General features: G+C 42.3%; 2 protein-coding genes and 1 long non-coding RNA gene across 4 annotated transcripts; 2 read left to right on the top strand and 1 right to left on the bottom strand.

Moving 5' to 3' along the window:
• Positions 1–5,351: 5,351 nt before the first annotated feature.
• On the top strand, positions 5,352–17,612 carry PDILT (protein disulfide isomerase like, testis expressed). Its single transcript, XM_061366790.1, is given in 7 exon segments — positions 5,352–5,495; positions 8,929–9,062; positions 13,263–13,388; positions 14,118–14,354; positions 15,618–15,753; positions 17,117–17,298; positions 17,484–17,612. Coding segments are annotated over 7 exon segments (1,047 nt in total). The 5' UTR covers positions 5,352–5,392.
• Positions 17,613–58,755: 41,143 nt separating this feature from the next.
• LOC133219441 (uncharacterized) lies at positions 58,756–114,909 on the bottom strand. Its single transcript, XR_009727438.1, has 4 exons — positions 114,807–114,909; positions 114,295–114,367; positions 61,833–61,895; positions 58,756–59,106 (listed from the first exon to the last, which is right to left on the bottom strand). It is a non-coding gene; the product is annotated as an uncharacterized LOC133219441 (long non-coding RNA).
• A 203-nt stretch (positions 114,910–115,112) lies between these two features.
• On the top strand, positions 115,113–133,100 carry GPR139 (G protein-coupled receptor 139). 2 transcript variants are annotated; one of them, XR_009727473.1, is made up of 4 exons: positions 115,130–115,268; positions 118,094–118,267; positions 118,719–118,783; positions 120,660–122,072. XR_009727473.1 is itself a non-coding variant. In XM_061367019.1 (2 exons), the coding sequence occupies exons 1-2, from the start codon at positions 115,148–115,150 to the stop codon at positions 129,669–129,671; spliced, it is 1,056 nt and encodes a 351-aa protein (XP_061223003.1). In that variant the 5' UTR covers positions 115,113–115,147; the 3' UTR covers positions 129,672–133,100. The 2 variants fall into 2 exon arrangements, 1 of the variants encoding a protein (XP_061223003.1); XM_061367019.1 differs by lacking the exons at positions 118,094–118,267; positions 118,719–118,783; positions 120,660–122,072 and adding an exon at positions 128,737–133,100 and having other exon boundaries at positions 115,113–115,268.
• The last annotated feature ends 2,226 nt before the right edge of the window (positions 133,101–135,326 follow it).

Here is a 135,326-nt window from a genome sequence, read left to right as displayed (position 1 = left end):
CTCCATGGAAGAACAGTCCTCAGATCTCCCAAACAGTACGGTGAATACCATTCATGCTTAAGGTTTTCCCAGGCCAGAGAGGCAGAAACAGCCCACAATATGCTCCAGCCCAGAGATAAAATACAGTGCATCAGCCCACATCAGCAACAGACCATACTGTGACTGAAAGGAGACATGTTAAATGTAACAAAATTCACTGTTTCTGCATAAAAACAGCTATTATGCTGTTATTCATTTTCACTGGCAATGTAATGGATTTAAACACTACAGATATCGTAGGCAGAGATAAAGATGACCATTTATTGGGAAGGCAAATGATGCCTAGGGTGGCTCTGGTATGTCCACTCATGGCAATATTTAAAGCCAGATTAGTCAAATAGCTGTCAAGATTGGTTTAGGTATCATTTCTTGCTTTAGGCCAGACAAAGAACCTCTCCAAGCCCCTTACAGCTCTAGTTCTATAAGCCTTTAACCTGGTTAATAGCATAGTTTGGGAAACAAAATGGGTGCAGAGCACATGCTAAAGCCACTTTCTCCCACCTGAACAGAATAATTCAGGAAGAGGCCTAGACCTCAGCAAATGTTTGACTCTCCAGATCTCTGAGAATGCCTGCTCCTGTCCTTTCCAGTGAAGTTTTCAGTTCCTAGATAAACATAGAGATAACCTAGGGACAAACACAAGCAGTGCAGTGCACTCTCATTTATGAAAAAGTAATGTTTACCTTTTCTAGCAAAACATTTATACACCCAGTGAGGCACCGGGTCAGCCATAGGATTCCTGCAGCCCGTGACTAACAATTTGTGCTGAGATAGTGACATTTAATCAGTAAGATACGGTTACTCTTAAAGACAAACATCTCCTGTTCGGGGCACAAAAGCTGAAGGTGATGTTATTGAAAAAATATCCCAAACCACCAATAAATTGCTCCTTACATATAGATATGGGGGATTTCTAGAAAACAGGGTGGGGGACATGACTGGTCTTAAATCAGTTGTATAGACCAGATGATCAGCTCACTTACAAAGCCAACATCCAAAGCATACTCACTCCTGTGCTAAGAGCTGATTTCAGTATACAATGGTCTCCTTAACACAGGAGATGAATGCAAACGGTTCAAAACCACCCAGAACAGCTATTTCTTATAACTAAGCTTACTATAAGAACCTATTGCAGCATGAAAAACAGTGGAACGTGGGTGACTCACACCTGCAGGTTTTCTCAGGAATCTGTGTCAGTCTTGTAGAAATAAACCTTCTTAAAAGAATCACTTAAATTGTTTGCAAAGTATGTGTGCAAAAAGAGCAGGACAGTGGAAATGTATGTCCAGACAGGTACAAGAGTCACTAGATGATGTTCTACTTACCTACAGCACAGACTTATGATTAACATGGGTCCCTTCTGTAGGTATGTCTTACACATGCTTATTTTATTGAATGCTTTGAATAAAGATCCAAACTGTAGAATAATGCTTGATGTTTGCATAGCAGATGATCTCAAGTGAGCTACAAATGTAAGTTTAAAAGTACAGAGGTCAGCACAGGAGAGAATGGGAGAATTCAAGGTCACACAAGAAAGTTCACAACTGCAACAAGATTAACATCCCTCCAACTCTGGTATGTTAAACATAAATCCATTCTTCATCTCAAGAGTCTGCTACAGAGAAAATTATAGATCTGTAGTAAAACTGTAAAAGCAGCCTACACACAAGATGAAAAGTGGGGCTGCTAAAATTACTTTCAGATCATAACAGAAACTAATATCTAGGAAATAAGTATTAAGCATGACAACAGGCATATTCACAATGACTGCAGCAATCACTAGACCATCAAAATAGACTGCAGGAAAAAATTTGAGGCCACCAACAATCAGCTAAAGGAGGAACTTACCATGCTTTCATGTATGCTCACTTCAAAAATGCTTTAAACACATAAACACATTTATGTCATCAGGAAAAATTTTCTCCATCCACATTTCAATGTATTTTAGTTCAGTAAAGTTCACTGAAAAAGAAGAATCAACTTACTTGGGTTATTCATGTGCTCAAGAGAAAGAGTCTCTTCAAGTACAGGATTCTTGGTTCTCTTCCCACTTTTGCCATATCCATTTGGTGTGGCTTCAGGCAAAATATACTCTGCCTCTAAAATAGAGATGGTAACATGTAATGATACCGACCTTGTTCTTGACCCTTATGCAGTCACACTGTAAATTCTTCAGAGAAGTAGGACTGGTTTCTCACAAAACGTTTTACAGTGCCTAGAACAAGACTGCTAGCAGCTTCAGCTGTAAAAATCAGCAGTTTTGACAATCTGATTCCAAATCTGTATTCCCTTTCAGTTTGTCAGACTTCACTTTCAATGTACATAGGATTTCATGTTAACCTGGTTCACTGGTTGTCCATGGAAATCAAAACCAAAAAAATATTCTTTACTATAGCTCATGAAATGGAAAATGTGTCAATCTTCCCAAACCCAACACGCTTCCTTTGTGGAATGAGGGTGCGAGTAAGATTTGTTCAGCATGACCTTTAGAGATTAGCATTCTTAGAACACTTTCTAAAACAAGGGAAACTTTAGTTGTCAGGGAAGGTGCTGAAAATGTGACATTCTTCAGTGCAGGGCCTTCTCACAAAGACAACATGCTGATACTGTCAGAGCAAAGCAGCTGCAGAAATGGTACTACAGTCTCCCTCCTGCAAGTGATTTAAAAGGTGACTGGTTGCAGCTTAATTGTTATCAATAAGACAAGAAAGAGTAGAAATTCAAGAAGACACCTCACAGGTGCTTTTAACTCTCCTAGTTCTGTGGTTCCTTTTAATTCTTCCCATATTTGAGCCAAAGAACCTGAGCTGTTCTCAGATAATTTATTTTCAGGACCTTCTGTATCCATGACCAAATGGTGGAAATCAGTTAAAATGCTCCATTAGAGGTTTGCAAGTGTTCTGAAAAGGATACCTCATAAAACAGCAGTGACACAGGGTGGGAGGGAATTCAGTGATACTTTCAAAAGGCAGGTCAAAAACACTATCTAGGAAAAAAGATTTAAGATCTCAGCAAACCTCTATCCCAGCACCCATGCATGTCTCCCTCACGATCTTGCCACCACCTTTGTTACCTCTCATGTGTCAGCCCTTGTATTCTGCTGGTGCTCAGCTCTCCTTAAGTTGAGCTCTGTGATGCTGCATTAGCCGCAGCAGCTGCTTCTTCACCCCAATGCCTGAAGCGATCAGTGCCAATAAAAATCTAAACCAGAGGAAGTGAAACAAAACTCAAGAAAAGGCTTCAAATAAAAGGAGTGATGATTTCCTGCAACATTCAAGTGACTTAAAAAATAAAGCACCTGGGAGGCAAACAGAGAATGAATGGAATGAAAAGGAATTGATGGAAAGCTGAAGAGGAGCCTAATCATTCAGGAAAGGTGTGTGATGGATGTTTCCACATGCTTTTTAGGTAGTCAAGGAAAGAGTTTTTATCTGTCTGATGAATAAGGCTGTTCACTCACTGAACTTCAGTCTCAAAGTTGCCAGGTTAATGATACTCTGATTTCTGCTGGTCTCTGATTGCAATGAGTACTTTTTATGGGATGGAGTCATGCATTTTCCCCAGCTCCAGTCAGGAGCTACTAACTTTACCAACTCTCATTACCTAAGCATGCTGGTTACATTATTAGTTAGTTACCTGCAACTCTGCTTATTCAGGTCATTCAGTGGTAACAGATCATTCTCAAAAGTATTTGTTTGTAACTGGAATACTTCAGAGAAAACTGGATCCTAAAAGCACAATTTGCTTAGGACTGATGCCTTAAGGATCATTTACTTTTTTAGAGAAGCACCTTCGATTCATCACTATGGTATCTGAGTGCCTCCTGAACACACACTAAGTTTCATTCTACCACCAGGAACCCCCTTTGGCATGTAAGCAGCTGTTCCAGTGCTGGGGTTTCTGTGAGCCTAAGTCAAGATCGGTTTATATGTGACAGAATTTATAGGGCCTATTACGTTAATGTTTTGAGAAAATAACATTATTTAATGCTACTCTTCCCACTCCTTGCTGTAGCAGTTAGGTGGAAAAAGATGATTGATGCCTGGGATTCAGAGCAAGGATAATGATAAATAATGCAAGAAATGTAACTCACCATTGAGTTAGATTAGTGGTTTTATCTTTCATTTATCAGGACTCCTACAGAAATGTTCCTTCACTTTTTGGTTATAATTATGCTGGGCAATATCTTCACCAGGTAGGCTGTACAGAAGTGCAATTGCAATTTTGTGAAAGAACGAGAGTTACTCTGTTAGATTTATGCTTTGACACACAGGTGTAGAGCAAAGTGTGTGTGCTTGTCTAAGTATGTATCTAAATGTGTGTATACGTACATACAGGAACATACGTAAATGCATGAAACATTAATTGGATGTTTTTCATCTGTTCCTATTTGAAAAGTATATTGATGATACATACTTTTCTGTGAGGAATCTAAAGAAAAAGATTTTGCTCTTTATAACAAAACAAATTCAACAAGATAGGCTATCTCAATTTTAATCAAAATAAAGTCGAATTTATTTTCTTGCCAACTCAAGTTGCAAAACTGTAAAGCTCCAGACCTCTACCTCTTACTTGACTTTGAATACAGAGCAGCTGATGTGTGACCAGTTTCTTTCTCTTATCCTTTTTTCACATTAATATACCTTACAGCTCCAGGGCTAAGACTAGGATGACCCTTCTCTTTTCTCTAAATACACAACTGCATTCTATCATCTGAGCTACAGAAGGGCTGGCACATAACACAACATGCAGAAATACTTCTCCAGTCTCTAAAAGACCGTACTCTGTTGCTCTCCTTCCCCCACTGCCATCTCTTAGCTGGAAAAGTAGTTTCTGCATCACAAAGGTTTGCCTTAGTGAAGTGCTTACAAAAACGGTATCTAATCAAAGAGTCCTAATGTGAGTAATAACTAACTCTGCTCTTGACCTGCCTTTGATTCGTACCCAGTATAGTCCGTCAAACTACTTTTTAATTCCACTTCATTTCTTCCCAACAGAAGGGTACTGAAATCTTACTTGCTGGTCACTGTGACTGGTCCAAGGATATGCAGAGTGGCCAACAATCATCACCAATACAAAGAAGTAAAAACTAAATATAACTTTTCCTTCATTTGAGTCATAAAGAACCTTACTCAACCTCTTATTCAATAAGCTGTTGTAGCTTATTCAAGCTACAATGTGACAGAAAAATCTCCACTAGGAAGCTTCATGCTTGTGCAACCCATTTCCTTTGGTTGACCCTTTCCAGATGTTTCTTTATCCCAATTATCTCAGATTTTTTTCTGAAGAATTTGAGGAAGCTGCACAACAGGTTAAAACAGCAGCTCCAAGAATCCAATTTGGTAAAACTGATATGACATACCAACCTGATTTGAGAAAAGAATTTAATATTCAAGAGTTTCCTACTGTGAATTTTTTTGTGGATGGCAGCAGGGAAGATCCCATAGACTGCAAAGGTAAACTGTCTCATGCACTGATAAGATAATGATATGTAACAGCAGGATGTACCTATCTATTATGCTGCTGAGAAGAAAAATACAGATACTCAGAGAATATGCAAGGTAGAGAACTGGTTTTGCCCATGATTTAAAATATACAATTACATCTGTACCAATGCAATAACTTTGATTTTAATTAATCTTCCAGGTGTATAGCTGAACATGCTTTGCAATGTTTAGTTCACTTAGCCAAATTAATTGCTGGTGTAATTCCACCAAGTACAGAGAATCTCTGCAAGAAGATGACTTACTCCCATTTACACAATAAACATAAATAAATGAGTTATGCCAAACAAGAATATGGTCCCAACCCTGCTCCATTTGCTCTTCTAGTTCACAGTTAGTGTATCTACGGCAGTAGGCTGGAGCAATACTCTTGTGCATCTGACAACGAATCATGAATTCACAAGGTTCTTTAATATACTTCCTAAGTTCCTAGGTAGACTTCCTACATTCATATACTTCCTACATATACTTCCTAAGCCACGGAAAATAATTTTTCAATTTAGCCATCAGAGGGAGCTCATATGTGGCTCAGAAAACCCATGGAATTATTTGAAGCCTTTTATAAAAAGTTACTAAGCAAAGACAATAGGACTGAGCAATCCTGGAAAATCCAGGCCTTATGGAGACTTTTTCTTTCACTAAAAGTATATACAAGAAAGATGTTTTGTTTTGTTTTTTTTTCCCTAAATTAATGATTTTTTTTCAGAGTTGACAAAAATGGCAGGACTTGGCCAAGCATCTGTCAGTGTGCTCTGAGCAGAGACAGTTGCATCACAAGTTTAATATAGCCAACAAAAAAAGGAACTTGGAGTTTGCCTCCTGAGCCTGTACACAACCAAGTGCTCTGATTTCTTTAACTGCCGAGCCCCCTGTGGCTGCTGCTGCTGAAAGCTAATCTTCAGTATTTTTAGGAACTTGCTCCTCATTGCTACTGAATTTCTTACCAAGTTCCCACCACTTGTGCAAACAGCAGCTTCTGCACACATGCCACAAAAGTGTGATTTGTCACACTAAACTTTTATTAGAGGTGCTGCTACATGACAGCAAAAGCACCTACCTTCAATCTTCGATTGTATCTATAGCATTGACAAGAAAACCTCTTTTAAACCAGTAAACAAATTTGACAGTTTCACTAGTGAGAGCCAGCAAACACAAGAGTATTGGTCACCCTTCAGCACAGAGCTGCTATTTAAGACACGCTATCAAGATACTAGGAAACTGGCTTCTGCTCTGTGATTTGTACAAGATAGCATCAACCATTCAGATGTACCACCAGTAACGACTTAACTACACTTTGTTGACTGGTAAATGCTTATGTACAACAACTAATAAAATCTGACCTATGGCATCTGGAATATTGTGTCTAGTTCTGGGCCCCTCAGTTCAAGAAGGACAGGGACCTGCTGGAGAGAGTCCAGCGCAGGGCAACTAAGATGATTAAGGGAGTGGAGCATCTCCCTTATGAGGAAAGACTGAGGGAGCTGGGTCTCTATAGTTTGGAGAAGAGGGGATTGAGGGGTGACCTTATTAGTGTATATAAATATATAAAGGGGGAGTGTCACGAGGATGGAGCCAGGCTCTTCTCAGTGGCAAACAATGATAGGACAAGGGGCAATGGGTACAAACTGGAACACAAGAGGTTTCACTTAAATTTGAGAAGAAACTTCTTCTCAGTGAGGGTGACAGAACACTGGGACATGCTGCTCAGGGAGATTGTGGAGTCTCCTTCTCTGGAGACATTCAAAACCCACCTGGACACATTCCTGTGTAACCTTATCTAGGTGTTCCTGCTCCGGCAGGGGGATTGGACTAGATGATCTTTTGAGGTCCCTTCCAATCTCTATCATACTGTGATACTGTGATCTGACTTTAAAACCACTGCTAATTGGCAACAGAAAATACGCAGTGACTGCCCAGTGACTTCTTATATGGCTTGGTATATACTTCAGACCACAAAAAAACCCCGGCAGACTGCACTTAAATCAAGAAATTAACTGAAATATTTTATGGCAGAGGGAGTTTTTAAATGGTTGTCCTGCAATGGACAGAGCGTGAAAGCCAAACCCTATGCTTTGTAAAATCACCATTTACAACTCCAAAGCCAGAATCTGGCCAGTAGAAACAAGCTACACAGGCTGTTTAAAGCAACTCAATAGAAAGATTAACCACATGAAAAATATGCTGAGGGGTTGTACCACTGACATAAGCAGCAAGACCTCAAATCTTCATGTGAGATAGCAGAAGTCTAGCACTATGTGGCCACTAGATACTGCTGTGTGCTTTGCTCTGGAGCCTATTCACCCCAGAGCAGATGCCTGCCAGCTTCATCTTAAAAAAACAGTGGTTTAAGCTAGTTGCAGTGCAGCCTGCTGCAAAATGACTTGATGGCAGTAAAATGGTCTGACTCAATTTTGATCTTCTCATAATGCTAAAATGCACAGTACCAGGACTCGCATCTTTGATAATCCACTTGTACTGTACATCTTGACTCTAGCACTTTTCACAGCATACAGACTTTTTCTTTTTCTTACACGTAACTTCCATTAACTCTTTGCTGGACTCAGCTCTGATCCAACAAGGATGTCATACTCACAGAAATGAAAGGGCTACTTTAGAGCTGAGATTTTAATCTCCCAAGACTAAAATGACGGCTCCAATTCCTCTGAAAACATGATAGCTACAGACTTTGAAAGAGACCCAAGATCCCTAACACTCCTGAAAGCTTGAAGAGAACTTACCAGATAAATAGACTGTCATCTCTGGTAGCAGTAATTTGGAACAATCCAGAATTACAGGACAACTTTGACACCTCAGCTTTGTTTCTTGTGTCTAAACTGAACAGTGAAGCTGCAGCACCCCAGAGGAATTTTTACATCTCTAAGCCTATCAGATCCCTTCTGCAGCACTGAAGGAGCAATTCTGACACCTAATTTAATTGAAGAGACAGTTTAATAAAATCTGCAATTGGTTTGAAGCCATTCTGGATTAAACCTGAGGTCAATAGCTCTTTATAGCTGACTGTGATTTTGGGACACAGGAAATCTTGCTGAACTGGTTCTCTACTTGTCTAAATTTCCTCATCTCTATTCTCCATATGTGATTAAGCAGCTAATTGGACATACAGCCATTTACAGAGGTCCCAGAAAACACAGCACTGATCTACCATTAATATTCTACAGTTAGCAATAGTTTAAATAATGACTAGAACTTGAGCTTGAATTGTGATGCCATAGGCCTACCTTGAATTGGTTTTGACCCCAGTCCTAAGAAGCCCAAGTCCATTTGTATTCACCATCCTTCTACACCCCACTACCTCCATCCTGATTGCACAGAAATTTTTGTCATTCGTTTTGATGGTCATTTTAACAATCTTGACTTTCCACAGGAGTCAGGCAAGCCTCAGCCCTTATTACACGGGTGAAAAGAAGAACAGGACCTAGCACTGTTTTAATCAACTCTACTGATGAGGCTGAAGCCATCATAAATGCTGATGATTTAGCAGTGGCTGGCTTTTTTAAGGTAATTCACTGGAAAACTCAAAAGGCTGGTTTGTTTCAACTTTGGGATATACTGCTTGCTATCGTCACCAAAAGCCACACACCCAAAAGACCTAGAACTTGCCTGAAACCTCCAGGCCCTCAGTTTTCTCTTCATTTTCTACTTGGTTTTATCTTCTTCACACTTCTAAATAAGCAGCACAGGCAGAGATAAGAACATCTTGCACCACAGCACTTTTCCCAGGCACAGAGACCTACCACTCTGAGACCAGCTCCTGAGAATGTGATGTGACAGCAGTGTTTGCACATCCCTGGTCACAGCAGACTTTCCTGTATCCTCAGAGAAAGAGCTTCTGCCAAACCATCCCAAATTTGGTGGCTGGTGGGAAGAGGGCGGAACTACTGATCTACATATCCTTACTTAATCCTTTTGTTTGGAAAGGCTCAACCCATTGTTGATGTGGATTATGCTGCTACTGGAGCCTCCAAATGCATAAAGTTGTAATCCTTGCCCAGAGTTGTAACTGAACTAAAAATCTAGGGCTACCTGATCACTGCATTTCTATTCAAACCCAGTGTAAAATCATAGGCATGAACAGTTGCAGGCTGTTTTAGTGAAGGACCGTTCCTTTCCTGCTTAAGTCCATAAAAAAAAAGCAGTAAATATTGTCTAACATACTGGAGTACCTTTTCTTCCTCTTCCCATTTGATGATTTAAACAACTTCAGTAAAACTCAGGGGGCAGAGACAGCTCCATAAATATCAGGCTAACTGTGCATTATAGTTCCTGCCAGCTAAGAAATCTGCATCAATAGGAAGTCATAAAATATTTTACTGTGTATGATCCAACTCATATAGTCCTTTCTCAAGCAAATTCCTACTAATTTCCATAGCAGAATAAAGTTAAGATTTGGGGCTGAATGATACAGAACAGCAGTTAAGTAGGGCAAAATAAATTTTAACTGTAAAGGCATGAAGTCAGAAGGGAGCAAAATAGGAATATTTTTTCCCTGCTTCTCAATTTGTCCTTGAAATCTTTCATATCTGAAACATTCAATCAAGGATTTTCTATAACTAAAGAGACTTCTATTGTGGTATCTCTCTGCCTAGTTAAAAGCACAGTGTCTGGACTTACACCTCAGCTGATAAGGTCCCAAGTGTGCTGGCTACAGTGGATAGTCCAAGTCTTAAGGATGTGGAAAACAGGATTCATTACCAAATGCCTCATAGTAACAGAGCCAGTGAACATGCACAGCATAATAGGACAAACTGTGAAAATGCTCAGAGTGCCCAGAATTTTGCTTTGCAGCAATCTGCCTGAAGTCGTTTATGAAGGAAGTCAGTTTCCCACTGCTGGGGCAGGTTGAGAAGCCCTTGCTATTGCAGTGATATCGGTGAGCTCCCAGAACCATGCTGATAGCAGATACTGCCTGCAGATGTGTTTGACTTGACTCCATGATTTCACTCTGAGGATGAAATGACAATAGATGAGCATGAGTTAGGTCATGTCAGAAATTTAATGGGTGGAAGCCAACAAAATAGCATCCAAGTAAATAAAGAGCTGTATTTGGCCTTCTATTAGTCACAGATTGTTCACAAATGTGAGTGCCAGAATGATCTGGGAGGACTCAGCATATAAATTACTATTCATCTAGCATGAAATAATTGTCTGATTAAATCAAATCTGGAAGTGCTGTTGCCTTTCATCATGCTTATTTACTATTAGTCTGAGGGTGGACAGCACAGTGGCTATTTGACAGATGTAGGAGTCAAGGTCCCTGCCTTGAAGAGCACTCAGTCAAAACACCAAACACACCAGTCAGGTCCTCTCTCAAGCAGAGAGCCCTCCTCTCTAATCCATCACATCGTGCCAGCTGTACAGACGAGCTGCAGCAGGGGAGCTGCTGTTGGCATGATCTTCCCCCATCTGCAGACGCTTTTGCAGAGTGTGGAAATGCCAGGGGACTGCTGGGCAGATGAGGTTAGTGTAAGAAGGACACAGGGAACCATACACCATCTATACTGACCAAGGCCAGCCAGCACTCACTGGAAAGGTGAAGGCAGAAGCAGTGTCACAGCATTCCTAGGATCTCCCCTGTTGTAAAGATCTCTGCTTGAAGGTAATTACGGCAAGTTATACCCACTTCACAATTACGTTCTCCTCTCTACCTAACAAGCCTTTAGCAGCCTGCCTCACTAACAGCTCTCATTTCTACACATCCTAAGAGGATGCAGGACACAGTCTTAATACATATTCTTTCTGGGACTAGGAACTTCACAGTGACAGTGTGGAAGTTTTCTGTGAGACAGCTATAGATGTGCCAGAGACACCTTTTGGGATGACAGCCAGTGAGGATGTCTGTGCTAATTACAGCATCCAAAAGAACACCCTTGTTATATTTAAGAAGATAGGAGTACAAAAGCCTAGGAGGCAAGGTACAGTAGCTACCATAGCAGCTTTAGATTATGGAAAGGCAGTTTGGGAATTTTTCAAGTTAAATAATTTCCTACTTGAAACTCAAAAAGCTTATCACAAAAAATATCACATGTACAGACAAGAGTGACATGTAAAAGCAAACAGCAACCTTTGGACAACTGATGTCTTCAACATGTTTGCCTATATTCAGGCTCCTAATTTATACTTAGGCATCTTAATAAAAAACCTTTATTTTTCAGCCCACATTCTGATCAACACATGCTGCCAGGTTCAGTGAGTTTTGCAGACATTCACCTCTTTTCCTTTGTTGATTTTGACCAGGAATCTTCTTTCAGTCCACAAAAGAGGTGTCCAACAAGAAGAATAAAACTACACAGAAGTAGCACCAACGTTTAGGCTATGAACTAGTCAGACCAAGGACATCCTCAGTGAGTGTATGTTACAGCATATATATAGAACAGATCTTTCAGTATGTTAAGATTACCAGGCAAATTAAAGTTGTCAGATGTACCTTGAATTTTAGCTATAATCTTGTTCTGTAATCTAGCTGTGACATTCATTTTACAAGTTATGGAATTCCAGTTACTGAGGATCATAAACCAGTAAAGCTGAGAACAACATTTTAGAGTAAAGACTGTCTCTTTGCAGATGTAGTCAATGAGGGCAACAACCTCACAAACTTCACTATTTGTCCAAGGGAAAACCTGTGCATAATGAAGTGCTGGAAGATGGCAGACAGAACAACTGGATCTAATGAGGCTAATAAAAACCTTTACCCTGGATTTGGTCACTGAATATAATTTTGAGGTATGCGTATTTCATTGTATTAACAAAGCCACAGGAGAAAGACAAGGAAGACAAGAACCCAAGCTGAAAAAGACTTAGGGAGCTATTCTCCTCCTTAGTATTTGAGAATTTTGTTTGCTTGTTTACTAGGCTAGCCCTAAACACACCTAGAAACACCAGCAGAACCCAAGAGGCAGCTCTTGGTCTAATCCATGCCAAAGTATGCTTCCCTTTGGCAAGATGTTTCTCAGAAGAGGAATGGCTGGCCAAACAGCAAACTTGCCTGAGTACACAAACACCCTCCTGTGGAGCCGACATGAAGGCCTGAGCTGCTTCTGCAGTAACTGCATCAGGTTGGAGGTTGGAAGGTTTTCAATTCTTCTACTCCCATGCAGCAAACAGGTCCTCTTGGCCAAGGCGAGGAAGAAAGAAGCCAGCAATAATTTTTGTTAGTGCAGATATAAAGGGAAAGACATGGAAATCATGGAAATACCTGCTTACCAGGGGTACATCCCACTGCCTTTGATCATGGTGGGGTGGCATGAGAGGAAGGGCAACTCTATGCAGGGAAGGAGATGTAAGCTGCTGATGCCACTCAGAAATTCAGGAAGTACCCCAACCAGCTCCAGCTCCCACAGCTGCTGCAGCTGGGCCTTCCTGGGTAACAATGCTTTTTACTTCAAGCACATCTTTAGCGTTAATTCTTCAGTGTGTGTTAAACAGGAGGTCAGCCTGGCAGATCACAACAGTCCCTTCTGACTGTAAAAATCTATGAATAACAATGAGGAACAGAGAAAACACTCAGCAGCTGCTGATTTTTCTCACTTTATCTTCTTTAAAACAATGAAAAAAACCCAACAGTTATGGAAATGATTAGGAACTGAGTCTTAAAAAGTAAAATTTGCAATAGCATGACTAAATGACACTGATACGCTGAGCCCCTTATTCACTGTTCTGCTTACAAAGAGTGGAACAGATGTTGAGTCTTTTGTTTCCCAGATATCTGAGAAGACTTTTGATGTCCCTGTTGAAAATCACATCCTGCTGTTTGCCCCAATGAACTTGGAGACGTTCAGTGCAATTTACGAGAACTACAAGTCTGCTGCTGTGGAATTTACAGGGAAAGTTTGTAATGCTGAATTCCTGCTTTGCAAATATGAATGCCAAATGATCAATGGAAAACCATTCACCAATGTTACTGGTAAAAGTACACTGCTGTCAGTTCATCTTCTATGCCTACCAGATCATTTTAAAACAGTATCAGCAACTATTCTTTAGATGTTAGGGGGACAAGCTGAAAAAGAACCTTCACTTGAAAATGATTCTTTAAAATGCAACAACCACATAAACCAACACTTAATTCCAGCTGCTCCCAATAAAATCATTTCTGATATTGCAAATACAACTTTGTAGGAGCAACTTCCAACCACAGATAGTTTTAGCAATGTTGTGGCAATTTCTGCCACCATCACATTAGTAAAGACATTGGATGACAGGCGTTTCAGCTCTTTTGTCCTGTTAAGATTTATTAGGCAGAGCAATAAAAGTTTTGAGGGATAATTTGGAAGCGTTACTAAAATACGTGATAGCAAACCACTGCAAATGACAGAGGTAAAAGCTTTGTTCCTTTTGGCTGCTTTAGCACTTGTTATTAACTAGGATCAAGGTACGATGAAGTCCACAGAACTGATGGCTGTTGGTCTGAGACCAAACAACATACAATTCCTTGTTCTACGCAATTCCTTGCATTTAATGTCAGATCCTAACCCACTGTCAAGCTCCACGGGCCACTTCTCTAAAATGGCTAAACCAAAGCTGGAAGACTCAACCAGATGCACAACTCTTTCTTATCAGATAATGTTTGTCTTGGTGGATTCTAATGAACCAAGGAAAGGAAGAGTTTTTGAGTACTTTCGCATCAGGGAGGTTGACATTCCTGCCTTGAGAAGCCTAAATCTGACACGTGAGGCAATGTATAAAACGCTGGCAAATGAGGTGACTGTGGAGAATCTGAAGGAAGTCTGCCAGAGCTACCTAAATGGAAAAGCAAAGGTATGCCCACTACTAATGAGACATCCCTTTACTACCTCAGCTAAAACACTGACAAATTTGCAAAACATCCTTTTTTAAATGATAACAATGTGCTGTTCTGATCACCAGTTTAGTAATTTACTCTCCTTTCAAAGTACTCATCTACAGCTGCTGAGAGAGCTTTCTTCTGTATTTAACAACTGATGTGAACTACAGATTTCTCGTCCTCCTGTGTAAAAACTGGATAAATCATTTGTCGAACAATGTTCTAGTTGGTTTCAGCTGATGTACTTTAGTGGCTTAAAAACCTCAAACTCCCTATGTCTTGATCCTGCCAATACAATAATGGAGCTATTTAATTCCCTTAGTTGGGAGAGATGCAAACAATGACTGCAACAGATTCTGAGGACTTGGAGAAGTCCAATAAATAGAAAATTGAGTTTCAGAATGGAGTAAGATTTGGTATTTGTTGTAAGTGAACTCAGAATGAATTTGCACAAGGAGAATCATTCCCAATGGTAAACTCAGTATTTGTTATCATAATGAAGCATCACTCTCCACACTCACAAGAAAAATACATTAAAATGTTCTGTTTATTCAGTGCTCTTCAGAGTGATGTACTTTTGCTTCCATCATGAGGAGAAAAGATGAAATAGTCCATCTGACAGCAGACAGAATTTAAGAGATGAGAGTAGTAGATCCTGATTTCAATGTTGGAGGGGGGGCAGAAGGACAGAAGAGGTGGGGATGTTCTCTCTTCTCCACTAAGATTTACCTGAGTGACAAACTCCCAGCAGGGAACAGCTTCCATGGGGAATGTATGTCTTTCTACTACTGTGCTGGCGTGTAAAAGAAAAGAAATTGCTAGGTAATATACTGTAAATTGTAGCAGTTCTGTGAGGACTGTCACTGGTGGAAAAGGCAGAGATTTAAACAGCAATGCACAATGTCATGTGTGTTTTACATCACTTTTGAAAGCCAACAATAGGTAAGCTTTTCAGTAGTCTAGCTTCTGAACACTGGGCAAAAATAATTCAGTACAATGAATGCAAACATGTTTCAAAGGGTCATTTTCAGACTGTGTACTATGGAGTCTGTATTCAAGAGAGGGATGAGTAATTCTGAGTCCCAATTACACATGGGTGCAAGACCTCAGCTGCCTGCTGAAGGTAGAGAAGGTACTAGCACACGAAGGCTGGCTCCACACAGTAATAGTGCACACTAGGTCGAGAAATGTCCCACTGGTCTCACAGTAACTTGAGCTAGAGTACACTTCCTCTATGCTCCTTGCTCTTTCACAGAAGTGTTTCTGTTCCTGCTTAGCTAGACCTCTCCAGTGAGTAAATTCCAGAGGACTGGAACAAGATGCCTGTCAAAGTGCCTGTTGGGAAGAATTTTAACAGGATTGTCTTTGATAAGACCAGGAATGTGTTTGTTATGGTTTTTAAGTGTTATTGTTGTATTCAGGTTTTAAGTTGCTTTAACATGATCAGTCTGAAGTGAAAAACAAAAGCCCATGCTTACGTACTAAACTCATCTTCACACTTTACAGGAGCTGAGCTTCATGAATTTTCATTGTCTGCTGAAAGCATTGAAGCAAAAATATGTCATATCTATGGAAACACTGTGATACCTTTGCTGACTTAGGGCTGTACTGAATAACACTGGCTCCCTTAAATAAATATTTGTCAAGGCCATATCAAATGTCAGTGCTGAAAGACAAAATGACACCAGAGCATCATGTTATACAACAGAACATTACAGGGTGCTGTACAGCATGAGTCAGTCTGTCTTCCAAGGTCAGAGGGGGAGCTAAATGAGGTTGTCAGGTTATCATGTTCTAGGATTAAATCCCAGAGAGGAATTGTGGTTTAGCAAATTGTAACTCCTTTTTGCTCCTCTTCCTTCAAGGGAAGTGGCTTTCCTGCTTGACTCTTCCCAGTGAGAAACCAATGCCCTATCTCTGTACCAGACACCAGGGATTAGTTTGTGCCTTAATTACTTCAGTAGAGCAAACATACAGCATTGACAACGACAAGTAGCTGTACTACCTGGAATTCTAAAGTTCTTAAAGATAGTATGTTCCTGCAATCCTCCGTGTTGGCTGCAGCCATTTAATTCATGCAAGTCATCTTTACATTGCAGTATCATGAATAGACTGATCTAGGCAAGGATTGAACCAAGTCTGCTGGAAATGAAAGGCTGATAAACGGGATAAATGGGATGTAGCGTATTCAGGAAAGTTTAATTCCATCCAAACTGAGTATGAGCACTGTTCTCATGGTTGAAGAACTGTGACCATGTTATATGCTATTTAAGGGGACACTGTGTTCTCAGCAGTCTGCCTTTTTGTTAACCAGCATGCATGCAGCGCTCAGAGTCAAAACAGTGCCATAGCTCAAACTTCTCCTTTTAATGTAAATATAGCATAGTTTATTAACATGGTTAATTTTAGTACACAGATAGCATTTTGTGCTTCTGGCAAGCATTTCACCACAGGAATGATGCAAAACTTACTTAGGTTGCATTGGTCATCTGGCACATCCCTCCAGCAAAGCCATATGGCAAGGGTTGTGTGTTTGTTATAGTCATAAAAAACCTAAAAAGAGCTAAAGCAGCGCTGCTGTCAGAAATGCATTAGTGAACAGGTAGTAATCACTCCATGAAAACTCATGAAACTCATGAAGGGGAATGATTTCAAGTAGAGATTGACCACAGCTGAAATCCAAACCCCTGTTAATTTAAAGAGCTAAATGTGTCCCAGCGATTGCACCAGCGCATGCTCTCTGCCAGACTCTATCCTTCTACTTTTAATTTTGCAGATGCCCCTTGGTCCTATGACTGCAGAAAATTCCTGCCAATCTGGGATGAATTAGGAGAGCGCTGTGAAAGTTGCACAGACATAATCATTGCAAAGAAAGATGTCACAGCAAACAACATCCTGTTCATTGGATTAGTTCGCTATCCATTCTTCAGACTATTTCCTGCTGGACCAGACTACCAGGTGAGAAGCTGTCAGGGAAGAACACAGAGACACTGAGGAGGGATGTGTGTGTCTGTCTGCATGTGCCTGTCATGGTGAGGAGCTCTTTAAGCAAGCAATCTCTGGTCCTTACCTACTCAACATTGGATTCATTGCTGTCAAGTATGTGAATTAGAGAAGTCTTTCTGTCGTTTTTTCCTTTGTAGGAGGCTGTGGCAAAAGCCCATGCATTATTTACCAACCTGGACTTGCAAGTCATTACAACCTTACGTTCTGCTGTTGAACAATCTCCAATCTGCCTGTTGGGTTCCAGCAACAGTCTCAACTCAGAGTGAATTCACAGATACCTCCTCATCACTCCAGTGTCTTTCTACTTCAAACCATGAGTAGAGATGTACTGTTACAGAACTACTCTGCCATGGTTGTTTCCAGAGCAGGTATGACTATACCCTCTAAAATGCTGGTGCTGCTCTTGATACCCTCTGTATTTTCACAAAATCCAAATCCCAGACTTTCTTCTATATACTTATGCCAGTAATTTTACTTCATTCCAGCATCACAGTCTCAATTTGGAATAAATATTTGTTATTAAGACCAATGATCTGTACAATATGCTACCTATCAGCTACAGCTATCAGCTTTGTTATACAATAATCAGAAAATGCTGCAGAAAGGCAAAGAAAAATATTAGTTACATTTGTCAATCTACATAACCTAATTAAAAAGAAAATATCTCTGAAGCAAAAAAAAAAATCAATGCTAAGACACTGTTATAATTAAGACATTACTAAGCTTTTCATTTTTCTTCTTAGTCCTAAACTTAAATTAAATTCTAAGACATTTGCCCATGTCCTCATTTAATCTTTGAGGGAGAGATTTTCCTCTATGATGTGCATGTACAGCTCCTAATAAGTTTAACTGCAGTCCTGCACACTCACACCATGTTTAGTCTTTATGCAGGAAAGCAGGAACCCAGTAAATGCTCATAATAAATGTCAGTTTGTCAAGAAATGTCAGTAACAATTTTCGTTATCTATTAAGGAATTGTTGCATATGTACAATACCACAAAATCAACGAGTATTTGAAATCTCACACTCTTCCTTGTGGACCATAGTTTTTATACTAGTTCCCTCCACTTCAGGATTTTAAATTGGGCATGACTACCAGTGCAGAGATGTCTGACTCTGGCCTTCTTTTGGCACTATACGAACAGCTGGCCACATCCATCTTTACTCACTACAGGAAATCATAAATGACCTGAGACACACTCAAGCTGTTAACACACAGTCAATGCAGCAGTTATATCTCACTCAACCAGCAGTTATACTGGGAATTCTTCCACATATACTTGTCCTTTTCTGGAAGGTAACCAAAGTCAGAGCACAGGATACAAATGTAGTATAACACCATTGTCGTGGGTTAAGGAGACTCTAGAAGGCACATAAAATGCACATAAAGAAGTCTGAACCTGCTCCTGGTAAACAAAGGGAAATGCAGCTAACATGACCCAAAGATGTTTTACAGAACTGGATTAAGTTCTCTGGCCACCAGAGACACCCTTACACCTCCTTAGAGGCAAAGCCATGTGCAGAACACATTATTATGCAGTGTCTTCAAAGCCCTCTCACCTGATGAGATCGTAGACAATATCATCCTTTCGACAGGAGTATCTGCTAGGTCTCCAGGCTATGAACTGTCTGTGGACTGTCACTCTTAAATTTGTTTAAGAATAGGCTCAACTTTTCCTGAAGTTAATGACAAATCACCCTCTCAATTTCAGTGGATGCAAAACTAGATGCACAACATTTTAAAATCAGAGCCAGTCCAGGTTAACTGGAGTTCAGTGGAGTTGCATGAGCTAAGACATCTAGATCTATAGTTGGGTGTTTAAGCACGTGTCCAGTTTTCCAAAGCACTGAGTTTCTAAGCTGAGGAACAGTTACAGCCAGAGCTGAAGGAACAAGAGAGGGAATCTGAATTACATGGAGGAGGGAGTGACCAGGCATCATCTGAGCTCCATCTGTGAAGCTGACGAACAACTCATCCACTGCATCATCCACTCCAAATGTAAGAGAAAAACATGCAGACAGATTTAAGATTATTCTATTTGTTTCTATGGATTAAGTGAGAAAAATAACATTTACATACTCTTACGTGCAACCACTCTATTAAGAAGTGTTGACACACACCCTCAGTAACCAGTGCAGGGGTGAGCTGCTTCTCTAGCTTTACAGGACATTGGGCTCTGAGAAACTGCTGTTTCAGCTGACATACTTCTTATTACAAGAGAACACCTAACTGAATGGAAACATCAAACCTGTGCATACTTATAGTGAATTCAACAGAGAATGGAGGTGTTTTGTTAACAGTCCTTTGAACTCTCATCAAGTGTAAGACTAACTAAAGTAGCACAGCACTATTCGTCTCAGTGGGAATAAGTGAGCTTAACCCAAGCAAGAATAGGTATCTGCCTATTCTAGATATACTTAGGTAACAGCAGACACTTCCCAGTGTCATGCACATGAGCTTCTACAATTTTTTGTTAGAAGGCTTGTGCAAGATCTTTTCATACTTCCAGAGAGCAAAGGTATTTGGGGGGTGGAGTGGTGGATCTTTAAAATACAGTATGGTGCTTAGACCTACCCAGACCATTTAAACCTCTAAACTGAAAGTGCTTCTTCCATTAAAATTCCTCAAAAGAAAATCCTCAGTAAAACCCCAACTTAACATGAAGTGTAAGAAAATTAATATCACTGCTCATCATCATCTTGCTCTTTCAAGCTGGGCAACAGCTGATACTTCTGGACTGTGTATTTCCAAGCTTTTTCAGAAACTCTATTTCCATTAAAATCTTTAGCCAGCACTGAATATCATGGCTGGACAATTGAAAGACTGTTCTTCAAACTATCTTTCAAGTGCTTACTGTTAAACACAAAAAGACACTGGTGTCTGGTATTGGTATTATACAATAATGGTTATGGTTTTGATATAAATTCTTTCCTTCTGAGGGACATACATCTATTTCTTCTTCACACTTGAGTTTCAGACAACATTGGAACACGCTGTGCCTCTGCCCTTGCCTTCTAAACTAAGCACAAAAGTCTAGAGTTCAGTCAGTCCAAAGAACTGAAATTCGGCATCTGATTATGGCATTATTTCCAGCATTTTGTGTACAGAGTTAATACTTAACCTTAAAACTCTTTCAGGAGGTGGCCTATGCTGGGGAGCACACCTTGGAGGCATTTTCTGAATGAAGAACAAAGCAAGACAAAAGCAGAAGCAGGAGAGAAGGTAAGGCATTTGATCCAGACACTGACTGATCTGCTGTGTAATCCAAGGCATGTCCACACCTTGTACAGGTATGGCTGAACTGCCTATAGCACAGCCACATGTATGGGCTTCAGCCACTGTGTCTGTCAATGATTGGGTGGTTCTTACCAGCTTTTAGCTGGTTCCAAGCTGACTAGCTTGGCATGACCATGTTAGCTGCAGTCATGTATCACTGCCTGACAGGCACACACCCACTCACATCCTTGTTTTCATCACACAAAAACTGCTTCTCCCACTCTCATGTCATCACTGAATCACTGCATTACCACTCTGATACTAAGTAGTGCATGGCATAAAGGAATCTGCACTTTAACAAGTGTAAGCAAAACTTCATCAGGATTTTGGAGTCGTTGGAGTGGTTCAAACATCCATTGCCTTCCTCATCCTGCTACATTCAGTGCGGCTTCTCTTCTTCATGAAGCAAGGGCACAACAGAGAGCAGATACTGTCCCCTCTCTTGGCAGTCTGGTTATGATTATTGTCCAATTCCTCAACCCCTACTCATCCCCTGTAAATCAGAACAGATAAGCATTAGCTGTCCCAGATCAGCCTAGGATGTTCCCCAATCCCAGACACTTCACTGCAAAAAGACGTATGTATGTGAACAGTATGATCAACCTCCACACAGATAGCTCCAAGCAACAGAAAAAACTTGACACATAAGATGGAGACACTGTCTGTCCAGTATAAGGATCATGGGCCCATTCTGCCTGGAAGTGAAGTAGATCCACAGGATAACAAATGCTCTTTTCAACCAGCAGGGAAACAGTTTTGAGTTTGCAGACTTATTTCCACCAGAGGCTTTGCTTTGCTCCGGAATTCACTGCTCAAATAGGGGGTTACAAATGGAGAGAGATAACACTAATAGTGGGATAGTTAAGTCTGCAGTGAAGGATGAGATATTGAGCTCTGCCCAGTCATTGCACAATTCCATTTTCCAATACTCAGCCTACATTTGGTGTCTGCTCCTGTTGCATGTTCTTTAGTGATGTGTTTCAAGCCCTACACAGCCTTTTAGATACAATGTCCAAGCTGTATATATTCTGTCATCTCTTCTTCATGCTTTATTTCATATGACAGAATAAGTTAAAAGGCCAGTTTAATGCATTAACACATTTTAGCAACAGCTGCACTACTTCTGACCTCATTAACAAGTCTTCAAGTTTCTTGGTTGGATAGATGAAAATCTGCATTTCATATAATCCATTTTTTTAGGGGGGGAGCTAAGTAAACAATTATTAGAGCAATTCTTTTTGCAATAAGCAGCTTAGCTCTTGCATTTCCTTTTATAAAAGGATCCTTTGGGAGGAATCAAAGAGGACTCAGCCAAAAAGAAACTGTAATAATGGAGAAAGAAGTTTAGTAGCACAAAGAGCAAAATTCTGAGGATTGTGGGGAATCCTTCCTAGAAGGAACCCACTGGAAGAATGAGTCACCTCAAGTGAACACAGAGCTGAATAAAAAAATAAAACATTCAGAATCAACGGCTCATTATGTGTGACTGCTCTTCTGAATCCAGTTTAACTCCTAGTTTTACTGGGATCAGTAGCATCGGTTCTTAATCTATTCTCAATTTTGCTCAAACGATGCCTTTATTATTGATAAAACTGCTCTCAGTTTGGAAGGTGCATGTGCCATGGCAAACCGATCAAGATATAAAACTTATTTCTGAGCAAAATTTGCTACAGGTTTGCAACCAGTTGCTTTGCAATGTACCCTATGACAGCCCTGTTGTTTTCAAAGGAGATTAAAAGCTCACAGAAAGATGGGAATCACATTACAAAGAGCATTTCTAAAGTAATTTTTCAAAGTAATAATTGAAGATGAGGGCTACGCCCAAAGGGGCACCAAAGGGCGGTTTGTGATTTTTTTATTATCAAGCAGTAAAAAATTCAAAAATAAAGATTTCATTTAATTCCAGTAAGAAAAAGATCATATCTAATAAACAAAGTCACAGGTATGATTCACAGTTCAGTTATGTTAGGTCCCTTAACCATCCTACATATAAAGTTATGCAATTGCAGCTGGTGGAACTGCTGGACAACACTAATTTCTTTCTTCCTGCAAGGGCCAGATAAAGCAGAAATCTGAAAATCTGAAACCTTTTCCTACACGATTAGAAAAGGAAATTCATTCATTAGCATTTCATTTCAAAAGCAGGTTTCCAAGTCTTTGTTCCCAACTTGTTAATGCTAATAAGTTACTTTCCGATGTAAGCAGAGGAAAAAGAGGTGAAACTTTACAAAATTAAGGAACACCCATTTGAATGGAAGGAGGATTAATCACAGCAGTGAAGAATACAGTACTGAAAAAACAGTGGCAATCTCCCAACTCTCACCTGTCACACAAGTCAACAAGAAATGGACAATTTTAAAGTACTGGATCTCTTACAATTATTTGCTAAAAGTACAGTACATGTGAGATATCTTGTATGCTATGAAGGCTGCAATGTGCACCTGCTCTTAGAGATTTAAGATGAAATATTAACTTCTCTACTTCAGTTTGTCCAAATAAATAGCACTCAACATGAAACACTCATACCTCATGAGCTGGCCTTCACTGATGAGGAGTTAACAAGACAACACAAAGTACAACAGTTTATAGTGATACTTTGCACTTACAGTTTAATCTCTGTTGGGGTTAACATTCACTGGGACTTCAACTAAATCCTGTTAATGGAAGAGGATTCCTGTGGAAGTGTTCAGTGGTAGATCACTAACAATACGGTCCACCTGGGTTTTGAAGGTCTTGGACCTAGCTTATGAGCAGTTTACTTAAACTGTCTGAAATTGGTGAAGACAACTGATCAAACGGGCTCCACGCATGCAGGTTTGTGCCAGCTGCAGCTCCCAGCAGCATCATCTACAAGGGCAAGAGGACCTTAAACCTACATAGGGAAACTAGCTCAAAAGTCAGAATGGTAGATCCAAGAGCTGCAGCCTGCAGCACTTCTAATTGTGCACCCAGCTGAGTTACTATTACTTAAAAGAAAAAATATTCTTTGAAGATGCCGAGTAAAGTTGAATTCTCATGGGTTTTGGGCAGAGCAAGTTTTTGACAGAACTGCAGTACCCTGCAAATCAGCTGGACAGCGTGGGATCCAGGAAATAGGAAGTGTTTCTCAGCATCCTTGTTAAGAGGACTTTATTTACAAGTATCTGATAGAAACGATGTCTAAAGTGTGCCAGAGCTGATACTCTTGCACACAACTGAGAAAGTCAGTTCTCCTTTGGACACAAACATGAGTTCTCTGGGACATTGCCAGAAGGGCCTTACAGACTGCTGGGTATCAGGTTTCATTTCACTTTCATTTAACATTGGGCATTCATTAATAAACAGAAGCTCTCATTTGATATCCTGGGAGATCAGATTAGAAAGCGAATGAGATGAAGTAAATCCCATAGAGAGGGATGTGTTAGCATGCTCTCCCTTTGCTGCCTGCAACATGATGGAATTTGAATGGCAAGCATTGCCACCAATATATTTTGAACAACTATTAAACACAGAAGCTATAATCTTTTAATTAGTTTCCTCACAGAAAATCAGAGCAAGCACTGTTCAGCACCACTCTGTATCTGGCAGATGGGTTTACCATTCAAGATAATGAAAAAAAAATTAATTTTCACTGTGCCTACCCACTGTACACAAGGCTCAATCCTGAAGCTGCTATCTATCCTATTATAAGGTGTAAGATTACATTTTAATGAAAACATGTGCCATCTCAGCAAATGATGTTCTCATTTCTATTCCAGCCACTCTCAGATGCTGTGTCAAGACAAGAGGCCAAGTGCAGCCACACATGCTATGCCCTGGTGCATGACAAGAGTTATAAATCTACTTTTAAAAGCATCTGGTAAAAGCCTGCCTGAAAGGCAACTCCTCCTGTGGTCGAAAGCCTGCCTCCTTCCTGGCTGGGTGAGGTTCCTCCAACACTTGACCAAGGCAGGATATGCCCCCTGTGCCAGGCAAGTGACCTTGCATGTTGTCTCATTTTCCCTCTGACCTGAAGTTCCAGAGTATTTTCCTGGAACAAATATGTAAAGGGGTTTTAAGCAGATTCAGATAATCCAGGACCAACTCACTTCCTCTATCATGCCAGCTTCTGTCAACAAACAAAACTCAACACTATAGTGGCTCCTCAACTATCACAAGCAGAACTGAACCCTAAATACCTGAAATGGAACCACTTCTTCAAGCTTTGCTAAGTCAAACACTGCTTTTATTTCAGTCTAAACATGAAGCAAATCTGTTTAATTTTAAAGAGTACACCATTATAACTGTGCTCAAACATTCTAAAAATTATTTAAATCCGTTAAAAAAAATAAAGTCAATGTTTATTAGTCAAATTTGTTCCTGTAAATGAATACCAATATTTTGAATACCCCAATCATATGAAAAATCTCCTCATGCACATAAATAAGCCCTATCAGTTAAGATCAACAGGACTAGAGTAAAGAGAGATCAGTGTGTACCGAGTGTGGAGCTGGTTTCATGTGCAATGTCAAGATGGTCTGGTTATCAACACAGAGCACAGGAAGCACCACTCACAGCTAAGAATTTTATTTATAAAAGAGCTCACAAACAAAATGTGAAGCACAGCAAGGTTTAATACAAAAAAAGGGGGTAAACCTGAACCATCCCCAAGAAACGCTGACTCCTTTTTCACTAAATGTCAGCCTATTCTGCCTTAAAATACGCCTCTGAGCATTTTGCAGCTGGCAATTCATCTTATTCTTTTCTTAAATCTCAGGGAAGAAAAATGTTGTTCAGCATTGGCAATCAATCATAAATGCTCAAATGCAAAGGAAAAATCAGTCCTAAAGAGAAATGCAATGGTTTTTTTCCTCTTTACAACAGTTCCATCCTAGCTTAACTCCCCAGGAATTACTCTCAGCTGGCATCAGCGCAACAGAAACAGAACCACAGTACATTAAAAGAGTTTAATACAAATGCACAACAAAGATGGTGACTTCAAAAAACCCTGATGTGTGGAAGTGGCATAATTGGTATAAATCTGAAGGTCTGGCTTGCAAGTCAGAAGTTTGGCTCTGGTAGAGACATATATATGCCTTACACATATATATGCTTGAAGACTGTGTGTTGTATGTTTGAAGAATGATGGGATGGCCAGAGTAAGGTGTCTAAATTTCAGGCATTTAATTCAAAGACTTGGACTGACAAACTTCACATTAGGAAGCCTTTAACTGTCTTGCCTTTCTCTCATGCTCACTCCTGAGAGCAAAGAGAGGGGAGTTTGCTGCAAGGCCACAATGATTTTATGCAGAAATGTTAACAAAAAGTAACAACTCACACTTTAATAAAAATATGCTATTGTGTAAAGTGGAGTTTGGCTGATGGAAATTACTCAGCTCAGATGTTTGAAAACTGTGCTTGGTATAATCAGCTGTGATGGGGGAAGGAAGCTGTGCTCGTCTGAAACTTTAATTTAGGAAATGCTTCAAAGCCACCTGGCCTTGTGACAACGCTACTGTCTCTGTGCATCAAGAGTCTCACAGAAGCTGTCAATTATTCAACTCAAGTTTGTGTCCAGTTCAGAGGGCTTCCAGGTAAATTCCACTGTTTGTTTTTCACATTTGATTCACTACATGTGGGAACTACCGTGACTGAAAAGAGCTCTTTCATTAGTGTTGGAGGAGGCAGCAGTTTGTTATGGTGCAGTACTGGACCAAGAGGAACACACAGCGCACAATGTGTCCTCATTTTCCAGTTTCTGAGAATCACCTGGAAGTAGTTGCTTCATGTGAAACATTGACAGAGCTAACGCCATGCCAGCCCAGCTGCCCAGGCCTCTCACTACTGAACATGCAATGGCTGCCTTTCCACCAGAGCCTGCCAGTTACACTACACCAGGTCGTGGGTTGGATTCACTGAACAGGCACCCTCACCATCCACATGCTGTGTCTATATCAGCACTTATACTCCAGGCAGCGAACACAAACAACCACAGAATTGGTTTTCTCCCCCTCCCCAGCAGTTAACACCTTCCTGCTTTTCATTTAAACTCTCCTGGGCAAATACATGTTACCAACAACTGCAACCAGTGAATAATAAATATTAATCAAACATTTGATCAGACTCTTATTGAACAGCACTTTCTACATCACAGCTGGCAAGAGCCTCCTTGAAAAAATGCTGCCTGCTTGCCAAGAACAACATAGGTAGAATCATAATTAGTCAGCAGAAGCTAAGGACCATACATGTGTAAACATCACTGCTGAAGCCTGAGCTTTTCAAAGCATGCATTTAATAGACTGAAATAATTTGGGAATTCTGCCTAAATTTCTTTTCTCTGGCCTTGCTATTTTTGAGCAGTTGCTGGTTATTTCTTAGCATGCACACTACATGCTAGCAGACTCAGACACTGCTCCTGAGCTAAAGCAATACGCTGGGAAAACATTCCCTCCAGCCTCTACATCCCAGGTTATGTCATCTATGATTGTCAGAAAAACAGTTCCTTAAGACAGGTAATGGATGGAAGGGTTCATAAGTATTGGTTAACTATTATTTCCTTTCACTTAGTTTGACACTGCTGCATCTCTGATACCTCACTTTTCCTCCACAGCACTGCTATAGGAAAATACCCACCCTCTTCCACCATGTCCTGACCCTTTTCATAAACAGCTATTTGCCAAAGTCTAGTAACTTCAGTGGACAAAGGCATTTGCTGAGAAATCACATGTGCTTGGAAGACTCAGATCATATTGCAAAAATCTGTATCACTGTTTTACACTGGCTGCACAGCATCGTGTGACTTCAGGAATACTTGGTTTATGGGTGGCAATTACTGCCTTTGTAAGAGCCATGAGTGGGATATAACAACCTTCGCACTGGCGTTAAATACATGCCTCTAGTTTGAACTGGTTTTGTTCTAGACATTGATGATTTCCTACATAATCCTTTATTAAGACTCATTGAAAGAAGAAAGTGGACACTTTTTAGTGTGCACTTGACAACCATTGCTGTAAATTCGTCTGTGTATTTTCCCCCTTAAAAACCTGGCACTAAGATGCTGGTTGGCACAAGAATTATTTGGGCAATTTCCTCCACTCACGGATGTGGAAATGTGGAGGATGTCCTCTGTCAGCAACAGGAACAACAGGACAAGAAAGATGGCTTTCTATTGAACAGTCATTGGTGAAGGTGAATTTGTGATATAGGTAAAGAAGATCCGTTTGGATAAATGAATGCATTCATTTTGAAATTAATATAATTTTGCAATCTGAAATCTTCTCTTCCAACTGAGAGCCACTGCAGTCTTTAAGTGAACAAATTCTCATTTATATTGGGAGCACGTAAAATTATTTTCCAAATATGTTCATTCCTCCACAAGCTTGTTCCTAATAATTTATCTAAGCCTTGTACAACAACATATTTCAATGGTACAGTCAGAGGTGAGAAATTAGGCCATATGACTTAGGAAAAATCACTGAGTGTTAAACAACAGGAACTTAAGGCCATCATTCTGCACAAGATTTGAAAGTGTCAGGAAAGCTGCCCAAGCGCAGTCTAAGGGAATGAGCTGGCGAGTAACAAGGTACCAGGAATAAGCCAAGCTTCCTAGGAAGCCAGTCCCACTGATCTCTTCATTAGCAATGCCCAGAGCACATCTCTATCTGCTCCGTTAATGCCACCTGCTGGTAAATCGGAAGATCATACTCTCCGTGTTGGCTCCTTGGAGAACTTCGTGACCCGGGGGACACAATACAGAGTACCAACAGGTCCAAAGAACATCGTATCTGACAGATTTCACAGGCAACAGCTATAGGGACCCTAAGGATCATTGACGCGTCCACATCAAAGAGAACAGCTGAATGAAGATCTACTTGATCCTTCATACCTGTATATAACACTCTCACCAAGCTCCAGGACTAGCTGGAGAGTCCAGCTGAGTGCCAATGCATTTAATAAATCCAGTTAACCAGGGACTTCCAGCTAAGGAATGCTGACATCAAGCTACCCAGAACAGGAGTAATTTTGGCCTTTGGAATCGGCCTGACAGATCAGACATTTTTTTGCAAAACAAAACATCAGTGAAAAAACAGAGGTACAAAGTTTCTGAAACCAAGAAAAAAGCTCAACCTAGAAAGTTAAAACAAAAATATCTTGACCTCTGCCCAAAGTCCTCCTGTGCCAAAGTTACCATTGTATGTCAATGCATAAAATCATAGCAAAGTCTTTAAGTCTCTTTCAAGAGTATCAAAATATTTTTCCCAATTCTACAAATTTGAAACAACTGACAGAAACAGAACACATCAAAACATGTTATATGTGACATGCCAGTTGAACTCCTCACATTGGAACAGATCACTACAACAGAGCTACCATGTTAATGTGCTCTGAGAAGCTGCAAACACAACAGTGCTGTGTCTATCATGAGACCAGACTGCAATTTAAATAACGTGTCCTGGAAATATAACAAGTGGGCTGCTGATGTTTACAGAAAAGATAGAGTTCTACCATCTATACTGAGCCACAGAATTAACAAAACACAGTAAGGGTAATATCTCAAAATAACTTCCTCCTGATCCTACTAGATCAGCTATTGCGCATGATCTTGGGTTTTGCTCTTTTTAATATCCCACTGGCTTACTCTTCCAAGGTACTCCTATATTTGATGACTGCTAGGATCTGCCCAGTTCTTCTTTATCAGATCTTCATTATCGTCATTTCCTCCAATACTTCTTCATCATCCTGGCTTTAGTTTCTTTGGTTCTCTTCATACAGAAGACCCAAGACTTTATCCTCTCCTTCTGGGCAAAAACTGTTGTCTCTGAAGGACTACACACTAGTGCTTACAGAAGGGGGAATCAGTGATGACATCAGACAGTGATGTATTGAGGCCAGTGTAGAGCACATTACAGGTGACTAAAGATCTCTGCTGTAGAAAATGAATTCTTTGTACGTGCATAAAAATCATGTCCAGGCAGCAAAGTAGCAGTTATTTTGATCTCTCTGCACTTTTCAAAGCTAAGGCAAAAATGTAAGAATTTGTTCCCAATCGATTACCTGATTGACTGACAATACTGAAACACCATCTGCATTCAATATTAGGTTGGGGACTTCCCATTGCCACCACTGTCGTTTTAACGTCACACTCAAATGCATTTACACTTTGTCATGGAGGCTAACAGCCATTCCACCATCAGCATAACTCAACAAATATTTGAATAAACACTCACTTCAACTGATTAAAAATAAAACCTTTACAAGATCATGTAAACACTCTGAAGCCTGCTCTATGTTCACCTTTTATGTTTTCCTTAGCTTGCACTACAACAGCTTCTCTTATGCATCACTTTTTGGCCACCGCAGTTGCTGCACCACAGCTGTACAATAATGGTGAATGCCCCTCCTAAACCAATCCTAAGAGATTTTAAAGCATGGAAACAATGATTTTGTGAGATCTGCATTTTGTGCCTCAGAGGAATGGAGACAGGTTTTTAAGCAGTAATTTCACAATCCCCTAAAAATACAAGTAAAATGAAAAGTGACATAACATAGTAAAATACAAACTATGATGAATAGTGACTGGAAGTATAGGGAAAATGCCATGCATTCAAAATGCTATCTATTCCTTCTGATATCTATATTTTCAATGAAGTACCATTTCAGTGACCCTCTCAGCAGAGGCAATACCTTTCTATCAAGCTCAAATGAGTAATGATTTGCACTGGCAGGGTATGCATCAGCACTCTGCAGGCTGGCAATATGAGCTTTGTTATATATGAGCAACTTTTTGCATGCAGCACACATTAGTAGGGAAATTCAAAGCATTAAAGAGAGTTTGGTTTAGAGACAGGTATTTTCTTAGTGGATCTCAATCCACTTTTCATGAAGAATTCCTCCACAGTTCCTCATTGGCTCAAAGTCAGGAGTGAAAACTGAGGTTGGAGGACAGTGAAGCATGGCATAGCCCATAACATAGTGATGATCACTTTGAACTGCCTGGCTTCTCATGGCTGCATTACAGTTCTATCTCTGACCACAACACAAACCCTCAGCACATACCTACAATGCCTACACCTGATGAAAGTCAACAGGGCTATTTCCTACAAGTCAATAGACCTGACATGGATTCCCCTCACACTGCAAAACATTTTTGTATGTACTTGGTAGCTTTATGTACCTTTATCCAGTGACTTGTGAGCTGTCTATATATTTATTTTCTCATTTCAGAGCTACCTCTGTTATACAAATACGGATGCACTACTGCATAATGATCTCAAGCTAATGCTTACTTGAAAAATACTATGCATACTACAGAAAAGCAGGATACTTACAGCCCCAGATCAGTATATGCCACTCCATGCCAACCTCTTCTTGTTTTACTAGAGTACAAATACTCTGCTAGCACCACTGAGCATCAGGAGGTGCTGGGGCAAGGTTAGCTTACCAGGTAAACCTGGATAAATAGGCAGATGCAAACAACTGAGGTTGGTTGTGCAAGAGTTGTGATTTTTCTCTGTGTGTAAGAAACTTCTCTGGATTTTTTGAAGCTTTCAGGAGCAGCAGGGTTCCTGCTGATGGTTCATTTCCATCTTATTGATTTGTTGATTTTAATGTTCTTGTGTAGAAGAGCTCTGATGACAACAGCAACAGTATCAGACACATGCTCTTCAACTAATGGAGCTATGCTGACTGATGCACATTGAGAATCTAATTAAAGTTAACTGGACTGACATCATCCCAATTCTGATTTTCATTTGCTCATGATCATGACGAGCTACTAAACATCCTTAATTAAAGTTGCTCAAGTTGTTGTGTTGGATGAACTCAGTTTCTCTGAGTGCATTTTTGACCAAAGAACCTGGTTTTCTTCTTTCCTTTCTCTCTGAGGACATGTTACAGTTTTAAACTCACTCTGTCATGGAAATGAGGGAAGCAGAGTTTGTGTTTTCCCTGCACAGGTCATCTTCTTCTGTACACAAACACCACCAATTACCTTCTCTTTATGTCTGAATATCAGAAAAGTTACCTATATTTGGCAGGCTCCATATAACATTAGGAGTAGGATAAGGCTTTGGAGCAAGACACAATGAACATATTTTTGACGAGAATCCAGCATTTCTCAAAGCTTAATGCTATCAATCCATTTGCTTATAGAGAGAAGAAATGAATTTGATTAAATTTTCTGCTATCCTTTCAATCTTATGGGTTCTCAGCAGAAATCTTTTAGAGGACAACATGAAAGACTTGTGTTCTGTGCATGTTATTCCTCCAGCAGATACTAGTTTTCTACATATACTACACCATACTCAAGCAGAAAATGACACAATCTCTCATCTACATCATGTTGTACCAATCTTTCCCTCTCCTGTTCTTCTAGTGTCACAAAAAATACAAAGGGAAGGGCAGAATGGAAGGTGAAGATGATCTCTGAAATGAAGACATACCATGGGACTAGTGGGAGAGCAAGGCACTGCCTAAATGAGAGACTCCCAAGAGAAGAAAACCTAAAAATACTAAGTAGGACAAGCCAAGACTTCATGAAAAGAGAAGCATATAAGCATAAAGAACAGAAGAAGAAAGAACTGATTTTATAAGGGGAGAAGCTTTACTGCTGACTACTCCTGTATCCAGCCCTAAATACACAGCCACATCATCCTTAAGACACCTCACACACAGAAGATCAACTGTCAGTGCAAGTCTCCCCAGCCCATTTCCAATAAAAGCCTTTAGATTCCACTATGAAATCATCTGGGTTTGATTTACAAAGCCTCTACTTTGGAGAAGCAGTTTTATTGAATCTCAGAGAAGTGCCAGGCAGTGGAGAACATTCCAGTTAAACCTAAAGTGAAAACCATGAATATGATATAAAACCAGTTTCCTGGAAGTCTTCTGATTATGAAGTTTCCAGTAAGAGTGTGCAGTACGCACTGTGGATGTGTTACACCAGGCTGTGCTGGGTTATTGTTCCAAGTACCTCAGTTACCATGTTGCCAGGAAAAAGACCAAGTACAGATGAGAGATTAGGACATCCCATGATGTCACTCACCTTGTCTCATGCCGTGACAGGCAAAATATACACTTCAGGAGCTGGAGAACAGCCCTCATTCACATTCTAGGAGACACCAACAAGTGAGTTTTAGTTAGAAGTACTGTAATTATCCACTTTTGAACAGATAATTATCAATGTTTCTAATTAAAGATAGGTAACTGTACAGAACTGTGTAATTACATGTGATTACCTCTGCATCAATATAAGACATTGCCCGCACTTCCTTGTTTGTGTTGCACAGCCATGTAGGTTCAGAGAACACAAAAAACTTTTCATCTTTAGCCAGCTAGACCAAAAGCAGAGGTACAGACCTACTGACAAACCTGCAAAACTCACTGCACTCAGGGAACTAGCACACATGCGTTCATTTGGGTGATAGAAATATTACCTACAAGGAGAGTTTGCCAGGCTGGTTGCTATCAAGCATTTTCTAGTAGAAAGAACTACAGCCTCTACAAAGATCACCAGCTACGTAACTGAAGCTTGGGCCAAGCCTATTTCAGTGAATTTACTGGACATCACTTTGAGGAATAGAGCCTCTGGGAATTGTCAGTGCAGGCATTTCATCTTAATCCCCTTCACAATATTTTCTACAGTCTCAAGCCAGTCTTTCTGAGACAAACCCTTCACCTGACACCCTTTAGCTTGGCCAGGTGGCCCACCATGACCTGAGAGAAATCCCAAGCAATAACCTTCCTAAACAATCCCAAATTTCAGAGGCATAATGAAAGTGGCTATGCCAGGGAATGATCTGTGCAACCATCAATATAAAAGTTAGGCAGGGAATTACTGATGAGAACCAGAGCTGCCCTTTCCAGTCCACAATTTGTTCTTCATTCTCTTGACTATCCTGTCCTCAGGGCTAATCACTTTGGTGGTTTTATACCCAGAATGAACCTACCCTTGTGTGCTTATGGCTGTTCCTTCAGTTTCTACATAATTTTTCACCTTGCTTCAGCATAGAGATAGAAAAAGACAATGATTGCTTCAAGACAGTCACACAGCAAGGTAATAGTGAGCAGTGATGAAGGAATGTGGATGGGAGGTGTTACTATGGCAACAGGGGGACAGAAAGCTTTCCAGGTTTGGGAGACCAAGAGAATTTTATCATCACATTTTGGTTCTCCTGCTCTGAGCAGCCCTTGTGACTTTGGGATGGGTTATAAGAGCTAAAACAGCACTTGGCCCCACGGAGCTGTTACATTATGGCAAAGGGTAAATGAGAAAGAATAGCTGAGCAAATAACAAAGAAATTCAAACTGGTGTTCAGGTCAGTGTCTTCAGCCTGAATTCCTGCTACTGAATTTTGCAGTGGATCCATAAATCTGTTATGTTTCAGAATAACTTAAAAAAATCTCATTCCTGTCTTTTTCTGAATCAAAATGTTTAATAGCACATTCCCAAGCACAACCTATGTTTGCCAAATGTAGGTCATGTAGGCACTGTGCAGTCAGTATTTCCTTGCCAGAACTGACTCAAAGAAGTAATACATGAGTTATTACAAGAGTAATTACAAGAGTAATACATGACAACAGCCATGGAAGAATCACCTTAAAAGCAAAGAATAGAACAGATCTGTGACTAATTAAGCACATCTATTGATGGTCCTATAACAGTATTAACTTTGCCCCTTTGGTTGGCATAGGTTTTTCAGATGAACAGTATAGCATGGGGAATGTGCAGACACACACAATTATGGCGCAGCATAGTTGGAGTACAATATACCCACTACCTTTAACAGACCTAACAGTGATTACATATATTACTCACATCAGCTATCCTTTACATTATGTGTTGTTCCTAAGTGCCCAGCATAAGCACAGAGAAAGCCAAACCCAAACCCCCTTTTCTCCTCAAAAGTTACCAGAAGATCGAACATAGTAACTGACCAGCTGATGTGGCTACACTATGAAAAGGGAGCACCAATTTTCATTTAATGTATAATGAAATAGCAAAAAGGCTGCAATGTTTTTCTGAGTTAGGATGAAAAACTAACTGTGAGGGCAAGTGTATGTGTGTGCTTAAATATAAAGAAGCAGTTAGCCTAAAGGGTGAACTCCATGAACTCTGCAAGTTGGCAGAAGATTTAGAGAGAGGCAAAACTCCCAATTTACAGAGCTCACCTCCTGTGGCATAGTCTACGGCAGTTATAATTTCTGAAAGAGACTGTGGGAGTGCTATTAGACCAAAGTGTCATTTGGAGAAAAGAAACAAAAAGCAAGAAAATATATTTGTAGATCTGCTGATGGTAGATGTCTCTGCTGATCAATACAAATACATTTTGGAGGAAATCAAGTTAATTTTAATGTCAAAGTAAAGGCTGATAGTAACAGCAAGAAATGAAACTTCTTCACCTTCTGAGTGGCATGATACTATTGACAGTGTTATATGGGATAATCTCTCCCCCTGCATCTTTGGGAGCTTGACACAATCTCACACTGGTTTTGGAGTAGATAAATTCACCTGGTGAGCCATGAAGACTTTCATTGAGGTCACAGCTGGTTATGTATAAGGTCGTGGTGCAGCTGCAGTCATTTGCACTTTCCAGTTTGTTTCTGACTCCCTCTGCAACCAGACCTCAGTAGCACACAGAATACAGTCCACATCACTTTGAAAATATAAGACAACCTAGAAGCAGGAGGCTCATGGTATCAACCCACCATCAGTAGTGCTCAGTGAGGCATGCAAGCTGCTGGTTGCATCAGACAGACATCCACAGATATAGCTATGCTGTTCCATCCCTAACATGGCCTGCCACAACTCGCCTAATGCAGGAAAAAAACAGTCCCTCCAAACTTCTAGCCAAAGAATGCTCCTTCCAAGCCATTCATACTCCATACCCTGTGATGTCACACTCAGTATAATAGAGCTCAGGGAAGAAGGAAGAGGGAACATATGTTTGGAGTGACGGTGTTTTGTCTTTCCAAGTCACTTCTACACATGATGGAGCTCTGCCTCCCTGGAAATGCTGCACAACTGCCCTACTATGAGAAGCAGTGAATGGATTTCTCGTTTAGTTTTGCTTGTGTGCATGGTTTGTGCTTTACAGTCTGTATCTCACCCCACAAGTTTTCTCACTTTTCTGATTTCTCATCCGACTCATTGGGGGATAGTAAGCATGTGGCTGAGTGGGGCTTAGTTGCTGCCTGGGTTTAAACCACAACAGCTGCTCTCAACAGTGCAAAGCCTGTGGTGGAGTCTCTGCAGGTCTTTGGAGCAAACTCTATAGATACAAGTGTCCTATTAACATGACGTACTCAGACAAGTTCTGTTATCAGAGGCACACATTACGTTCTCAGGCACCTTATACATCTCATTTCCCATATCTGGCCTTCAATATATTCTACTTGCTGGTAAATATGTAATAACAGCCAGAGGAATGGCCGCTGTCAAATATCCAGGAAAAGAGTATGATGTTTCCTGAGAGGATAGAACATCCACTGAGATGGGGGGAAATCTGGAACAACAGGTTTGTCTCAGATGATACAGAGAAACTTCTATGTGAGCACAGATGTGCCTCTGGGAAAATGAGAGGGTACAAGTGGAGTAGCTCTAGGCTGTACGGATGTGATCACCAGGTTTGTATCTCCCACTTAAACCCAGAGAACTGTTTTCTGGCTGTGTATTAACTCCCAGGGAGACTGAAATGTGGTTGGAACTGTTACAAGTAAACTTATCAGAAATAACTCTCATCATACCCAAAATGATTACTTTCTTAGACAAGCTAAGGACTCTTCTTACCTCCCTGTATCACCTCAAATGGTAATCCTGCAATTTAACAGATTACAGTGCTTGCTGAAGAGTCTGTTTTCACTTTGAAAGTGGTCCCTGACAGTTTCTGCACTCTCATTAAGAGCATGTTTATATTCACAGTGGGGTGGGTACCTCCTAAACTGGCAGGTTAATACACCATCAGACTTTTCTACATCAAGATTTCACTTTTCCTTATTTAAACCTCGATCCCAAAAGGGATTTTTGATTACCAGCCTTGTAACAGTGGTCTGGACCAAAATAACTTGGTGACTGCAGCCAGATGGTCTGGTGGGAGGATTGCAATCACATACCCAGTGGTTCCTGTGGAGTGAGGCCTTCATTTACACATGGCGATCACAGAAGGGAAAGTTACTTTGCTGTCTAAATGTATGCATTTGAGGTAGGATACAGATGAGGTAACACTGGCTGAGATCAATGACAAAACAAAACACTATGGATTACTGTTGGTCAGCAGCAGTATTAGCATTGGTTTATCTATACCTCTATTACATACATAGGGCGCAGCTACACCCCAAACCAAGCGCAGTGCAGAGAGCTCTTAACAAGTAGCTGTTACCAGAAGGCCAAAACCAGGAGCCAAGTAACAGCATTAGCAAGGTGCTGGGCCTGAAATCATTAAGCCCTGCTGACTACAGCTGATTTTAACCAAACCAGTGCAAGGGGACATGGCACCAAATTCCACCCTGACTCCTCCATGTTTCAAGCCACTGTAAGTTAGTCTGGTTTGCAAGGTGTATGGCACTGATGGATTACCTCCTAACTTCTCCAAGCCAGACTACCTGGCAGCACTGCAGTGGTTACCATGCTTCCCTGGATGTGAGAACTGCTCCTGCCAAAGGCTTCCCTGCACCAAGACCATACTGAGAATTAACGTTTGCTAGACTTTATTCTTACAGCTCATGTTTCCAGGACACAGCACTGGATTATTACTGTTGGTATGGTCTTCCTCCCATTTAGGATCACTGGCCCAAGGATGCCCTTGTAATATCTGTGACACAGAAACTGCCCTGCAACAGTCCTCAGCACAGCAAGATGGGGAAGCAGTCCCTTTGCAGTTTGGAAAATGTCCAAGAGGCAAACTTGTAGGGAGCCCTGGGGAATACCAGGTGTTGCAGTGGCAAAATGCAAGCAGAATGAAGTTTTAGCTGAGAGATTTTGCTAAAGGCAAGGGAACAGCAAAGAGGTTCAGAAAGCACTTTCTGGAGACAAAGAGGATGGACAGATGGACCAAAGTGGTGAAAAGTTCACTGGCTCTAGTTTTGAATATGAACTCTGTTCCTAAATTCATGGATACATGTGGCAATCATGCAAACTGACTACAAGGCATCAGGAGACTATAATCCAAGTAGCAATCTGATCAAGCCATTGCCTAAAGGGGAGGTAGTCCTTGGATGCTTCAATACCTCTTCATCTGGGATGAAAAAGAAAGAACTGTTTCTTACACAGCCAGGCTATCACTGAGCCACATTTCCAAGCAAATGTAGTTATGTTGAATACATCCCTTGAACGCCTCACTAGCTGTTCCATATGCTACCACGACAGCAAATCAAAGTGAAAATATAAACTATGGTTGCCTTTCCTGCAACTATCACCCTCTGTCTTGCTACAGAAAAAAAAACAAAACAAGCACTAGGATTTCTATCTGGGGGAAAAATACAACAAAGTGAAAAGAACCAAACGGAACAGCTACAGGCAAACTCTGCCGTACACTCTTTAAGTCGTTTGGGTCTTAACAAATGCCTTGCTCAAAGCAGAACAACAAATTGTGAATTTCTGCATTGTTTTTCAATTTGTCCTAAAATACTATCAATCACACCTTGGCAGACACACACACTGCTACAGCTCCACCTAACCACAGTGAACAATTCCATGTTGAGGCAACAGAGGTGAGCAAATGTTTTGCTTTTGCAGTGCTTTGGAAAATCCTGTAGGTCTACCAGGAAAAGAAAATTCTGAGCTGTCCCTCTAAACCATAAGCAAGCAGTAGAAAGGGCTCACTCTAAGCTGTTCACAGCAAATGCTGCAGCAACATTTTCAGGGCTGCAGAACAGAAGTTTGGGCTGAGCAACTGAAACACACTATGGTAGAGTCCAGCTTGTTCAGTTAACACACAGGTCAGGCCAGCTGAGAGATGTGCTTTCTGTCTCATGCCCTTTAACTCACTGATATTCTGGGAACACTAAGCCTCAGGAAAAAAAGCAGCAATTGTTCAATTTAAGAGTGTGATGGCAGTCTTTGCTGGCCTATTGGCAGTCGTACTGAGCCAGTAACCGATAAACTGCTGCTGCTTATAACATGCTTTCTCTACTTTTTAACCTAGGCAGTATCATCAGCAGCAACCTCCAATGGTCACAAGGCTGTGGCTGACAACAGGGGGCTGGGACAACAGTTGAGTGGGAGTGGAAAGGAGAACGGGCTACATTTGGTACAAGCCTATTGACATGTCTTCTCCTCGTGGGCTGATCACACAAAAAAATACACACATAAATTGGTTTGATTCATATCCAGGACCCAAGGGCAGAAAGGTTAAAGTCAATATTTGCTCTGGACCACAGCTGCACCCTGTTACTGATACAGAATACATTTACAGGGTAAATTTAAGTAGTTCTTTTTTACACCACTAAGTTCAGGAGAAGGATCATCTGTAAAGGGGTCAGTCAGGGACAGAGTATTTTTCATGAAGCAGTTATGAAAAACAACTGCAGCTTGGGAGGAAAAAAGCTGCCAGAAGCGTGAAACTATATTCCAGTTCCTACTGCCTTTCCTGCTTCACTCCCAAGGCACACGACGCAGGCTGGCAGTCCTTCCCCTTTCCACCATTAAATAAGCCTCCAGGTAAGCAGACACAACAGTGCAACAGAGCAGCACACTGTCAGAATTGATTTCTCCCAGCCTTCAAGCTGACTTCTTGACTTTGCTTTATTTGGCTAATGCCTATGACTATTACAGCACAGTTACTACTTGTATTCTCTTTTGATCTAAACTTCTCTACATAATGGTGAATTTAGGCTATGTAATGGGAGAAGAAAAAAAGAACAACAGTAAATATTTTTTTCTTACAGAAGACTATTTGCACAAGAAAATAGCTGGTAAATTGCAACCATTTTGCTGTTTTGTTTGAATAATTTTCTGCAGGAGAATTTTAAATGCCTTGTGCATCAGGAAGGGGCAGCTGCTCCTTCTTCCAGATGGGTATTATGGTACGAGGCACTGATGTAATTTGGAAGATGGACTATTGACTGTTGTGAAATGATGCTGAAAATGATGCAATCAATTTAATTCTCTAATGGCTTGAGGAAAGGAGGGGAAACTTTCTGGGCATTGTTTGACCTGCCTTATGAGAGGCTGAAAATCCTGTTCTGAGTAATCAGAAGATGGATCTCATTTGACACAACTTTTCTCATTCAGTAGCTGAATGAGGAAGAACTGAATCTCAATTTATAATTCTAGCTCCTTCCACTATTAATCAAAACGAATAAAGATGACAATTTCCATTCTAAAACCCAAAAAGCTTCAAGCCTTTAGATGACCTTCAAGAGAACTGCAGGATAGTCTAACTACAGTCATCAAAACTTTGCTGGTTCATCTGGATCTTGCAGAATTGTGCTGGTTTAGTACATAATTTATGGCAATTAATTAGTTTGAACTTTTTAAAAAAATAAGAAAATTAAACCAGAGATGACTATATCATAAAATGAAGGGAGGCTTTGGTTCAGTTCCCTGTTCTGGCCAAGTCAGGAATATCTGAGATGAGAAATTACCTAAGCACATGAACTCCTATGTGCCAGTCAGAGCACATGGATCTTGGTGTCCCACACAAAACTGGACTTTCATCCTGGAAATTAAGTGACAGCAATTCCACATTCATATAAAAATAGAGTTCACATTGCTTCACAGCAGAATTAATGTGTTTCAGATCCTGAAAAGCTGCTGCAATTGGAGTTGCTGCCCTTTCAGCAATAAAATACTGACATCAAAAGAGAGGGAAATTGTCACATCCCCTTGATCAATACACAATACAGGGTGCTTCAGAGAGTGTGCGTACTAGAGAAACAATCACTTCTGTTGCATCATTCTGTTCAGCAGAAGCTGAAGATCATGTTCCTCTTTTTTTTTTTAAAAAAGAAAAAAGGAATTTTTTTAAACAGGGAAGCTATGAAAAGAGTTTTCTCACACCTGCTGAATTGAGGTTCCAGGGACACATTCAATATAGGTATCAAAATAGCTATCATTTAAACAAACCAGCACTAAGTTCAGAGTGTTGTCTGATGCTCTACACCTGAAGAGCTCCTGTGCAGCTGCTCCTGAACCAAACCCTGGGCACTACAACTGGATGGCCATTTACTGTATCATGAATTATCCCTTTGTTACAGTCTTTGGACCCTAGGCACAGTAATATGAGCTGCTCTCAATCACAGCCATGTTCAGGGAGCAATTCTAATCCAAATCTGTTTGCTTGCATTAGCTTGGTGCTGTCTACAAAGGACAGGTTGGCTATAAGGTTTTGGGACTAGGATTCATGAGTTCTGTTTTCAACTCTCAGCTCCACTTCACGTTTCCTGAGCAGGTCATTTAATTTCATTATCACTTGCACCTACTTCAAACATACACTAACTGCTTAAACTGTAAATTACCCAAGAGCAGGGCCACCTAAACACTGCGTAACCTGTAACAGCTGGCAGAGAGTAGTGAACAACTCACAGCTGGACTCCAGTGCAATGCTGCATTACAAACATCAAGATACCAAGCAAGCTGCTCCCAGTCTGTACACCCTGACTGGGCGTTTCTTCCACTGTTGCACTGGCAGTCACAGGCTGAACATGCAATGAGATGCTCTGAACTAAAAGCCAGGCTTAAAGCTTCAGAAACCTGATTTTTGCAGGAGGACATGCAAGGGAAGCGTCCTGGACCTGATGAAACCTTGCTGGTTTAGCCTGCCTCCCCTGTATCCATCACATTCTCCCTCTATAATGAGCCTTCAGGATAAACAGTGCCTCAACATTTTTGATTAAATGCTTTTCAAGCTCTTAAAGTCCCTAGCAAGCAAGTTAGTTTGGTCTGTGATACTGCATTATACAACAAGCATGATTGATTGAAACAAACCTTTTCCCTTCCATTCCACAGCTATTTCCACTAGTATTTTGATTCTGGCAAGAAGTATGACATTATTGATTTACTCTGCAAAGCCCGGTCTGGAGCCTCATCTGCAAAAGCATTATTCTTTATTGCTTCAATAATTTCACTGAGTGCAGAGAACTCCATTGTATTTATTTTACTTAGCATTTAGTGATTCTTTAAATTTTTTATGTGATCTGAAGCTGAGCATCAGCCATTAGCAGAAATGCACTGGAAGGTAACCAGAAATTCAGATTTCTCCATAGACATGGGACTACTACTCTTGCTGATTCAAAGTACTCCACAGATGTTTTGCTTGGTCTGGGACACTGACAGCAGACTACATTTATGCAAGATTTGAAGTGATTATGAGGAACAGGCAAGGAAGGGAAACTTATTCTGAACTCAGGACAACATCAATTTCCATGCTCACATATCTCCTGGTCAGCAGAAGTAAAAGCAGCATTTGATCCCTGTGGCAGGCCCACAGCAGATCCTAGCAACAGGTCTCAAAGCACCTCTATTTTACCTCTTTTCCTTCCAAAGTCCTCTGTTTATGGTGCTGGATGCACAGCAAATTCCAGACCACTGAAAGATCCAGGGATGCCTTGAGTGTATGTTTCTGGCAGATTTCCTACTGTGGATCTGCCCATGAAGCCTGTGAACATGTGGGAAGTCTGAGTACAGACTCTGCATTTTGATACAATATGGAATTTGGTTGTCTGCTGTCCCCTTTGATCTCCACATCAAGGCAGAAGTCAAGACTGCAGCTAACACACTGATAATGAAGGGTGCCAAAAGGGTGCTACTTGCTTCCTTAGACAGAGCTTAGGGTAACCCTTTATAAACCCTACATGACTGGAGCATCTTCTGCTTTTTGAGAGGTGAACTGTAAACCCAATGGGATTGGAAAATGGGTGCTGGGAAAAGGAGCATCCACAAAGCCAGGCTAAGAGGTATTCCTCCTAAGAGCCACTTCCACATGGAGAAGATAACAGACTGACACTGGGCTCAGACACATGCTGGAAGTTTGAAGTAAAGGCAGTGCTGTATCCTACTCAAAGGGAAGCCCAAGAAAATGAAAGTACAGCATGGTGTGACTTGAAGGAGCTTTGGTTTTGTAACAGGCCAAGATTTACCAGGAGAACCACTGATCACTGCTTATTTTCATTATTGCTATTTCTTTGTGTTTCAGCTACATGATTTAACCCAGCTTGCAGGCTGAGGACCAAAACTATTACACTAACACAGACACCTCCCACTCTGATTAGAGATGTGAATGAGCTGTGATCTTCACATTAAGTAACATTTTAAAGTCTCCAGGATACTGCAACATACGGAGTTATTTAGCAGCCTGAAAAGGTCACATCTATTCTGCCTCATACCACTGTTTACAGAGCACAGTTGGCATCAAAAACAGTAGGTCACATATTTTCATGCTATAAATTTTGGGGGCACAGACATTAGAAAAAGGAATGTGTTTGCAAAATAACAAAACTGTGAATGGAGCAAGCGGACAGCAAATGCTCCCTCTGTCATGTAACAGTGCCCATTCACTGGCCTTAAGAGGAATGAATACTGAACATTTTCCACAGCTGAGGAATCAGACTCAAGACTTGAATACTGAGCGGAGAGTGAATCCCCAAACTAAGATTTCATTATACACAACATGTGCCCAGAAGCCATTCTGCATCTCAACCTTTGCTTTATAGCCAAAGAAATTAGCAGCTTTGTGTGAGGTGTCAGCCAGCAAGTTCATAAAACTGAAACCCCAAAGCTTCTCTTTGTCAAGCTGCCAACTTGTCTGGTTTGGGTAGCAAAGGGTGTTTAAAAACACACACACACAAAAAAAGAGGACAAGAAGACAATGTTATACCCCCACTGTGACGTTTTAAAGATGTATGGTCTTACAGCAGATTGTGTGGTAATTTTCCCATGCAGAAGATAAATATCTTTAGAGGTTTAGAGGAAGGAGAACACTATAAAATGTGCAATGCTGCATGCATATACTGAAACTCAATATATAAAACCTTTTCACATGCTTTCTCCCCCCTGAGCATCTGGATGATCTGATGCAAAACAGCTCATTCCCATCACCACCACCCTGCACTGTATTTCCACACAGGGTAGAGGTAGAACATCATCCCAGCAACAAACCTGACTCACTTCAAGAGGTGCTTCACGATCCACCTCTTTCCCTACTTCAAAAGCAGATCTGTTTTTAGAGCAATGGAAATTCCATCCCAAATCGTCAAATAAGCAACTCTTCCATGAAGGCACACAGACCTTATCCTGCATGAACGTGCAGAGCCTGGATTGCCAGTGTAACTATGGTCCTCCACCACAGCTCATACACAGGCTGTTGAAAGGTTCAGAGCAAAGCCAGATTAAAACACTAAATTCTGGTTTTGTGTAAGTGAAAACTGGGTTAGCTCCATTGAAATCAGCAGAAGACTAGTGAAGAATTAGGCTCAAAATTAATTTTGTCATGTTTTTAAAGACTGTCCCAGTGGTTTTAAACCTATTTCTTTGGCTGTGCATGTACTGACCTTATTTAAGAGACTTTTCAGTAGTTCTAATCTGCACATCCGTTCAACGCAACAGAGCAATTACAAAAGCAATTTCCAAAGATACTTGTAGTATTTAGGACTGACAGATTCTCACAGGTGACAGCTGTTCTGCCACACTGCCAAGTCCACAGCAAGCTTTGTATCCCACCCAGAACAGCTCCAGGAAAACAATACACAAGCTACAAGTCACTGTAGTGAAGTGGAGACTTTGTCAATGGGTAAAACATTCCACAGTCCTGCCAGGGCACAGAGGAGGCCCACCTCACCTCCAGCACTGCAAGCTCTGTGGCACTGTCCTGCTCATATCCAGCAGCCCCATGCTTTCTGGACATAGAAAGCATGCCCTTTCTTCCAGACACATTTACCACATACAGAATCTTTCCAGACACCACTGGGAGAAATTGAAAGCAGAGGGGTAAAGCGAGAGGGCATTATTTTTGTCTTGTTTCTAATGTTATGGATTTAGCCTAAGCCTTTATTTAAAGGGGCACACTCCTGCTGATCTGAGGAAAATTGGAGCCAGTTTAAATACTGTTTTTATTTTTTTCTTTAAATTAACACCCACATTTCTTTTCCATTATTTAATGCAAGCCTTGCTGATAACAGCTGGATGCTAACTGCCATCCTGCAGGTCATCAGCCAGCACTGGCATAAGTGAAAGAGGAAAACATTGCTTGCACGACTGCAGTAGCTAGTACTGATAAGCCCACACCAACAAATTGGGATGTGCTCTGGATCACAGCTGCTCTTCAATGTTCCATTAATGTCTGTACTGCTTTAAACCCTCTCCTGATTTTAATCCTTAGGACAGTCAATGATCATTATGATAAGTGATTTCCCTGTCTCCAACCCTGCTTGTACCGTACTGAATTATGAACTTTAAGAACCATCTTTCCAACTGACTCATCAAACCTTTCTTTGTTGAGGGAGCTCAGGCTTTTAATTTTGTATCAGAAACAGGTGAAGTCCTGAGCCTGTTGTGAACAAACTAAGTTTACTGAAATTTTGTAAGTGGCTCTTCTCTAAGAAGTCACTAAAGGAAATAAATTTCTCTGTTAAGTGAAGAGGTATACTTCCTATGAAATACTAATAATTTCCTGCTTTCATTATTCCAGTATCAAAAATATGCTGTAAGTAAGCTTTCTGATCTAACAGAGCAGTCTAAAGGCCGACATGAAGCTCAGATGTTGTAATGCTCCCATATCCAATATAATATTTACCACTACTTGCAAGTGTTATTCACAGGTTATTTGACTTTGGATTTGTGAGTCAAAGGGACGTATCTGCTTGTTGCTTACAATGTCCAACCCCTGTGAAAAGACTGGAATACACAGAGTGAAGTTAGGTGGTTACTCTGCTCCCTCTTTGCTGTTATTTTCTAATGGCATTTCCCCCCATCCTAAACAGTACCAGCTGTAGGCAGCTACCTGTCAAACTCATTTCTAGAGGCCTCAGAACTTCCAGTTACAGACAGTCGACTTCATTTGTTGACTGCTGAGTCCTGTAAAAAAAGAACAGCTCCACAGCTACAGCAGCATCTCTTCAAAATATGACTGCCAATACAGTGGCTTTAAAAGCTCTTGCCTCACTATTTTAAAAGGTCCAGAATATACACTCTAAATGCCCCAGAATATATATTTTTCCTGCTATATCAAACAGCTTTTAAAAAGGAAAAGAAAGGGAAATTAATTATTAGTGAGGAATTAGATAGGGGACCTATTCTACAAGGACACAGGAAATCACTGCACAACACTGGAGAACAGCCACTCTCCTCTCTCACACCAGCAAGTCAGTTGACTGAAACCACCACTTATTATTGCATTTGCATCATCTGAACTGAAGCACTGTATTAATGTTCTTTTTCAAATAAGAAATGGTGGAAATCTGTTTAGCACTTTAATAAAAAGATGAGGCATGTGTTGACTTCTGAATTCAGTACTCAGGTAGCACTGAGTGTTTCCCCCTGCTCTGCAGCAGGAGGGCAGGTTGGGGCCTCTCCTCTCTGTCCCCTGCCAAACATCTTCTCTGGAAGTCGCTCATTTCTCATAGAAGCTCATTACCTTTAATAAGACAGGAACAATGTTGTTAGACTACAGTGAGCAGATTCATCACCCTCTTTGCCAGCCTGTGTTCCCCACAGCCTGTCCTCATTTGGCTGTTTTTCCCCCAGCAAAGGGCAGCAAATCAGGTCCATCAGAAAAACAGCAGCCCTTGGATATTTGGGTGGTTTTTTGATGCTTAAATGACTGGGGGGCAGCTTTCACGAGCTCAGTTCATTCCCACTACACTTGTGCTTTTATTCACAAGCATAGAACAAGCTCCTTTTGCATTTTACCTGATTTCATGTGTCATTCAGTTAGGAAGAGGTGCCAAGTGTTACATTTTCCATGGCTAAATATTTTATAAACTCTCTGTTCCACCTAGCCAGGACGCACTGACCAATCCAAAACAGAACCTCATTCTTCTGACAGTCTCTGTTAAGAAAACAGGAAGAAAACAGCAGACCTCAAAACTACACTAATGTAGCACCAATCACTGTGAGTGCAAAGTGCTTTGGAGGCTCTGACAGCCCTTTCGTTCTGACTTCAAAATTAAGTAAGGGCATCTGAGCCCTCAGTCAAAACTCTTCACAGTCACCTACTATAAAGTGATCTTGGAGGAGTAGCAGCTAGGACACAGCTATGCTGGATGAAGAATCTGGCCCAGGAATACAGTGAGATACCCCAGGATGTTTCCTGTATTAATCTCCTTCAGTAAGTTGGCCTCATAGTTTGAGGCAATTGAGACATTTTTTTAATCTGATGTCAAAACAGAAGAGATTAACATGTTTTCTGTCAACAGTTTATGTGTTTACTGCATATACAATTCCTTGCTACATGTGGGTAGCGTTATACCCAAACTACCAACGTCTGACTTTGTCTGGATTTAGAAGGAACGTAAATCTGGTGACCAATAGCAGATCCATTCTGCTTGAAAAATCTGATTTTATTTTCAGAGATCAGTGCTGATTCACAAAATAACTGAATTTTTAAAGAGCACATTTTCAGATGTTTCAATCTTATGAGTGTTTTTAAATTCAAGAGCTTCATCCACACTGCAAAAAACATTCAGAGAATAAATACAAAAAAGGGAATATGAATTCATCAGGGCTTGGTTCCTGACAGAAGCTGAGCATCTGCTGAGCACACAGATCAAGTTTCCACTGGGAAATAAATAAAAATCAAACCCTAAATTAAATAATTTTGTGTTACAAGCACTCAGAACCACTCAGGACTCAGCATTTGTGACCTAACATAAAGATAATACTAAAGAATGCTCAGAGCTAACTGCTGTAAGCAGCTTTGTCACAGGAGTCTTAACATCAGTAAAGCATAAGCATTAAGGAGCCTGGGACTACACCACAGAAAGCAGGAGCTGCCTATTAGCAGTAACCTGCATCATGCCCAGTTTTGACAAAGGACTGGGGATAATTTACAGTATCCCATTCCATAAATAGATCAGAGTATGATAATTACTATTAAATGCAGCTGGCTTTGTTACAGAATTTTTCCTAGTCACCACACAAATTAAGTTTTTGAGATCAAGTTATCCCAAATAACAATTCTCAGTGATTTAGCTCTGTGATTCATTAGACGCCTTCTATGTTGACTATGAAATTTTTGCTGCTACTTAAGACTTTCCTGTCATCTCTCCTCTTCACAGTTTATAACAACAAATCCCTTGCAAAATCATCTCTGTGCTTTATGCTGTGTGTTAAGAACACCCTCCCACCTGGGCCACTCAAGTCATTAAGGGGAATCTGACAGTGCACATGTTCTCTTCCCCTCTCTTGCCTCTATAGAAGTATCTTAACATGCCTTATAGAAGATGGTAGTACAAACCCATGTATGAATGGGGCTGAGAAGATGATTTAAGAAAGCAGTCTCACTACAGATGATTCATTGCTAATTAGACCTTTAGGGCAATATATTATTTTATACCTACATACTGCTTTAGGATGCCACTGTTGCCCATTGATCCTTTCACCCTCCCTGTTTTCTTTCAAGAGAAAATCTCTCAACTAAGCAGCAGCCTGCTGATAACGCTTTATCATATTCCAAGATATGATCAGAAAAGAAAACCAACAGGGAAATATGCACCATTACTAATTCATAATTGAAAAGAATGACCAGCCTAAAACTAAATCTCTCACATGACTCAAACAGTACAGGAGCATAATTAGTAGCAAAATGCAACATTATTACAGCATTAATGCTGTGCATTGTATGGGAATACAAAAATCCCTGGAATGATTTAAAAACCAGCTGACTTGACTGTAAATCACCACTCAGTTACTGGGTCTGCATATATGAACTGTGCTGAAAACTGGAGAGTGGTAAAACTCCAACATTCCTTTCATCGTTGTCTTTCCCCTTCCATCTCTCCCTCTTCCAAATATGAATTTTCATTAAGTTTCTGGCAAAATTCATGCCCTTTTCCATCTAAATGAACTATTCTCTTCTAGTTTGCACTGACTCTGGTATGAGAATGCCTTCTTGCTTTTTCACTGCCTTTAATACTATACAAGACTGACCAATTCTTTTGCAACAGATTAATTTACAACTAGCATACAACAAAGATGGTGCACACTATCTTGCCAAAAAGAGAGGCTAACAGCAAAGGTGATCAGTTAACACAGGCAGGGACAGGCCCACAATTTAGAGTAATTTTTATTACCCTTCCTTCCTTAATCAGCCATTCCTATTAAGATGTAAAATGGATCCAAGAGCTCCAATTTGGTCAGAAGTTGAATCAAGTCATTGTTTTGTGAAGGTTAGAAAAATCTCACCTGAGCCACAAACGAAGATAAAGTACCAAACTGTCAGCCAGGCTGGGATAGCCTGTTCTTTGCAGAATTAAGTAACTGTAGGCTTCAATGAATTTTTAAGTGACTAAATTGGGCCCACTTTGATACAGTTCTGCCTTTCTAGTCTGCACTGCTGTACTTAGCTGTTCCTCCTCCTACTTTGGAGTTTTATGGCCTTCTAGAAATAGCTATCTGCAAAGTTGGTGCTTGCAAAAAAGTACCTAAAATTCTGGAAGGTGGTCTCTGAAAAAGTATGTAAAAAAAAAAGTCTTACACAACAAACCTCTTCCTACTCTATACCAAATTATTTCCACACCTTCTTTATCCTGCCTAAAGGAAAACTTCATTTCAGAGGGTCATTAGCTCTCAAGAGCAGGAAGGATGCTCTTGAATTTAGGCATGTTAGACCTGGTGTCCATGATCATCTGCTAAAAGGAATCTGAGGCTGGCAGCAATGGCACAGTAATGACTGGAGCACTGCAGCCAGGTTTTGATTTCCATTGCTACCTGACATCTCCCCACTTGTCAAGATCAACTCCTTCAGGCAGAAGAAAAAACTACTTTGTCCCACTAATTGACAAGCTCTGTGCTAGTCTTCTGCTCTCTGTACAGGATATTCCTTGCCTATCACAGCTAAAAGTGTTTTATCATTTGTCTGTTTCAGGAGCATAATTAACATGGGGCAGGGATCAAATTTTCTCACTTTTATTGTGCAGATGAAGTATTTTCTCAACATGAGATAACTGACTATATTAGTTACCAAGATACAACACCCCGAGAGGTTACTAACTACAAGCCAAAGAAAAACATCACTTCTCAGAAGCTAGTTTTGTCAGAAGTGACATCTATTGCAACGGTTTGCACAGGCACTTGCAATCAGTGAATGATGTTCTGCACACATACAAGCTTATATGAAATCAGGACCTAAATAACTTCAGAAACAGACTGAAGCATCCCCTGGACTACTGAGATATCACAAAACGCTGAGCACATTTTAAGATGCTATTATTTTCTACCAGCATTCTATGAAAATACAGACACTCTTCATAAAATGAGAGCACAGCAGAACCTTGGGTTTACTCAGAAGTTTAGTGGCATTGCAGTATATTCCCAAATCCATGATCCCACCACATCAAACGTACCACACTTTAGATTGGCATTTAATATTTGTAGCCTCCAGGAATAACAAATGAAACTAATGAAGTTTAATAATTCAAGAAGCCCTGGCATGCCTGACTGCTACAGAAAGGCTCATTATCTTTCTCCTCTTCCAAAGCTCTTCCTCCCCCCCCCCAATTTTTTTCCTGAAAACTTCATAAAATGTAAATACGTCAAAGAACCATTTGGTTCATGTGTGTTGGCACACAGTAACTTTCAATGAAGATCTACTTCATTCTTCAGTGGACTGTTTAAAAGCATGAGTATTTTTAGAAAATTACTGTTCTCTTCTTTCTCCACATTTCCCAGTCAGGGCTATTATCAAAACACAAGTATAAATTAATTATTTAAACCTGTAATAGTATCTTAAACTGACAGAAAAACAATTCAGCAGTTAAGAGAACATAAACTTGAGCAAGTTTTATCAGAAGCACTAGACTCAAGAGGGTAAGTACACGTGGAGTTTGCCCTGGATGCAAGTTATTTAGTGTGAAGTGCTCCAGACTGGCAGGTACCAGACAGGAAACAACATGCAGTTGTTTCTACCTATGAAAGAATGTACATCCAAATTAAAAAATGTAGTATTTCCAGCTTCACCTATTCATTTTCTTCCAAAATCTATTTTGAATCAACACTCTTGCCAAAGCGAAGAGTTAAAGAAAATACTCTTTAAGAGATGATTAATTTCCTTTACACTACAGTGAAAAAAATTGTTAGAGCCAGAGGTTGACTTAAATTACTTTGCTAACCAATAAAGAGAGCAGGTTTTTAATAAGGTCTCCCAAAGCTCATTCTTCATTATTTATAATTCTTCTTTTGCACAGTGTAATTACTACCACTAACGTAAGTATATCATAAAAAAAAAAAAAACACCTACACACACACACACACACACACACATACATAGGTATACAGAGAGAACATCATGTCATGTTTCCTCTTCCTGCACAGGCATTTTTACCTAACAGTAACTGTGCAAAGAGACTTTGCACGTGGAAACATCAGCTTTGCTCTTCTTCGGATCTCTCTTTTCCTGGGACATCTACAAGATACATTTAACAGACAGGCTGCTAGGGCACCCGGTGTAACCATTACCACAGCATTTCTTTCCATTGCCCACTGCCATTTCGCATTTATGCTTTGACTGGAAGCTCTTCCAGTCAAGGCTGTTTTCTCTTGTACAGTGCCTTGCACACTGGGCCCTGACCAGCAGTGATAGATTCTCAGCAGCATCATTAAAACCACAATTTTTTGTTTGTAAAATATGTACTTTTGCTTGATAGAATAACACTGAACAAGGCTGGCTCCCATATTCATGTTTGAAATTACTAGAGATGGTAGGTTTCACATATATATAGTGTGGGATGTGCAAAGAGCTAGATAAAGGCTGTGAATTATTTACACATTTACTATTATTCATTTCAAATGAGTCACCTTTACTCACCAAGTCCCATGTCTGCTCATTTACTACGAGCATCAGGGAGACTGTATGAAGCCAACAAACAATCAACCCAAGGAACATGTCAGACTTGCATCTCACAGAGGACTGGATGTATGGCAGCACTGAGGAGCAAGCTGGGGGAAACAGTGCTGTGACATGCAAGAGAGGTACCTAAGCCAAGCAGCTCTTCTTGAATTTCAAGCTATCATCCTTTGCAGGCAGAGATGGCTACTGAATACAGGAAAGTAGAATATAAGCCTACACACCAATAAACCAAATCTACTTCCCATGCTAAAAGGCCTGTTTGCCAAGTATTAAAGTGTTGAACCACTGCTTATCATAAACCTGCAAAGGCTCTGCACTTCCCACAGTATTTGCTTTTATTAAGAGTCTTTTGGACAGACTTTGTTGTTTTATGCATTTCACCTCCCTGTAGTTCTATTGTGCAGGTTTATTCCTTCTTCCTGTCCCCAGAGAGAGAGAGCATTTAAGGGCAATAATTACATATGCACAGCACATCCTCCTTCTATTGTATACTGTGCTTTTTCAAAGTTTAATAAGCCTCTTTAAAAAAAATGAGCATTCCTGTTCAGTTGCATCTGAGTGTAATGAAGTTGGGTTTATTTTTCTCCTTTTTTCTCCAAGAGTTGAATTAATTCACAGTAGTACCCTGACTATGCAGATATACTGCTGCCTCTATCTATGCACAGGGAATAAAAAACAACAGTTCGTGGCATCATTCATTCATGCTGTAGCAGTCCTAAAAGCCTGACACTGAGCAAGCACTGCCTTTGTATCCAAACAGATCAAGCACAGCATGTCCCGCTAGTGAGCTCACATTCTCACAAGGAAGTTTTTAGTTTGGGTTTTTAATCTTTGGTTTGGGGAAGAAGTTTACTAGGTTCAGGAATGACTTCCCTCCATGTACTTTGCATGCACAAATAAAAAAACCCTGATACCAGGCCATAGAAAAAAATAAAACCCTGGGGAAGAAGAAACAAAACCACATTTGCTTTTCACCTTAAAGTACGTATAAAGAGGGAGTAGAAGGCAGGCAGGCTATCTGAGCAGCTTATAAACATATGGTACAACAGCTTCCCAGTGGGAATGCATAGGTTCAGTTTTCTGCTCAGATACACTGGCATGCAAGGTGCCTCCTGCAGGAAGGACAGTGACAAGGGCCATTTCTTTGCAGTGTGGATGCAGAGAAGCAATTCAGGATTATCAGCCCCACAAAACAGGCAGCTTCATAGCTACAGTGAAAAATATACTTAGAGGCTTTTCTGACACAAACCCACCACAGATCCAGGGACACACACAACATTCTTACAACTCTGGCTATCTACACCTGAAGTAAAGGCCTCTGGGGCCACAGGTACAGGCATCAGTAAGTACAGATCAGGGCCTACATTGATGCAGAGCCCTCCCTTTTGTTCAGATCAGCATATTTAGGTTAATCGGGGGTAAAACTGGACAACAGAGAGGTCAGACTGTGAGATGGCCAGCAGCAGGACAGACATACTGTTTCCAGGAAATGCAGGGAATTGCTAGGAGATCCTGACTCACCCAAGAGAGCTTTCTCCCCATTGGGTTTGTAAGATCCATATTACCTAATTCCTAAATGATTCTTGTTAACAATCTGGTTACTTGCCTTCTGTCAAAGTCTCATATAAGGTTCCACTGCCTGAAGTGGGTCAGATCTTCATGCAGAAGGTTTTATGTTTCTACAGGGAATTACTCAGCAGAAGTTTGGATTCTCAACAGAATTACAGTTTTCCGCTCACTAATTCTGTAACAGGAGCCCTGATCCTTATTTTGGCAGCCTGCTTCATCTGACTAGTAGCTCCTCACACATTTGAATTTTGTATTCCTAGAAATCTCATGTTTAAGTCTTCGAAATATGCCATCTCTCCAAAACATGGTATGTATTTATGAGGCAGCAACAAGAACCTTCTCTACTTAAACCTGATATGCTAGAGCATAAATTGCTGCAGATACTTAACAATCAGACCTTGCAGGCACACTTCAAAAGAACAGTCAAAAAAAACAGTTAACACAATTGTATGATGCACTGAAATACTTCCTAGCTTACTTTGCTCATGAAGAGCCCTGATGCAGATCTTGTGATGACCAGCATGTCTTTTCTTCCTCACTGAGCACATGTAACTAACGCAGAAACCTCCACATGTACACACACAGCTTAAAGGAGGAAAGACCTACTTGCATTATTGAGATCCATAGACATCCAATGCACAGTATGTTCCTGCCTACGAGCATTCAGTCATGTGCTTGCAGCTCCTGGCAATGCTTGTAATTGCCCTTAGTTGATTTGCATGTCACATTTTAAGCACTAGAGATGAGTGCAGAAGTTGCCTGCAGGATGGAATCCTTTTGAAAACACTGTATATCATGGCAGTGGGGATAGATGAAGCAGCTCTCTGACAATACAACAGCAAGAAGAAAGTCCCCTCCAGTAGTTCTACAGCTTCTATTCCATAGATCAAGTACCAATTTGAACAATGATAACTTCACTTAAGCCAATACAGTTGCACTGGGAGGAAGATTTATGCTACTGTGTCTATACAAAAGCCTGTTGGTACCTGCTTGTTACAAAACCAGGTGCCTTTTAAAAATATATATTGCTGAATTCAGGTTTGGCAAGAGTAAAATTGATATTCGTATCCAGCAACCATCAATGGGACAGATTCCAGTAGTGTTACTGATATGTTTTTGATAGTCTGTTACTTCAGCAGGGCTATTGTTTGAAGCGTGTCCTGTTCAGCACAAGTAAGGTTATCCAGAACCTAAACCCTATATTAGTTATTCACCTACTAAATTTTGTAAATGGCCATGCTTTAAAACTGCCAAAAATATATTCAAAAGTAAATATCCATGAAGAGTTGTAAGTATAATGCTGCCAAGTACTGGCATACAGGCTTCACTCCCTATTCAGGATTTAACATTTGTAATATCTGCTTAACTTTAAACACATGCTTAAGTCTCAACAAAATTAGTAAGCATCAAATGCCATACCTTGATAGATGCTTTTGTCCAGCAAGTCCCTGCGATCAGAGCTCTAACATTTACCAAAACAACTTAGTTCTTATCGACTCACCAGAAAAAAAAAATAATCCCTTCAATACTTTTTCATGCAAATTTTAATTACTTTTTCAATGTCAAACCTTTAATTAGGCCATTGCTATGAAGCAGGGTGCACAGGCCATTAGCAATGCAGGCACAGAACAAAACCCTATTAAGAAAATGACGCTTTCACTTCAGTAGACTCAGACATATTCCAATGTAGTTAATCTGACTCTTAATATTCTAAGTAAAAACAAGGAGATACAGTAACAGCACTGAGTTCCGGATGCCCTCAATGACTGTTCATCAGAGCTGTAATTTGTACCTGTATGCTACAGTAAAATTGTACAGAAATGCCAAAGAGAGAGCCTAAGATTACTGCAAAGATACAATGTTATTTCATTTTTGCTATTGTTACAAAATTTCTGTCAGACGAAGCACTTTCTTCACTTGCCTCCACTGCAAGGCAACAAACTTTCTCCATTTTGACACTTGCGGAACCATGAACCTGTAGTACCGAAACACTGAACAAGCAGATGAACCACTTTAACAATTGCTTACTTGAATTGCCAAGTTGATAGGCAATGAACTGGAGTTTTTCAATGCACACAGTAGTTTGTAGTAGCCAGCAGTAACTCTAATCAGTATTGTAAGTAGTGCTGTACTCTTGGGTATTGGGAAATGCTATCCTGTTACCTGTTTCTTCAGACACACTTGTGCTGTCTGCAGGGTTCAAGTTGACTGAAGAGAATTCAAGCAATAAACACCATCATAAGGGTATGGCAAAGCAAAAAAGATGGAAAGCAAGGAGAACAATGACGAAAAGAGGAAAAATATCATTACATTCAAGTTATAAAAGGGTGAACAGAAAACAGATTTTACAATAAGTGGAAAAGCAAGAAAGTTATAGCTAGAGATTTAAAAAGTACAGTGCCTAGACCTTGATGATTCAGAGAGTTTACTTGAAAAGCCTGAATTGCAAGAGAAGCTCCTCCATTTGTATCATTAATGGAACAATAACCAAGCCTCTGGGCAAAATACGAGAGCAAGGCACATCAGAGCTGAAGTGCAAGACATGAAAATTTTGTGCTGAAATGTTTTTATCTGAGGAGGTTATTGTAAACAGTTTTATTTTAGGAACTGTCCTTTGAGAAGCTACTGCACAGAAATGCACACAAAAGAAAGCAAGATGCTCCTCTCTATTTGAACTTCGCTTTAACAGAAAAAATGCTGTGTGCTATTTATAAAGAGACAGAGAGCCAACAGCTCTTACAGCGTACTTTAAAAAAATCCAAAATAAACAACTGATGCTCCTACAAAACTTACGAAGAGCTGCAGAGTCTCTCATTGTAAAGTTTTTGGTACAAGCAATGAGAGTTAATTTTTGCTTTATACTTTCAAAAATACAGATGAGTTCAATTCCAATTTTAATACCCGTGGTCAAACAAGTCTGTGAATCTCATGCACAAGAATTAACAGTCTCCATGCATTTTCTATCTCTTCAATCAGCAATAAAATGCACCTTAATTGTTTTGGAGATTAATAATACTATTCAAAATGGTAGTGTCAAAATTGTCAAGTGTCAGAAGTGCAGACACTAGACAACAGGGTGTAGTGAACTTTATGGGCAACGAGTATTGCCAATTTTAGGAATATTAAATTCCACAAGCATCAGTGCTCTTCTGTGACTTTGAGGCTAGCAGGAACAATGAACCAGCTAATGCTAAAGATGACAATACAGAAGGTTAATCCAAGTTCATCTTAGCTGTTTATGTGACTCCAGTGCAGAAGTTGCTCATGCTCAGCTCTGATATCTGGGAATCATCCTGAACCTACAGCACTAGCAGAAGATAAGCTCTACTTATTCAACAACCATTTTAACTTCACAAAGCAGGTTTCTAAAGTCCCACTCCCCTCTGATTTCCATCTGAGAGCAACTCACCTAATCAGGTACTGGAATGCACAGTGTGAGCTATGGCCCAGGCCCAGGGACATGCTTTCTCTAACGTATCAGCTGTATATTTCTCCTCTTGCCTTCAACAGGTTATTTGACCATGCTGAAATGCATGACAGCAAAAACAGTGTTTGCAGATTTATCTTTCCCACCACAGTATTTAATAATTCTTTTTTCCTACCATAACGGCCTGTAAAAACTTTCCACCAGTCACTTCCCCCTTCCCCTCAGATGCTCTAACTCTAGCTTCTTGGTTTAGTCCAGGGAAGTCCACAAAATAAATACGGAGTTGAACAACATCAACCCCAAACATTAACATGCTGAAAAATCACGTTAGAATATGAAAAGCTTCAGATTCCTTCCTTCTGTATGGGCAATGGAAGCAGACACAGGCCAGCGGGCACAATCCAGCTCACCTCACCAGCACCGCGGCTGCCACCGCAGCCGCCATGCAAAGCTATGTGGTAGGGGATAGCCACGATGGCAGGGCTGCCCCCCCCCCAAACACCCCGTGGGCATCATGGTGGCAGGAACCCTCTGGGGAGCACGTGCGGGAGGAGATTGTTAATGGCACTGCACAAACAGCACTCAGCTTTTCCTCTCATGTGAGATAAACAGCCACAGGAAAACAACCTGCACAGAATGCAACCTGAGGGCAGCTCATGCTCACAGCACATGCCTTTTGTAAAGTACACGGCAGCACTGCTGATGCTCACAGGTATGAGCACGGCTGCCTTACCTCCACCCCGCCAAGCCCTCAGCAGGCTGTCCCCTCCACACGAGGCCTCAGCAGAAGCCCACCATGGCCACCACAAATTGCACTCCTCAGCCCATGCCTTTCTGGCCAGGCTCTCCCCAGCATGCACCGCACCTGGAGGGGCCCCATCAGCCCGCCCTCCACCCTCTTTGCCAGCGGGGTCGGGTGCAGCAGCTGAGGTGATGTTGGCTAGGGCCATGGCCTTTGGCTGCTCGGGGCCCAGCTGAGGCAGGCGGCAGGGAAGGGTCACTTTCAGTGATTACCACCAATTGCAGGTCCTCTCTCCGCTCTGCGTTTTGTTCACATCCCCCTTCCAGTCCTTAATAGGCCCTGTTGGCCTCTGAAGACATTTCCCTTGGCCTGTTGGCACCTTTCCGGTTCTAAGAAACCCAGGAAAAGTAACAAGCTGAAGGGCATTAAAAGCAAGCAAAGAGCCCAGTTGGGCTGTCCTAAAGACTAAATAAAGAAAAACAGCCTGACACGTAGCAAAATATACTGACGCATAGCAATTTCCTCCTAACTCCGGAGTACTGGCTACCTTCCTGTGTTCCTGACTTTGAACGGGTCCTCAAGCACCACTAGTGAAGCCTCTGATCCTTACCTGTTAGTGAACAAACAGCCCTCATCCCCAAACCAGACCAAAAAGTGAGCATAAACAGGTATATGTTGATCTAAACTGCAGGCCCCAATGCACCCGTCATTTTCTCAACACGGATGAGAAGATTCCAGCAGCTACAGCTCCCCTCGGAGAGGTCTCCTCTGCCTACTTACCTGCTGCTTACGGAATGGCACTCTGCAGAGGGTTTGCTGACCCCGAATATTAACCGAGATTTAATGAAACCATCCAGCTAACCTTGCTAATGTCCCGGGGGGATGCTGGTGTTCTGCCCTTGACAGTTCTCCTCACAGAAACGTCTCAGTTGCTCTATAGGAGACAGCAATAAATTCAGTGACATACTCAGAATGTACAGATCCTGGACCAAGTGTAATTTCACTGACATGCATGAAGTGACATCAGAACTGATTCACCCCAGTAAGTTAAGACTTCAGCTATCTGCATCCTTGTTGCCCTTGAAAAGCATGTGCACTGTCAGCCTACAAGGACAGAGTCGTTGCTTGCTCAAACTCAAGCCCCAGAATGGGCTTCCATGGTCCCAAGCTCACCTGGTCCCTCGGGAGGTTGTAAATGCTGTGTTGAGGGGCTCACTGCACCACAATGGTATGTCCACATAGGCTAGGCAAAGCTTCCATCCTGCCACAGGAAGGCAGAGAACACATTTCCACTGTTCCTGAATAGAAGCTGTGAAAAAGTAGCCTCTGGATTGGATCTGGGGCTCTCACATCACATAAAGTAGGAATCAGTGACCCAAAGGACCCAAGTTCATTTGCTGGGAACACTCCCGAAAATCACTGTTTTATTATTTATTTATTTTTAGGAGGAAGGAGATTGACTTTCCAAAAGCTCTTTTCTCGTTGGTACTAAGGCAGTGTGCTCTTGGCTTCTTGTGATCGTGGGACATTCAGCAGTAAGCATTCTCTGAGTTTCATTGATATTTTCAAGGGTAGGAGAGAACTTCACTCCCTTTGAGTACCACTCTGCCAAAGATTAAAAGCTTATGAGGGTGCCAATTATATAACCTGACTGAGCTGCCTTGTCAGTGAAGAGCTTTGCAGGATGCATTCTGGCTTCACAGGATGGAAATTCAGCTTTTATTCAAGTAGCCTGATTTGGTGATTTCACTGTTTAATCCATGTAGCTGCTGCGATCAGTCAGAAGTGGTAACTGAAAGGGAAGTTGCTCAAATTAAGTGGTAACTGAAAGGGAAGTTGCTCAAATTAATTCTACCACGATTTTACTGTGTTGATGCTCCTGTATCTCTTGAGTAGCATGCCAGCAAGATCATTTCAAGACAAGACTCGATGCATGCTGCACTGGAGACAACATATGCTTACACTGTGTGACAGAGCCCAAAGCTGAGATGTTGGACAGGCCCCAAGTAGGTTCCCACAGTGCAGTGGGCACTCCAGATCTGGCCTGGAAGTTGCATAGCCACATTCATGCTGAATTATATGTAGATAGTAAAACCTGTCTCCTGGCTTATTACTGTAGGCCCTGTACCAAGTCATATTCAACCATATTGTAAGCTGATGGTGTCACTTTAAGAGAGCATTTCTTCTCTTCCTGATCTATGGATACATGGACTGCCTTAGATTGGCAGGCCTTTGGGACAGGGACAGTCCATTGCTTACAGGTCTGGGTGATACCTTGCATCTTGTGGTCTCACTCTTGAACAGTGAGTTGCAAAGTGCTCCTGCAGTTTGCGTAACGACAGCTCTTCCTTCTGTAGCAGGAGGACAGAGCAACAAAACTGCTGCTTTTATAGAAACAGAGAAAAACTATCAGCAAAATGTATCTAAAGGAAAACCAATGCTGAGCTTATTAGCCAAGTTGCATACAAGCTTAAAAATGTATCAGTCTAGACCTGGAAAATTATGTTCAAAGCCACAAATTCAGAATTAATTTATTATGCAGTACATTTCCAGCTCCACTGAGCTTAATGGGATTTGTTATTCTGTTAAATGGGCTTTTCCCTCAAAGCACCTTGTTTCATTAGACCATTTAACAGAGCTTTGCGTGAATAAGGTGTATAAACACAACACAGCCACACCAGCTGGCCCTTTGTTTTGCACACTGAAGTGCTAATTCCTCTTACTGGCTGTGAGTGCACATGTACTGCACTCCATGCATGAGCGTATGCATGTACTATGGTCATGGAGGCAAGGGAAGGTGGTGGGATTTCTCTTTCCTGAAAGCCAAAGAGGAACTGCAGTGAATTTTACAGATCCCTGAGAGAAGGCTTTGACTTGCTAATGGTCTCCAGTATGTTTACAGCTCAAATTTGGAACTACTTTCCTAGCACTAACAGAGTTGACAACAGGTTCTACAAGAGCCAACTAGCACTTTGGGACTTGACAATGTATACAGAACTGTCTGCAGTTAATAACACATAGATTTGTAGCAGGACTATGTGGACCTGACAAAATCAAGGCCTCAAGACTCCCTCTGTTTCCTGTAAAGTGTCTAAAACCTAAGTGTCAACACAGAAGAAGAAAACACAACAAAGGCAAAAGATCAAGCTCCCATTTCCTGCGAGTGAAACCACAGCATGGAAGCAGCACATGACCTTGGCAACAAACCCAGGACTGAACCCAAGCCCTGCTTTTTCATTCAGCACCTGAATAAAACTCCTGCTCTGATGGTCCCACCCCATTGTGCCCAAATTACGTTGCTGGTCTTCTCAATGTCTGTCTCTCTGATGAGAAAAGAGATCCTTCCGTTCCAGGGCTAATCAGAATGTTAATTTTCTATCTACTTCAGTTTTTCAAAATGAGAGTTCTTGGCCATTCTGACCAGCAAGTTGAGGGTAAATGCTATAACCCTTAGTCAAGCAATGCATCCATGAAGGAAACATTTTGCACCTTTTTTGCTACAATCTTATACTGCACAACCGACTGACCTCCACATCATTTCAATCATTTAATTTTCAGATACAATATTATGATGTTTCCCAAGGAAAACTTCAAAGCAATTTCAGCAGCTATTAGGCATTGTCAGTGAAACTCCATTTATGGTGAAGAACAAAATAAACTCCACAAAAATGTCAAGGAAAACAAGAAAGTCTATGTCTCAGTTCCTGACAGTAACAACAAATCTAGTGTGAAATGGCATGAGTTTTCCCCGGATATCCATTTTGTAACTTGTATAGAATAGACATCTTGTTGAAAAAAAAAATTAATGTACAGAGCAAGGACTGCACAAATTAATAAAAGCTGTGGGACTTGAAATGGTTTCTTTCTCTGTCGCTTTCATTTGTGTGTGTATTCATGACTGTGTGTAAATCTAAATATATTCCCAAGCCTGAGGGCAGTGTTGATTCAGAAAGGCAGAACACAAATTAAAGAGTCAATGACCTGTTGAAATAAATGACAAAACTCTCTTGACTTCAGCAGAGACAGAATTTCGCCCCAGATGTTTGGGCCAAACTTATCAACAGCCATAAGGCAGTAAATCTGATCTCTGAAATCCAGTGAACAGAAGGAGGAAAATGGTCTCCGGATTGTTCATCTGGTCTGTAAAATTTTCCTGAAAATGTATCAGACAATGCTCAAACTTGCTTTCCTACCCCCACCTTGTCATACATCTGGTGACACCTCTTCCTCCACTACTTCATGGGTGGTGTAAGCTCCTTAAGTAGATGTGTCAATCTAGACTTAGGTGGAGTAATTACAAAGCTTCATGTGAGATGGGCCAGATCAGGATTTACCTTCAAGATGTGACAAATGACCCCAAGCTCACTTTGTGTTAAGAGCATGCAGTGGGAGGATTAGTGCAGCTGAGTTCATGTGGTATATACATCCATCCATGGCACCATGTATTGTGCCATATACACAAGCCTATACTGGTTACCACGACTCCATCCTTGAATTTTCTCATCTTCTCACACTTACCCTTACAGCTGCCATCCTGAGATACAGAGAGGAAGCATGGTCTCACATTTCCAGATGGAGGCACTGAAAAAAAGGGAGACCATAATTCAACCTCTAATGTATTAAAACTGGTTTCAGAGCCTGAGTTAGAGAGAACATAAATGTCATGAAGTGTGCAATGAAGCCTGCCAAGATATCTGTTGAGCTCCCTTGGTGGGCCACCAATGCCTGCATGACAATGGTGTCCTTGCAGTTTATTTCACTGTAGCTGCTCTGGACCATGCACTGAAAAGCAATCTGGACGTCATCACCAGCTCCCTCAGAGACCAAGAAGCCTGGACAATTTCACTGACGCTGTCTGTGCATATTGTTAAAGGACTGTGGAAGATGTCCTCGGAGGTCTCAGGCACTGCTCTGACTCTCAGATTTTGACCACCCCAAGCAACCTAACCATAGACTGACCGGGGAGGGAGCCTATGAGGCTGCACAGGAATAGCTATTCCCTTGAACCTGGCTATGGGTTCCTGAAGCATCCTGGAGAATGGGGACAGCATGGCACCAGCTCCTCAGAAACCCTAAGTGCCCTTGCATTTCTGGATTTGCACCCACTGCTGGTGATCCAGTGGTCCCTGGGCAAGCTTGTCTACTGCACCCAGACCAAGGGGCTGGCTGACTGCACTGGGAAAATGAGGTGCAGCAGGACAGGCCCTGGTTCCAGCAGGTTGCCTGATCCTACAAATGAACCTTCTTTCTATTGGCATGAGCACAGATATTCCCTCTCCTTGTTATGGCACTAATACCCAACAACTACCAGACAGGTAGAATTTAACACCACCGTTACAGTAACAACAGTCTTCAAGCAGAGTGGAAGTCACAGCAGAAGAAAGCACCAGCTCAAGGTGGAATGATGCATGCTTGGGACAACCCATACTGCTCTTATTTTTGTGGTATTTATGTTTCATTACCTAGTAGTTCAGAGTGCCTCTGGGAGTAAGTCCCTCTTGGATGAGTCCCAGAGTCACTTCCATAGCTGCAGGTTGGAGAAATGTACTGAAGCCTGGCCAGCTGATAATCTTTTGCCTTGCTTATGCCAACTGAATACTTTCTTTTCTTGGACAAACTTATCTGGGAGCTAGCTAGACTGTAGGCCCCTGTTAAATAATGATGATTATGTTCTTTTTGCTCACTGCTGACAAAGAATTATAGCCCCTCATTTACAGCTCATTTCAAAACCATGAGATTCTGTAATTGAAAGTGGCTGAAGCTAATTTGATAACCCAGTTCTGAACACAGCCGACTAACTACTTTCCCTTTGTCCTTTCAGCAGTAATGGCTTGTCAGGAAAGTCTTCTGTGCTACTTTTAAGAGGGCAATTATGATGGAGGTTGAAAACTATTGTTCCATGACAGGCTGCAATTTCAACATTGCCTTCAAGTTCCCAGCAAGTCGAGGGGCATGGCAGTAGGTTCAAATGCCCTCCAGCCACAACTGCTCTCTAAAACACCCAAGTGCTCACTCTCTTGAGGCACTGGCTATTGCACTCACCAAGGTGCAGAGCTCTGACCAGGAGAGCATCTGACACTTCCCCACTTGATGAGGACATTTGCTAGGTTCCCCCAGGACGGGATGGAGAAGGGTGTCTCTGTGCCCATATAATGCCTGGAAGCTCCCTCAGAGCTGCCACACTCTATGTCACACTGGGCAGAGTGGTCACACTGGACCACTGACTAAATCCCACATCAGGACACCCTGAAGGCTCCTCCACACTTAGCACTGCCATCAGCTGCTGTACTGGGAGGCTACTGGTTAGATACAGCAAATCCCCTTCTTGTGCTTAAGCCGTGCTTAAATTTCTACAGCACAGGCAGGAAGGAGAGGAGCTCTGCTTACCCCAGTGGGCAGCCTAGAGCAGGGACACATGCCCACACACTGCTGACTGCACTGGCAAAATACCTTCAGTTAGGAACACACGCCAGCAGGATTCACTGGCAATGCTTCTTGCCCTGAGAAAGGTCAAAGCAGCCTAAACAGGCAATACAACAAAAGATGGAAGATAAAGCCTAAGTACAATGTCTGCCTAGTGCTCTATCTGCCAAACTGCTGCGTCTGCTTTGCTCTGATCCCTGCTTTGCTCTCATCCCTGAACACATTTACCCTGCTACAAGCAGCAGTGCAAGAAGCCCCTTTTACCTCTGATTCTTGTCTGTAGCCTGTTCGCATCTGCATCTCTGAGTGCAGTGGGCTCAGATGAGTCTCCTTATGTCTCCTTTGCAGTGATCACCGAGGGAAACCTGCCCATTGCAGGATGTGCATCTTTGGTATCTAAGTAAATATTTCCAGGTGTACTGTGGATTCTGGGCCTTCCCCCAGTAAAGGGAGGAAATGTAAATAACACAGCAAACATTTCTGTTGCCATAGCCTAGAGCTGTGCTCAGAACTGCTCTAGCTGTTGTAGTAATTAGCATAAGCAAATTGCTAAATTGTGTGCTGTGATAAAATGATGGATTACAGCATGGAAGAAATCATTAACACATTGATTAGCAGCACATGCCTTCAAAATCACTATCTAAGCAAATTCTGAGGATTGTGGGAGCTTTGTAAAAGTTACAAGCACTGCCTTCCATAAGCAAGAATCAGGAAATGCTAATGTATAAATTGCCAAAGCACAAACATCAAATTTTAACTATTAAAGTTGGTTCTCAAATGGTTTCTAATATTTATTTCAGGCTGCTTACATGGGGCTCCTGCTCTGTGTCTCTCAGTACTCAGAGGGAAGTGGCTGTAACAGTGTCTGCCCAAGGCAGCGTCTGACACTGGGAGCTTCTCCAGGTTTCCTGGTGCATGTCCCCCTGTATCTCTGCCTCTGCTGCATGTGTTTCAAGCATTGCACAGCATAGATGGTGCAATGGTGTGTTCATACCACACAATATGTACCTCCTAGCAGAGCAAAAAGATCATTTATGTACAGCCTGATAGTACCATTGTAATTTTTTTTGCAGAATAGTTTTGTTTTGAATGCAGTGGGAATCTCATTTTCTTCAGGTTTATTAAAGGAAATGTTTCCCTACACTTGCATATTGAAAGGATCTCCTGCCCAAAGTCTGTGTGGTTCACTGGCAGCATCTGCTGCTAGGTATTCCCTCATGGTGGCTTTAATAATCAAAATCAGCCTGTTATTGCCAGAGCTAATAGAAGTAGCTCTGGCAGTAACTTCTTATTCAGCACAAGTACTCGGTAGTTTATAAAATTACTCATTTGAATGGGTTTCCTTTTATTAGGATTAGCAGGCCCCTCTACACCTCCCCCACCTCTTATTTCAAATGAAACACACATATTGAATTTTAATACATCACTGTTACAAAAATGTGTGTGTCAATAATGGCTAGCTGTTGTGCAACAGGAATACAGGAACCCTCCCCATAGCTCTGTGTCAGCACATATACCTAATCCCAGAGGATTCCCAAATTCATTATCAACAGAACATAAAATCAATACAAGGCTGTGATTTCACTTACTGACTTGGGTACTGCCACGGCAGGGAAGATTATACCTCTAGGTGCTTACTGCCAGAAAGTATGAACACTCACAGCCACAGATGGTGGAGAGGATAAATCCATGTTAAGGGACACCTGAGGCTCTGTCTGGGTTGCAAAAACGCTCAGCTCATTCCCTCCCTGCCTTTAACCACACTCAGAACTCAACTGGTGCATCTCAGAGAACAACCCCACCTGAAAGAGATCTGGTTATCACAGCTTGGACCTCCAGAGGTCCCCATTTGCTCCAGTGCATCCCCCTGCCTGTGTCTTCTGGCATTTCCAGCACTTCTGTATGTATGCAGAATGCTCCTGCACCTTCCTGTGTTTTTCCTTTATTTCTGACACCATTCTGCCTTTTACAATGTGTTGGTCTCTCCTATCAGCCATTTGCCCAGCAGGACCAGAGGTTTAGCTGTTCTGATTTTACAGATTCCACAGCACACAGGCAGGTCATTAAACCTGTTCTGGGTCCTACAGTGGGCTGGATGGGAAGAGATAATATCTGAGAAATGTTTGCATTTGTTTTGCCAGAGGTAAATATCAGGGATTCCCTCTGTTTCACTGTGAGATTAAATTATGGACATGAAAACTAGTGACCAGCGATTTCGCGGCCTGCATCCATAAATGAAAGAGAGTTTCAGTAAGAGGGTAATTTATTTCACTTAATTAAACGCACTGATTTGCAGTCTGGATCCATTCAATAAAATGCCTCTTAAATAAATAAAAGAATACCTTTTGAAATGGAAAGATTTGCAGATATGATCTTCAGTTCCTGCTGCAAGGCAGTTCTTGGAAATCAGAGGCAAAGCACTCATCTCCAAGGAGAGTCCATTTAGTGAGTGCTTCATGGCTTACTGAGTTGCTCACTGCTTCTCTCCCAAGATCTAGCATCTAATTGGAATGCCTTTTTTAATTTTTTTTACTAATTAGGCAATTTTATACATAATTCTAAAAGCATCTCTCACGACAGCATTAATTTTAACAGCATCTTAAAACGACGAATTCAAGATACGCCACTAAGTGAATATATGTAGTTAATAGATTTTCTTCTTGCTGCACTTGCTTGGCACTACATTTGTCACAGCAGTGTCCTGTTTTGGCACCATTCTCATCCATTCCTCGTCCACTGATTTTTATAATCACAACATATCATTCACTAGCAGGATAATTTCTGCATTACCATACAATGTCACATACTTAACAAACTCTTCATAAACATTTACATCAGGAGCTGTCTGTGTTAGACATCAAATGTTCTCTTCTGGAGGAGTCTGCAGTTTCACCTGCTATTATGGTAAATCATCTCTCAGAAACAGCCTCAGAAATCTCCTGCACAAATTTAAGTGTCATAACTTCCACAAACAGCCTTCACATAACCAGACATAGAAAACTGTCCCGATTCTTCATCAGCCAAAAGGAATCTTCAGGCTGCAGACAATGCTGATGAATACAGCAGCCAGTCCCTCCACTAGATTGCCCCTCTCAGACCAGCCAGACTAATGGCCTAATAGCACAAGTCCCTGTTTTCCTATTTTTAGTAGTATCTTCCCATTTTCGTCTTTCTTCAGGGAGTCTGAAGACACTTGACGTTGTTTGTGGCTGTTTGAAGAATACATGCTCTTTCACAGTAACACAAAGCAGCACAGTACTCCTAAATTTGTCTTCCATCCCTTTTGAATTAGGAAAGCTGGTTTGTTAAGCCTAGACTTTTGAGTACTTACTCAAATGGAGCTTGCATGTAAAAGCTATGCAAGAGCAGAAATGAAGTTTGCTGCCATTAGTCCCAGAAGAATACAGACACTGAAAATCTGAACCCAGGGAGGACGGCTATATTTTCCCAGTTAAATTTAAGTGATTTCATTTGACTACTTATACACTTTTTTGGTACTTCATGATAGCAGTAGCTATGAAGAGCACAACACTGCAGAGTTAAAACTACTTGCTGTGCTCTTAAGCACACTGAAACTATTTGGTTGTCTGCTAAACCACAACATTTGTGTTCCTTCTAGAACCATCTAAAATTTGATTAATTGAAGAAGAGGAAACAAAACCACTGGTAAGTCCTTTACAGCACACAAAGCAGTTGCTTCAGTGTTTTACTTCAGGTTGTCTCCCTGGAGCCTAGTAATAAAGACTGCAACTGAAGACCTTCTGCTATCCAGCTGGGGCCAGGAGTAGATATGAACAAGGATGGAGGCTTCAAAAGGGCTTTTGTTTTCTGGCCTATCTTATCACTGTTGGTAGAACATGGGGCAGTGGCACGGAACAAAGAGGAAGAGCAAAGCTGATTTGGCAGGTCTGGGAATAAGCTCTCAGGAGGGCCAGCTGAGAGAAGCTGTCCTAGGGACCCTTGGAGAAACCAGAGTGGAGGACCTCGTGTACAGAAAGACACCTCTGTAGCTTCCAGGAGAGGAGGAAGACAACAGCTGGCCTGGATGCAGGAAATGGGAGGCATGCAAACCTGCACACAGGTTTCCCCTTCCCTGGCTGTTTGCACCACTTCCCAGCCAGCCCCTGACAGCAGCTAACTACCAGATGCCAGCTCATGCCTACAGCAGAGAGAAAGATTTCAGGACACAGCATCCTCCTTACTCAAAATGCCACAAAATTGTGGCGCATTAAACGTTATAGTTGATGAAATCCTTGTTCCACTGAAAGCAATTCCAAAACTACCTCTGACTTCAATGGAGCAAGTATTTTTCCTATCCCACTCGCCCTCTGAGCAGCTCTGTTACCTGTTATCACTTATTCTATTTTTATGAAGCTCTTCCAAACATTTTCAGAGGAAATTAACTGATTTCATATCTTCTGGTTTTAACACTTCTGTAAAAGAATTGTATTCTTTGTCCTAAAAGGAATCTCTGTCAATACACATTTCAGGTTTTCCATCTCGGACAGTTCATTTTTTGAAAGAATCAATAAAGGTCATGCTATGTAAAAATGCACAGCCTGAGCAGAGTGCACAAAAGACCACAGAACTGCTCAGTGTTTCCACAGCGATGCATCTATTTCTTTTTTATCAGCAGATGGTAGGGCTGACATCTGCAAAAGCAAAGGGCACAGCTGGGTTACAGCTCAGGTTGTGGAAAGCAATAACATCTACTATGTGTCACCTGTTTGGACTACATAATTCATCCTTCTCTGAGAACAAAGTGCTTCCCCTATGAATAGAAAATGACCGTGTTTCCTATTTATGACAAAAGTGATGCCTCAACCCTTTTGGGGACAGAAGAGCAAGGAAGGACCTGTAGCATTAACAAACAGGTATGATATTCATAACAAAAAGCAAAGCTACCAACCTTCAAGGTGCTTTATACGTTCTAGAATTGAAACCCATTTGATGAAACATGTTAACTTAAAAGAAATAATCAGCATTTTGACAAAAAAAGCCAAAACCTTTTCCCGTGGGAATGCATTTGTTTCAGTACTGCACCATTTGTTAAAGCAATGGCGATGTTTGCATTGAGGATGCTGGATGATGCAGCCTTGGAGTGGCTGGAGCACCATAGCGGCAGTGAGGGCTGGGGGAAAGGGATGCCCATGTGCCATATGTTCAGGTGGCACCAACAATGTGCTCCCCCTGCTCTCCCTCCCCAGCTGGCTGCAGGTATTGACAGCCATTTCAGAGAGGGAAACAGCTTTCAGTCCTGGGAAAAGAATTAGCAAGCAAACCCAAAGAAGGTATACAGGAAGTTTCCAGCCACTCTGCAGAAACTGGTGAATTTTAGATAGCACTAATTGTGTTTTTTTCTGGCTTTACTGTCCAGCATTGCTAAAATGGGCTTTTTATAGTTCCAATATGATTCAGTCTGTGCCAAGTGCTTCCCAGTCTGGATTCCACCTCAGGTATTCTACTTCTGTGCATTACTTGAATGTACTGACCCAATATACAATATTACAGATAAGGGACGTCTGTGGAGAAGGATGTTACTGAATGCAGAACAAACAGTTGCTGCTGTCAGATGCTCTAATCTCTGCACCAGTTCTGTGCATTCAGAGCAGCTGATAATTCAATTTGATGTTTCCCTGGAAGCAGGCAGAGTGCATGCACTTTCAGAGGAATAGATGGCATGACTGCAAAAGCACCCCAAAGTTCAGTCCCACCCTCTTATTTGTACTGTATTAAAGATACTCTGAATGTGTGCTTTCTGTCAGGGATTTTTCTGCATGCTGGTGATAATGTTGCCTTGTTCAGAGAGGTCAGCAAGAACAGTACAGAGTATTTTCCAATTAAAGGGTCAGAATTACTTAGCTGAGTCCTTTTATTTAAAAAATAAAAGGGTTGTTTAATATCTCAGCAAAACAAGATCTCTTTGGCTTGATTCAGTCTTGCATCTAAAAGCAAAAAGGGCAAAAGTGCTAATGGCATCCTGTCCTTGGAGTGGGGAAAAACCCCAAAAGTGCTGTCACACCTTCCTTAACTCCTCTTAACTCAGATTTTAACTCCTGGTGTTACAGTTCAGCACTGAGGTGCTGATGCCTTGAGCATGCTTGAGTTTCCATCTGATGTATGCCATACTCTCAGCACTATAGCACTTCACAGCTTGATGTAAAACTGTAGGAGTGTTCACAGCCTGCAGAGGGCCCAGAAATTTGTACAAAGTAGCACTGAGATTAGATATAAGCAATAAGCTATAAATAACTCACACTAAGGCACTCCAATCACTGCCTTGTTATCATTTTATATATAGCTAATATTAGTAACTATCAGAAGGGTAATACTATACTATTAGACAATTGATCTCTATCCCCTAAATCAGAGAGGCAGTTGATACCCAGCTCATGGATGCTACTGATTAGCAGAAATTACAAGGAACCACAAAACAGGACTTTCATGCATAACTCATGCCTGGGGCTGTCCTTGGCCTCTAGAAATTGTGAAGGCTCTCCCCATTCTTACTTCTCAAAGCAAGACCTCTGTGATTACTGCACTGAAACCTGAGCTGGGGACACCCTGGGCACCCTTCTCAGGAAATCAAGCCATTGGTCTATAATCTCAAAAGAATATAGGATCTTTGTTAGAAAGACACTGTAACTACCACAGGGAGTGTCTCAAAACTGGAAAGGAAATACATGTATTTTAGCAGCCCAGTGACTTTGGAGCCAGTGCTGGCTCCAGGAGGAGGGGCTCCAGGACTGTGTCCTCTGGGGTTACAGAGTAAGACCCTGAATTCCCCAGGCACAGATCAGTGTGTGACTGACACTGCAAGGCATTTGAGGAACTGCAGAACAGTCTCTAGCTGTTCTTCCTGTTTTCTCTGTTGGACAGAGAAACTTTTCCAAAGCAACTGAGACTGTACAGTAGATGGATGATGGCTTACAGGGTTGGGTAAGAGCAGGAAGCAACAAACTGGCTGGCTGGATTAATACTATCATTAAGTAATAGCAATATGTATTTCAGAGCCTCATTTTGCAGGGCTTCCAGATCTCTCATTTTCTGCTCTTTATTCACTCTCTCCTTTTAACAAGCCTGTATCTTACCTTGTGCTACCCTGCCTGACGTTCTTGAACACTCCTCTTCCTGCTGGTTAAGGATGAAGAATAATGGACAACTAAGTGTAACTATCCAGTGTGACACTATCAGATGCAGCATGGATTTAGCAATAAGCATTATGTGCCATCAGCATTCATTCTGTTTGAAAGGCAGTTCCTGCCTTTGAGCGCTCCTTGTGTGCACTTCAAGAAGCTTGTGAGCCCGGTTACGGGAAGAAGACATGGGAGACTTCACCTTACATTAACACTTCAGTAGGAGAAGAGTTTCCTGCTAGGATAGGAAGGCTGTTTCATTGAGGGGGCCCCCCTCTCCCCTGTTCTGAAGGCATGAAGGCACTCCTGCTTGGCTGGGACATAGCAGCTCCTGGGCTTCAGCCACTACATACTGCAGTATGGAGGGGAGCAGGGCCAGACAAAAGCACCCTCAGGGACTGCAGCAGGAGCTTTTCTCAACCTCGTCCTCACCCAGGTGGGATACAGTATTGGGCTCCTTTGTCTGAGGAATGCTGTGAATTAAAGGCCTTTTTTCAGCTGAAATCAGTGGGAGTTGTGATAGTGGCTCCTGGCCTCTGTCCTTCCCTAAAGCAGATCCATCCAGAGGAGAAAAGCATGCAGCAGCACACTCAGCTATTTGCCTTCTGGGCAGATTTAACTGGACTTTGAGGTGCCCATCATCCTTCCACCTCAGCTCCTGGTGAAAGGCAGGGCAGTGCTCCTGACTCTGACAGCCACATAATCATAATAAATGCATTTGCTGGTAGAAATGAAACAACAACAGGTGTCCTTCAGAGCCCTCAGTGACTGTTAAAGGAATTTACATTTGTGAATAAACAGCAGTCGAAATTATTTGTCTGACAGCTTCTCATTATTAAAATTCAGGCCCTGCTTAATCCTGCCCACGTCAGTGGGACCCAAGATGACCTGCTAAGTGCGGTCACAACAGTTAATGTTACTTAAGGGAAGTTTTAATGGAAGCAGCCTATTTTTTAAAAAATAGAGTATAAAAATAATCTGGAGCTGTCTTTGTGGCCGTGGAAGTCAATGACAAAGTCTCATGGCTTTCAGTGAAGCAACGAAGCAGAACTTTTAGACACTGTCTACAAGTGCCCTATGCGACATCAGAGTTTTGGGGACTTACACCAGGAGGAAGTTTGGTCCTATGCAGTGAGATGTGCTTCACCAAACAGTGCCCAAACAGAAGCTTCAGTTCCACTCAGAGGAAATTCCTAATCTCCTATGCAGCCTTCCTGTCACCTTGACAGTCCTTTTTTCCTCTCTGCCTGCAAAATGAATATGCTGGTGGCCATCTGTACCTCTAATGTGCTTTTAAAGCTTAATACTCCTGGAAACTTTCTCCCTAGTGTTGCTGTTAATTTACCAGATTTGTGATGTAAGATAGCCCACAATGCCAAAATTTCAAGTGAGAACTTAAATGCAAATCCTGGTCACTTAGGAGAGAGCCTATACCACATATGCTCAATGAGGCTAACTATGAGCAATATTAAGTAAGATGAGGAAGGTTTTATGCTGACCAGCTTTCCTTTTATTCCCATTTCATAGGTAAAACAATGCATTTGCAACAGATTTGTCAAACGTAAAAGTATTAATTTTTGAAGCTTGCCCACAGGGGGAAAGTAAGCCAAAGTTAAAATCAACAGGGATACCTCAGGGCTTCTCCAGCTATATAGATGTTACAATAACAGAACCTTTAATGTGCAAAAATCCTGTACATCAGATGACAAAAGCAGTTTAAACTTACTTTTCACTTAGATTTTAAAAGGCAAGGTAAAACATCAGTTATCTGCCACTCTACATTTTGAACAGTATGTTATTTCACCAGAGTACCAAGAGTCCTACCAATGCCCAGTAGCCTCACAGGGTGTCACTCAGACACTGATGTGGCAACACAGGACATGCAGCTACTTGGGGGAGACACTCTTGTCCCAGTAGCACAGAGGAACACCTGAGAAGTCTGAGAAACATCATAACCTGTCTGTGGCCACCTCCAAACACTTTCCATCTGCCTGTAAGCCATTTACCCAAACTGCAGAGTCACATCCCACACAGACAGACACATCTGAAGAGCTTGGAAAGTGTTAGTGCCTAAGACTAAGCCTTCCTGATGGTTTCTCACCTAGCGTTGTTCACCACTGTGGTTTGGTGTCAGGATAACTGTTCTGGGCCTTCAATCACATCTTTGGTACTCCTGGACCCATATTACACCCTTTCCCATTTTGCTTTCCTTTTCTTGTTTGTCAGTGATTCCAGCAAATGTCTAGTATAGCTCCTTATTTGATCAAGTTGCTCTGCTGTTCTGATTATCTTTGTGATGTCTGACTGAGTTAGGCTGGAGGTAATAAAGAGCATGATTTTTCAGGGAAGAGCAGACATGGCTGCTGTTCTGACCTAACCTCATGTTTCCTGGAGATTGAATTGTCTCTTTGTCTCAGATCACTAAACAAAGATAGCTTTACACCTCTCAGGCACCTTATTGTACCTGTATGAATTTAGTGATTATTTTGTTATTTATGAAATTCTGCTACTGACCTAAAGAAACACTCTGGGTTGTTGGGAATATCCCATGACTGACCACAGAAAAGGGAATGGGCAGGTGATCAGCCTTGTAGCTGGTGTGAGAGCTCTGGTGTGGCACATATTCCTGGGAAGAAAAAGGACAAAAGTGCATCTTCCAAGTTTCTGCCTGTCTTACGAGCAACCTTACATTCAGCCAGAACTTGCTTGTGAGAGAAGGCTGGCAGCTCTTCTATTCCCGCTGGGTCTGAGAAAAGATTGTTTTAAATACTTATGATGCACTTTCAGACCATACATATTTTGCAACAGTTACACTATTCCTGAGAAGTTGCTCAAATGAGACTTTTCAATTGCTTATGTGGGAGGAAGTATCTGGCAACCGGACAAAGAAAAACAGATTCTTTTAGGACATGCTTTATCCCCAAAGTGCAATTGTTTTGTCACACATTTCTTTCACTCTCTCAAGGTTGAAAAGTTTTGGCAGCAATAACTGTAGAGCTTGCAAACGACATGGTTTCCAGCACAGCGTGTCAGATGAACCTAATGAGACAGATCCTTGGCGGCTGTAAGCGGGTACAGCTCCATTGACAACAGTACAGCAAAACTCATTTACACCTGCAGAAGATAAGCTCCGATATATTTTAAATGTGGAGGTTGCAATTACTCTGAATACAGCTTAATGGTCCATGCCTTTACTCTCCTTCAATACTGTGTATTATACCATTACAACAGTTTTGGTTGGCTTCTTCTTTTTCCTCATCTTTTTATTGGAAATATCCATGCAATTGCCTGTAAACAGATTTCTTTTTACAGCTCTTGATGTAAAATGACTTTATGATGGTATTTTTGTTGCATCTGCTCCTGATGATGATCAGGCCTGAGAACAGTAAACTTTCTCCAGTACACTTTCTTGACTCGGAGCTGGTAATTGTCCTGGTGCTCAAAGGACTGGACATATGCAAAAGTTGGGACCATCAGCCTGATCTGTATAAGTGTGAGCATATCATTATGAATGCAAAAAAACTTATGGTCTCAGCTGCATGCAAACTGTCCTTTCTTAAGTGGCACAGAAGGGTATTTCCCTCTGTAGTAAATGAGGCTTTACAGATTGTGTCATACTGGGTGTGATACCATGTGACTATTGGTTCATCTTGACCTGACAGATAAGAGTCTAAATATTTTGCTTAATATACTCAGCATTCACCCCCAGGAGCATTCACACACAGGTTTAAAACTAGGAATCTCCCACACAGGCAAATACTGAATCTGTCACTGCAGCTCTGCGCTCACTTCTACTTCTAAAGATGTACACAAACAGTTGCAAACAGTCCTAAAGTGACAGGCACCAACAGCATATGCAGAGGCTTTACATCCACAATGAGATCTGGGGACATGCTGTAAGGGTTCAGTCAGACTGTGTTACTCCCTGGTAATATACACCTTTGAAAAGCGGATTCCGCGGCCTATTCTGTTTACCTGGAAAGGCGGGTCTCCCATTCCCTTAGTAGAAGGTAATAATCAGGTCCTGAGTGTTAAGCAGAATTCATAATTCCTATTTTTCATATTTATTAAGATTCCCGAGTGTGTGGGCTCTCTAAAGAGTCATTAACGGATGTGTTCTTTACACAAAATCCAATTTAACTAATTTCCTTATAAGCTTCTCCACACAGAGCTTCCCAAAATGTTTACCAGTGCAATAAACCATTACAGGGTTTGTTTTAAGTCATTTGCCTCCAGACAAAATAGACATTTTGGGACATTTTGATTTCTGCTGTCTAATAAATGAAGCACTACAATTCTAAACTTAATATCTGGCATCACCATTATTTTTCCTTGCTTTACATCCTTCCTAGAGGATGACATCCAAAGATAAATTGTTGTAATATTTTCTGCACATGGGGAAACATCTATTTTTTCCTCCAGGTTTGTCTTTCAAGATGACTTACTGTAGGTTGTCTTTTCCTATTTTCCCATGTTTAGTTTATAAAAGCTTGACCTCTAATTAGAGGCTAATTCACTGAAGCTGAGAAATGTTCTGCAGTAAATGAGAAGTGTGGATTTTTGGACAGAATCCCACTGACTGTGAATGGACCTTGTCCTTGAAGAGCTTTAACAGGCTTGGCATTTCTTATTTTATTTAAAACATTGATACTTTTAAATATAATTTATAGTTTTTCTTGTATTTGTAATTCAAAATGTGATCGTGAAAATGTCTTATACGATAGTATAAACAATGCCCACCATCACCAAGAATATTTTCATTGATGCAGTCACGGACCGTATCAGCTCATTTCAGACTGGGCGCTTTGGCAGCTCATCATTTTATTACAACTGACTTAAGTTTATGGTCTCCAACTGCTAAGCCTGCAGCATGTAGCAAAAGTCCCTGTAGTCTCTGAGACCGAGAACATCCTGTGGGACACAGATGCTAACACCCGTCACACATTCTCATGCTTCCTTTGGAAATGATTCCAGTGTTTATCATTCATCCCTCACCTCACTCCAGCCTTTAGTTACCATTACCAGCACCAACACTGCCACTGTTAAAAGACATTTCAGCTGGAATCACCAGCCACTGCCAGTGACAAGACACATAAAAGCTCTTTCACCTTAAACCCTTAAACAAGGGTCAGAGAAATAGACTGTAAAAAAGTGGGGTTTTTTTTTTCTCCACTTTTTTTTTTAAAGAAGGACACTACGATGCTCTGGGGCTGGAGCAGCTCTGCTATGGAGACAAGCTGAGACAGCTGGACTTGTTCAACCTGGAGAAGAGAAGGCTCTGGGGAGAACTTAGATCTTCCAGTGCCTAAAGGGACTGACAAGAAATCTGGAGAGAGTCAGGACAAGGGGGAATGGCTTTAACCTGACAGAGGGGAGATTTAGATTAGATATTAGGAAAAGGTTCTTCACTATGGAACAGGTTGCTCAGACAAGTTGTGGCAGCCTCATCCCTGGAAGGGTTCAAGGCCTGGCTGGATGGGGTCTTGAGCAACCTGGTCTAGTGAAGGTGTCCCTGCCCATGGCAGGGGGGCTGGAACTGGGTGGTCTTTAAGGTGCCTTCCAACTCAGACCAGTCTATGATTCTGTGATTCATTTAATGATCTTAGCATCTCAGTCTTGCCATCTAAGACACCAGCAAAAATGAATGCTGCATCTCAGACATGGTTCCTGTGTCTCTCTATGAAGACCTATTGCTATGGAGGTGTTTAATCATTCTAGCTGCATTAATTCATTCATCACAGATTATGTCACTTATCTCAGGTTCTCGAAGCATTAAACTTTTAAGACTCATATTGCACAAGTTGTAAATACATTTGATAGCAGTTTCCCTGCTACTGAAGTAAAAGTAAGAATTTGGAAATGGAAAAACACTGAGCCCAAGCACACTTATAAATATCATACTATACCAGTGATACCCTGGATAACAAATAAATGCAAAAGTTAACCGAGTTTCAATGTGTGCCCACTCAGTACATACAATTTAAGAGTCTCCCTTTACAGGGAATGCCATATTTCAAAGCATTAGTTAAATAAAGGTAGAATATTTTATATCTTTAAAACCTAATTTATATCTAGTGCAGTCCATTTACATCATCCCTCACTGAATGTTCCCATGCAAAGATTCAAGATTGCTATGCTCAGAACAGCAAAAGCATCCTGGTTACCCAGGATCCCAGCCTGAGGGGAGGTTATGCCAGGCCTTCTGCAGTCCCAATAGTTTGCAAAATACTTTGCAAGAATATGCAAATCCAGCTTCCTGATCCATTACCTCCCCCAGTGCCATCTTCAGGTTTAAACACATTTTTATAATTTGACAAGGGCTGCATTAACCTAAGAAACCTTTTTGAATCTGCTGTGATTCTTGCTCCAGAATTCTCTTGGATATACAGTATTGCTATCAGACGTTATATAGACATGCTAAAGGATGGAGGGGATGTTTAGCTATACCTTAGTCCTTTGCTAGAATCTGTAAGATGCCTTCACTGCAATTTAGCTCAAGCTTAAGCCTGCTCTCAAACCTAGAGTCACTTAGCAGCCACACTTCATATACCAGCATGCACTGAGATGCAAACTCAACCTGAGCTCTTTGAAGGGATCAGTCTCACCGCCTTTGGCATCTCTGCATAGGCTCAAGCACTCTTGTAATCTAGGAGCAGGAACAGAGTTGTGTATGCTTCATCTCAGTCTCAGTTCTTCCTATGCCTAGACATAAAGGCAAAGTGAGAACAGAAAGCACATAAGCTGTTGGGCTTGGCACACCTGAGTCTGCCTGAACACCCACTGCCCACTGAAAGTTCTCAAGAGGTCACAACAGAATCCCAAGTGCTATCTTGTTCTTGGCACTGCTCCCCTCCCGGCTTCTCACCTATGTACATTCCATGTTTTCCAAGCACTGAAATTCTTATGTTCATCCAAACTCTTCACACCTCCTACCAGCTCACCTGAGCCAGAACTTCTTGTGTTTTAACATTTCAGTAACCACCTAGTCCTGGGACGTGTCTGCTACCTGAAGGTAATTTTAAAGCCTCTTTTTTCTGACAATCCCTCCACAGAGGCAGTGACCATCACTTCTGCCACTGTTCCCAGGACAGACACAAACTGCCCCAAGAGGTAATTTCAGGTCATTTACCTGAAATTCCCTAGTGAGTCAGGAACAGATCTGGCACCTGAAACTAGAGCTGCCAAGTCCTCCTGCCCTGCTGTGACACCCCACCAATGCTGCTTGCTCTGTCATTGCTGTTACTGTGATACAAAGACTCTCAAATCTGGTTTGCTCTCCAAAATGAAATACTGGTGCAACTCTGACCCCCTAGAAGTACCAAACAGCCTTTTGAGCTCAGGCAGATAACTTGTTTCCAGGGCTGCAGGACTTTAGCAGAAGAATCAGAAAAATCAATGGTTTCTCTTGTCCAGCCCTCCTTTAGAATTACAAGGAATTTCCAGCCTCCTGGTTAACAGAGACAGTATACATCAAGCCAAAACCCCACAGGGCAATAAAAAACAGCTCAAAAAAAGACAAAGCCTATTTATCTACAAGGAAGATGTGTCTGGAAGAATAATAAATGATATATACTGAAACCATGAAAACTTGCTTATCTACATCAATGCTTCCCAAAGAAACTTTAATCTTCATTTTGCACAGAATTAATATGATAACCCTGTCTATACCAGGCTCTGAGCAGAGGTTCCTCCCTGCCCACAGCGCCAGCCAAGCTCCTCAGTAACACAGCCAAGGAATACCAGGAGCACTGAGGCTCTCCCAGCTCTCCTCCTGACATCTGTATATTCACCAGGCCCAGCAAACACTACAGCAGCAAGGAGCAGAGATGAGGAGAAAGCCCTCCCTAAGGCATCCACTATGGTACAGAGGAAGGACCTGGACATCCAGACAGTGAAGCAAGACCTAAACTAAACTTTTACTGCTGTAAATGTGATTGTGGAGATTATCTAAAGGGAATGGATCTTGCCAAGTCACACGGACACTGCACTGCTGCATGACAGAAATGTACTATGATCAACAATAAACTTTAAGACATGTTTAAGCATAGCAATCAGTTACCAAATTAGAGCCATTCTTGATCTTTCTCTTTAGCTATTTGCCTTTCCAGAAAGTCTCAACTCTTAAATTCTGCCAGAGTACATGCAAAAAAAGCTTCTCTCTACCTAACACCCCACACACCTGAAACTGACACTAGAAATCATTCCTTACTACCAGTTTCAGAGAAGCTACATCAGTATTTTAGAACTTCTACAAAATCTACCCCTTCTTAATGAAATGGCCCAGTGTTTCCCCACGACAATAGCGGCTCTTTCAGCAATGTTTTACTTCAAAATGGGTCGCCTGTCTCTGTATTTTGGGATTAGTTTGATTACACACATCAACACTTATCAATGCATAATCACGGTTTATGAAGCCAATTTGCCAAAAAGTGACTTTATACAAACAAAGTCAATGCTTGCACGCCTCAGTAGCTGGTATGTGCTCAGCTGTACTGATGGTGGGCTCTGAATAAACGCGGGAAGGAGATAGCAAGAACACCAGTGACTGAGTTACGCAAAGCCCTAATTGTGTTTGCATAAAATCTACCTGATTGGCTCCCTAATGACATGCTCCTCCAGTTTCCACTGATTGTATCTGCTCCTGCATTCAAATCAGAATATGCAACCTTAACACCCATATTAAGAAATGCTTTGAAGGGACCTCTAAGACAGAATCATAGAATCATAAAATAGTTAGGGTTGGAAAGGACCTTAAGATCATCTGGTTCCAAACCCCCTGCCACCTCACACCAAACCATGTCACCCAAGGCTCTGTCCAACCTGGACTTGAACACCATCAGGGGTGGAGCATTCACAACCTCCCTGGGCTACCCATTCCAGTGCCTCACCACCCTAACAGGAAATAATTTCCTCCTTATATCCAATCTGAACTTCCCCTCTTTAAGTTTTAACCCATTACCCCTTGTCCTATCACTACAGTCCCTAATGAAGAGTCCCTCCCCAGCATCCTTGTAGGCCCCCTTCAGATACTGGAAGGCTGCTATAAGGGCTCCATGCAGCCTTCTCTTCTCCAGGCTGAACAGCCCCAACTTTCTCAGCCTGTCTTCATATGGGAGGTGCTCCAGTCCCCTGATCATCCTTGTGGCCCTCCTCTGGACTTGTTCCAACAGATCCATGTCCTTTTTATGTTGAGGACACCAGAACTGCACACAATACTCTAGGTGAGGTCTCACAAGAGCAAAGGGGCAGGATAACCTCCTTTGACCTGCTGGTCACGCTCCTTTTGATGCAGCCCAGGATGCAGTTGGCTTTCTGGGCTGCAAGCACACACTGCAGCCAGCTCATGTTCATTTTCTCATCGACCAGCACCCCCAAGTCCTTCTCGCAGGGCTGCTCTGAATCTCTTCTCTGCCCAGCCTGTAGCTGTGCCTGGGATTGCTCCGACCGAGGTGTAGGACCTTGCACTTGTCATGGTTAAACTTAATGAGGTTGGCATCAGCCCACCTCACAAGCGTGTCAAGGTCCCTCTGGATGGCATTCCTTCCCTCCAGCATATCAACTGAACCACACAGCTTGGTGTCATCGGCTATAGGATACATGCAAGTTGTTAAAAATGAGAGGTTCTGTGGGACTGTCTGAGAGAAAAGAGGGATTTTCCTGTTCTTTCATCCTGGGAAGGTCTCCAATCCCACTATGACCTTTTCTGCTTTAAAAGCTCAGTCAGAGCACCATTGGTTAGGATGGTTTGTGTAGGCTTGTCTTAACCAAAGGTCCCTGAGAATGCTGCAGACATAGCACCCTCCATAAACCAAAGCACATCCTGAAAAGTTTTGCATTTTGACTGCACAGTTTATGCCCATACTTTGATAGTAGCTGAAAGAGCTGCTCTTCCCATTGGCTCCATGTCAGTATTTTCAAGCAACCTAAATAAAAATAAGATTAAAAAACCTAAAATTCTTCAAAGCTCCATTTGGAGGATCTCATCTGAGGTGTTCTGCTCTTGGAGGTTGAGCTAGTGCAGAAAAAATTATATCAGGGTCAAAGTCTATCTTATCTGGTCTTTGTATTACAGCCATATAATGAATAGAAGCAAATACATATAGAAGAAATTAACTTGAGCCTGTGGAGTTTCCTTTATTTTATTCAGGACTTCATTTAACGCACTCCTTTCAAATAGATTATGGTACTGTACTTGTATATGTTTGTTTTTTAAATGCCCTTCCACTGTCAGTAACTATAAAATAATCCTGGATTACATAGGAAATGTGTTTTAGCAGAACACTAATGAAATGATGAAGTATTTGAAGACAAAAGTATACCTTTATATGAACAGCTGAAATTAGCTTCATGTTATGTGATAGGAAACGTGTGCAAGTAACAAACTCACTGTCATCTGCTTTTTTCCCTTTAGTCATATTGCTAAAAATTCATTAGTACAGGGATCTCTGAGAAAGTCAACACCCTGCCCAACTAAGGAACAGTGAGGGTGCCAGAATTAGCTAGTTTCTATTATTTCTGCTTGATTAAATGGATTAAGGGCTGAAGATCATGTAGTGCATCACAGCAATGCTCTGTATTTTTTACACCTGCTAGTAAGAGCTGACATTTACAGTCTACTGAAGTACAGGACCCAGCTCTCATCTACTGTAAACTGGTACAACTCCACTGACTGCAATGGAAAGTACTGGTTTACACCACTGGAGCACTGGCTGTAGAAGTTGGGATAGGTGCTCACTGGAATCAAATGGTTTTTGCTTCTAAGTTTTCCTAGCTTTGAAAGTCTTCCTTACAGCTAGCAGTATATCATCAAGGCTATAAAATCCCTTTGAAGAGTAGCACTACTCTTGCTCAGGATTTAGGATTCCACCAGGTCAGTCAGACTTTGGTTTAAGAAACTTAATGGAACAAATATTAGTTATTAGTGACTTTGACCCTTGAGAACACCACTGATACAAGTACCTGGATGGATCATTAATCAGGCATCTTTTTTTAACACTACTTTAAAACTCCTGCTAGAGTGAAAACAGAAAAATAAATGATATGCACAGCATCATTCCTCACTTTCAGTAATGTTATTTACCACCCCATTATGGCACCAAAACACCATCCAGATGTTATTGCAGCCCTTTCAGATCTTTATACATATGTCTCAATACAGAGAAACTCAAGCTGAATACCTAACAGCAATTTCAAGAGACATCTGCAGCCCTCCTTATTCCATTTGAAATCTCTTCAGCTATTCTGTCTCAGGCTTTTTCACATTCTTTAAACATGATTTGGCAAAATAATTACAATCAGAAATCAGATCAGCACTCTTGGTCAAAATGAACTGCTTTTTATTTATTTGAAGGTATGTATTGCTCCCTGCTTCATTGGAATTCATTTCTGTGTTAGTGAGTATTTGTGGTATTCATTCAAATCTTGTACTTCACATCTTAGTCTTAATCTTTATTTCTTCTGTCCTTGATCAGGAATCCCAAAGTTAAAAGATTCTCTAATCTCAGCAGCACAGTCTCCTCATGCTTGTTGTATGTATTAGACTGATATCTGAGAAGTACAAAGTGCTCCTCCCCAGGAGAAGGCTGATGGCAAAGTTACTTCTCCCTGCTGCTCATCACTAGGGCTTTTCTCAAGAGAGAGAGACTCTTTCGGTAATCTACTTTGTAGATTTGAATATCATTCCTACTCCCAGAACACATAGCAAAGCAATCATTTGTGTCAAAGATGCAGAGTAGGACACAGTCCCCTCCTGTGGAGCCAGGAGATAGCTGTGATATCCCACAGCCTCCCAGAGGTCATCTTTCAGTGCTGAGGTGATGCTCCCCTTGTGCTGGAGTTTCACAGCCATCTGAAACCCAGCAAGAGCAACAGCATGAACACAGCCCACTCATCCATCCCACACCAACCCAGCCTGGTCAGCTACCACTGTGGCTGTGCACACTGTTACTCAGTATTGTTGACACTGTTTGCCGGCGTAAAAGCAAGTGATACAGCAACAGGCTAGAAAGAAGGCAGCTCAGTTCTAGAGATAGAAAACAACATTGGATATGGCTTCAGACATCAAGTATTGGAGGTAATGCTCCAGAAGTGAAGTTAATGAAAGACATAAATTCCTCTTCCTCCAATAGACTACTGCACAGTCTATTCACTGTACTCCAAAACAGGATACAAAATTTTCACCAAACCAAGAGCTTAACTGAAAACATAAAATATTCCTGAACAAGGTAAACTGAGACCTGTCTGGCCTAGAGGAATGCTGGGGAGAATCTAATAGCAGATAATCATAATATAAGCAATTAGAAGATGTAGACTTCTGCAGCTACATTTAATCTGACCAAGGATTTCAGAGCTACCAGATAGCATTGCAAAGGGGCCTTATCAGAATTTAACTTTAAATGATCCATCAGGAGAGATGAACAGGTTAGGTTGCGTTCCACTCATTTTACTGGGGTAAGAAATCTACTGCAGCGCAAACCTTGGTGTTGGCAAAGGGATTGTTGAGCCTACAGCTCTACAAAGAGATGGTTATATAAAGAGATGGTAACATACAGAGATATCAAAGTACAGAGCCCTCAACTATAATGAAAAAGACACTCATAGTCTACATTTTGAGGATAGCAATACCTTTCCCCTTTCCAATCTCTCCATTAGCCTTCATCTCTGACTCTTGTTACACTGGTCTCAGCTACACAGATATGTCAGGTTGAGTTTGTCCTCCCTAGCATTTTTCCATTTGGAACCATGACATTTGACATTTTAGAGTACTCAAAACAGAATTAAAGAGAACAACTTGGTTTAAACGCAATAGTAGAAACAACATCGAACAAACAATAATGACTGCTGTAGGCAGCCTAAGCAAATGCCTGTCTTACCAGGTTCCATCCAACCACCTACGCACCAGAAACTAGGTTTGAGTCTTCTTCCTAGTAGGTTCTGGAAAACTGTTTGGAAACCACTGTAGCAGTTTCTTAGATACCCATTGTTCCCTTTTTCTCCTCACCTGAACTGTCTCATCTGCAGGTATGAGTTCAACAATAAAATGTAGCTTAATCAGAACTAGCCCTGCAGAGGAACAAACCCCTTCCACTGCTGAACAGGGGACTGTCTTCAGCATAACGTGCAAACAGCAAGGCTGTCAGTATAAAAAGAGCCTGGTAACAAACCTACAGGTAGAACATGCAGTATTGCAGGCAGCTCTACAAACTTCATGGAGTCTCTAAAAGCTTATAGTCTAACACAAATGTATACCTGACCCATCATTCTCGACGTCCAGTGTTCAAAACACCATCTCTGGAAAAGTGTGTGGAGGATAATAAGAGGTGGAAGGAAATCACGACCCATCCAAACATTTCTGAAAGCAGTTTGTCCATGTTGAAAGCAGCTCTAGGTACTTTCAGGTATTTTTTGGTGTGTCTTTGGTGCTATAGCCCATGTGCTGTAAATCACAGAAGAAGATTAGCTAATTAGAATGAGATTAGCTAACATACATTTTCTCTACACCACAGCACCATGGAACTATGAAGTGCCTCTATGGTCCCAAGTCCTGCAAAAAATCATAGCCGGGAGGGAGTTACTTTTCTGTAAGCATACAAAATAATTGCTATGTAGCCAGACACTCTGATTTGAAAATGAGCTTTTCTTCTTATTTCATCATTCTTTTTATTAGGACACACACTACTCCTTGTCCCAGCAGGCAAAGTCATGCATTCACCAGAGGTGACCTGGGAGTAACTGCATTTACTTATCTATCTGTTGTGCAGGATATAAGAGCTGGGGAGCCTGCCTGCTGTTTCACAGAAAATAGGATTCATCATTCAAGAGAGTCATACTATACTTACATTAAACTATGCCAGTAGCACCTAATGTGAACAGAGATAGCAGATAATGTGCTCAGTCGAAAGCTGGGGAGCTGAAGCCACTGCAACCTGACCACTCACAGGGTGAAGCTTTACCATTGAAACATGGAACTTGGGTGACTTGGCTCTCAGGACAAGGACCAACATATCTTTATGCTGTCTAGTCATTTTGACCATAATGACAAGTGAATGACATTATCTGGTGATGATCACACTTTCTTCTAGACAAATCTGAGCACTCGGATGAACATTAAGCTAATTCGATACACATTGACTGAGGATGAGGCTACAGACAGTCATCTCGTTTCGCTGTGCTTCAGCTTCCCATTTGTAAAATGGATATAATATTACTTCAGAGGTGATGCAAGGACAAGTAATTTCAAATTTGCAAAGGTCTTCATAACTGTTACTGATGGGAATAGGAATAACTCTTACACAGCTGTGATCCTGATCGGGACAGCATACAGTGCAGCCTTCCCCATAACACCACATGCAGTATGCTTCAAAGTGCCCTGTGCCCAGGAGGTGGGCTACAACCCCATAAGCCCCACTAAAACGTATGAATCTAAAAGATCTCCTTTATATATAATTTTCATTTTTTCTTAATGCTGTACATACAACTATACCTACAGATAGAGGTAACTCCGAAAAACACAGCCATCTTTGTTGTATAGCGCAAAGTGATCTTGAAATCCAAGATCCATCAAATCATCACCATTCAAATCATTGCACATTGGGGTTCTTCCGTCTAGATAAATTTTCTGATTAAAATTATACCCCATTGCTAGCCTAGTAGTAGAAGAATAGGTCCATATTTACAGGTTGATTTGCTCATAAAGATTTGATAACACAATTTATCTCTTGATGTCATGAAATAATATTTAGTATCCAACTAACACAACTCATCCAACTGAAAAGTTAACTGTATCAACATACAGACATATAAGCATGCCTAGAAAATTTCTGGTATCAGGTCAGTGCTAACCTAACAACTACAGAGTACTTTCATGGTACACAAAGAATCTTAACTTACACTTAGATCTGCACAGAATGAATCAAGAATTAATTCCTACAAATAATCATGCAACTTTAATACAGGACTTATTTCAGTGATTTCAGTGGAGCTGTCCTGAGCTGCACCAGCTGATGCATCAACTCACTGCAGTTACTCACGGTTGTAAAACTGCTGAATAAAAGGCTCCAGAGAAAAATGTCCCAGCACATTACTCAGTTACATCAAAAGTAGCACTGTAAATCAGCAAGGCTATCTACATGGGGGCTTAGACGGAGCGGGTTCTTAGCTTTGTGTTAGTTCATTAATGCCAGGGAACAGTTGGGGTGTCACTACTCTGTGTATTTACTACAGTGTTTGGAAAAGCATTTTATATGCTGCAGATAACTTTGCTCAGTATCTAGGCTTTCTAATAACCAGTTTTGCTTTGCAAGGATATATGAGAGCTATAAACAATGATGATACCTACAGGTTCATCTTTTATTATTTTTCCTTCATAGCAAAGCAAATTCCAGCATATGAGTACATACAACAGTCAATAAAAATGGGGAGCAGAACGCAGGTGGCTCTTATGAATAAAATTAATAAATTCATGTAAATCTATGTTTACATTGTTATGCTGATGTATGCAGTTTTCTTCTGTCCATTTATGATGCCACCAGGTTACTTATTGGTACCCACATCAGGGTATCATCCCCCACCAGGCATTACTGATTTGCTTGGGTAAGTGTTGCAATCTCAACGCAGGCAGCTGCAATGATGCTTGCAACCAGTTACTCCAGAGCAGAGACTTCATTTTGAACTCCTGTCCCAACAATCTCTCATCACCACAGCACTCACCCATTGGATGTCGTAACTGATGCTACCTCCAAATGTCCCAGAAATGGAGGCAAAATCCCACTTCTTGCAGGTGGCAGGAAGAGAATGGCGGGGAGTGGGTGGACAAGATGTCTTTCTGTGAGATCCATGATTTTCAGTCTGGCTGGAAACAAGTCTGCATGTGACAGAGAGGATGTGCAAGGGAAGAGAGTGTTGGTGGCAAGAGTGGGAAAGGAGATGCCAGGGAGGGTTAGGAAGCTGTCAGGAGAGGAGCGCTGGGAGGGGTGAGTAGGATTTTTGAGGGGGGCTCCTCAAGGATTTGGAAATGAGTAAGGCATAGCCCTTCCCTGTTTCCAGATCCTCTGTTCCTTCCCCAGTGTCCCAGGCACAGGATGCTTCTTGCTGTTGTAGTCCTACCCCTGGCCAGGCATTATCTGCCAGCACCCTCTGCAGTGGGGCTTTGGTAAAGGACCAGGGAGGGACAAAACCCCAGAGATTCCTGTTCCTGCTGCCAGGGAGATGGGGAAAAGGATGAAGCCAGTGCTGGAAGCACAGGTAAGAGCCTTCCAATCCCTCCTCCCCTGGCAGAGAGCTGTGGGATCTGGGAGCAGGGCTGAGCTCTTCCTACCCCTCCCTACACCTATTCCTAGACAAGGAGAGATGCCCCCCACAGCCTGCCAGGCCAGGCTCCTGCCTCCTTTGCCCAAGGTTTGGACCAGCTCTGTTCTCAGCTCAATCTCAAAATATTATATTCAGAATTACATAACTGAATTCATGTCTAGTTCAGCCTAACCTCATCAATGATTAAACAATTAAACTTATTATTGCTACTTATTGTTGCTTTTCTATCTAATCCAGGAGGCATCGCAATGAAATAGCACGTCTGGAAGAAATGGAAACAATTGAGCAGTTGCAGACAGAGGTCCAGAGGAAGGATGAAAACCCAGCAGGGGCATTTAATGAGCGTCTGGGCTACCACTTCAAAGAGCTTCATTCTTTCAGGCTCCTCAGCTCCCTCAGCATCTTGCAGAAAAAGATCCTCATTGTCAGTTGCCAAATGATAGTTCTAAGCATGATGTACACATTAGTGCAAACATAATGTCAGAGAAGCTGATGTGCTGGATCCTTCCCATGTGCAAGTAATGGCTACCCCAATGCTCTGAACTGATGATAGTTTGGGATCTGGGTAGCAAAGAGATGGCTCTTCCTCCAAAGCAGCTCAGCTGTGATCCAGTGACGTCAATAGAAGCGGTCAGGTTTTGGGAGCCACCAGAACATACCTACATTGTTGCAGCCAAATCCATACAGGAGCTGCTTTTAGGTAAATTGAGGATATTCAGTGATAAGGAATTACCAGTGAAAACACTTCACCTATTGAGAATGCTTTCCCCCTTTTCTGCCAGATTTTCTTGGCACGCTGTGCCTATCTTTTCTCTCAGGCATTTTGTAGACTTGGTCATTTAAGGACGAGGAGAAAAAAAATCAGTAATGTGCTACTTTGGCAAGGCCCTGAAGCTCACCTTCATTTAAAACCTGCCAGTTGTCCAACCAAATACAAGAAAGTTTTCATTAAAATATTGTCAAAACACAATTCATTCTTTCAAAAGATCATACCTTGTTAAAACAAATCAATGCAGAATTGTTAGTGAAATCTCTAATGTAAAACTAAGATGCCTTTTTCAGATTTTCTAGAAATCTGGAGGAGGGTGAATTAAAATTCCTGGACCAAAATCCCTCTTTAAATCAGTTGTTCTACATCGCATTCAAAACACAGGCTCTCATCATCAGCTATGATTATATGCAGCCCAGGCAACAAATACTATTTGCATAGCTGGCATCAACAAAGCCTGAACCTTTTCCTTTAGCTCAGTTAATGCCATCTAAAGCTAGTGCAGAGCATAAGGCTACTTCCTCTACACGTCTGCTTTGTTTTGGTTAAGTTTCATCCTATTATTTCTAGCAATCACATGGTGTAATTATCTGATGTATAATTTACACTGTTATTCAGACAGCATAAATAGTTTACTTTATTGCTGCAGGAGCACAGCATGTCCAGATAACATCAATATTTTATTTATCTCTGTTTATGTATATATTTGGTTATCTAGGTGTTTAGTAATTATTATAATAACTGAGAATAAAAAGGAACTGGAAAGGAGCAAAAATAAAGCTGGAAACAAAATGTGTCTGAAATGGAGCCTGTTCTTCCTCTCCTGCCTGCCAAGTGTCTCAAAAAGAGACTGTTTTCAGGGAATTTCCAGAGTTAAACCCACCTCCATGGTATCAGAGAGGGGATGCATAGTTCTCATTAGTGGTGTGTCTCACATTTCCAGAAACTCTTAATGGCTTGTCTTAACTAGCAGGTCTGAATTGAGCCACTTGTATTTTCAGTTCTTAAAAGCAAATGAGATCCTTAAGGGTGTTGTTTTTAATCACCAATTTAAATTCCATCATCTAGACAGTGACAAAAAGTGACACCCAAAATTCAAGCAAGCATGGCGGGTTGACAGCTTTCCTGGAGTTCCATGCAAATAGACGTGTTTACAAGAAGTGAAACAACTTCCTCGTTTATTAAAAAGTGACTTGGGTAATTAAACAAAAATTGAAAAATTCTGTGTTGCCTCAATTTTATCTGTATACAGCAATACAAGCATTAACTGACACATTACGTAGTGATGGCAGCTGCTGAAGCATTTAGCTTTTAATGGGGATTCCAAGTGAAGTGGACTAAATACATGCAGAAAGCAGCAGAAATTTTCAGAAAGTTTATGAGCTTGATCCTGCATTGCTCATGCATCAGGAGCTTGAGCAGATTCTATTTCATGTACAAATATATTATATGAATTGCTCAATAATATTTACTTCAGACTATATAGAAAGAAAAAGAAAGATTATTATGGTGTCCTCAACATAAGAAGGACATGGAACTGTTGGAGCAAGTCCAGAGGAGGGCCACGAGGATGACACAGGAGCTCCAGCACCTCCTGTATGAAGATCGGCTGAGAAAGTTGGGGCTGTTTAGCCTGGAGAAGAGAAGGCTGTGTGGAGACCTCATAGCAGCCTTCCAGTATCTGAAGGGGGCATATAGGGATGCTGGGGAGGGACTCTTCATTAGGGACTGTAGTGACAGGACAAGGGGTAATGGGTTAAAACTTAAAGAGGGGACATTTAGATTGGATATAAGGAGGAAATTCTTTCCTGTTAGGGTGGTGAGGCACTGGAATGGGTTGCCCAGGGAGGTTGTGAATGCTCCATCCCTGGCAGTGTTCAAGGCCAGGTTGGACAGAGCCTTGTGTGATACGGTTTAGTGTGAGGTGTCCTTGCCCATGGCAGGAGGGTTGGAACCTGATGATCTTAAGGTGCTTTCCAACCATAACCATTGTATGATTCTCTGATGGGAGAAGGAAAACACAATCAGCTCTGGTAACTCGCTGTTCAGTTGTCCAGTTGTCTCATCAGCACACAAAATTAAAATATGTTAATAATAATGCAGGTACAGAGCATAAACATATGATTATGCTACAATCATACATATTCACTCAAAAATTACTTAGCTTTTACCTTTTACATATAGAAATTATTTCTGAAACTTAATAATACTCATATAGAAATAGCAATGGCTGACTGCAACAAAACTCCTTCCCTGCAGCTGCTCAAATTTTGTCAAGTTTTAAAAGAGAATTTAGGGGGTTTTCACTTTGCTAGCTAATGGAGAAGTAAGGGAGGTAAAGATGCAGATCCAACATCATAATGACAGATCGTGATGAACATTTTGGAGTTGCTCAGTCATGGAGTTGGTTGAAATTTTAAGCAATCAACTTATTAAAAAAAAAAAAAAAGTAAAATCTAAATACTCAGTAAAGAAATTTAAAAAATCCACTTTAAAAATAATTTTTTGCTATGTCTTTTTCCTTCCACACCATTTTCACAAGCTTCCCAAACCTGAATTTGCTCCCTCAGCTCTCCAGGTACTGTAATACATCAACACAGCTCTCCTGTAGCAGTACCTCATCTTTCATGCCACTATACAGCCACCATAAAGACAGCACCCCTTAGTGGGACTACTGTCATGATGTGGTATAAATAATTATAAGGATTGCTCAGAAAGGGAATTTCAACTCTCATAGCCCCTCACCTTCTCTTCAAGAAATAAAGTGGTTTGGAAAAATGGAGTAATATGATTTATGTGCAACTTTAAGGGTTTGGGTTTTTTTTCATTTCACCTAATTTTTCTAATATTAAATTGTGGTGTTATTATAGCCTATGTAATATAAGGGTGCTTAAAGAACAAATGAATACCAAAGGAAGCAGTTTTCTGGGACATATATATAGGCTTGTGCAGGTAGCCCATCATTACTACAGTTAGCATTACACAGTCCCCATCCCCCTAGAATATTCAAGTACAAAGTACTGTAGGCAGCAAAAGAGCTGCCCTGCCAGCAGGCCATTAGTTAGTTCATGCCAGACACTACATACATTATTTGTGGCAGGCTTCTACTTTAAGAATAATGATAAAAAGGCTTATAATGAGAATAAGCCCCAAATGGTCCATCACTAGGAACTGCATGGCTTTTGCAAATACCTCAGCCAGCCAGTCTGATGTACTGTACTAAACGAGACAACAGCCGGACAAAATACTGAGGTCTCCAGCAAAATAATGTGATTTATTTAAAGAAAGATAATGTTCGACTTCTTTAATGTCAGAAAGCTTCAGAGCAGAGAACTTCTTTAAACCCAAGGCTGGGAGACTTCACCATTGGGAGCTACATCTTGGTCTGGGAATGGATTAACTCAAATTGTTCTCACCTTAGCATTCACACACTCAGGAGCCCCAGCCATAAACAAATCCTTTGTGCAGTAGGTCCTACAGAAATACAGAGAGAGCAGAGAGACCTGAGTCCATTCTGCCTGGATCCACTCCAAACCCAGGACACCCAGAAACCATCCCAGTGGAAATTAATCGGTTAGGTTAGAAAGTTGTCTGATTGCAGCTTTAAAGCCCCTCCACGTGCATGCACTGTGCACACAGATACACAAGCACGTGTTGAAAACTGAAATCTAAAACTGTCAGTACTGAAGATGTGGCAGGGAAGTGAACTACAGGCTCTTAAAATGATTATTGAACATGATCTATTATAGAAAAGGGAGAAGCAAAACCTAAGCTTCACACTTATGCATTTTTTCAATTGCCCAACCAGATCTCAGCCTCTGCACAAAACAATGGTGTTCAGACTGCAGCAACAACTGCCACACAATTGATGAGCTCAAGAATAACAAGCTGACGAGTGGACTTGGCATCCCCACAGCCAGAGCCTAAAGATTTATTGCACTGGAGTGCTGCATGTCAGTTTTCTTTATCACTGGAGTCCCACAGCAGATTTACACATGATGACGTTAATTGAAAAGGAATAAAGCCACACATTCTGCTAACAACTGGGGCTCTCTCAGCATCTCGCCATCCAGCCTGACTGGCAGCCCAGCACTCACTGCTCTCTCCGGGGCAGGCACCTGGCAGAGAGAATAGCCCTACAGAGAAAGAGGATCACAGCTGGGCTCTTTGTTGAAGGATGCTCTAACCCAAATGCCAGCTATTTCTAAGGAATCTATTAATCTTCCACAGCTCTAACACAGAGTCATTAAATGCATCCCTTTCCTTGCTTCTCATGACCAAAATAGTTAATGATGTCTTCTGTATATGCCTAAGAGAAGACAGGCTTCCTCCTTGTAATTCAGTTTACTCTGCAGAAAAATAAGAGAGCCCTTCCCCTGCTTTACAGCAGTCCTTGTCTCTGTAACATAACCTGGTTCTGGTCTGATCTGAGCCTTCCCACTGCTATTTCCATTACTACCAGAGTGTCGGTCCATATGCTCTGTTTTCTGGGTTGCTTGCCAAGTTTGTGGAGACACTGCCTGCTAAAAAGAAAACCCACAAACCAAGCAGAATAGAGTAAATAACTTGTTATCTCTCCTGTGTGTTCAAGAATAAATGGGAGTTGTGCTTGATAATCTTTCCCAAAGGCCAGTGCTTCAGCAGGATCATAGAGTCTGATTCCACAAAATACAATTTCAATCCTGGAAACGAGTAAAACTTTGTCTGCACTGTCACTGAGTTAATCCTATCCTTAGATAGGGATTCCACTGAAGCTGACAGTAGGAAGCATCTCTGCAGAGGTGACCTCAAAGGACAGGTCAGAGTTCCTGCTCCCTACACCACCACTGCCTGGCCAGGGAAGCAGGTCATCGGGGTGGGCCATGACGGCCTCACCCTCTTCTCTTCATGCTGCAGATACTCATCTGGGAGCTCCATCACTGCTGAAAATCCCCCTGGAAAGCCCCAGTACAAGGCCCTGTCTGGCCCAGGGGTAGACTCAGAGGCTCTCTTTAAGAGGCTGCTTTCCTGAGCTGTACGCATATTCCTGATTTGAGGGGCGAGCTCACGGTGTCTGAGAGGTTTTTCAGGGTTATTCTGTCCTGATGGTTACCTGTGAGCCCTACCACTGACCCAGCCTTCCTCCCCCAGCACCAGGGACTGCCCAGCTCCCCGCAGAGAGGGACAGAAAATGCCATCCCAGGCAAAAGTAGTTTTATTAAGGAGAAAAACCTTGTTATCTCTGCCCGGATCTTATTGGCTTTTTGTTGTTTCCATTAACTTTTATGAGTCTAATAAACATGCCTGACTTTAAAAAATAAAGTATTTCCAAGTCTTGGAAATTGGATTTTCCACCAAGTCCAAATGTAACAGCCATTTTAAACTGCTTACCAAGAGAAATCACTGGAACAACACCTTGAGTATTTTTTATTATTTCACTGTGAATAATACGTAGATGATTTGGAATAGAGCCACTAAATTAATTGTGTTTACTGTTGAATAAACCCCGTGAAAGAGCAAAAAGAGCAGTGTAAAAACATCTTTACCTATGTGATAACTTTACTTAGTCTTTTCTATGCAGCTGCTCATTGGCCAAATCTTTTAACTTGCTGACTCCATTTGTTAGTGCATTAAATCTATTTTGTGATGGTAAAAGTCAGACTTCGAAATAGCAAGACTAATGCAATGACTTGATGAGTCTTTACATAATATCAGCTGGATGTGTTAGTGGTGCTCCTGTCTCAGAAACATGCAAGTGATGGCAAACAAAAGGTATCATGCCTTGATGTAATCTCGTTTCCCTTCCAGTTCTCCTTCAGAGCTCACCAATCTCACAATTACTGGAGCACAGTGGTAGTTCAAAGTCACCTTTGTTAAACTAGCCAAGCTTCAATATATGCACATCCCTGCAGCCCCATTCTGCACCAGCGTCTGGCTGAATTAAAATAGGTGTGAACCCTCCTGAAAACTTGAAAGGTCTTTGCAAGGACTAAAAGTGTTGCTACACAGAAGATGGCAGCTGCGAAAAAAATCAAGCTAATTGAAGGATTGCAGGACCCGAAAGGCAGTCCAGTTGTCCAGAGGGCTCTAGAAAATGAGGTCACATGGACCACATTGCATAATTACTTACACTGGGCTAAATACAGACGAGAACATTGGGTCACTATCCAAAGGCAACTCCACTGACTTTTAATAGAAAATTACTAAAAACCTGCATTCCTTTCTGAAAGTGCAGGACTTACATAATGCCTTTCCAGAAATCCCAGAATTATCATTTAGAAATAACCCAGGTTTTTATTTAACCTCTGTGGAATCCTACTTTATCCAGACTATTCCAAAACGAACCTAATCGGTTTGCAGCTACTGCAAAAGCCCCAAGAAAAATGACACCGAGTCTTTGATAAAAACTGAGTTGCCTTTCCTGATGATTCCCATATTACTGCACTGGGGTAAGTTGTGATGAGATATGGGAAGTGAGATGAAGGCCTTCCCCTCTCTTCAGCTCATGCTCAAATTATTTGTATAAAACCATTTTGCAGCAAAACCATATTTGTTTGGCCCAGGCCCCAGGGCAGAAATTCTCTATCTGATGTTTAAATAACAACAACCAATTTGCAGGACAGGGGTAACCTTGGATCAACTGCCCACAAGCTGTTCTAAAAAATATTAAAAACTCTTCTCTGCACACTACTCAGCAGAACGCGAGTGGGCTGCAGAACAGAGGGAAAACTGCAGAGCTGGGAGAAAATGGAGAATCAGACCAAGAGGCTTTATGACATTGTGCAATCAGAAGCTGCAGCCCCAAAGAAAAAGCTATTTAGAAGTCTACTGCCAATGAAAACCTTTGTCTTTACACCTGTAAGCTGTGCACAGTAACCAGCTTGCTCCCACCACATATTTCATTTGTTTTTTTTCTCTTCTGGCTGGACTGTTCAGGTTTCAGCTCGGCAGGAACACATTTCCCTTCAGTCTACCCTTTCCCAAGTAGAACAGGACATCGTGTGGGAAAACTGGCTCTGAAGACCCTGAATGGCATGGCTCAGCCTCCCTTTGAGGCAGTGGGACTGCAATAACCATACCTCCAGTGATTAGGTCAAGACAGCACCAGTAGGTCTCTAAGGTCAGACTCTGTTGACTGCACAGAAGACAACCCTTGGAACAACACAGAAAACCCCCGTAGGTCAGGAGACACTGGTGTCGACTGCACCCACCCCGTGCAGCCTCCACCTACCCCCCAAGTGCTGTGTCCTGCAGGCAGGGCCGTGCGCTGTGCCCTGCGCAACTGAACAGCAGCAGCACCAGCAGGACCTATGCATTTAGATGAAGCTCTTCAAGAAACAGCAATAATCTTTCCCCGGAACTGTAAAACCACCCAACAGAGCTCCACTGTGGAGACAAAATTCCCCATAAAAATCTATATGGCACCCAAGTCATCTCTGCAGAGCACTCTTCTCTTCAGGCTCATTCCAGTTTACAGGCTGAGTACTTTCAGATGAAAAACAAAAAGCACAGTCATTTGGTTTTGCCTCATAAGCAAGAGTTAGTTACAAAAACTATTTTCACACAATCTGGGATATTGTAACTGGGCTACACAAAATATCTCGTTTTCTAACTTCCATTTCTCAGTGTTAAAATTAACTCTGTCCTTCGCTCTTCATGTACATTTCTGTAGCCAGGTGGGCATTGCTGAATCACAGAATCAGTTGGAAACTGGACACTTGGGTGGTTTTCTTTCTGGTCACACCCGATCAACTTCTGAATTTCAACATATCCCAGTAACTGCATATTCTCAATAGGTGAAGGTAAAGGTGCATTATACAACTACTGTTGCTGCCACCCACCTACAGACCTGGCTAACAAGAGCCTTCTATCGTAAAACTACATTTCAAGGATTTGATCAGACCTCAGCTGCAAGGAAGAAAATTCCAAACAAACCTGCTGATTTCCGTGACATTTCAGTGACTGAGTGTAAAAGAGATGTGAGTGTGGAGCCATCTCCTTTTGATTGCCAACAGCTTTCTTTCACCACTAGTGAGTAAGACATGGAGCTATGTCAGACAAAGTGGTTTCTGCAAAGGCACATCCCAGCCAAAGTTAGACCTTTTACATGGGGAATATAAAAGCCCCAAGCACAAAGATGTAGGATCCCCTCCAGCAATAATTCAGGCTTGCTGGAGACAACCAACTTAATGCAATCTTAATGTGATAAACTGCTAACTTGATTGGATTCAATGAGATGTAAATTATTAGATTCAATAAGTACATAGAGACCATTTCACCTTACATTCTGCTCAAGAGATTTCTGCCCCCAGTCTCTTCATCATTCCTGTTAATTATGTGCAATGCATCACAGAGATGGGAACAGTTTGGGACTTCAGTTGTCCTCTGGCTCCTCATAAGCCACCACTGTGTTTCCTTCTGTAGTAGAGTGTTCTATTGATAAAGACCTTTTTCCAGGATAGCAGCAATCACTTATGAAAGCAGCATGATATGTGATCACTTATGATCTTCAGCATGGCCAAATTTGAACTAAAAACTCTATTCATCCAGATTTCTTCAAAGTTCCTACATGCTTAAGCCAGAGAGTGTCTTCTTATGTGGATTCATTTCTAGTAATGAAAAACTTTGTGGCCATAAGCAGACATTTATAACTTCTCATTCCCTGAAAGATTCTTTAAAATCTGTTCTGTTGACTGAAACCAGTGCTACCATTCCGAAAAAAAAGGGGGAAAAACCATAGTACATTATGAAAACATGTACAAAGATATTCACAAAAAATATGAGCTCAAACCAGTGCCTCTGAGCTTGTAAAGCTCAAGTGGGATGTACACCCCCCTGTGGCTTGTAAACACTTTGAAAAGATTTCTTCTTCTAACCTTTTCCAGGTTCTGACTCAGACAAGTGATGCTTCTTAATTTTATTTAGCTGGTGTATTTCTAATCAGAAAAAAGGGCAGGTTTAGACTTTGTGCACTCCGTAATGCTCGCCTTCTTTTCACCTTAAATTTTCCCTGTCTGCTATTGACAGGTTTTGAACCTTGCACAGTATTTTCAGACATTTTCAATTTACCATAATGTTATTCATAATTACCACCCTTTCTGACAATTAATCTTTGCTGTGATAATGCACACTTCCACTTTACAGATGTTGCTTTTTTCCCCATTAAACATGTTCTTCTTCAAAATATATTCTTTCATCTTAAAAGCCTTTGAGAAAATCACCTGAAATATATAACACATAATCTCTTAGTCCTCTCACGAACATCACAGTGTACCACTTAGCAGAGGTTGCAGGCATTCCTCTACTTCAGGCACCTCTGAAATGAATTCTTTAAACAAAACATTCCTACTTGAATTGAATTTGTTCAGCAGTTTCACACTGAATAACACTCTGTCAAAATCAAAACTCTGATTGATGCTTTCAAAGGATTTGTTTAAGAGTTCAAAACCCAAATCAGAACAGTTAAATTCAGACTCCGTATTTCATGTTAACTTTTTCATTTTGCCTTAAAGGAGTGCTTGAGAGATCCGAAGTGATGTTATGAATGTTCTCCCCCTAATTCCCAAACACAGCCACTCAGCACAACATTCTTCCTGTCCTCTGTGATATTATTATGTGTTTCTGTTACAAAAGGTAACCAAAGAATTACCTAAGCAGAACAGATCTCCTGGGAGAACATCTAGTAAACAGAGCAAGGGATTTCCAGTTCCTAACTCAATAGCCCTCAGATGAGCATCACAAAGCCTAAGCAACACCCCCTGCAAGCCTGCAGCAGGCAGCCCCCTTGCATCCACATTACAGTTCTTCCTTTTCCTAGGTTCATTTTCTCCCGGTTTGGCACAGGTCAGAGCTGGGCAGGGTCTGCCACCATTAAAGCCAGTTTTTCAGAGTCCCAGCTGAGACCACACGAGGGACAGCAGCAGCACCACGGCTGCCATGGACTAACCCCACAAATGTTTTACAGCCTCATGAGAAGGTGGACTGGCTCTACCACCTGCTAAGAATCCAGCTTAGGTGTGGAGATGGCTTCTTGGTTTGATCATCTGGCCCCAGATGACTACAGTACCGCATATGGTCCCTCTTGTGGGGTTTTCAAACTGATGCCTACAGCACTGATGCCTTCAACTTTAAAGTTATTATCTCTGTTTCTCCTCTTTCAAGTTAACACAGAGCTTTTGGACATTTTAATGTGCAGTTGCTAAGCAGTGGCATGGCTAAGGAGCCAATAATATCAGCGGTACCTTTAAAATGACACTTCTGGACATGTAAGAGCTGCTTATGCTGCTCTTTCTGCTCAGACTAGAACTGAGTTTCACACTCCCTCAAAAACACAACCTGCTGACTGGCTTCACTGGAATTCCTCACTGCATTTCTTTTCCTATATTTGCAGACAGGTAAGTTATTTCTAGTTTATTACCAGTAAATAACTAGCAATTGTATTCCAGATTGGAAAATCCTTTTGTGATACAAAGCCACAAATGCTGCAGCATGGCCATACAGGTAGAGACTGGTTCAAGGCAAAATCCACTGAAGTCAAGAGACAAGAGAGGAGGACGCATCATGAGCAATTGCTACCCAAGAATACAGGTGCAACTTCTGCAGGGAACTTGTGGAAGCGCCTCTAAAATGTTAGTGGTGTTGAATTTGGGAAAAGAAGGCAGAAAACAAAGGAAGAGATAAGGAAGTCTCTTCAGTTCTCAACCAGGATTGCTCCAGTCATCATCTCATAGTGAAGGAAAACATGAACCTCTTAAGGTCAACCTGGTTTGAGGGAGCAGTGCAGAGCATTTTGGGGCATGAGGTAGCTCCAGAGAGAGGTAAAGCCTGAGTGGGCCTTTAGCAGACAATATCTTTACAGGCTTTGCCTCCAGAAAAGTAAATTCTTATCCAGAACTGTGTATTTCCTTCCTACTAATAGTCCCTCTTAGAAACCCAAAGGGATGGTTAAAGCTTATTCTGCTATATTATTACAAATAGGGACTTTATTTCCCATTGACTTATGTGCTAATACTTGGCCGTATTATCACCAGGTGTCAATGCATAGCCCAAAGGGTAGGATTTGAGTCCAGCTTTAATTAGTTTAGTCTAATGAGGTAAACCATGTCCCACCTTTCAAAGGAAGCAATTATTTGCACTCTTCCTGCTTTTCAGTACTTGCACCACCTTCTTCATTTGCAATGGGGGTGGAAGCTGGCTTATTCAGAAATGCAGCAAAACCTGTATATACAGAAACAAGGGGGAAATGCTCCTGAAAATGACACAACAGACCAGACGTAAACAAATAGTCAAATCAGAGACAAGACAAGCTGCTTTTCAGACATGTCACCTCATTAGTGTCCAGCTTTGGCAGTGAAGAGGGCAGCCACCCGCCCTCTGATTCTTCAGCCTCTGTCCCTGAGGCACTCTGCATATTGAACATGACATGGCCATTCCCAGCACGAGAAACACAGGCTGGGGCACAGCGAACTCTGCACCATGCAGGGAGGCTGGTGAGGGATGTTCATGGGGCAGAGCACATCTAGCAAGGCAGCAGGACTCCAGGGAGAGCTTGGGTAGATGGGACCTGCTGAATGCCAGTGCTCTAGTGGTCTGGCAGGGATGCAGCTGGGATGGATGGCCGAAAGAAATGGGTCTACAACAGAGCAGGTGAAATCTAAAGTAACAAAAATGTGGACTTTGAAGTTCTTTCCACTTCTCAGAATGAAGGAATGAGACAGGGCAGTTTCCCATACTTGGGGATTCTTCATCAAGCTATTTTTATACTAGGATCCAGAGTACAGGGATACAGGTTCCCTCTTCTGAGTGCAATAACATGAAGGATCCCCAGGCTGGGCCTTCTCCCTATCACTTCCCCTTAACTTCAAAAGCTTACAAGAGTTTAAAACCAAAATAAATATGAAACCCAGACTTCAAAAAGTATTTGAGCATCAATAAATACAGTGCATTCAAGAGAGCTGGGGATGGTCTGCTAAAGCAGAAGTTTTCACTTTTTGCAAAAGAACAGGCAAATAAAATAGGGGTCATTTTTCTCTGAAAATGGTTTAGCTCCTGCTTTCATGCAATGGTAGTCCCTGCAGGTGCCAAGATGGAGCAGCTCCTGCCTTCAGGGGATCAAAGAGACCATGGCTGCTTTATTAATAGGGATTTTTGTCTCCCTATGAAGTGAAGGCCCATTTTCAAAAAGCACTCATGGGGGCTTTGGCAAAGTGATTCTGAAAAGCCCAGTTGTTCCTATCCCATACAGACACCTTAATACCTTGTGAAATCTTGCTTAAATAAAAGTTGAGCAGGACCTCCTCTGGCTCAGTATACTCTAAATAAGCCATCCCCAGAGATTTGCATTTTCTTCAGGAAAATGTATTGCTGCTGCAAAAATTTATCTCATGTTTTAAAACCACCTCAGCTATAAAAAAGGATTATATTAAGCAAGGGAGAGTCATGAAATAAGAATGATCAAATACTTCCAAGCCTTATCATCAATAAACCTGTAAAGTTAGCCACACCAGTTCACTTCAGGGCATCTGTTCACATGTAATTGAATGATTGTTTTAATTTTTCATTGTTTAAAACCACTCAACCACTTATCAAAAGCCAGTGCTGCTCTTAGAACTGAGCATAAAAACAACTCGCTCAGCTCCACTGAAAAGTTCATAATTTTTTAGGGATCCTGAACACTGTGAGAGCTGCAGAAATGCAACAGTCAAACCAGACCCTGAGGTTTCCCAGGCAGAATTCCCTAAGTGGGATCAGATCCTGACACATCTCCTTGGGACCATCGCTTGCTTTTATCAGAAGAAAGCAAGGTGCTATTTCCTCTCCCAGTCTTTCAATAGGCAGTTTTCCTCTCTGGCATTTTGTTCCTTTAAGGAATCTCAGAGGCTGAACTTTGCCTGACATAATACAGATAAAGAACATGTGTCCTTCTCCAAATAGATTGAGTATATGGATCATTTTCTCTAGGGTCAGATGTTTCTGAAAAGCCTGGGGTAATATCTACCAGTATTGGCACTGGAAACATACCAGTTACCTTGTTAATACAAATGATGCCACCAATTGACACCTATGAGGTTTGAAGTTCTCAGCTCAGTGCTGTACAAAAAGAAAACTGACCATCATTGCCACAAAGACCTTCTTACTCTATAAAATCATGGCAAAAAAAGAGAAGAAAAGCTTCTCTCACACACACAACCAGTATCATGAATGTCCCCATTTCCACTAGCTGGCCAGGTTCAGCAAGGTGGATGCCATGAGGGTGGTGCCAGCAGAGCCACACAGTGCCATGGTCTCTTCCCTTCATACCAAGAAGTATTGATATATGCCAGGAAGAGGGCCATAGTCCATCTCCCCACTCCAGTCCCCCCACTCTAAATACAACCCTATCTAAAGCCTGCAGGAGCCAACAGCCCATGAGAAAGCACATAAGAAGCAGCAAAAAGCATCAGTCAGAAGAGCCAGATTCCAAGTCAGTGTTACCGGGTTTGACAAGGTGATTCAATATAACCTCAAAACTTCTTTCAAACCAAAGCCTAGATGTGTGTTTTAATGCCCTGCTGATTACAGCCAGGAAGGTGAGGTGTTCAGGTGAGCTTGCTTTGTCGCAAAACATGACAGCCAAAGGAAAGCAAGCCCATAATACCTGCATACATAGAATCATAGAATAGTTAAGGTTGGAAAGGGACCTTAAGATCATTTAGTTCCAACCCCCCTGCCGTGGGCAGGGACACCTCACACTAAACTGTGTCACCCAAGGCTCTGTGCAACCTGGCCTTGAACTCCGCCAGGGATGGAGCATTTACCACTTCTTTGGAGAAGTGGGCCAGATTCTGAGAAGCACTTGATTTTTCTCCTTTGGTACTAAGGCACAAACCACTGCAGCACATTTAAGGTCTAGGCTCTATTTTTCCAGGCAGCTTTCCTTGCAGCACTCTTCCCCAAAAGAACAAAAGCTTGCCAGCCATATCTCCAGACTAAGAGTGTGCATATAATGGGTATATATTATGTCAAATCAGAATGTCTGCACCTTCCATATTTTTTTTTTAATCATCCCCTATTGTTTTGTTTATCTTCTTTGTTTAATTTCCTTTGTTAAGAACAATTCAATTCTCTAATGTAAACACTGGGTCAGAGCAAAAACTAGAATGTTTGAGAAAAGTAATTCAGCTTCTCCAAAGCAAATGTCTCCTGTTTCCCTCCCAGAGTATTTGCTGATTATCATCTGAATTCACAGAAAGCTTCAGATCTGCTGAAACTGCCACTGTTGGGTTTGGGGCTTTTTTAAAATAATAAAACTTAGCATTCACTGAAAGGAACTTCCCATTATGAGGCTGGCTGAACTGTGAGATGGGTTCTAAAATGATGTCAAATAACAAACATCAGACTCTTCAGTCCATGGACTGTGAGCCTTTACTAGTCCCACAGCTCATCTCTGCAAGCTAATTTTTTATACTCTGCAGTACAGAAACTTATTTTTTCTTGTAAGTGAAACTGAGAATCTTATGTAATTGAATGACTCCAGCACCAAATACTGTGATATAGTATCAATTTGGAAAACACTGTAGATGTCTTACGGCTAAACCCCACCGTTTCCCTGAGTCTGAATACAATGTGTAGAATTACTGTGAGCTTTCCCAGCACAGCAGATGGTGGAGTCACTAGGGAACCACCTCCAGGTCCCCGATTCTCCTTCCTATCCATGCCCTGTACTACTTTCAATAGTCCACTATTTTGTCACTGGCAAGGAAACTACCAAGGATATATGGGGAGGAAATGGATTATCTCATACCACCTTCCCATGCATGAAATCCAGCTTATACTCAACAAAGACATATGCAGAATTGGAAGGGCCACATTCTCATGCAGATGCTCACCACAGCCTTCCTTATACTGGGGACACTTGTTGGGGTCACCCACAACCAAAAATTAGACGCCTGCTCTTCCCCATCCCTGTGTGGTACAGACATGTGGAATCACAGACAATAACCCACCTGAGATGATAGCAGGGGCTGAGAGGCCCCAGAGCTACACCAGCCGGATGGCAAAATTGAAGCAAGCTGCAAATTCATAAAATTATTGAATCCCTAGGGCCCAGTGCAAGTCTAATTGTCTACATTAAGTCTTTGAGTGCAATTACCAGCTCTAATGGTTGCAGGGACAGATTCCAAAACACTGCTATTTAAAACTTTCAGGACTGGAGGGTCTGGGATAATGCTAAAGCCAAGAAGGTCATCTCTATTAAAAGAAGAAAACAAAATTGTGATTACATCTGGACCATACTTACTTGATACTTGAAATTAAGTGAATGTTATACCAGGACACACAACCTTGAAAAGGAACAATCTGGATTTTTTTTTGCAAATACTGTTTGTGTTTGATATCCAGACACTGGTCATTAGATCTAGTTTTATTACAGCCATAAAAGGAGTGAGTCAACAGCTTAGTCACATCAGGCAGGATATGCTTCAAGCACTGCCTGAATGAAAGAATGTAGTTAAACACTGAGAAATACAACGTAATTAAGAAAAGAACCCTAATATTTTCTTCCCTAAAAAGCAAGAGGTAACATACAGGAAAGCCTTCGAATAAGACTGCACAGTGTACTGGAAGGGAGCATGGTATGGATTTAAAGGAAATAAACTGGACATAGAAACATACATCAGGATGGCAGTTTGATGGCTTTCAAGAGTATCGGGTATCTTTGTCTTGTAAAAGAAATGCAAAGAAAGATAGAGTCTGGTTCTTTTCCTACATCAGCATAAAACCTGGCACCTGTTGACTCCATTTGTGCAGATTATCCAATTACTGAAGGCAGACACTGCCAGTGTGAAGTCTGGAGGATAAATAAGAGAAGCAGGTCAGCAGGCTCTGGGATCTTCAACATGCCATGTGAGTACGGAGTGACCTTTCAAGAGTGATCCTGAAAAGAGTCTGATGGATACCTTAGAGCATTATTTATTTATTTTGAATTAAGCCAGCAGCTAAACACTGTGCCCACAGGAAGAGAAAAGAGACAGTGAGTGGGATGGGAAGACAGAAAGGAAGGAAATCTTTGCGGATAAGTCAAAAAGATTGTGTCACTGCAGGACTAGAAATAAGTCTCTCACAGACAGCATGGCAGATTTATGCCACTCTAGGCTTGACTCCAGGAGGCTGCAAAGTTGGAGTAAGCTTTTTAGAATGTCATTTTATTTCAGTGTGGGTACATGGTTAAGACTCAACAATGAAGGAGTTTAATGAAGCTACATTCCCAAGGGAAACATAAAATATATAGACAGTCATATATGCCCTCCTATCTGATGGCAAGAACTAGCATTTTCTATTACAGTGGAAAATGTGAATGGCATTAGTGGTTTGTGAGTAATAGATTGAAGAGCACCTCTCACAGGAGGTGGGGTGGGAGCCAGGGGACTGCAGATCCACAACCCATGGGGTCCGCTGAAGCTCTGGATGTTGCCAGCGTTATTGTAGGCAACTAAGAAGGTCTCTGCACATCTGGTTTGTGCCATGTGCAAATAATGATATCTACTTCTCCCTTGGGATCCACAGATGAAATGGATGATATATCTCTACATGAGGAAGGATTAATATAGAAACACAGAATCATAGAATAGTTAGGATTGGAAAGGACCTTAAGATCATCAGGTTATAACCCCCCTGCAATGGGCAGGGACACCTCCCGCTAAACCATGTCACCCAAGGCTCTGTCCAACCTGGATTTGAACACCACCAGGGGTGGAGCATTCACAGCTTCCCTGGGCAACCCATTCCAGTGCCTCACCACCCTTACAGTAAAGAACTTCCTCCTTATATCCAATCTAAATTTCTCCTCTTTAAGTTTTAACCCATTACCCCTTGTCCTATCACTACAGTCCCTAATGAAGAGTCCCTCCCCAGCATCCCTATAGGCCCCCTTCAGATACTGGAAGGCTGCTATAAGGGCTCCATGCAGCCTTCTCTTCTCCAGGCTGAACAGCCCCAACTTTCTCAGCCTATCTTCATATGAGAGGTGCTCCAGCCCCCTGATCATCCTCGTGGCCCTCCTCTGGACTTGTTCCAACAGATCCATGTCCTTTTTATGTTGAGGACACCAGAACTGCACACAGTACTCCAAGTGAGGTCTCATGAGAGCAGAATAAAGGGGCAGGATAACCTCCTTTGGCCTGCTGGTCACGCTCCTTTTGATGCCGCCCAGGATACGGTTGGCTTTCATGGGCTGCAAGTGCACACTGCTGGCTCATGTTCATTTTCTCATTGACCAGCACCCCCAAGTCCTTCTCCACAGGGCTGCTCTGAATCTCTTCTCTTAAGAGATATGAGATACGAGGATATGAAGAGATATGAGGAAAAGTGAATATGCCACCAGAGGGCAGTGAATTAAATGGGTTGGGTTTTCCTTATAAGAAACAAGCTACAAGCATAAAACAACTAAGCTATCCAAATTCTACATGTGTGCTTACAGACACAGCTCACAGACTGGTTCACTTGTTGCTTATATCAGTTTGGTGCTGGAATGGCTTGGTGAGAGTCAGCAGAGATGTGCTGACATAAAATCACTTTAAGGAAGTGATCTGTCAGTGCCATAATGAACATGTGCCATGACTGAACACATATGAGGTAGTGAAATAATAACACAGGGGAGAAACATTCACCTAAACACATCTAAATACCTAAAAAGCCAAAAGCTTCCAGCAGAAGTAAAGCCTGCTCAGATACCCGCCATGTTATCTCAGTCATGTAGCCAAGGACCTACATGAAATAGTCTTAATTCTCACAGGCCCTTGGCCAAACTCAGAGGACAACAGCCTCCCCCCAGGGTCAGAGGCATTCTCTTGCCCTGCCCTGCTGGGACAGACCATCACCAAGTTTGCCCTTGCAAGGGAGGTGTGGGCAAGGCTGGAGGACACACTGCCATCAACTCCAAGGGCTGTTCTGCATCTGGATTCTGTCTCAGGGGGACATAATGATTACAAATAATGCTCCACCTCTTCAGTCTTCCCTTGCTTTCAAAGCATCCTCCACCCAAGGGAATATCCTTCCTTTGAACTGGAAGATGATGGGGGCTGCTGCTGCAGCTCTGCTGTGTTACTCTGCTTTGTCCTCAGAGTGCAATTATCCGAAACACAGAGTCATGAGACACTATTTACAATCCCTGCAGCTTTTTGGCATCCCAGTGTATTGGCTTACAGACAGATTTTGTAGTAGGATGCAGCAGATAGAGCACTCTAATTACAGGTTTACATTAAGAGGAAGGTTTAAAAGCTAATAGGACATTATTAGAATAATGATCCCTAGGTGTTCTTTCAGCTGAACATCTGCCATTACTAATTAAAAACAAGTTAAAGTCAACCTGTTTAAAGAGAAATCAGTATTTACAGAAACTAGATACTACCCTAATGTTCAAAGTGGTGCCGACCTACAAGAACCTTCCCACACGCTAGACAAAATCTAAAGCAGATTGGTTATAAACTGGTACCTGCGCAAAAAACGCCTTTGTAAAAGCGAGTCAGAAATTTGACTCATGCACAGCTTGTTTGTCTCTCTCATTAGTCAGCTGCCCAGCACTTCCAAATAACTGCCACATACAATGATACGTTACCCACTTTCTGAGATTGGGGTGTCCTTTTTTTCCAGAAGCAGGTCAGAAATTACATTTTGAGTGACAGATGAAAATAATCTTCTTGCAGCCTCTGTCTCCCCTGCCTGCAATCTTGATTCCTATTGAAGAGTCATTTTGTGGAAGCACACAGAATCTGCATCAAACTAACTACATGGGAATGCAAGAATAAATCCTGAAAGTGAAGGCATACAGTTACAGAGAGAAAACAATTAGGCAAAAAATTACAATAGCAAATTGCCTTGAAATCCATTAGCTACCTCAAACTGAAAACCAAATGCTTATTTCATTGGTCATTGTACAACCATCACAAAACAGAACAAACTCCTGAAAATGAGGAAACACTTGAGTGTCTGAGCTGAGGAGTATTTTAAGATCTACCACCAGAATTGTGCAAAAGAAGTGAAGTTCAGAAATACGTAGGTTCATTCAAAGACTAAAAAGAGAGTATTCAACCCACAGGTGCAGGCAACTCACTGCTAGCACAGTACTCCATCAATGCTTATACACATCCACAGAAGCTTACACCTGCATCACCTGGGCCAGAGGCACTGGCCAGTACAAAGAGAGGAAAAGGAAAGGGATGAAGTCCTCCTGATAGTTTTCCTTCCCCTCTCACATAAACCCAATTCCACTGAAAAAAAACCCCAAGGCCAAGTCTGACTCAGGAAAGCAACACTGCCATTGATCCGACAAAGCCTGTGCATATCAACCAGCAGGAGCAGCAACACAACTATGAACTTTAGGCCACATACTGAAAATGTTGACCACTGAGAGCTTCCACTGTCTCCAGGTGAAAAGTCAGTTGCTTCTTTGTAAAACACTGTTCTGTTCATGACATATCTGGAAGAGGAGCCCTGTAGTCTGGTTAAGTGCTCTAGTGTTCCCAGGCTAACATCAGTGCAAGAGAAGAGTCAATGGCAGAAGAGTCTCTGCTTTTATAGCAGTGCCCAAGTTGGACTTCAGGGGCCAATAGCAAGCACTTGTGTGACCCTGCATTTGTGATTTCCATAGACTGTATTATTAGAGGCTTCAAGTTTGGTGTATGTTTTTGCAGTGTGGGAGCAATAAAGAGAAAAGGCAAGAAACAAAGAGCCTCCAGGTGCTGACATAAAATTAAATCCTGACTTCTCTTTCAAGTTCAAGGTAGGAAAATCACAGCCATATGTCTTTGTCAAAAGTGTGCCCAAGCACTAATATCATCAAGGACAGAAACTTCTGCCATTCAGTCTTACCACACTCATGCAGAGCCTATGTGGTCTCCAGTGTAAAATAATCTACTAACCCTCTTTAAAACATGCTGGCAAGCAGGATTAGGCCCCCTGTAAGTAACTTTAGATTACCGCTGCCAGATCCATAGGGAGACCAAAGCTTTCTTCAGGGCAATATCTGATTAGAGCAGAAACAGTTGTCAGCCTCTAGGAAACTGCAAATCATTTTTTGTTCAAACCCACAGGGATTTTTGCAAGGCCTGCTGAGCCAATTTAAACAGGGGAAAAAAAAATCTGAGAACCTTGCAATAATATTCTCTGCAGTTTTCCAAAAGCCAAATCCTGCCCATCCCACTCAGTGAAGCAATCTTACTAAAGTTAATGAAACTTGTCCCCACCTAGAAAGCAGCCTTATTGCAGCTCGGCCTCTGCTGCTTGCTTGTCTCAGCTGAGTTGAACCACATCAGTTAGTTTGCAGTTACATCCCTCTCCCTGCTAATACTGACAAGTTCAATTTTCGGTTTCTTTTTTTTTTCCTTTCTTCAATGATGTGTTCCAACATCTTTTCCTCCTGCCACAGACAAAGCTAGGTGAGCTGTGGAATAAACATAAGGATATCAGAGCTCTGCACCTGTCTGTAAAATGACATGAATTTAATCAAATCCATTTCTAGTCTCAGAGCTCAGATACACCACTGGCCCTGCTCCTCTTCCCCCAGGTGACTGCTTGTTGTGCCTTTAGTGTAGGCTCTGGCATATGCTCAACATCACCAGCAAGCAACTAAGCAGAGATGTAGAGGGACTACATTATTTGATTTCCGATTATGTACAGCTATCTTCTCTTCTGTGCTCTCACTGGCCTTATGGATTACAGTAAAACTGCAGCTAACCTGAGCCAGATCCTGCTTATGCCTCACTTATGCCAAGGTAAGTTAGGAGAAACTGTGGCCCAGTCAGTGAAACTACATGAGAGTAAGACTGGGTACAAAGCTCATTAACATTTTTAATGGCACTGCTGTTTGAATAAATGCTAGTTCTCTTTATCTAGAGCAAAAACAACAACAAAAAGGACAATCCCAAGGTGGGAAAATATATGTCCACTGACAGACGAATTACTCTTACTGAAGATTCAAAATAGATTTTTTTTACATCAAGGAAATAAAAGCCAGATAAACAGCAGCTTTAATGGCCACTTAAAACATCCACCTGCAGGAAGGTATTTTTGCTGTATCTGCCAAATGTGGTACCTAAAAATACCCACAATACCAGAAAATTAGAAAAAATTAGTCTTCTGCTTCTGGTATGTTTTATAACGGTTACCTCTCTATGTTTTATAATGGTTACATCTAATTCAGAGTGTATCAGACAAGAAAAGGAGGAGTTCAAGGAAGACAAGACTTTTAATCTAGTTAATTAATAGGAGGGATAGCATGTGAAAACCATATGTAAAATGAGAACATAATCATATTCTGCTCAGGCTGCTGCTCATTTGGTAGAAAGAAGTTAACAAGGGGCCTTGCAATCTATTTAATTGGCCACAGGATCAGAGTCTGCATCAGCCTTTTGTTCACAGAGCCACACTCTTTCGTGCCTCCTGCCCCTCCCCACAGAAAATAAAGATGATGCTGCAAGACCCTCCTTCAACTCTATGAGGCTGTCAGTAATAAGCCACATACAAGTCAGTGGAGAAGCTGCCTCCAGCACTCAGCTACTGCAGCTGCAGGGATTGCCGCTGCGCACACCCGTGACAAGCACACCAATGCCAGAAACACCACTCCTGACAAGACACTCTCTATAGGAGCCTCGTTACCAGCCAGTGACGACTGCTCCATACAGAAACCATTCCCAGCTCTCATGAAGAGGTGCATTGATTTTGCTGGTGCTTATTATGTTCCAGTAATGCGAAGGCATCAACAAGTACATATGGGGAAGGATTGTATTTTTTTTCTTGAAGTCTCAAGCTCCAAATCTAAATGAAAATCACATAGCTTTATCTTGAGATGTGCAAAGGAGGATTTAACCAAACCAGCTAAACTTGGCATTTACATAGGAAACTACAGAACACAGTACGTAACTTTGTGACTTAATCTTGAAATGAGGTCTAATGAGGTTTAGCATGATGAGTATGAATACATCGTTGTAATAATAACTTTTTTTGCAATAATTAGTACAGATGATTGTTATAATGATTTTAAAATAAGAGATAATCTAATCTGTTTTCACTCTTTTTCTTGGCATTCAAAGGCTGGGCTTGATTTCTGCACAGTAATGGAACAAGAAAGTTTCACCTCCATTTGTTAGGTCTTTGCACACTCTATCTTTTCTACAGTTAAACCATGTGGAATTTCCAGCCCAAGCAAAAACTTCAATGTTCCAGTACTTCATTATTCAACTTTCAAAAAATCCCAGCAGAAGAGACGCAGAGTGTCTGTGACATGAATCTCATGTGCTTTCTTTTCACCTTGGGGAGAGGATAGATTAGCCTCAGTCTTTACAAGAATTTGTCAAGTAGTTACATTTTAATCCTAATTTATTTATGCCTGAATCCAGCAAAGCACTTAAGCATATCCTTATGCTAAACATATTAATTAGCCCATTAACACTACAGTTAAACACCATGCAAACTCTGACGGATACTTTTCACTTCCTTATCCTGCAGAAAGCATTTTATTTGTATTATAATTAATTAATTTTACCTGAAACACCATCTATATGTTGATGGTTGCAAAAATAGTATTAATTTGCCATAACCACTGCAAACTGGACAGGTGAAGTGAGTTTATCTCAGCCCACATTTCTGCCCCATGTTTTCACTGTAACCTGAAAAGACTACTATGGAAAGTCAGGTGTATCACCTACTGGTTAAATGCAAACAAAACAGAGTTACCTTCCTTTGTTTTGCAATGCTTCTTTAAAACAACAGATGCTCAGTTAAATCTCATGTTCAGGCATTTATAACATCTGTTTTCTGTTCCCTTGGAAAGTATACTCACAATAGTGCTCAAATGAATTACAATGAGATTTGTCAGTTGAAACCTAAAAGGGAGTTCAGGGGATAAACAATTTTAGGAGGAAAAACATAGGTGTTTAATAGCTTTAAACACGTTTTCAGATGGTTCAAATAGGCAAATCTCCATTACAGCCACAGTTTGAGACCTGATGTAACCTTCGTGAGGTCTCCAGAGAGATGTAAGCCCACAGGAAGAGGAGGTGAAGCAGAGTCTACAGGGGTGGGGAGCCTGAGGGTGCAGGCCATGAACCCACAGCACAAGCAGGAGAAGCCTTTATGCATCAGTATTCTGGCTCTGCAGCCTTCTCCAGCAATCACCACCAGCACAAGAAAAATTTTTCACCTTAAGAATGAATAAATCTTCAGTGTTCTCTTGTAAAACTGGAGCCTGCCTATTCAAAGGCACTGAGGAGGCTCCAGTAAAGAACTTTCATAATCACATTTTCTTCTTAACAGCTTTTATGAGAACACAGGAAGGTCTTTCTCCCCTTCCAAGCCTGAAGAGACCTGGAGAACGGTATTGACAAAGACAGTCCTTCAACTCAGGAGTAGAATTTGACTCAATTATTCTGGAGGCTAACAGTAAGTAAAGATAAAAATATTGCTTTGAAGAGAAGGGTTTCATTGCAGCAAAATTATATACAAGCATCTAATAAAGTATAATCTAAGACTTGTCATTCATACAGCTATCATTTTCTCTGTAGCAGCTCTGAAACGAATTCATGCAGCACTGCTACACAAGTAAGACAACTTTGATCAGGTAAACCAGTTCTGTTGCCAATGTCCCTTCCTCTTATAACCGTTGGCCCCCTTTTTTTGTCCAAATTATACTTCTTCCTTTGAAAGACTCCTCTATCCTCACAATGCCTCTCCTAATCCCTTGTACAGACTCCACGCATTTGTGTTCCAGTTTCACCCTTGCTACCTTCCAGGCATGTTACTCATGCCAGTGTCTTGAAACAACACAACATTTAGTTCTTCCAGACTCTTTGAGTCAATGCCTCATTTCTCGTGAAGTAACTCCTGCTTTCCTCCACAGCTTGAGTGGAGGGGCGTGTTTGTGACTAACATACTGTTCGATCTTTCTTCCCCAAGGACCACTACCTAGCAGTTTACAGGGAGGCTCAGTTCCCATGAAAAACAGAAAGCTAACCAAGTTCAAATAGCTCTAGAATTTTAAAAGCAAAGTACACCCATCTCTTATGTAGCATGTCATACAAAGAATAAAGAGCACTTTGGAAAAAAAAAATAATTAAATATTATTCATTGTCTGAGCACACAGCTGTTTATGAGATGAGATTCAGAAACCATCCTCCTTAAAGCTCCAGAGGAATTCTGCCTTCACTGTTAATTCACAAGCAGAACACAGTGCTCTTCTCACTGAGGGCCTGATGTTACATGTAAATGTCATCCCTTCAGAAAGTAGCTAGAAAACAACAAGAAGTTTAAAGATAAACAACTTCAAGGAGAAGCAAACACTGTGGTTAGGTTTGGATTGGCTTTATTGAAATTTCTTTGTGTCCAAGGTACTGTTACCACACAATTCAGAAAGCAGAATAACCAAATTCATTTCATTGAAGCCAGAAACTCATCTGAAGTTATCTGAAGGACAGAATGTTCTCAAATAGCCTTTTACACACTGAACAGATGAGCAATCTTTGAGCCTTTATTTCTTATATATTATAATGTATTCTGTTAACTTGTCTTCAGTGAAACAAAAGCAAATCAGGCCTCAAAATCTGGTCCATCCTGTTCTTAGAATCTCTCAGTGCAGCAAGCAGAAAAGTTCCTCAAACTTGAGTCAAGCTAACTGAGGTACCAGGAGCAGATTCATTTTCTCTGGCCTCTCCATTTGCAGGGCAGGCCAGGCCAGAGGAAGTGTCAGAGAACATACCCAAATTTTCCAGTTTTTCCCTTCATACAATGGGAACATATCAGATTGCAGCTGCAAAGCTCTAGTGAGAGCTCAAGGTGGGAAGATAGCAGAAGATTCTCTCTCTTATAACCAAAATCTCCTCTCAGCACATGAGCAGCTACCTGAACAGCACCCTGGAGACAAGTCTAACACCAAAGAAACAAATGCTAGTTACAGGAACCTCTTCAGGGAACTCCTATTGCTCAGGATGTTTAAAACTAGGCCAGACAGAACTGTGGCAGCAGCACAACAAAAAATGGATAGCAGAGGCGCTTCCTTAGTCTCCAGCCTCTGCTGGATTTCACTGCTGTTAATTGGGAAGTTGAGAGACCCAGGGCACTGCAAACGGGATGTGAGGCTTTTTAACCAGAGCTTGCTGACTACTGCTTCACTGCCCTCTGCTTTTGTGGGCTGCTTTACCGGTAAACTTCACATAACTGAAACAGGGGGTCACGCTTTCAACCCTGCTGATGCACTTCACCCAAGAAAAAGTTTTAGCAATCACCACTTGCCTTTTGGGAGGCAACAAGAATTCTCTTTCCTCACCAGGTCTGATAGAGGAACATGAGAAATTACACTTTTTAAAATAATAAGAAAACCCTGTAAGTTAACTGTCTATAAAAAAACAAGCCACCCAGGCAGAGCTGAATTCACAAGGCCTTGTACTGTATAACCACAGCCACCCCACACCACTTTATACAATTTGTTGATCATTTGAATTAACAGATTCAAAAGGCTTCATTTTAAGAACACATAAAGGCCATACTAGCAGATTGTAACCATGTTTAAAGCTACATTCACAAAGACTCCAACTGAATAAGAAGAGGAAAAATATGTTTTTTCCAGCATGTTTAACCTGGGAAACTTAACTGGTTTCAGTACAGCTCAAAAAGACCTCTTCTGTTAAAAAGCACATGAATAAGCTCACTGAGTCTCCCAGCAAAGTAACCTGCCCAAGCCCTTGCAGGACCAGAGGCTTGCTTGCTCCTTGCTATGCTTCTAAACAGAAGCTAAACTACATTTCAACAACTTCAAACAGGCTCATGGAAACCCAAAGATATACATGTCATTGCTTAGTCACCTGACGGAGTGCTACAGCACTTGCCCTACTAGTGCCTTCCCACCTGTAGCACGTATTTCATGCTGTATTATTGTTATGTTGGGTGTTTTCAGACAGCAAGAGACTACATCTTTATTTAGCTTTATAACCCACCCACTGTACCTTGCGAGCATCCCAACAGACATGTCTCAGTGACCAACTTCAAAGGTATTGTGCACATAAATCCCCTTGCCCTGCTCTGGCAGCAACCCAGGGAATGCTTTCCATGCGCAATACCAAGCTGCGGGACTCAACCCTACACACTGGGTGACAAAAGGTCATGTTTTCTGCTCAGCAAAAGTGTAATCAAACATCTATTTTATCACTAAACTGTAACCTCCTCAACACATCAGTGTCCAGCCCACTGGTAGGCAGCATAAAACATAGGGCTCTACCCCCTTTATGTAATGAGTGTAACTCTACTCTTTGCTACTTACACACAGGACTATGTACTGAAACACACAAGTGCTAAGGAAAGCATGGAAACGATTTTAGACACCCTGATTTCCCTTCTGCTTTACCTCACAGGAACCGTACACACACCTGTGGTTCCTGGGTGGGGGGGAGCACGGTGTATTTCACTGCTGGCCATGTCTCTGTGGGGAGAAGAGGGACAGTGTAATTAACCCCAGGTCTGCGTGTCAGTTTTGCGGCTATAAATGCTCAGTTCTGGATTTACTACTTCCTTCACAGACCGTTTAGAAGCGCAGCCCGGGCTGTCAGGCAGCTCCACACCGCTGATAAACCCTGCCCGCCTCTCTCCCCACCTTACTGACTTGTGTGCCAGCTTGAGGGATTCCCTCGCTGCTCTTCGCTGTAGGGCCGGCCGCATCCGGGGAGGTTCACTCTCACCACCGGCCGGTCCGGCTCCACAGCCGGGGCGGCAGCGGGGCTCAGAGCCGGGCACAACCGTGCTGCCCCGGGCAGAGGGAAGAGCGTCCCGGGGAAGCCAAGGTGTAGCCCCGAGGCAGTGCCCCCAGGATGCTCCTCAGACCCTGCTCCGCCGGGCTACCCCTCCTCCTCGGCCGCAGACCTGCCTCTGCCGAGCGGAGGGTCCCAGACTCCATCACTCGAACGACGGCGGCAGCCGAGGCTGCCCTCAGGCGGGGGCTACCCTGAGTCGGGAACGGCCTGAGGCAGCGCCGGCAGCCGGGGCTGGAGTGAGCCGGGAGAGCGGCAGGGAGGGCTGCGGTGGGGCGGTGCGAGGCGGGGGCTGCCTGAGGCGGGGGCTGCCCGCCCCGCCCCGCCCCGCCGCCGGGAGCCGGCCGGCCTGGCCCCGCCCCGCCCCGCGCCGCCGCGTGCCGCGCTGAGCTCGCCGCCGCTGAGCGCGCGAGGGGCGGGCGCCGGCAGCGCGGCCGCGGGGAGAGCGGGTCCATGGAGCACAACCACGTCCACCTGCACAACGGCTCCCTCCTGGCGCACCACCGCTATGGCTGCGGCCTGGGGTACGCACCTGTCGTCTACTACAGCCTGCTGCTGTGCCTCGGGCTGCCGGGTGAGTGCCGGGCGGGGACGCGCCGCCGTGCCCGGGCTGCCCCGGGAGCTGCCGCGGCCGGGAGAGGCTCCCGCAGAGCTGCCGGTAGCGCCCGCAGGAGCGTCCTCTGCCCGGCTGCCTGCGGCGCGGCGCGGTGCGGGATGGGCGCCCTGCGGTGTCCCCGGCAGCGGGTTCTCGGTGGGGCTGAGCGCGGGTGTTTCGCAGACAGCGCCTTCTCCGCCCGACACGCCGCTGCCCGTGCTTTTTGGTCGCTTGCAGGGGTTTGTCCCCGCCTGCCCTCGCACCGCTGCAGCCGCTTTCTCACCCGGCCTCGGGCGCTCTGACTTTGAACTTGACATACAAAGTCTCAGCCTGTCGTGAAGTTCCGGCCGTTATCAGCTTGGCGATGTGAAGGCAGAGCGGTACGAGGACAGCCGGGTCTGTCCCCTGTCGATCGCGGGCCGGGCTGGCTGTAATGAGAAATGTAGATGAGGAGGTTTTGTAGTGCAAATCTGGGGCAAGGTTGGCTTTAGGAGCAGCATGGCACCAGTGAGGAACTAGGCTGGGGAAGGAGCATGCTATCAAGAGGTTAGCAGACAGTTTTGTCTTACTCAGGGGGCTGTCTACAGCTGATGGAGCAGGACAGTACCTAGAAAGTCCGGTGTTGGGGTCAGTGCCCTGCAAGGGCAATGGCAATACTGACACTGAGATCCCTGAGTGCAGGTACAGGGCTCAGAAGAAAGTCCCAGCTCACAGGCACCAGCCTCCAGCCTGCATAACATTCCGTGAAATCTCCTAGTTAGAAAGGGGACAAAGACGATATAGAGATGCTAGAGATGAGAAAAGCAAGAGAGACCCCAAATGGGGAAGGAAAGGATGTTTCAGGCTTGGGTGTGAATACCTGTGAGGCACCATTGCCAGCATGCACGTATCCACAGCTCAGAATGTGCAGATGCCACATGAGCATCACATCAGCATCAGTGTGTCAGCTGAGACAAGGGAATGAGCAGGTTTCACCTCCCGGAGGGGACTGTCTGAGGCTGTCAGTGAGACACCTTGGCATATAGGACCACAGGGAACTGCTCGTGCAGCACCACTTCTGCAGGTAAAGACTGGCCTTCAGTAGGAAGAGCTGCCAGCCCAGCACAGCTTGGGTGGGCAAACATCATGGCTTGCTCCCTCGCTTAACATCTCCAGCCTCAGAGTGACCTACAGCGATCCCAAGGACAGGCAGAATGAGTCGGGGAAAAGTTAGAGCAATGTGATGCACCAGGGTGAATTGGTATTTTAAGGGTGCAATACAAGAGTTCGGTTGTGTCTGTGTACAGCTACACATTTAAATTGCTGTGTAAAATAACAAGCAGCAGTGACATTCAGGAGTCTACAATTTCTAAATGTTTTGTTCACCTAAATTCCTTCTTCAAGCAATTAATTCATAGAAAAAAGTCTAATCAGACATGAAGAGCAGCCTACCATAGCAGGTACCTGCATGAAACAATGTTCTTTGTGGTGGGGTTTTGTTTGATTTGGGGTTTTTTATGCCTTCCTGGCTTATAATTAAAATTTGAAGATTGGCTAATAGTTCAGACTAATACTTCACAAACTGGGAAGTTAAGTCCTGTACTTCCCCACAGAGGATGTAGTGCTTATGTCTCTGCTCTACAGTATTGATGAGTATCAGCTCTGACCTGAAGGGACCCAGGCAGCAGGGGTAAGAAGGTAGTTTCCTCTTCATTAATGCCTTAGATTTCCACAGTAATGCCAAGCTGTGTTTCAGCACCTGTCCCCTAGGAACTGACCAAGACCTTCTCAAGATTATCAGGTGAAGAAGTTGTTATGAAGCAGTCTGTAGCTAAACTTGCCTTTGTATGTCTCCAAAACGGGGAAAGTCTTATGGGCACAGACAAGAAAGATCCCTTAATGAGTGTTCAGCACATACTTGCACCAGCTCCCTAGGGGTACTGCATTGTAATTGCAGACCTAATGCTGTTACTTTAAGAACATGGTTAAAATTGGTGTGCAATCCACATTAGCAATGGTGACATGCATTTCTTGGTGAATCGGACATCAGTTGATTAGAGCAGTGGCACCAGTGGTAGTACTTAACAGAACTGACCAAAGCATTTGGTGGTGAAACAGTGCTGGGTTCAGTGGACTCACATCAGGTATGAATGTGTCAGCTTGTTCAGTGCACATTATCTGAGGATAACGTTGGCACTAACACCTGAAAACACTGCACATGTACACTGTGCTGAGTGCATGAGAAATGTATGATTCTCATGTGAAGACTGCACAGAGATGAGAACAAGCTGGATATGTTTAGGGGAAGACTCAAATAGCCAAGATTCATTGAGGATACGTTACAGGGTGAGAGCAGCGCTAAAAAGAGCTTGTAATGTTTTAATTTGAAGCTGCTTTTCGGTTTTCTGACATTAGAAAATTGGAAAGGTAGCACACTTACTACCTGTAGAAAAAGAACCCTGAAGTCTGTGGGATCAGAGCAATTAGCTTTGTGTGGTGCCAAGAATTTAAGAGAAACAGTGTCTAGGATCTGTTCTCAAATACAGCACTAGTGCAGTGTTTTGCTGAAATCCAAACGGTTTACTCCTTGCCACAAATCTTGATGACAGACTGATGAGAAGAGAAACCAGTTAACTGTTTCTGCCTTTCCTGCTCTAGTGTCTGAAGGAAATTTCACTAACTCAACAACTCCACTTTGAGGCCAAGTGATGCCAGGCCTGATTGTGCATGCAGAGAAAGCATCCTTTCCCCTCCCTTGCGTAACCCAGGCACCTCAGCAGATCCTGTTCTCAGCAGCGACTTTTTCTCCCTCCCTGTTCAACCAGGCACCAGAAAGTCTGAGAAAGGCAGAGACAAGAGAGCGCAAAGTGAACTCCTTCACCCCTGCTCTGGCTGTGGCACACAGAGGCAAGTTCCAAGCTGTGCCCTGCAAAGAGGGGCAACCACAGAGGCACCAGTGCAAGCAGACCCTGCTGCAGCAGGTACTGTGTCCCCAGGTGGTCTGGTACTGTACTGCAGGTACAGTCTGCCAGAGGTGATCCTGCCTCCTGATCAGCAAGGATGGGAGATCTCTTTTCCCTCTAAGCAGATACTGCTGAGACAGAAACTGTTTTCTCAGACCTGTTGTGAGTGCAGATGTGCAGCGGTGTGCCACAAATGTGCAGTCCTGCTGCCAGAAGCAGGCTGTGTGGGACAGGGAGAAGCTGCTGCTGCAAGGGTGGGGATCAGAGCAAGGCAATAGCACTGGAAGTGGGGTCATGCTTCCATTTGTGGGGGGAATGGTATAGTTTACAGAGCTGTTCTGCAGCCCCTGTTCTACCATCCCTGCACTCCCTTTGACTGTCACGCAGAGAGAACTTCTCAAGCACCTCCAGTTAGCCACGAGGCAAGAGCGGGACTCCAGGAAGGCTTAATGGAAATGTTTCTTGCTTTAGTGAGAGAAAATGACAGAGGTGTTGTGGAATGTGAGGGAGAGAAGAAATTGCTTTGATTCAATCTAGAAGGGGGCTGGTAAGGTGAGAAAGAAAAGAGCAACAGGTACCAACTCTTAGTCCATCCCTTTGCCAGCGAGAGCTGCACAAAGCAGTTATACCACAGAGCTCCTGCTATGGCTGTGCCTCTGAACATGGCCAGGAAGGTCAAGGAGAGAAGCAGCAACGCTTGTGCAGGCACCTGGCTTTGACCCTGATTCCTGCTTCGTTAGAAGGTGCAGCAGCAACAGCATTGCCTTCCACACAGTCACCTTCCCTGTCGGGGGTGTAGTGTATTGCTGCAGAAAGGACAAAGTGGCCGCATTTCCCACACTGGGGCCTGGTCTGATCCCTTCTTTCCAGGGGTCTCCTCCTCCTGGAGAGGGAGAGTAAAATCTGGCTTTCTTACTGTGTGGTCGCTGGTTCCACTTTGCTCCCTGGTCAGTTGCCTACCTGGGGAGCAACTCTGCTTCAGGAGTCATCACATGCCAGTGACACAAAGTATGGACATACCTGGCATCCTTACAGCATCTCCGAGAGGTTACAAACCAATGTCCCAGGGAAGTACCACTCCAAACATTGAAAGTCCACAAAGGCTTCTTTTCTTTGTGCTTAAAACTGATCCCATCTAAACGCAAATTCAGAATTGCAAGCTTGGGAAAGCAGGCTGGACAAACTTGGTTGTAAGCAGATAGCTTTCATGTCAGACCTGCGCTGAACAAGGTGTTGTGGAGGTGGGGACAGCCTGTATCATTCAAAGCTCAGCCATGCACAGCATGTACTCAGTGGCCTCCATGCAGGGGAAGAGAAGCTGTAGTCCTGACCTAGAGGAAGTAAGCTCAGCAGGGTGCCTGACCTTTATAACACACTGTCAAGATAGGTACATTATGGACCTTACCCCAATAGGCTGGGTGTCCTTGCACAGCAAGCCAGATGCTCCCTAGGGTGTTTCATTGACACTCAGAAGCGTAACATTTGCACTGTGCCCATGCAAACCACAGTACAGTCACAGGCAAACTGAAACAGTGAAGAACTGGTCCTTCTGCAGCCTTCTCCCCAGATGCAGTGTGGAATAAGGAGGCTACTCGGAAGGAATGCAAGCCAGGGTCGTCCTGGCAAGGCAAGTAGTGCTGGTGGGCTGTGAATCCCTGATCTAAGAGACCACCACCATGCAACAGCCGAGCTGCGCTACCTCCACTCCCATGGTGTAGGGGGAATGAGACCTGAAGAACACTGCTATCACTGTGCTTATAGCCATGACCTGGTTAGTACCACGAGTAGGAAGGAGGACAGGTAGCAATGTTTGTTGATGATTCACATGGCATATAATACCCAGTAAATATCAAAGCAGGCAGAAGGTAGGTGTACGTACAGCACACAGCAGTGCAGAAGTGTGTCTGACCTGTTTTGGATTCCTGCCATCTACTGCCTAGTATATTCTTCTGCAATCACAGTAGAGGCTTCTGATTAAAGAGAGCATTTCCAACACCTGAATAGATAGCCTTTTTCATAAAAGAACACCTGAACAATAGAAGTGCTAGAGGAAGATCTGAAAATATGAGTGGGAGAATTGTTACAAGCAGAGTTATGACCTTGAAAAAACAGCAGTCTTTAGCTGTTGCTCATTAGATAGAGTTCATACAATGAATAAGAACTGAACACTCCTGAGGCCTAATTCAACCCCCCTTTTAAAGGCCACACTTTCTCTGACTTTAAATCTGAATTGGACACAAAGCCAGTACATTGCATCCTGCTTAAAGGAGGGCAAATAAACTGGCAGAACTTTAGCTCAGCTGTCGGAGCAACTGAAGGGCACTACAGTACACTGCAGTAGCACTACTAGACAGAGGGAAACAAAACTGCTACTAACATGCTTAAAATGAGTCATTTCCTATTGTAAAGTTAATGCTTTTTCTTTAAGGAAAGAAGAATCATTAGGAAAAAGAATAGTTTCATTACAGTGTCTCTGCATAGAACCGGTGACAGATGGGAGTGATTTAGTTTGGTCACTATGTCTGGAGACTGTGGCCACTAAAACCTTGCATCCTGAATGGCAGCATGTGGCTGAATCCATGCTCATGCAGAAAAGGGCCTGATTGCACATCTCTGAATGCCACTACAGAGTACAACGGCTAACTTTGGTTTTCTTCTGCCACATCAGTAGGAAACGTCACTGTCAGGGCTGTTATGATAACGAGGTGCAATATTTGGGAGGCCCAGTAGACTATGAAGTGCACAACCTTGCATGGCAGGCTGCTAAAATGGATTGGGAAGGAAAAACTCCAAAGATTTTTCCCTGAAATGACGACACAAAAGAGAGAGCACAGCCAGTTTTCACGGTAGGTGGGTAATGCAGAGCCCCCAGTTGTTAAGAAGTCAAGCATTCAGAAGCACTAGGCAGCCTAATATCCTGCTGTTCTTCATCCAATCCCTTAGTTCTATCCTTCTCCTCCTCCTCTTTGTGCTCCCTTCTGTAAAATGGGGGTGAATCAGCAGAAACAAGCCAGCAGGAGAAGACCTTCATCCGCATACATCAAAACAATTTGCTATAGGCAGCAAACAACATGGAGATATCTGTCCTGACGTGATGCGTCCTCTGCTTTCACATGCCAAGGGCAAAACACTCCCTGGCCTATAACCTTCTGTTTCAGGTTGTCTTTTTGAGCCTTTAATCTCTTTCCCCATTAACTTTGAGACACCAGAAAAGGAAGCAAAGCCAAAATTAACATCTTGAGCAAAGGAGGCCTTGCACACAATTCCATTTTTATTCTTCAGTGTAAAGGTACATATGTATGTAAGCATCCTAAACCCTAGTGTCTGGAGTGCTGTTGGTGGTGGTCTAGGGGTGATCTGATGGGAGAAGATGGTATTGGGTTCCCAGCCAGGACACCAGTATGGTTATGCAGAGGAAACGGAGTAGAGGCAACCAAGTAGGACCAGAATTAGCAGTACAGAAGATGACTACAAGGAGTTTTATCCCTTTATATATGGAAGAGGAGAGAAACCTGCCTATGAAACACTGAACACATGTTTTTCACTGAAATTGTTCTTTTCTGCCATCTGAAACTGAGTCCCTGGAATAGAGTCATTTAACTTTTCCATCTTTTCAATCATATGGTGCATTGACTCTATGGACAGGTGCACTAGAGGTTGCCTTTGGTTTCAAGACAAATTACCTGTCAGTTACATCAGACTAGGACATTTCACAGACATTTGTTCATTCCAAGTGTGTGTTTTCCTCAGTGTCCACACTAGCACACCAAAAAGTGATCTGTCTAGTATGGATGCAGTGTATTTTGTGTGGGGGAAATAAAGCCAAACTGTGATGATTTTACATAGCTTGTAATTTCCTGCATATTGTGTAAAATTGGCAGAGTCTCTGAGAAAGCTTGGCCATGGGGTTTGCAAGCATGAGCTCCTATTGCATTAGCTAATGCTTTAGGAAGACATAAAGACTAGAGTTTTTTTTAGTAAAACCTCAATCAGAAGTAAAATCCTCTTTAATTATTCATGCTCAGTAAAGAATTCATACTGGTGCCCTTATGAAATCATGTCCTCCCTCCATCCTAGTCATCCCATCAAATACCTTTGGCACCTGCCTTAATGCTTCGGTGTTCGGTATCAGAAGGGTATAATGCCATCTTTGAGCTCAAGTTACTCAGCTTGAGACCTCTTAAACTTTACTGACAGCCTACATTTAGAAGCCACAGACACCTGCCAAATGAGTTACCCGAATTGCCTTGAAAATTTCCTTCTGTCCAGATATGTTACATGAATAACCATCATTTTACAGATCGCTTTTTCCTCCTCCCAGCACGAATTTCATGAGAAAGCCTTACTGCTATGCTGGCAAGATGCAACACTAGATTGTGAGATGGGAGTATTAAACATTTTTGCCCTGGTGCGAGTGCCTTTAAGAAAGGCTTCAAGGAGGGGGAGAATGTCCAGGAGTCATTAGAGGCTTTCTGCACTGCTCAGGGCAGGCTGATAAGGAGGGTGAAGATGGCAGGAACCAGATCCCTGTCGCATTTACGTGAGTCATCAGTGAGCATGTACACCTCCTCACATCCTAGCCTAGGGATCCTCTGGGCCCTTCTAATATGGCAGAAATAGCCCTATTTTATAATGATTAGTGAAAAAAAACTACTCCAATGGTCTAGGAAAGCCAAAAGCAACACAATGTAATTACACCTGTCCACCAGACAAGTTACTGCACTTAAGCCTGAGTGGTTGGCAAGGCTGAAAGTGCATACCCGCCCTTGGCATCTCCACGCCATTACCACATCTGTGCCCTCCAACAGAGAGGAAGTGCTTTTGGCTGGATTAAAATCCTTCTCTGGCCTCCATGACCCACTGACGGCTAGTGCCAGCTATGGAGCAGAGTACCCCATTCACTGCATTCTTCCCCAGAGCCACCTCAGCTAATAAAGCTGTCAGTGAGAAAAGCAGCCCTGGAGGCCAGACTTCCTCATCAGAATCGGGCCTCTGACACTAACTCTTTAATTCACTTGTGACTTGTAAGTGCAAGGCCATGCCATGTTTCCTCTGGCATCTGGGCAGGAGTTTGATCATCCTCCACCTTCAGGTTCACTCCCACCATCAAAATTGGCACAGTCTGTCCCTGTACATGTGATTTCTAAGCACAAACCAAGAGAGCCTTACAGCAAGGTTCAAAACCTCCTCCAGTGGCAGTCCTGCATCCATGCCCCTACAGTAGCTTTTGTGATGATCATTTTCCATGTTAGAGCCCTCTCCATCCCCTGGGAGGTGATGCAGGCACAGGCAGAAGGGACTGAGGGCTCTCCCCTCCCCTGAGGGCGAGCAGGTCTGTGCCATTCAGTGCACTCAGGCAATTGAACAACAAATAAATCAATTTATTTTAAAAGTCAATCCTCACAGGAACTCTCAGGGAAGGAAAGAATTGTATTGCACTAATTATAGTCTATAAAGTATCTCTTTACACTTCACAATGGTTTAAGGAAGGATCTCAGAATACAATGGTAAAAGAGAGAAACAAATTACATTAGCCATGAGCAGGCACCATTCACAGGGTCTGTCCCTGTATGCTGTAGAGTTTGGCCAATACCAGTTGTAAGAGGAAAATATGTAACTACCCTATCGTCTTCAGGGGCAGACAGCATCCAGGGGTCATTTTAAAAGACCACATAACCAGCTATAGCCAACATCAGTAATAAACACGTTTCTGTTACCACAGCATTTTATTTTATTAACAGTTCTGTTGTGTAGCTTCCATCAGAAACCTCTCATTGTCATCATCTTTTCCAGAGAGCCCACACACAGAGTGAGCACTGAATATCATCCTCATCTCCAATCTGGTAGCTATTGGCAAGTGACTGTGTTTGTAACCATGGTCAGATTTGGCTCCTGGACACTGGACACTGTACCTGTTTACATCTCAATAACATTACTTCCTAGTTTAGAGGATATAACCTATTTCCATGTAGCCAAGACATCGCCTTTTTTCACCATATACTTTCAGCATATCGTACTCAGAGTTTCTAAATTTAAGGAGGAGGTGTTACAAACATGTTTTCTGTAGCAATTCAAGTTTTCCTGTTTGTAACCATCTCTCCGTGCCAGTCAGGTGACTAACACAAGGCCTGCAGAGTAGTTTCATGCCCTGCACAATAATTTGTAGGGATCCTAGCAACAACCGCATTCGGTAAAAGGTGTCCATTATAGTCAGTGACCTAATGTTTATCACACTCAGTAAGCGACACTCACGGCTACTTCATTTAGGTGGTTTATGATGCTGAACTACTGAACCACACAGCAGGCCTTATTCCCAACTCAGCAGTGCTACCACTTGTGTTGTAAAGGCTGTTTCACTGCACAGGCTGCTGTGTACATGCAAAATGCTCTCAATAAAAAAAACGACACCAAAGCCCAAAAACCTGCCTGTTTCTTCTTTAGTCAAATACAATTGCTCCTGCTTAAGCTCACACACTGTGATAATAGTCAGTGGAAGGAGCTCTGCGAATCCCCTGCACTTGAGCTATGACTATAATCCATAAAACAAGAAGGTGGAGAAAAAACTGCGCCTTTAGGTCACAGGCACCACTTTGAAGAGACACAGAAGACTGAATGGGGTCTGGAGGCAAGGCAGCATGGGGTTGGTATGGGAAACAGTCCTAAATCCACATGAGAACAAGGGTTCCTCCTAAAGGATGACCCCTCTCAGATACATAGGATCCCCAGTGGCATGAATTTCAGTGCTACAGTTTGTACTCAAAAGATGAGTCAGAGGAGGTGTCAAAGCTGAGATTCAAGTATCCCGTGATGAAGCCTGCCTGGGTTAGAAGGTTGCTGTATTTTGAGCAGTGTGGACCACTTGTGTTTGTGTGTCAAGAGGCACTCTGAGGTTGTGTCTCAGTGTCTGAAGGGAAAGACTTAAGACTGGCATTCTTACAATTACTTCTCATCATCTGCTAGTGGCATCTCAAGGCTTCAGCCGTCTAGTCCCTAATCAAGCCCTGGGTCTCAACCACATACTTAAAAATTCAGAATGCTGCACTGCAGCAAACGACAGTGGCAGAAATTCCCATCTATCGTCCCCTAATCAACTCCCAGCACAGTGATCAATGTCTTTTAAATCCAGATAATCTTAACTACTTCATATCTAGAAAAAATGCTGCAAGAAATGTTCAGTACACCATGCAGGACAATTTAGGGGCACTGACATATCCAGTAGCTGCAGCTCCCCAGTTACAGTAGGGACAGACACATTTATATCGCCATCGCCATCTCTACCATAGTCTTTATCACTGACTACAATATCAGTGCAAGAATTAGGGTAAATTAAGATCTGGTTGCAAATACTCTTTCATCACCTTTCACCTGGAGTAAGTAATTTTTGCCTACAGGAGAGCTTGTGGGGCACTGAGTATGCACCCAGGAGTCAGCAAGGTGCTGGCACAAGGACGTGGTTATTCATACAGTGTCGTTCCCACCCATTTCCCATTTTACTGAGCTTTAGACAGCGTTTGAGGACACACTGGTGAGGACACTGGCCAGGAAATGAGTGAAGGACTGAGACTTGTCCATAGCTCAGCTTCCCTTTCCCTATACATCATGCAGCAGGAAAAACAGTCCCAAGCCCTGAGCTAAGGCACTGTGATATTGGCAACTTTCTGCTGCACCCCAGTGTATGTCTGCTTTCATAAAGTAAATGATATTACAATATTTCATATCATCCAGCCAGAAAAAGCCCTAATGTGATCCCAGAGAAAGCATTTCCAATACAAGATACTGTAACCCTTGCAGAAAAATGGCATGTACTTTGTCAGATCAATTTTCTAATCCGGCTCACCAAGCAAAGCTCACTGACAGTAAGTGAATAACTTGCATTTCACTACATGATATTACTGCTATTGCTGGGAACCCTGAGAAAGACAGGGAGAGGGGGTACACAGGAAAGGACTGCTCATAAATCTACTCCTGTAGGAGAGTGGGGTTAGAACCAAACAGCCGGATCCCCACAACGGGCAGAAGGGGTGGGGAGCAAGGCTGCTGTGCCTGGACGTGGTATGACTTCAGCACCCCTGCAGGATACCCTCTGACAGGCAGGCCAGTGTTGCCAGCAGTGACCAGTGTCCTCAGGCATTCCCCTTGCTGCACACTGGCTTCAGCTGCTGCCACTGAAGTGAGTCAAATCCAAGGATTTAAAGAGAAGATGAACCCTGTGGGTCACATCCAGTAATTGTGAAGCCAAGCCACTCAGCCTGGCTGGCCAAAACCAACATTTGCTGCAGAGTCAAGATAAACATTCCAGCTTGAGGATTTCCTTGACAGTACATCACTCACCGTACCTCTACAGCACAGCAGCAGGCATAACAGAGGCATTTCATAAGCAAGTAAGTGAAAAATGACACAGCAGTTCTAGCTGTATTGCCCCCATCTCCTACGCCTGCTCTGAGTGGCAATCAGTGCAGTTGCGTTCATGTTAATAGAGGCCAGAACTGGGAAAATTACCTGGCTGAAGGCGATTTGAGACAATGTTGTTGGAAAGTTCACGCTTATTTATTTGTTTAGGGAAGGAATCAGTTGATTGTCATGTTTCATTTAGTTTTGTTCCAAGTTACAAAATGAACATATGAAGTTAATACAAAAGCAGGTGACAAGAGGGCTGTTACTCAGTATCATTCACTCTGCTGCAGTTCATTTCCCTGGTGGCAGAAATCTGCACCCAGACAACAGGCTTTGAAGGCATTTATGAAGGCACAAGTTTTCTCCCATGCCAACACTTCAAAAAGAATGAGCATTTTCGGTTGTGGCACATATGTTCTAGGTCATCATTACCTTAATGTCAGCAACTTCCTTTCTCTCTGATTTAAAAGAATCCTTACAGTTATTGTTGACTTGTTTTGGGAAATCCATCAAAGCTGACAGAAACGTTTGAAGCACTGAATTCACAGAAGGGGTGATTTACAGAACAGTTATGAAAATGTCAAATACAAACATTTGGCAGTCTCTAGTACAGTAAACCAGATCCCTGATTTTTAAGCACTACTTCAGGTATTGTAGGCAAATGATACAAACTTCTGGTGGGAACAATTTCACGTGTCTCACTCCAGCCATACTGCTGGTAATAATAGGACTTTTTTTTCCCCTATTCAAGACCACACAGTAAGTTCTATTAAAAGTGAGCAAGTGGTTAAAGTTCAGCTACACCTTAGTTCACCAGGAAAGCTCTCAAGGATTGCAAGGGCTGTTTGCAGTCATGGTGAGCAGCTCTGCCTGGCCAGGGGCTGTAGGACTGAGTGCTTCCTAGAACATCCCTTATAGCACTGGTTCAAGCAGACACCAAAACATATCACAGCTTTAGGAGACTGAAGCAAACCAGACAGTGAAACAGCAGAGATGGGACACTCGCTTCACTGCAGTATTTAGTGTCATGCAATACATCTAGGCATGGTTTAGGTGATGGGTCTGTACTGTGGCCAGAAAGTTGCAAGCAGATGCCTTTTCAGGAAACTCAAGGATGTTTATACTTAGCCTGAATCAGAACATCCATCATGTCTGAAGTGACCAGCAGCGTCTCCTCAGACTCAGCTGTATCACGCCAGAGGAATGCCTTCCAGTTGAAGGACTTCTAAAGAAGAGCTCGAGATAAGCAAGTGGGTCTGTGGAACAGACTGCTTCAGTGGTGGGAAGGGAGATGCTTCTTCAGAGCCTGTCTGTAAGAGATGAAAATTACAGGAGACTCATCCTGGGCAGAGCTGGAAACTTTGTGTGCTGTAACACACCTCCAGCTCTCAGGAGACCCAAGGATGTGTTTCCCAGATAGCCCCTCTCTAGATTAGGTTCCCACTCAGTCAAGGGAGAATCACCTAATCCAGGTGGCTTTTCAGCTCTTTCTAGACAGAGTTCTAAACTAGAACAGGGAAGCACCATGAGCTAGGATGAGCAACAAAATGTCTCTCTCCACAGCCCCCCCACCCTGCAGGTCTGTCAGTTGTTTAAACAGTAAAAAAGTGAAAAAAACAAGTGAGAAAATAAGAGTGTGTGTGAGAGATACCGGTTTCTTTCTCCTGCTGCCCTTCCTCGCAGTGCAAAGGCAGGGGCCTCAGCACCCCCTGCTCACAATGCTGCTGCCATGCCCACAGCAGCAGCAGGGCTCACCATAGAGCAGCAACAGACCTAGGGCTATGACTCTACATCTGTTCCAAGGAGATAGCCAAGGGATGTTGGATACCATCTAACCCCATGCCTGGAGTCCCACATTCCTGTGTCTCTCATCCCAGTCTGCCAGAACACTGAGTGTCAATGTGTCCCACAGCTGGGAGCAGGGCCACATGCTCCTCATTGCAACAGCTTCTCTGAGGGACCCAACTGTAGTGCTTTCCTTTTGGTTTCTTGAATTTCAGTAAAGGTGGCCATGTTGATTGGTGATTGAACAGAGCTACTGCTCCAAGCAAGGGCTCAGGAAAGGTGGTGTTATGTCTTAACTGCCTAACTCTGTGTTTCTGTTTCCACAGCAAACATCTTGACGGTTATCATCCTTTCCCAGCTCGTGGCTCGCAGGCAGAAGTCCTCCTATAACTACCTTCTAGCTCTAGCTGCTGCTGACATCCTGGTTCTGTTCTTCATTGTCTTTGTCGACTTCCTCATGGAAGACTTCATCTTAAACAAACAGATGCCTCAGGTACTGGACAAAATAATTGAGGTCTTGGAGTTCTCTTCTATCCACACCTCCATTTGGATTACAGTTCCACTAACAATCGACAGGTATATAGCTGTGTGCCATCCGCTGAAGTATCACACAGTCTCCTACCCTGCTCGTACTCGAAAAGTCATTGTAAGTGTCTACATCACCTGCTTTTTGACCAGCATCCCCTACTACTGGTGGCCTAACATTTGGATTGAAGACTACATAAGCACATCAATGCATCACGTCCTCATCTGGATCCACTGCTTTACCGTTTACTTGGTGCCCTGCTCCATCTTCTTCATCCTGAATTCCATCATCGTGTACAAGCTGCGTCGAAAGAGCCATTTCCGACTGCGAGGGTACTCCACAGGGAAAACAACAGCCATTTTGTTTACTATAACTTCTATTTTTGCCATACTTTGGGCACCAAGAGTAATCATGATACTGTATCACCTCTACGTATCACCTATAAACAACAGCTGGGTGGTACATATTGTGTCGGACATCGCCAATATGCTCGCGCTGCTGAACACTGCAATTAATTTCTTCCTCTACTGTTTTATTAGCAAAAGATTTCGCACAATGGCAGCTGCCACGCTGAAAGCCTTCTTTAAGTGTCAGAAGCAGCCTGTGCAATTCTATACAAACCATAACTTTTCCATAACAAGCAGCCCCTGGATTTCCCCAGCCAACTCGCACTGCATCAAAATGCTTGTTTACCAGTATGATAAGAATGGAAAGCCTATAAAAATATCACCATGAAAAGGGCAATAGTTTGAGTTTCTGGATGCAAGTTTTCAAGTGGTTACATCTTCAGGATGTAAATTGCTGAAATGGCTGTTTTGACAAGTGGTCATTTGATTTCATTTCCCTGGGAGACCGAGGGCAGATCAGACTGTTAAGGAGGGATCGGGAGCACTTGATTTTAGGAGCAAAAGTGAGAAGGCAAATGCCTCCATCTCTTACACAGCATTTTGAATATGCTTCAGAGTTCAAGTCTTAGTGTTCAGTTGCACTCAAATGCTTTGCATCCCAGCACCAGTGCAGTCTGAAGTCATTGGAGGGGGGAAGCCACAACAGTGTTTAATTACAACTTTTAAAACACAACAACAAAACCTTACTTGACCTTGCAGTTCACTATCGACAGAGCAAATGGATGCTTTTATGTACTGTGGAAGGTGCCATTTCTGGTGTGTGCACTTGCCAAAATATGGTATGTTGTTGCTGACACAAAATACTACCACAGTCTTGCTATCAAGACCTTGCTGCAGGAGGCAGCCTGCAAGACACAAACTGGGACGTGCCCTTTCTGGCTCACCTGAACAAGGCTCGAGGACCGTTATAGTACATGTCACAGCCTTGGCACGGAAAGCAATCCTGCAAGCTGCCAATATTCATATGTTTTAATTTGTTATTTAAGAATGAGACCAAGACAGGAGAGCTCAAGGGAGGGAGGGAGGTTTCTAGAGCCAAGAACAAAAGCAGCATCTTTCCCCAGCTATTTCAGTTATGGTGTGTACAGACTTCGAAGTGTGAGGCCAAGTCCTGCCTAATGCAGAGATCCCACTGAAGCTGCTCCTGCGAGGTTTGGAGTAATCACAGCCTTCAGGTTCCCTCTTAACCAATAAAGACTCTCCATTATCCCCATGTTCAGGCCTTTAGCATTAACATACAAAAAACTCAGTCTAAGATTTTTCTACTGACAGTTTATGCCCTCCTATTGCAGATTTGCCATTTAATTGTTAAAAAAAACAATTTGTGAAATAAGGCTATTAAATACCCACCAGCAGTAAAAACATAGATCAGCTTGGACTGAGGCTTTTGAGTATTTACCTTATTTAAATTAGCTTAAATTCTCCTCCCTTACACTCAATCCCAGTAATGCTGAGTGTAGAAATTGAGATTTACAGGAAGGTGGAAAATGCATTTCTTGTAATTTCTCTCCTTCTCAGACCACATACCTTCTTACTTCTATATTAGATGCTTAATGCAGCCTTACTGAATGTGAGAGCAGACTTCCTTGCGTGGTGAACACAAGCACAATGTGGTCAGTGGACACAGCAGCTTCCCAGCAAATGAGAAGTAGTCTAGTGCTAGCTCTGCCTGTGCCCATATCCATTTCCAGTGGGGCATCAGGGACTAACATCAAGGTCCTCTGCAAAGGGATCAAGTCAATCCCACTTTGGTGGGATACGAGGGCTGAAAGTGTCTCTCTAAACCCCATGGATGGCTCAGTTTTGGTGCATTTCCCCTAAGAAACACCAAGTTGCAAGAGTCCTACTGAGGACAGCAGCTTGGTTCCCTTCTGCCACAGAGGCTGCATTTGCACACCTACTTATACTAGCATCCTGCAAGAGCAAAACCGACACCAGACCTGAGCATGCCTTCCCCAGGAGGGAACGGCAGCACAAGCCATGTAGAGCAGGACCCCAGGCAAAGGCTGGCTTGTGAGTGGAGGGGCTTTCTCAGGACAGATCGAGGCTACTCAGGTCAGGCAGGAGCACAGAGACAGAATGCCCAGTGCCTCGGGGGGCACTACCCAACCCTCTCCTACCAGCAGAGCAGTCAGGAGAGTTGCTCAGCACTCCTCTGCGAGGTGCTGGAGCACCACAGGGACCACTCTGGTTAGAGCAAGGAGAAGGGGAGCTGAGAGCAAGAGGTGACCCTTTGCACCCTCACCCACCAAAGGGATGCTACCCACCTAAATCTCCCCAGATTGAAAGGAAAATGGGGAGCTTCCTCATCCTGTGTGTGCTGCTTGTCCCTGTGTTCTCAGCAAAGCTTCACACTTACTTGCAATAATAAAGCGTAAGAGGGATGCTCAGCCTTGCTGTGTTTGCCATGGCAAGGTTAAAATGATTGCTCCCTTTACCAGAGTTTTACGGAAATTCAGTTCTGGGGCCATGCCTTTTACCCTCCTCTCAGAAACCTCTCTCTGGTCTCTGTCATTCAATAGTAACCAAAGTTACCTTATGAAAAAGGTACTGTATGTTTCATTTCGGGAAAACACTGTATTTATAACTTATTTTTATTCTGTTATGAGGAATGCTTGTCTGAGTTACATGTGAATGAGTCTGAAGTGCAATATCTGTATAGATAAGTGGTTCTTTTTGGAGAATGTATCTATTGAAAAAAACTATTTATACAAGAAATTCACTATTTACTTAATATAATGCTAACCTTACAGAAAATAGTGAATGTTTAGGGCTTTTATTTATTGAAAAGATTCAATTAGGTGCATGGCATATGCTGCCATTCACGTGGTGTGATCCGTTAGTTTCTGTAACATAATGTTTATCCTGCAAACAAGCAATGTCATCTGATTTTTCCTGTTCTGATTATGCATTTTTGTAAATTACCAGATCTGAAAACAAAACTTTTGTGTGAATATTTTATTTCCCACTAAAAATAACCCATTAAATTGTAACTTCATTTGAAAAACCTCGCCATCCTTGCCCATATCACTTTAGAAATTACAAGGTGCAATTTTCATGTGTGGTGGATTGGTCATTTCATTTCTGATAATTTAGGGTTTTAAGAGCTTACTTCCAAAGCCCCTTGAAGTCAAAGGGAAGGTTGCTTGTGGGTTTTGTGGTTGTTTTTTCCAATCCCCATCAATTTATGAGGGCTTTGGATCAAGCTGTAGCTTGCTAATGGACATTTGAAGCCTTCTTAGAGTCCAGTTTGGATAATAAAGCCTTGACTTTTTAGTCTGCCATATGGAAGCTGCTGTTGATAATACTTGCCTTATTTTTGGTTGTGTGAAGCGTCTTGCAATGACTGTTGCTAACTAGCCAATGTCTTGCTGTATTATTCGTACCTCCTGATTTTCCAATAGTAAAAACTTAACCAAGCACATATAGTGCCATTATTTATGGGAAAAGTATCCTGGAGACAAAACCATCCCTGTTGTGGAGATGGTCTTTTGTACTCTGTTTAATTTATATTTCAAATATCTACAATTAGAAAAAATAAGCTGTGAATGGACAGTTTTACAATTACTTACAGGTATATGTCCTTGAAGACCACAGATAGGAACAAAATACTTTTTAGACAAGTTGCTGGTATATAAAATTATGGGACCTACCACCTACTCAAATTGTGAATATTGATATTTTCATAAGTAGACAATATATTGTGTTTGACAAACTTGTTTGTATTATAATAAATTATGAGATGGTGCATAACTTACCACTGTATTTGGAGCTATTGTTTGATTTATAGATTCTTATGACATACTTTTGATTTATAGGTACCTACACTATAAGTAAGACCAGTCCTTGGCAACCATTACTCAGTAAAACATTAAAGATTTGCATATTGTTACATATGTGAACATGATAAACGTATTATACCTGTTGCCAGAAACTGAAAGTGCAAGAAGGGAACTATGATCAGAAAATACAAAATCCGAGAGTGGATTCAGGACCTCATGGGACTGCCTGTGGAGGAAGCTCAGTATTTCTTCAGATGAGAAATACCAACACTCTGCAGAATTCGTATCTCCATCAAATGTAAAACTCTGTGTGCTCAAGCTCCTGGCTTCTCTGGAGACGTGACAGGGCATTAGGAGAATATTTTAATTATTAAAACTAAGCAGAAAGTGGAATAGAGAAGGAACTGATTAGAAAAGTCCAGTGTCTTAGAGTTCAAGAAATGTAAGGGTAAACATATGAGAGGAGAGGGTGATCCAGGTAATGCCCAACCCACTTGTCAAGTCTCCCTGCTGTAAAAGGCTTGGAAACAGGTTTTAAAGGACAGCATCAAAGAGAGGTAAGTGGGGAAGGCACACTGCTGAAAGGGCTCAAAGCGTCAGATTTGATGGAGCTTATCAGAGCTGTTCCTTATGGAGGGAGCCTGAGATCTGCCCATCTCCATACTTTCATTAACAGCCGTGGCATTCAGAGTACTGATGAAGCTCCCAGATTATTAAAAAGGGCATTGTATTTCCTTCAGTCCCCCGCTGGCAAGGTATTTCATGTAGGAGCTGGATGACCTTGAAGATTCGAGTGATAAAATGGGATGAATTCAATACTAATAAACAAGGCTCTCCACTTGTCTGCCTGTAACAATACATTTGCTATAAACCCTCAGTAGTCAGAAACAACCAGGAACCCAGTTGTGCCAGCTGGGCTTGAATGGCCATGAGTCACCAAGAGAAAGCAGCTGAGAAAAATCCTAGAGTTTAATCACAGTCATTTCTAAAGCTACAGCATAGAATTAATTACATTTTACAAGACTTCACAGGCCATATGCATTCATATGTATAAAGGGATAAACAGCAATAGAGAAGAGCTTAATACACAGAGCTAGAACAAGAATAAATGGTTGTGAACTTTCCTGAGGTAAATCTGCTCTGGAAGTTAGAAGACAGTCTCTAACTACCAAAGCAGGGAGTCTCAGCAAAAGCCTTTTCAGCAGCCAGTTATCTCCCCACCAGTTTTAAATGGAGTTTATGGGGTTCATAGATAGGATTGAGACAAGGCAGGCAGCAGGATGGACCTGGACTGTGCATTCTCAGAGCTGGTAGTCCCATACCCCCCTAACCTGCACCAGCCAGGCAGCTCAGCTTGAAGGACATCAGAGGTGTCCCCCAAGCCCCACTGGGGCTGCTTCAAGGGAGATGGCCAGCATGAGAGGCATCAGCTATTCAGAGTGATTCCTGTGTGCAGGCACAATTAGCTCAGCAGCAGTCACGGAGGATGCTACAGGTGGGACAAATTGCAACTGACTTCTGCCTCAGCTGTTCAGTTCTCTAAAAACCTCTTTATAGCCACCAAGCAAAGCAGAATAAAAAGCAGCCTCACAGAGTCTTGAACTGTTAAATAATAACTCTGCTATTAGCAGGCTGGGGCTGGATTCAGGAGACCTGCCTTTCTGACAGCATGCAATTAATTCCCAGGAGCTGCCAGACACAACAAGGGGGTTGAAAGGCTCCAGCCTTTTGTAATAAATAGGCTTCACAACTGAATTTACTATTACCTTGTTACAAGGGACCAAAGACAAATATTTATTACAATTACAAAATCATGTAAATAGAAGTATTAAAAGCTCATGTGTTCCTGCCTTACCAACAGGCTAGAAACCTTGCTCCATCCATTTCTCTCCCTCAGCACCTTCTTTTAGCAGACTAAATGGACAAGATGAACTGCAGGCAAAAGTATGGTATTGAATATTACAGTCAGAAGATTAATTTGGTGTAACAGAGTGTACCAAAGATCTTCAGCTGCACCTTGCATTGGCTGGTGGTGTACAGCAGCACAATGAAAGCTCCTGGCCTGATGACTCTGCAGGGACATTTGGTATCCAGGCAGACAGCCTAGTGCTCCAGGAGGTCCATCAGGTGCAGGTTAGGCTTGGAAACAGGTCATGAGAAAGGCAATAAAATAACATGGAACAGATAGGCACCCTATGATG

This window comes from Neopsephotus bourkii, unplaced genomic scaffold (genome assembly GCF_033783945.1).
Source record: "Neopsephotus bourkii isolate Nb327-2 ecotype Australia unplaced genomic scaffold, CSIRO-AGI_Nbou_v1 NB_126, whole genome shotgun sequence".
NCBI lineage: Eukaryota > Metazoa > Chordata > Aves > Psittaciformes > Psittacidae > Neopsephotus > Neopsephotus bourkii.
Note: the sequence above shows the minus strand (reverse complement) of the source record. Positions and strands in the feature narration are given on the sequence as shown.

Coding starts and splice junctions, on each gene's coding strand:
- GPR139 (XM_061367019.1), top strand. CDS start 115,148: ATGGAGCACAACCACGTCCACCTGCACAACGGCTCCCTCCTGGCGCAC. Junction 115,269..128,736: donor GCTGTGCCTCGGGCTGCCGG/GTGAGTGCCGGG, acceptor CTGTTTCCACAG/CAAACATCTTGACGGTTATC.